The sequence below is a fragment of the Ochlerotatus camptorhynchus genome, unplaced genomic scaffold, assembly GCF_037179485.1.
Source record: "Ochlerotatus camptorhynchus isolate MF236.1 unplaced genomic scaffold, CSIRO-AGI_Acam_v1.1 ptg000077l, whole genome shotgun sequence".
NCBI lineage: Eukaryota > Metazoa > Arthropoda > Insecta > Diptera > Culicidae > Ochlerotatus > Ochlerotatus camptorhynchus.
The window spans coordinates 7637196-7766516 of record NW_027040567.1 but is presented as its reverse complement, the minus strand read 5'-3'; the positions used below and the strand labels follow the sequence as shown (position 1 = coordinate 7766516).

The 129321-nt window shown below is 42.7% G+C and overlaps 4 protein-coding genes across 5 annotated transcripts; 2 read left to right on the top strand and 2 right to left on the bottom strand.

The window, feature by feature from the left end:
- Window positions 1-13096: 13096 nt before the first annotated feature.
- Window positions 13097-17560, bottom strand: LOC135697675 (uncharacterized). Its single transcript, XM_065217447.1, has one exon. It carries the CDS (start codon window positions 17558-17560, stop codon window positions 13097-13099), a length of 4464 nt encoding a protein of 1487 aa, XP_065073519.1.
- A 34561-nt stretch (window positions 17561-52121) lies between these two features.
- On the top strand, window positions 52122-96234 carry LOC135697732 (sodium-dependent nutrient amino acid transporter 1-like). Of its 2 annotated transcripts, XM_065217532.1 has the most exons (7): window positions 52122-52376; window positions 52460-52649; window positions 66024-66565; window positions 66627-66742; window positions 66804-67062; window positions 94966-95594; window positions 95661-96234. In XM_065217532.1, the coding sequence occupies exons 2-7, from the start codon at window positions 52563-52565 to the stop codon at window positions 95909-95911; spliced, it is 1884 nt and encodes a 627-aa protein (XP_065073604.1). In that variant the 5' UTR covers window positions 52122-52376; window positions 52460-52562; the 3' UTR covers window positions 95912-96234. The 2 variants fall into 2 exon arrangements, with proteins under 2 accessions (XP_065073604.1, XP_065073603.1); XM_065217531.1 differs by having other exon boundaries at window positions 52122-52649.
- Window positions 96235-107058: 10824 nt separating this feature from the next.
- Window positions 107059-108054, bottom strand: LOC135697673 (carbonic anhydrase 1-like). The gene has a single exon (XM_065217446.1). It carries the CDS (start codon window positions 108052-108054, stop codon window positions 107059-107061), a length of 996 nt encoding a protein of 331 aa, XP_065073518.1.
- Window positions 108055-117021: 8967 nt separating this feature from the next.
- On the top strand, window positions 117022-118369 carry LOC135697672 (uncharacterized). The gene is made up of 4 exons (XM_065217445.1): window positions 117022-117057; window positions 117117-117210; window positions 117266-117823; window positions 117894-118369. Exons 1-4 carry the CDS (start codon window positions 117022-117024, stop codon window positions 118367-118369), a joined length of 1164 nt encoding a protein of 387 aa, XP_065073517.1.
- The last annotated feature ends 10952 nt before the right edge of the window (window positions 118370-129321 follow it).

The window sequence follows — 129321 nt, the reverse complement described above, 5'->3', positions numbered from 1 at the left end:
GGGCTATTATGGGGTGTGTTCTGTGGGTTTTTGCTTCCTTGGTACGTACCGGTGGTGTTTGCTGGACGATGGCGGTGATTATGTTGGGCAGCTGTTGTTTGACCGCGATGGCGATCCGTGGCTTAATCACTCCGTTGACAATGGCGGATCGGTGTCTTAAGCTGGTCTGGAAGATGGCACCTGGTGACTGGAGCTATGGTCACTACAATGGCGGGTTTGAGGCTTGGGTTTGCGCGTTGCGATGGCGGTTCGCAACCAGGGAATATAGCAATCCCTGTGCAGCTACTGAAGTAGCCTTTCCGGTGTCAACGGCGTCTCCCTTCGTTGGCGAACATCAGCTGACCGTGACAAGGCCACCTTGGTCGAGCCGAGAAGGGTCTTCCTCCTTAACAATTAGGACTACCGAGTCCGAGGATGCTCTCCTTTGTGGCAATTATTAAGCCGGAGAGTTGAAGGTCCTTGACATTTAGACCAAGACAGTCGAGACTGACTTGGTCGAAAAGTGCCGATCGTGAGGATCTCCGTGCACTCCACTCACGTCTTCTAGGCACAAACGCCGGTTTACTTCTCGGCAATGGTTGACCATCCCAGCTATCAAAAGCCCTCCTTTTCCCATCCAGTTTTCAATTCGTTCCTTATTATTTCCTCCATTTTCCTTCCTTGTAGCTTATCACCACCCATCCATATCATCTCCTTCGCCTATTGAGTTTTTCTACCACAGTTGATTATAACACCCTTTCGATCCTGTCACATTCAATTAAGCTTTTAAACAAATATCATTTTCAAACTACCTACTAAGACAAATTTATACATTTTTCAATAACAGCAATTTTACCTACAATCCTACTAATCCTACTAACCCAACACTGACACTAAACAAACACTACAGTTTCCTAAAACAACATGCACAAATTAAAACCTAGGACATTGTAACTAAACGGTTACAAGCTTTCAGTCATTACCACTCGCATGAAAACTCTCCAAATGAAGTCTGTTGATTGTTTATACCGATGAATTCCCAAATGAGCAAATTAAAAGGCTAATGATTCAATCAAAATGACAATCACTGTATGCAAATTAATTTGAAATCATTTGAAGCATGGGATCGATTGCGTTTTTCAATTTTTTTTTCTAGGACAAAATAAAAGCTGGCTAAAAGGTAAAAACGTTGCAAGGTGGTGACGTAATGGAAATCGAAAACAATTTGGTGCGATTCGTGCAAATTTCAATAACATTTATCTTCCGGGTCCCGAAGCTTGAGCAGGAGATGTCATGACTGTTTTTATCATTTTATATTCCTTTGATGAAATACCTCGTTATTGAAGCAGCGTTCAATGAAATTATAACATTCTCCACTTATCGCTATAATTAAAGAGCCTCTAACGTGGCGAGTAATAATGTATGTGGAACTTTTTGGTTTACCATTGTTGGCCCTTAGAGCATCGGGGTGGTCTGCCAGCTACCTGCACCGTTCGAAAAATTCATGCAAATTAAAATTAGCAAGCTTGTAAACTCTATTTATGCCAAGTATAGCTCATAATTAAACGAAGGGAGATTTTACGATTTTTTTTTCTGTGTGACATGTTGAAAACGCCGACACAAAAATTAATTATGCGTTGAATGGTGCATCAGGATCAAAAACTGGTCCACAAAGGCCGGAGTTAAAATTCGTTATAATTATTAAAATCGGCTCTCACAAAGGCCAACCTTGCTCAAAATGTAACTTTACTGCATCGCCTACTACTGAGTGTGGAAAGGAATCAGTTGACGTACGAAAAAACTGGAACCAGGGATCGTCAGCTGCGCAGCAAGTTGTTGAGGTGCGTTAAAGCCAACACCGGTCTTTCGATCCTAGATGTAGCCAGAAGGTACAACGCCAACTTTCAAACGATGCGGAACATCCTTGCCAGGGAAGGATACAAGTCGTACAAAGCCAGTAAACATCCGAACCGGCACACAAAGCAGAATTCCATGGCCAAAAAGCGTGCAAGGCTCTTGTACGACCGTGTTTTGTTGAAACACAAGGGCTGCACTTTGATCGATTATGAAACATACGTCAAACTCGATTTTAAGCAGCTTCCCGGTCAAAAGTTTTACATCGCGACTGGACGTGGGGAGGTGCGGGAATGATCCAAGTTCGTGTTTGCCGACAAGTTTGCGAAGAAGGCCATGATTTGGCAAGCGATTTACAGTTGTGGCCAGAGATGCCAGATCTACGGAAATCTCCGTAGATCTACGGATTTTACAAATTTATGCGGAAATACGGATCCGTAGGCAAAAGCTGCGGCGTTCGCTACAGTTTAAACGGATTTTTTCTTCAGTTTACGTCTCCCTTCAGAATCGAATTTTACTATCTAGAGTATAATCTGATTCTGAAGGGAAAGAAGCATAAAGTAAAAACACCCCTGCAACTTGTCAACCGTTTTCCTGCTCATTTATCCGCTTTTTGATAGAATTAATCATTTCGTCCGACCACTTTCCACAGAGATGGCGCTGTTCCACTGGTAGGAAGTGATAAAAATCCCCATATAGAAAATGAGAGAAGTGGGAATAATTCGCTTTCGGTGCATATTCAGTTCAAAAAAAAGTGAACGACAATCTAAAGAAATTAGTCAGGGACTTGTCGTTCACTTTTCCCCCGAAAATTATTGTTAAACAAGCTACAACTAAAAAAAAAAGATTTTTCCCCAAACAGTTTTACCTGCGTTACTACCAGTCGCCAGAGAGCCAACAAATTCAAATTTGAGAGAGAAAATTTGCTCTCACGACCTCAATCTCTCAACATGCCATGTATTTTGATGACATTCGATTTGTCATTTCAATTTCACAGATTACAAATAGAGTACCTGACACTACAAAACATGTCTGATATCTCATAAAAATTGGCGGGAAATTCTGTGAGGGGTGAGCTATTTTGTTTACAGAATGTGTAAAAAAGGAGGGATTTCGAATATTAATCTAAATGATGTAAAGAGGTACTAGACATGTTTTGCACTGCAGTGTCCTCTGTGAACAATTAACGGAAAACAGATTGTGTGCAGTTTCCGATACATGTCACTGCAAATAACAGCAGTGACATCTGATGGAACATGAATGCAGAAGCTTGACAAAATGATTAATTGGCGTTGACGGCGACTGTGTAGCTTTTCCCTCATATGAAATATCCCGTAAGCAAACGTCAGACTGTGCGTGAAAAATGGCGGCCTTCATACTATATCTTCACTCCACCGAAAGTTCTTATAATATACTGTCAATCTTTGCTTAAAGAGGAAAATTTTCGTCTATGCCGTGCGAAAAAAAGTCGTATCGAGATCAGTCTTGTAAGCGGTTATCGTAGTCGACACACTTTCTGTGATAATCGACTGCCTTTGCTTCCGACACTTGCAAATCAAGCTTTCAATTTACAGTACCAAACTAGAATGTCATATGACAGGCTTTCTCATACGACGCTGTCGCCAAAGGCCGTCACGCATGTAGGCGTTTAAGTTTTTCTCATAAAAAGAGCTGCTGATGTTGTGCTAGTGTGAATTCTGAAAATAGCAAGCAACGATGTCCTAGTAATAAAATTACTGATGGATTACATCAAATTGAGGAATTACAACGAAATCACATATGTCATATGATAGTTATTTAATAATGTTCTTTTTGATCGAATGTTGTGCTACCGTTTGCGTTGTGTAAGCGAGACGACGCTCTCTTCCCCGTCAGCTTGACGTGTTCATCAAAAAGTACACTGAAAAAAGTTTTCATACAGTTTCCATTTGGAGTGCACATGATATTTTTCCAATAACAAAATTAATGATTTTTATCTGAAATTCACATAACGTTTATACGATCACCTGAATTGTATGTAATAAATCACATAAACTTCATTGGACACATAAGGTGCATGTGATTTTGTGGTGCGATTCCCAATTATGAGATCACATGAAAGGTATGTGAAATTCTAATGGATATTTTCCATTAGAAATGTGATTTATTTTTTGAGTGCACGTAATCCATAAGTCGTCGTACTTGTCCGGCTTTATAAAGGAAACTACGGTTACAGAGGCGCTTTCTTATTAGATTACGACACCACTGTACCGCCGCTACGGGATCCCAATTGATCAGATCGCCATAGATGGTCTTGAAACCCCTGCAGTGGATCCTCAAATTTAGCTGGAAACCAATACCGTGGATAATGAGACAGAATTGCTGCTTGGGCAACAGAAAACGCTCCTTTGGAATGAGAACAAATGCCTGGAGATTGCCCCCGCGCAAAACAGAGTTCCTCTGTCATTAATATATGACGAGCACGGTGAAGAGACAGCTTTTCCTGCCATATGTTTTGGCCATCTACGGAACTTCAATCCAGGGGTACGCGTGACATATTTCATGATGGCATCCAGTGAAACTCGTCGTCAAGACAGGCCTGTGGCCAAACCCCAACATTTGTTGTATATGACAATGAAAGTCCTTCGCCTTAGAGTTTCCGAAGGCTTGCAATGCACTTTTAAGTGCACGGGACCGCAAACATTACACGTGTCAACTTTAAGGACCGCCTTATTCATGGAGCAGTGCATTGAGCGAAATCTATCATTGCTCAAATCAATACCGAATTCAGTACAGTATTGGCAACAAAGGAAGAGAAATTTGGTTCACCATGATGCGACAACTGGGAAAGCCTACGATGTTCCTCACACTCAGAGATGAAGTGGCCCCATTTGTTGAATCTCCTACATCTATTGTCAGAAGGGCAAAATGGCAATGAGTTAACAGATCCTAGCGTTAGCGTTGTTATGATATACTTCGTAGATTGGATACTAGCGACACTCACGTCTCTTCTGAAATTCTCAGTTAGACTACTTTCAGAAATAATGCTGGGGAGTAAACATTGGTTCCAATCTAAACAAGAGTAACAGAAGCATGACTGTCGCTATTCCCGGCCACGCCCATCTTTACCATAACTAGGGATAGGGAAGGAAATGTTTATATAGTACTTACTTAACGAGAGGCCACCGACTTAGCGACAACCTCATAAATGCTACGGAGTTGAAGGGTTAGGTAGGGTATTCGGTTAGGATTCACCTCAAGTTGGCGATGCAACCAAAAGTATGTATTGTTTATTTGTTGTTTATTTAATCTCTCGATAGCCGGCTATCGAAAGAATATATTGATTCTGTTTAGTGATCATGAATTTTAAGACTCACGACGGAGAGCTTGGGATTAAACCCATGATTTTCTGCTCAGTAAGCAAAAACGATCCCTCCAGGGTCATCGAGCATCTCAGGACCATAATGCTTCGCGGCAATATAGGACTACGTTTTCGCTTGATATGCAAATAGTTTCCGAGGTTAATGTTCAAAATCAAATATACAAATGATGGTGGCGCTTTATTGTGCTGTGGAAGAGCTTGGGGTTAAATCCATGATTTTCTGCTCACTAAGCAAAACCGATCACTCCAGGGTCATCGAGCATCTCATAATCCACAGCGCTTCGCGTCAAAGTATGAATGCATGGATGAACTATCTATTATTGAGTAACTACTATTTACAATAATTACATGAAAGTGTCTACTCAAATCTAAAAAAGATATTCTCACAAATATATTTCACGCAACCAGGAATCTCAAAACGATTAGACGCTATAATGATACTCTGCACAAGTTAGACACAAGAAGAGGCCAAAAGGCAAGCGTCCGACACAGAATCTCCTACACTATGATCTAGACTTTTTTACCTAGGGGATGAGTACTTAAGGGGGTTAGATTTTGATAAGTTCTTTAGTGGGAATGACACTGATGAAGACTGCACATTGTAGTCGAAATACGTATCTGTCATGGATACCAAAATTAATTAAGTGGAATTAAATGGAAGATAACCTTTTTTGCTGATTTATTTAGCATTCCGCTAATAACCCAATTTCATTACTTCACAGAAAACCCGTCAAATCTACATGCAGTCACAATCAACGATTCTACGAATCGCGAGCGCTCACGAATCATAAAACCGTTGACTGCGACACTCTGAAAGCGAAATTGACAGGCTCTATGCGTCAAACACCCGCCCGCCAATCTCCCTCCGCATCCAACAACACAAATCTCCATTACAATATCTAACGAATTCACTCATCTATAGCAAGTGAGTGGAAGCAACCCTGCAACGCAACCATTCTTAATGATACACTTTTTCTGCCTTTCTTTCTATGGGGACATGCGTTAGCTTCGAAACTTCTAACCAAACTGGGAACATTTTCATATCACACAAAAAACAAAAGAAAAAAAACTTTTAAAGGTAATTACATGTAAAATAAATATTGATTATTTTACGCAAAAATGAGTACGTAATATTAAATCTCTTGTATCGTATGCTAATGAATGGCAATGAGTTAAGAGATCATATCCAGGAATTGACAGCACTACAAAAAGCAACTCTGGTCAATGATGATCCACCCAAGTAACAATTTCCAGTTAAAGAAACACTTTCGTTTTGATTTTGTTCAGCTTCTTCTTCTTCTTCGCATTTCAAGCTTATTGCATATCGCATATTAGCTTATTGCGTGCTCTCAACTTAGTGTTCTAGATGCACTTCCACAGTTATTAATTGAGAGCTTTCGATGCCTGTACCATTTTTGCATTGGTATAATTGTGTGGCAAGTCCAATCATACTTCTATGCCCAGGGAAGTCGAGAAATTTTCCAACCCGAAAAATTCCTAGACCGGACCGGGAATTGAACCCAGCCACCTCCAGCATGGTCTTGCTTTGCAGCTGCGCCTTTACCGACTGAGCTAAGGGAGGCCCCATTTTGTTCAGCTGCATGTTGAATAATAATTGCACAATGTGTTCACCACAACTTTTGTAAAACCCTTGTTTACACTGGTTTGGAGAACCTATACAACTGCAACACAAAGGTGTTGTCTAACGTATTCAGTAAAACGTTTACCCAAAATCAATTTCTTGTTGAAGAAACGCTTCTATTGTGATTTTATTCAACTGCATGCTGAATAATAACTGTACAATTTGTTTATTACAACTTCTGTAAAACTCTTGTTTACACTGGTTTGGAGAACCTGTTCAACTACAGCATTATATGTATACGCGGTATAGGAGTAGAAGCAACTTTTATACAACGTTTATAGATACATATTTAAACTCAAGCTTTATTATTTTGGTGAAAGCTCTTATACAACGTTTGTAGACACTTCTTGACAGCTGCTTTGAAATTTAGTAGAGAGTAAACCTGAGAGGCGTTTGTTGCACTCTTTTATGGCTCCTAAATAATAATTGTACAGCAAGCGGTGAAAAGCGTTTATAGCACTTTTTAATGACTCCTTAATAACCGTTGTGTAAGTACTCACAATATTCACAGATTAAAACTAGTTTAACAATTGTCGTGGTACGCCAAAATAATTGCTTGTACAGTTTTTATTAATTTAATTTATTTGTGCACATTGAAAAAATATGTAATTATGCCATAATTCACATTCTGTGATCATGGAGGAAGTAGTAACAAGCATCTGTTTAATCTTTGATTGATATTCTTTCAATTAGTCTCTCCAATCATTGAATGAGAGAATTTATCTAGAAATGTTATCGTTGATTATATAATATGTGTCTTAAATTAATGTTTGCATTTATTAATTACACCATTTACCTCTACTCCACCGAGGGTTTCTCGAAGCAAGATTCAAACTCATGATCCCGGATTGCCAGCCGCTTCTGTTTCCATCTGCTCTATTCTTGAATACATATTTTGATCATATGAGAGAAGTATATGAAGCTCATCTTGAGTGACTTCTCTTGCAGTCGAATAATCATTGCCTTATGGCCATATAAACGTGCCTATCACTTGTGTTATTTTTAGCAACAAAATTGTGGTTGGTGGTTGGTCGAACGTAAACAATCATTTAAGAGTGCTCCAAGCAGCTTTTGAAGCTTCTAACCAAAAAGGCAATACAACTACATTCTTGTACAACTCTGGAAGCTATTTTTCAACGTTTGATCAACTCAGGTGTTGTATAAGAGCTCCCAATGGTTTGTATTGATGCGTTTATTCCATGTTCTACATAGCTCTTGTCAATCGGTTTAACTAAGGTGCTATAAAAGTTAACGTAGGTCTTATAAAGCATATAGTTAAACCGAACGTAAACAATCATTTAAGAGTGCTCCAACAGCTTTTAAAACTTTTAATCAAATGGCAATACAACTACATTCTTGTTCAACTCTGGAAGCTATTATTCAACGTTTGATCAACTCAGGTGTTTTATAGGAGCTCTCAATTGTTTGTTGGGCAGTCACGTGCTATGTGTACTGGAAGTCCTCACGTGTACATCTCGCTATGGCTGAACAAAGATCCCCGGGAAGCAATCATTGCATATAAAAAAAACTGACATCTCTGGTTGTGGCCTGAAAACGGAACCATTCGTCACATTCTCGACGATGACACCCCAAGTTAACATCGAAGAATGTCTGAAAAAGCGTGTATTGCCATTTATCCGCAAGCATAGGTGTTGGCGCGCTCCTTGGCACCAAGGCGGTGAATTCTCCTCGTCAAGGCGGAAAACAAGCAGAATCGAGTCAGTTGGTCGACCAGTCCAGCGAATACGGTTTCGAAAGCGGCAGAATAAAAGGAGGACAAGTTTTAACTTTTAATCTTTTATTCTCCGATATTAACCGTGTGCAATACAAAAATTAACTGAGCTCATTCACTTAGTTAGTTTAAATGATCTTTATTTTAGTTTAACTTGGACGATTACCATATAAATTTTTACTAAGTGATTTAATTGCTTTCTTCATCTTTAGGTATGGGCAAAATTCAAAATTTGTTTTACAGAATTAGTCCTAGACTTAGTACACGGTCGACCACCTTGGTGGGATTGGTTTGTTTTGTTTTTAGAATTTGAAGAGAAACTACTTAATACTACTATTGACAGCTTAAAACTAACCTACTCTACTATATACACTTAACCTACTATGTACAAATTGCTTATTAAAGCATGTTCAGAAAGATTGCATTTTTGAATAAATTTAGTTGTCATATCATCAATTTTGGAATCTACTTTGGGAATTTCTGCCTCTTGATGGAGGTCTGCTATTCTTGTGTCGAATGGACGATCTAGGATCATCCTCAACACTCTATTCTGTGCAACCTGGATTTTGTTCCTGTGGGTCTGAGCGCACGATTCCCACACCGGGGCGGCATAGAAGATCGCGGGGGCTATGATTTGTTTGTAAACAGCCAGTTTGTTTTGCCTTGAGAGGCGGGATCTGCGGCAAATGAGCGGATACAAACACCTAACCAAGGCGGAGCACTTAACTAGGGTTTTCTCTATGTGCGAGCGGAACAGGAGCTTCTCATCGAACAACATCCCGAGATAAGTAACATCAGTGGACCACTCGACCCTTGTACCATCCATTATTACGGTACAGGAGGGAGACGGTTTAAGTTTTAATGATTGTCTGTGAAGGAACATGATCGCTTGGGTTTTCGAGGCGTTGATTTTGATTTTCCACGTGGTGGCATAATCAGTAAAGGTGTCAAGGCATCGTTGGAGCTTGTTCGTAATTTCACGAGGCATCCTACCCTTGACAGCTATCGCGGTGTCATCTGCAAACAGAAAGAACACGCAACCGTCTCCTAGAGGAGGGATGTCCGACGTGTAGATGCTGTAAAGCAGTGGTCCCAGCAGACTCCCTTGCGGAACACCTGCTGGGATCGGAAATTGTCCCGAAAGGGAACTATTCAACGACACCCTGAACGACCTTTGCTGGAGATAGTTACGGGTGATTTTCACAAGGTATGGTGGAAAGTTGGAGTTACAAAGCTTGTATATAAGTCCGTCGTGCCAGACATTGTCAAACGCCTTTTCGACGTCTAACAAGGCCATGGCTGTGGACTTGGATACAGCTTTGTTACTCCGGATGTTATTCATCACCCGCACTAGCTGATGATTGGTGGAATGCCCCTTACGGAACCCGAACTGTTCCGGAAGAAGAATGTCATGTTCCTCCACAAACTTGTTTAGTCGGCTGAGGATCAATTTTTCGAACAGCTTGCTCAGCGCTGAGAGCAGGCTAATCGGTCTGTAGCTTGACGGTAGTGAAGGGTCTTTCCCAGGTTTGCGGATCGGGATGATTTTTGCCACCTTCCAGATGCTTGGAAAATAGTGCAGCTCCAAGCATCTGTTGAGGATGGCAGCCAGCAGCGAGTGCACCCTCGCGCTGAGATTTTTCAACTCTAGGTTGAATATTCCGTCAAACCCGGGAGCCTTCATGTTCGTACTGTGTTTCAGCGCTGAGCAAATTTGTTCCTCTGTAATCCGTTCTTCTGGAGGGACGGCACAAGGGGAGGCATCTAACGTCTGGACGCACTGCACAACCTGGTTCTCGAGTGGACTTTGGATTGTAGAGCCAAGCAAATGCGACTGGGCAATGTGCTCCCCAATTGCATTGGCCTTCTCTTCGTTGGTGATAAGCCGTTCGTCATTGACTCTAAGTGGTGGAATGGGCTTGGGGTGAGACTTCAGCACCTTGGCAACCTTCCAGAATGGTCTGGAACGGTCGTCCAGGTTCTGAACGAGCCGCCCGAAACTCTCGTTCCGGATTGAGACCATTCTGGAAGCGATCTGCCGATTCAGATCGACCATTTCGTATTTACGCTGCAGATCCCCAGTCCGCTGAAACTGGCGTCTACGAACATTTCTGAGCCGAATCAAGAGTTTGGTGTGGGAATCAATTGCTTGAAACTTACCCCTCACAGGAACTCGTCGAACGCACTCTTCGTCAGCCACGGATATGGCTTGATGGAGACCCTCCAGGGCCCGGTCGATGTCATCCACTGTGTCGAGCGGTGGGTTGTCGTCAATGTGGCGGTCCGCCACGCGTCGAAACTGGACCCAGTTGACTCGATGGTAGTCCTTCCGCTGGCACGGTGCAGGGGCCACGTTGTAGCCCAGCTCGGTCAGCACCGGTTGGTGGTCCGAACTCAGGTCGTTGACGGCAACCGGCTTGGCTAATCTAGTGTTTGCCAAGAACAGGTCCAGCGTCGATGGGTTGCCCGTCGGTGATGTGAAGGTTGGTTCGTCCGGAAACCAGACGGAATAGAGACCATGCTGGGAATGGTCGAATAGCAGGCGGCCGTTCTGGTTCTGCTGGTAGTTCCGCCAGGCCTCGTGCCGGGCGTTCAGGTCCCCTCCGATTACAAAGCGGGCATTGGTGTGGGTTATGATGGCAAGGTCGTTCTTGAACTGCTGTGCTGTACCATTGCTAACGGTACATTGCCGGGGGCAGTAGACAAAGATGAACCGGACGTTTCCGGTCGATGTTTCCACCTCTACGCCGACGGCCTCGATGATGGAAGTGCGGTAGTGGGGTAGGGTGCAGTACTTGATGCCTTTCTTGATGATGACCGCGACACCGCCCCCCCTGGAGCTGGTGCGATCAAGCCGGACAATGCTGTGGTCGGGCAGCCAGAAGCTGTCACCGGTCTTGAGGTGAGTCTCGGTGAGAAGGCCCACGTCGATGTCGTGCTTGCGGAGGAAGTCTGCAAGCTCAATGTTTTTCGCCCCTACGGAGCGAGCGTTCCAGTTGGCGATCTTTATGGGTTCACGGTCCATAATTAGCGACGAAAGAGATGATAGCTTGGAGCTGTTGTGTTCTTGTTGCGCAGGTGCGCTTGATGATGATGGCCTGGGCCAACAGTGTGACGATCTCATCCGTTGACAGCGGAGAATCGTCTGTAGCTTCACCGGTTGTACCGGCCAATCCCGGAGCAGGGGGATCCGTCGATGGCCCGGAGGCTTGACCGGGTACTGCAGCGGCAGCCAACTGTTGGTTGAGCGGGAGCGGCGGCAACACTGGAATTGGCCGTGATTGGACCGGTGATAACGGAGGAAAGTTCTGCGCGTTGTTTTCTGGAACCTTCTTGCGACCGGGCTGGCTGTTGGACGAGGCCTTCTTCCGGATCTCGGCGTATTCGGCCCGCTTCGGACAGGCCTTACTCGTGGCCTTGTGGGCGGCACCGCAGTTGGCGCATGTGGGAGTGGCTTCCTCGATGCTGTCGCAGTTGTCGATCTTGTGGTTTTTGCCGCATTTGATGCAGCGGCTGGCCATGCGGCAATTCCTGGTGCCGTGCCCGAACAATAGGCAGTTCGAGCACTGAGTGACGCCACGGTGGGTGGGTTTATACCGCTCCCACTTCACTACGATGTGGAACAGTGTGCGTGTCGTCTGGAGTTCCTTCACGGTTGTGGAGTTCTTCTCCAGATGGACCAGGTAGAGCTGGTCACGATACTTGATGTCCTTGCTGCGGGTCATCTTGTGGACTTCGACCGGCTTGAGGCCGTTCGCCTTAATCGCGTCCATTAAGGTGGTGGTGTCCATGTCGTGGAGCCCGCGCAGCACCACTTTCAGCGGCTTGGTGGCCTCGATGTCGTGGGAGAAGTACTCCAGCTTCATCCTGTCCAAGAGGGCCTGAACTGCGTTGAAGTGTTTTTCGGCCGGGACCATCAGTTTGTAGCCTTCCGTGCACCGTTGAATGGTGCAGCGAAGGCCCTGCTTAATGTAGAAATCCAGCTGCTCCCATAGCCCGGGAGGGAAGCCCTTCACATAGAAGGGTGGCAACTTAACTTTTTTCGGCACCGTCTCAGGGTCCGACTGCGGCTGCGCTCCGTTCTGCAGGGCGGAGAACGGATTGTTGCTCAGCAGCTTTTTTGCTGCTGATACGGTGGCGCTGCTGTCTTCAGGTCTGGGTCGTTTAGTTCCGGGAGGCCCCGGCTGCGGGTCCGCAACGCCTGTCGGGATGGGCAATGGGGTTTTCTTCTGCTTCTTCTGGGCTGGCTCGGTGGTCGCGCCGTCTCCTGGGAGAGTCTGTTTTCCCGGTAAACCGGCACTCGCGTTACCGCGCGATTTCTTACCCATGGCTGGGTCAGCGAGAGCGTCACTACACAACGCGGAGCTAATTCGACTTGCGAACGAACGAACGAAACTAGAGAGAATTCAAATCGACTGAACTGCTCAACAGTCTGGCAGCGAATGATGATGAGCTCATTCACGAATGGGCTGCTTTATTTATACTTATTCACCGATCCGACAACGTACAATGGGATGAGCGTTGCGCGCTATTCTACGGTTTCTTCTTGTAGGTTGACTTTGTTGGTGTGCGTCGCTTCTACTGCTGCCGCTGCTTCTGTTGGTGTGCGTCGTTTGGTTTCATTTGGCAGTCTTTCCGGAGCGAACGGTTCGGTCGCGAACATATTCCCCCCAGGCTGGGAAGAATTCACTGAATCGATGTTTAGGTCGTCATTGTCAGCAATCGGAAGGACGGATAATTTGGATACCGCTCGTCTATAGATGGAACCTTCGACGTTGATGTCTACCGCTCGCACCAAATTGTCGGAACCTGGGTAAATCTGGACGACCTTTCCCATCTTCCAACATTGCGGTGGGATATCCTTCTGCTCAAGCAGCACGATCATACCAGGGCGAATGTTTGGTTGTCTTTGGCGGTTTTTCCCCCTCAGTTGCAGGTTCAACAAGTAGTCCCGGCTCCATTGTCTCCAGAACTGCTCACGGAGGTACTGTAGATGCTGCCATCTTGACAGGCGATTGGTTGGTATCTCATTGTAGCTAGGCTCCGGCGTGGCTATCAGAGGACGGCCAATCAAAAAATGGCCAGGTGTCAAAATTTCGTCGTCTGGATCTGGTGTTGAACAGAGAGGCCGGGAATTCATTATAGCCTCCACTTGGCTAAGGACTGTAGCATACTCTTCAAAAGTCAATTTGGCGTTTTTTAGAGTCCTCTTCAGGTGATACTTAGCGGTCTTCACTGCGCTCTCCCAGAGACCGCCAAAATTAGGAGCTTCCGGTGGGATAAATTTCCAGGAGATCTCTTTTGGCTGGCAGAAGGATGCTATCTCGTCAACGGCATTGCGGCTGCGAAAGAGGAGATATAGATCATGTAATTCGGATTTGGCTCCCTTAAAGTTGGAGCCATTATCTGAAAAGACCTCTCGGCAAATGCCCCGTCGGCTGACGAAGCGCTGAAGTGCAGCTAGGAACGCGGCGGTAGAGATGTCGGAAACTAATTCCAAATGGACAGCTTTCGTTGACATGCAGATAAACACCGCGATGTAGGCCTTGACAATTTTCGGTTTGTGACGACCTTCCTTGACAAATACTGGTCCGGCATAGTCAATGCCAGTTTTCAAAAACGGTTCAGCGGGTGTTACTCGGCAGGGCGGCAGATTTCCCATCAGTTGAATAGAACCTTTAGGCTTCGACCGGAAACATGTGATGCAGCTCCTGGTAATCTTCCTGACGGACGACCTTCCATCCAGCAACCAAAAACGTGATCGGAGAGCGGCCAATAGGGCAGTTGGACCAACATGCAGGTTCTCTTCGTGGTATGTACGGATGATTTGATCGGTGATCGGATGTTTAGGAAGTAATAGTGGATGCTTGGTTTCAAAAGGTAGCAGGGAATGTTGAAGCCTTCCTCCAACGCGCAGCACTCCATCGTTGTAAATCGGATTCAGAGCAACAATTTTCTTACACGGTTCGTTGGATGTCACACGATGAATTTGGTCACCCAGAGCTTCAAGCTGAATGACCCTTACAATCAGCTGTAAAGCCGAGCGTAGTTCTTGGATTGTAGGATGACGTTGGAGGACTCGTTCGTTGCGAGATTTCAGTCGACAGTTACGGATAAATCGCTGGATCAACGCGATTACCCGTTGAAGCTTTCTGAACGAGCTGAACCTAGAAAATACTTCCATCTTCTCCTCGTTAACGACTGGAATGGCGGTTACATTTATCTTTTTCAACTCCGGAAGATCTTCATCTGCGATGTCATCGGGAAGTTCCGACTGGTACTGGGCGGTGCTTAGAAATGTCGGCCCATTCCACCAAAGTTCATTGGTGCTCAGGGCGTGTGGAAATTGACCTCTGGATACTAAATCTGCTGGGTTTTGTTTCGATTTGATGTACTTCCACGTGTAGCCTTCGGTGCTCTTCAAAATCTCTGCTACGCGGTTGCGCACAAACACTTCAAGGGATGATAACGGCTTCCGCAACCAGGCAAGTACCACCTGACTGTCGCACCACAGAACAACTTGCGATACATCTAGTTGAAGGGAGTCCAGCACTTTTACGAGCAGCCGGGCAAGTAGCCGGGCACCGAGTAATTCTTTGCGTGGAATGCTCAATTCAGCTATCGGGGTGACCTTGGACTTGCTGCACAGCATGTTGAGTCGAGCCTTACCATTCGGTAGGATACAGCGAATATAAATGACCGCTTCGTAAGCAGCCGCCGAGGCGTCGGAGAAGCCATGGATTTCGATGGTGGTGGCATCAGAAGAAATGGTGCATCGAGGAATCTTGATTTCGCTTACCAGGAGTAGGGCTTCACGGAATTGTTTCCAGGATTGTAGAAGTTCTCCTTCCAACGGGGTATCCCACGGGAGACCGGATCTCCAAATCTTCTGCATGATCATTTTGGCGATAATGGCTACCGGCGTCACAAGACCCAGTGGATCGAACAGTCTGCCAATTTCAGATAACACCGTTCGCTTCGTAGGATGGCTTGCTTCTCGATCGGTTTGATTGGTGCTGAACACAAATTCATCTCGTTGTGGGCTCCAGATCAATCCCAATGTCTTCATAACGTCGATTGAGGTGTTGTCCAGACGTACTAATTTCTCACGGTCGGCTTCTGGAACGTTTTCCAGAACTTCTGTTGTGTTAGAACTCCATTTGTGGACCGGGAATCCACCTCGTTCAAGTAGCTGTTGAATTTGGGTTTGACTTGCGATGGCTTCCACTACGGTGTTCGCACCTGAGATGACATCATCGACGTAACAATCTAGGCGGATGATTCGTGCAGCGAGTGGAAATGAGTCGCCTTCATCGTCACAGAGCTGTATCAAACATCTGGTCGCCAAGAATGGGGCTGCAGCTGTCCCGTAAGTAACGGTTGTGAGTTCCAGGACACGGAGGGGTTCTTCCGGGCTTGACCGCCTGAAAATTCGTTGGAAACACGCGTGAAGTAGTGCCATGCGTATCTGTCGAAACATTTTTGAAACGTCAGCAGTGAATACTATCCTATATTTCCGAAAACGTAACAGGATACTGAAGATGTCGCTTTGCAGTGTTGCTCCAACTAGAAGAACGTCGTTCAATGACTTCTCGGACCGGGATGCCTTGGCAGAGGCGTCGAAAACAACTCGAATTTTAGTTGTCGAACTCGATGGACGTAGGATGGCTTGATGCGGGAGATAATACACTCGTTGATTGGGAATATCATCGGCTTCGTTCACCTCTTGACAATGCCCCAATGCTTCATACTCATCGATGAATCGACAATACTGTTGCTTTAGCTCCGGATTTTTCTTGAATCTTCGCTCTAACGAAAGGAACCGATGCATGGCCAAGTTTCGGTTGTCTCCTAGCTCGTTCACCGATTCGCGGAATGGCAAACTCACCTCATATCTGCCGGTCTCATCTCGACGATGGGTAGACTGGAATACTTTTTCGCACTCATCTTGCTCGCTGGGTTGTGTTACTGACTCAGAGATCTCTTCCAGCTCCCAGAATTGGCGAAGGACTTCAGAAATAGGATCCGTCAGGGCAGCTAGACACTGCTGGGAGGTTGACACGTCGTCGATGTCTCCTGCAACTACCCATCCTAAATGGGTTTCTTGTAGTTCAGGTAACTTATCACTCAGTTGAATACGGCCCGTCTTTAGCAATTGCAAAAAATGGGAGATACCGATTAGCATATCGATATCGGAAGGAGTGTGGAAGTTGGGGTCTGCCATAAGTAGATCGGTGTCGATTGGCCACGCCGAAACGTTGCTTTTCGTTGCTGGAATCGCTCCCGTTATCTCAGGAACTACGAGGCATTCGATAGTAGTACAGAAATCGGAATGCCTGGACTCCACTTTCACCATCATCTTCTCCTTGGCGTAGGTTTTGGACCCACCTATTCCAGCGATGGGTACATGTGCAGGTCGTCTTTCGGTGGCCAAGCGGTCAGCCATTGCCTTGGATAGGAAGTTGACTTGCGAGCCGCTATCCAACAGAACACGGCAGGGAGTTGTCCATCCACGAGAATCCTTGATTCGCACCACAGCGGTCATGAGCATAACGGTTTTGGCAGCTTTAGAATGGTTACACGACGCAACAGTTTTGGTGACTCGTTGAGACTCCGAGTGGTTCTCGGAAGAGGTTTGGCAAGCTGGTTCTTCATTTTGGATGGTTGGTGCTACCTCCACTGTATTCGAATCTGCTTCTTCATGCAACAGAGTGTGATGTCTTCTCTGGCAGCGAGAGCACGTCTTTTTGGATGAACAATCAATGGCTCGATGACCAGGGCGAAGGCAGTTGAAACAGATTCTCAACTCCTTCACTTTTTCACTCCGTTGAGCCGGTGACATTTGATGGAACTTCGGGCATTCGAAATGGCGATGGTAGCCACTACATACCTGGCAGGAACTGCTGGAGGTCACAGTCGTTGCAGCGTGGGCTTTCTGGTTAGTTGGTTTCGAACCCTGTTGTTGCCTTGGAAATGGCTCTTTTGCCGTCATCTGGTGCCGGTTTTGGAACCTTTCCAACACCTGGCATTCGCTTCGAAGAAAGGCCACAGTTTCTTGGTACTGGGGCAGCTTGGCATGCTGCTGTGTCCTCTCCCATTACTGGAGTGTTTGATCGTCCAATCGTGAAGTGAGGATCTTCGTGAGGATGAGACCAGATAGTTCATCAACTTCCAGTCCCTGGTACTCGAGACCGCCAACATGACGGATGAATGTCTTCACTAGCTCGAGTAAATCTTTATGGTTGCGGGTGGTCATCGGTTTCATCTCGAGCGAACCTTCGAGATGCGTATCGACGATTACTCGTGGGTTTTCGTACTGGTCACTGAGCTGTTGCCAGGTTTGCTTGAAATTGTTGTCAACGATCATTTTTACCGTAATCCAACCGGAGGCATCCCCCGTTAGCGCCTTATCGAGATGATGCAGCTTAACTGCATCCGAATCGGCGCTCCGTCCGACAATATCCTCAAACATCATCCGAAATTTCGGCCAATTCTCTACCTTCCCGTCGAATGTGGGAACTGGAGCTCGCAGTGATTGCTGCTGGATGATCACGGATTGATTTACACCTCTAGCACCGGGAGGGGAAATGGTTTCAGTGAGCAGTTCCAGCAAGGCAAGCGTGTTGGTATGGAGAGCGTCGAAAATATCCAAAGCATCATCTTCCAGTTCAATCTCATTGGAGGGTGTGGAAGCAACTATTGATTGGTGAATTGAAATGAACTCGTTGTAATGAAGTTCAAGCTTTTTCGAAAACACTTTCAAGAGCGATGCACAAATTTTACTTGGAGTATCCTCAGCTTCTTCAAGTGTGCGACTTATCGTTGTCACCTTTGCCTGAATTTGGCGACGCTGGTGAACTAATGCTGCCTTGGCATCATCTTCTGCCTCCTGCTTGGTAGACTTTCTCGTTTTCGGCATTTTGATCCACTTTTTCCACACTAGAATTCAATGTCGACACGACACTGGTTGGTTATCCGGTTCGGTAGGACCATATGTTGGCGCGCTCCTTGGCACCAAGGCGGTGAATTCTCCTCGTCAAGGCGGAAAACAAGCAGAATCGAGTCAGTTGGTCGACCAGTCCAGCGAATGCGGTTTCGAAAGCGGCAGAATAAAAGGAGGACAAGTTTTAACTTTTAATCTTTTTTTCTCCGATATTAACCGTGTGCAATACAAAAATTAACTGAGCTCATTCACAGTTAACAGTTAAATGATCTTTATTTCTTGTGTTTGTGTGGTTTACATGTATGAATTTTTCAAGTGACACAGATGCGTCTTTTCAACTTTAGTACAGTGAGATTTTAATTATTATTTACAGTTTCTAGTCATATCAGGCCTATTTTAAAGTATGACCACCTTGGTGGGATTGGTTTGATTTGAATTGGAAAAAGGAGACTACTTATAACTACTATTTACAACTACAACTATCCTACAACTACTATGTACACCTAACCTACTATATACAAATTGCTTATCAAAGCATGTTCTGATAAATTACATTTTTGTGCAAATTTAGTCTTAATTTCGTTAATTTTGGAATCTATTTTGGCAATGCCTGCCTCTTCATGTAAATTTGTTATTCTAGTGTCGAAAGGACGATCAAGAACCATCCTCAGCACTCTATTCTGAGCGACCTGAATTTTGTTCCTGTGAGTCTGTGCACATGATTCCCACACCGGAGCTGCGTAGAGGATCGCAGGTGCTATGATTTGTTTGTAGACGGCCAGTTTGTTCACCCTTGAGAGGCGGGATCTGCGGCAAATCAGCGGATACAGACTCCTAACCAAGGCGGAACACTTGACTACGGTTTTCTCCACATGCGAGCGGAATAGGAGCTTTTCGTCAAACAACATCCCGAGATAGGTTACTTCGGCGGACCACTCAACCCTTGTGCCATCCATGATTACAGTACAAGAGGGAGCCGGTTTTAGTTTGGGTGATTGCCGATGGAGGAACATGATTGTTTGTGTTTTGGAAGCATTGATTTTGATTTTCCACGTGGTGGCATAATCAGCAAAGGCGTTAAGGCATCGTTGAAGTTTGTTCGTTATTTCGCGAGGCATCCTTCCTTTGACGGCTATTGCGGTATCATCTGCGAACAGGAAAAACACGCAACCGTCTCCAAGGGGAGGAATGTCGGAAGTGTAAATGCTGTAAAGCAAGGGTCCCAGCAGACTGCCTTGCGGGACTCCTGCTGGGATGGAAAACGTGTCGGAAAGACAACTATTCAACGATACCTTAAACGACCTTTGCTGGAGGTATCTACGGGTGATTTTAACCAGATGTAATGGAAAGTTGAAGTTACAGAGCTTGTATACAAGCCCATTGTGCCAGACATTATCAAACGCTTTCTCAACGTCTAACAATGCCATGGCTGTGGACTTGGATACAGCTTTGTTACTTCGGATGTTATTCATCACCCGCACTAGCTGGTGATTGGTGGAGTGCCCCTTTCTGAACCCAAACTGTTCCGGAAGGAGAATGTTATTTTCCTCGACAAACTTGAGCAAACAATTGAGAATGAGTTTCTCGAACAATTTGCTCAGCGCTGAAAGGAGGCTGATTGGTCTGTAGCTTGAAGCTAGCGTTGGGTCCTTCCCGGGTTTGCGGATAGGTATGATTTTCGCTGTCTTCCAGATACTTGGAAAGTAGTGCAGTTCCAAGCATCTGTTGAAGACAGCAGCCAGCAGAGAGTGAACCTTCATGCTGAGATTTTTCAACACTAGGTTGAATATTCCGTCAAACCCGGGGGCCTTCATGTTTTTGGTGCATTTCAGCGCTGAGCAAATCTGTTCCACTGTGATTCTAGCCTCCGGAGGGATGGCACAAGGGGAGGAATCAAGGTTGAGTACGCATTGCTCAACCTGAACTTCGAGCGGACTTTGGATGTTGGAGCCAAGCAAGTGCGATTTGGCAATATGTTCACCAATCGCATTTGCTTTCTCCTGAGGGGTGATTATGAGCCGATCGTCATCATTTTCATCTTTTAGTGGCGGAATGGGTTTAGGGTGCGTCTTTAAGACCTTGGCAACTTTCCAGAATGGTCTGGAGCGGTCGTCCAGATTCTGGACAAGCCGCCCGAAACTTTCGTTCCGGAGTGAGACCATTCTGGAAGCAATCTCCTTGTTCAGATTGGCCATTTCACGTTTCCTCGCTAGATCTCCAGTCCTCTGAAACTGGCGTCTACGAACATTTCTCAGGCGAATTAAGAGTTGGGTGTGGGAATCAATGGCAATAAACTTACCCCTCACAGGAACTCGTCGGACGCACGCCTCGTCAGCCACGGTTATGGCTTGGTGGAGTACTTCCAACGCTCGGTCGATGTCCTCCTTGGAGTCAAGCGGCGGGTTGTCGATGATGTGCCTGTCTACCGCGCGTCCAAACTGGGCCCAGTTTACGCAATGGTAGTCCTTGCGCAGGCTTGGAGCAGCAGCTACGTTGTATCCCAGTTCAGCCACCACCGGTTGATGGTCGGAGCTGAGTTCGTTTAAGGCTACCGGCTTGGACAAGCCGGTATTTGAAAGAATCAGGTCTAGTGTCGATGGGTTGCCTGCCGGTGAGATGAATGTTGGCTCGTCCGAGAACCAAACGGAGTACAGCCCATGCTGCGAATGGTCGAACAGCAGACGACCGTTCTGGTTCTGCTGGTAGTTCCGCCATGCCTCATGACGAGCATTCAGATCTCCTCCAACAACGAAGCGGGAACCGGTACGGGTGATGGTGGACAGGTCCTTCTTAAATTTAGCCGCTAGTCCACTGCTGGCGGCACACTGTCGAGGGCAGTAGATGGCGATGAACTGGACGTATCCAGTCGACGACTCCACCTCCACACCAAGGGCCTCGATGATAGAGGTGCGGATATGGGACAGAGTGTGGTATTTTATTCCTTTCTTGACGACGACCGCAACACCACCCCCCTGGAGCTGGTGCGATCAAGCCGGATAATGTTGTGGTCAGGCAACCAGAAGCTGTCGCCGGACTTTAGATGGGTCTCGGTTAGAAGGCCCACGTCGATGCTGTGCTTGCGGAGGAAGTCGGCAAGATCAATCTCTTTTGCTCTTACAGAGCAAGCATTCCAGGTGACGATCGTTAGCGGTTTAGACGCCATACTGGATGATGAACTTACCGAGCACCTGGATCTGTTCGGGCTTATTGCGGCACTTACGAAGAGCACCGGACATGTTGACGAAAATTTCCATCAGTTCATCCGCTGAGAACAGATCGGGGTTGTTGTTTTGCGCTGTTGGTTGTCTCCAGAATCCAGGGGGGGATGGAGAGCTTTGGCCAGCAAAATCACCGGAAGCTTCTTGAGGAGGGGCGGGTTGCACCCGCGAATTCGCTTGCCTTTGCTGGGGAGCACGAAGAGGCGGAAAATCCTCCGTCCTGAATGCTGGGGTTTTGTCCTTCTTGCGTCCTGGTTGATTGTTGCTTGACGCCTGCTTTCGGATGCGTTTGAAGTCCTCGCGTTTGGAGCACTGTCTGTCGGAACCTTGATGTGCACCACCACAGTTAGCGCATTATATCGCCACGGCTCCATCCGCAGGGCAGTTGGAAGTGGCGTGTTCTTGAGCGCAGTTGCTGCAGCGTGGCTTGATGTTGCAGTTGCGGGTACCGTGTCCAAAATTGAGGCACCTCATACACTGCGTTACGTCACGATGGCCGCCACGGTATGGCTCCCACCGTACGATGATGGAGCAGATTGATCGGATGGCTTGTAGCGCATTGAGCGTCACCGTCCCTTTCTGGAAGTGCACCAGGAAAAGACAATCCGGGTACGTCTTCACGTTTTCGTCTCTCCTTGTCATTCGGAAGACAGCGATTGGGGCAAGCTTGTACCGGTTGATTTCAGCTTCGACCATCTTGGGGTCGAAGTTTGGTAGACCCCTGATGACTACCTTGAAGGGCTTCTCACCGGGGATGTCGTGCGTGAAGAATTCCGCCTTGGTATCCTTCAGATATTTCACGGCCACTTCGTACTCCGCTTTTGTTCGGAGCATCACCTTGGTGCCGATCCTGCCGAGCTTAAACTCAGCTGCAACGCCCAGCGATGAAAGATCGCCAATCAGCGTGTTGAGTGGGACTTGCTTCACCACCAGTGGAGGAAGCTTCATTTTTGCTGCACTCGGGGTGGCAGCAGTTTCGTTGTCGACAGCGTCGCCGAAATCACCAATGACGCTGACGTTCGTCGCGGTGGCATCGTCCCGTCCACTCGCACCATCGGACTGGCCTTGATTTTTCTTCCTCTTCTTTGACCGCTTCACCGTGGCTGAGGTGGTATTCCCTACATCGGTGGGAAGAGTAGCGTACCTATTCGAAATAGGTACACTCAAGCTACCCTCACCGCTGTTCTTCTTCTCCGTTTTCTCTCGGAGCCTGCTCCGGGAGCGCTGTCTTCCCATCACACGAAGCGACCGACACTACTGACGACGCGATTAAACTGCGAATGTTTGGAACAAACTAGAAACTTTAGAACAACTCGACAGAGCGAGCAAAGACCGAACTGTACTGCTTGACGTACAAGCAGAGAATCGTTGACCGAGCTCATTCACGAATGGGCTGCTTTATTTATACTTATTCACCGATCCGACAACGTACAATGGGGGGAGCGTTGCGCGCTATTCTACGGTTTCTTCTTGTAGGTTGACTTTGTTGGTGTGCGTCGCTTCTACTGCTGCCGCTGCTTCTGTTGGTGTGCGTCGTTTGGTTTCATTTGGCAGTCTTTCCGGAGCGAACGGTTCGGCCGCGAACAATAGGGACAAAGTCATCTTTAGGCTCGATTTGGTCAGCTGTCACTACTCCAAGGTGGTTCTGGACTGGTATGCTGCCAACAAGATCGATTTTGTCCCCAAGCTCCGACTTCGACGAAATGGCGGGGCAGTCAAGGACATCCTGCAAATGTGGTTCCACTGTGCGGGCGCTGATGGGCTCCATCAAGAGGAAGGTTCGAGATTTCGTTCAAACTGGAGAAATGTATCCATCTAATGCTGTAGCTTTGAAGTTTTAATAAAAGTAAAACAATTATTAATGGACCTTTCAAACTCCAACGTAAACGTACCAATTTACTTTTAGTCAGCCTTTAAAGGGAAAATGGCAGCTTCGTCAATGGACCTTATTACGGGTGTCACTACACGGTGATTAGGAAGTGATACTCAGAATAAGAGCCGTGATTGTCGTACAAATCACAATGAAGTGACATCCGTAATAAGCCCCAATGACTTTGCCTAATATCACCGGAGGGTAAATTATGATTTTGCATGACGGTGCATCATATTTCACAGCATCGTTTGCTAAAAAATGAGCTCTATGGTTTAAATTCACCCACTGACGACGGAATAAACGAAATTGAGGAAATCCATAAAACATAACACGATGGGTTAATCTGTATTCGCACGCTTCAATATTCCTCCCATCGGTATTAGAAGTGGCGCCTCATTTCACCGCCTACATCAATTGAAGCTATTGCAAGGAAAACGTACTCCACATCCACAATTGAATCACATGAACGTAATCAGATATCTGGAATGCCCACTGAACTATTCAATCGAACACAGGAACGATGGAGGCATATTGACCGATCTGAATTCAATTGACGATAAAAGTAACTAGTACTATCTTTGATGGAAGTGCGCACTACGTGCTTCGGCGACATACATACCGGTCGCAGCAAGTGTCTTCGGTGTTTATATTTACATTGTTCAGCCAAGCTTAAGTGGCGTAACCTGTCTCACTAGAGTCGCTGGGAAACTGGTTCTTGATTGATGTCTCAAAATAAAAACAGAACAGATCGAATGAGATGTGTGAAATTAACATGGTTTGATTTGTGAATTCCGTTGTCGGAAGAAAATTCCCTTGCTCTGGATTTATTAGAAGCAATGCAACAACTCACACCACTTCCAGCGATCATTGAGGCGGGAAAACCTATAACGAGGCAAGTTTGCACGATAATCAGTCGAACTTTTCTACGAACCAGAAGTGTAGGACGATGACACATCTTTTTGTGGCTTTGCTAGGTATCTGCATAGAATGGCGTTTGCAAATATCGGAAAAGTGGAACAGAAAAACCCAGACTGTAAAAGGCCATAAAGGATGAGATCACTGATTAGCTTCTCGGTCTCGTTGGTGGTGGTAAATGAGATAATGATAAAATATACGAGATTCGCTTTTAGTCACGTTTCGTGTCGAAAGGGAACCGCTGCTGGCGGGAATCAGGTGGGTAGATGTTAGTTTTTGAAATTGTTTTATTTTCATAGTTTGTGTGCAGAAGAATGGCATGGTTAGGTGGACGATTTTTTCCTCCAATCAGTTTATTGGTGTTCTTAGTTTGTTGTCAGGTGACCGAATAAATTTAGAATTAATGCTTTATGGAAACGTTCTTTTACTAACGCTTGTTTTCTGGTTCATATTAGCTTTTAGAATAAATTAAAGCTCGAATTTAAAGTGTTGATAAAGCACAAACAACAGAACTACCTCAGTAAAGGTCACTGGCTTTCAATGACCATCTGACATTTAGAAGATTTGATTTGATAAAACACAATTTAGGCACTCTTCAGAGCAGAGCTGCCAGGTGGTTTTATAAAAAATCTGTATCCACTCTATTAAAAAATCTGTATTTTCTGTATTGACGATTTTTTTCTTAATTAATCATGTTTTGTTGTTTTACAAATACAGTGCATACAAAATAACCATAAAAAGTGCTTAACCACCTATTCGGGCTATCGTACTAACCATACGGGATATAATTGCGCCATTTGTGATATCGGTCGTACTTATTTATAAGAGTGATATGAAGCCGTTTGAAAATGTATGGAGATTTAAGTTTCTATTCATTATCTTCCTGATAAGCAGTTTTAAATGCAAAAAAGTGCACGAGTTCATTACTATTTGATATTTTTAATATAGATGAATACAATTAATTACATCATTTGTGTGGTAGTTACACCGAAAAGTCGAGAGATGTCGCCCCGCCAGTGCTGGTAAAATCATTTTTGCAGTATGGAGAATATCAGAAAATCCGCAATTTCTTACGAAATACATTTTCAATGCAAGTAAAATGTTTACGAGTACTTGTATTTGTACCATTTTAATGTGCTCGGGCACTTTTCTTGTATTTAACATACATGCTTATATTGGAAATATTCAATTAATACTGTAAATCCCCATACAATCTCAAATCGTTTACTACCAGCTCCATATGCATCCGAAAGCGGTTGGTCCTCTGGTTGTGAATGCTGTCAAAAACACCATAACATGATTAATTGTCGATGGAAAATTGATAGGTTCCCGAGCAGAGGGTGAGAACAAAATGAAAACAAGAATTATGTTGTTTTCATTATTCCTGATAACTCAAATTGATTTCATTTTGATGGAGTTGATTACTAACAGAACAAAAATGAGAGCTAAAAGATATGCGAAGAATATCAAAATTATAACATATATTGATATTAGTGAGAACTGCTCGATAACTTATTTTGATATAGATTTTTTTCTCAAGCATTTTATAAAAATCTGTATAAATCTGTATTGTAATTTAAAAATCTGTGATAAATCTGTATTCTGTATCGGGTCTGTATTAAGATTAAACAATCTGTATAATACAGATAAATCTGTATAAATGGCAGCGCTGCTTCAGAGTATAAATCCTAAATACAATAGAGATTGCTACAGTATGATTGTGTCAGTGATTTGTTTTCATCGGGAAAATTTTCCGCTATGAAGTATTTTTTTCCCGATGAAAACAATTTGCGTATACGTATACGTGACGTAGTGTGCATACAATAAACGTCAGCAATCTCTATGTGAAATTGACACCGTTGGATTGAGTGTATGATTATGTCAAGAAGGAAGAATTCAACATCCAGACCGAATACACCTTTGCAGTGGCGTAGCCAGAATTTCCGTCCAGGGGGGTTTGAAGACAATACGTGATTAAAAACTATATTTTTTCTAAACCAGCGCCATCTTGAGAATCAAACATCCGTTGCCCAATTTTTACTAAGCTAGTTGGAGTTCCTGGGAAACAGCAAAAAAAGTTTTATATTTTCACTAAAGATAGCTCGTAGAAAACCATTCTCGAGAAGTTTACTCTGTGTAGAACTATCAATAAATTATAAAAAAAATGTACCATGAGAACTGATTGAAGTCTTTTGGAGAGGTTGGAAAGTAATGCTGGGAAGAAACTTCCAGCCGAAGCTGATCGACTTTGTCGGGAAATATAAATCGGAATAAAGTCGGGAGAAAATTGAGAGTATCTTACGGAGGAAGTCAGCAGACGCTTCCGAGGCAAGTCAACAGGACATCTGGGGGAACTCGTAAATCGTAAGAGTTTTCCGGTGTATTTTTTAATGCGTTTATTTTCCAGGCTTATTTGCCGTAGCTTTGCGGAGCCGATATTGATTGTTTAGATTACCAAATAACTCAAAACGAACTAACGTTTGCGGGGGGCGATTACTCGCGGCTATCTCGATGTTAGGGGTAACCAACTGTAACAAATGGATGGCAGGGTTGGGATTGAGAACACAAGGTTTGGAGAGCAATGTGCTCTTGACAGTGCTGCAAAAACTCGACAATACACGGCGATAATTAAAATTCTGCTTTGGTCTAGAGGTGGGCAAAACAGCTCATCTGACTGAGTGGTTAAAATCCATCCAGCTTACTAAAGGGAGTCGATTCTTTTGAACAGCTCTTCAGCTCACATTTAAATTATAGAAATTATGGCACAAATTCAAAATCGAAAAATTAATTAGTGGTTTTAGTGCTTAAAACTGCATAAAATCGTAAAAGTAGTCTAAACTAATAAATCCGTACCTTACAACATTTACTTTACTTTTCAATGGAAAATGCTACTAACGCAACAACTGATCAACCATCGCGTAAACCAAAATGCGTGCAAAATGTGCCAACAACATAGCTTTAAAACATGCGAGAGAGCTACACCTATGTCACACGCAATGATATGATTGACATCGCCTTTTCTCAAGCTATGCAATCCAGTCTACATTCAAATTTTATTTCTGATGTTAATACTCCAGCAGAATTTCTCTCACTATTCTCGGCATCAGCTCCAGATCATCAGCTCCGATCCGGATCCGGCCGGAGCTGAATCGTGAAGAATCGAGAGAGAAAAAAAAGATCCGAAGAGCTGGACGGGTCCGAGACTCCGAGAGTTGTCATCCTAAACAGCTCCCAGTGAATCATTTGAGTCGATGATTCGGATCCGGAGCTGAGCTGATAAGCTGGAGAGCTGCATTTCGCTATTCGGTTATTTGCTTTTGTGCGGATCTTCCGCTCCCTCAGAGAATGATGAGAGGAATGGTGAGAGCACATATGCTGGAGGAATAACATCAGCAATAAGAGCAAGGTACATAAATAAATTGGATAATACCAGTAGAAAATTAAGATCGTGTAGCACATTAACATATTTTTCTCTCTCCCAAACAGCCGCTTGGTGCTATCGATCAGTAAGTAGGCACATGTTGTATTACGCGCGCGTCTTGGTTTACGCGGTGACTGTTCAATGCGTAAGTGGAGTAATGAGTCCTTTTTTGAAAAGTTCCGCTATGAGTGATGGATTGAAGGGTTTAGACTTGTGATAACAGTAAGCTGATGAGCTGCGGTTCCTAAAAAATGAACCGCGGGTCATCAGCTCACTTTAGAGAATCGGGTCTATAGAACAGATCGGGAGTCGATCGCTCATCTCTACTTTGGTCACACATTTGAGCTAAAGCTGGGCTTAGATTAGGCAAGTCAAATGATCAACTCAGTTGAATTCAATTGGCTTGAAAAGTTGAGCCTGGTTCAACTTTTTTTCAATTCAAGTGAGTTGATCAAGTCAGTTGAAAGGCATGGCTTACACGTTAAATTCGCGTTGAATTCAACTGACTTGCTCAATTGACTTGCCCTGTCTAAGCCCAGCTTAACAGTCATTGTCAAGGCAAACCATGTCAATTGTCAGTGACGAACATATGCAGATTTTTTGAACTTGAAGCGAAATTAAATGACTTGAGTAAAACAATTACATGGACCCGTTAAATTGAACAAGCATCTACGTCCTGAACTGCTTGGATAAAAATAATGTGACTCGGAATCAGAGATGCCAGATTTTTTTTTCAGAAGTCTTCGCAAAATGTCTGCGTTTTTCAGAAATGTCTGTAATTGGGCTGCATAAAATGAGCAAAAGTTTTTGGCGGGGCTTAGATGCTTAAGAAATAGATGCGAATTTTGAAATTTTGTTAAATTTGGAAGGAATTGAACCAAATTGGAGTTGAGAATGCATCCATTTACGTTATTTACGTTACATACGTTAAAAGCAATTGGTCGACTCAAAGTTGAGATTAGTTCACTCATATTCTTGAAAACGTAGTTAACTCATACACTGAGTAAAACTTCCCGAGATTTTACAGGAATTTGTTTTCTAATATGAGCAGCATCTCGGTGTACATATTTATTTATTTATGTATTTGTTTAATTAATCATCTGACTGTTGTCTACATGAAATACCTTAAAAACTATACCATTCATGCGTTTCTAATACGAGTCAAAAAGCGAGCAGAAGCCCTAATTCAAACAATTCTTCAACAGCCGTGAACGTAAGCATCATAGCTGTTAGTGGTTCTTTGTAACCGAATGCTGTTCGATGGTATCGTGGTTGGAGTAGGGTACCACTTCGTTATGTTCTCGGCGGCACTCGGATATCTAAGAGCGAAAGAAGACTCACGCAGTCAACATCCCCATTCAATAACTTGGCAACAAATGCTGCCTGTTGATTCTTCCGTCGACGTTCCAGGGTTTCCAAACTCAGCAAATTGCAGCGATCAGAATACGGCGGAAAATTTTGCTGAACACCTTCGATCCTCAAGTTCCGGGTCAACTGATGAGGAAACCAGACCAAGGAGGCGTTTTCCAGGATAGGTCGAACAAGGGAGCAATAAAGAGCTTTCAAGCAGTGTGGGTCAGAGAAGTCTTTTGATATTTTCGACACGAATCCTAACTGACGGTTAGCCTTGATGATCACAGCAGTACGGTGGAGGTTAAACGATAATTTATTATCTAGTAGAACGCCTAGATCGCTGAACTGGTCGGTTCTTTGCAGTATAACACCGTTGATGGCATAATCGAAAATAATCGACTGCTTAATGTGGTAAAACGACATTACCATGCATTTTGGTATGCGCACGGTAAGCCTATTCCGATTGCACCAACTAAGGAATAGATCCAATAGCGATTGAAGACGAATACAATCCTCAGTACATCGCACCACGAAATACAGCTTTAGGTCATCGGCATACGCAAGCCTGCAACCATCTCCAAGTATAAGGAATACGTCGTTGAAGAATAAAAGAAACAACAACGGGCCAAGATGGCTACCCTGTTTCAATATCATTGAGAAAAATGGTTGCGGGTATAGTAGAATTTTTCCTCTTCGAGTTTACGTACCTCCAAAAGCTCTTGGGGTTTCGTCTTAGGTTAGTTTGCACACGTAAAACGTACGATTTGTAGAGTGAAGAGTTATGCTTACGGTACTCGTTACACGCCAAATGAAAGCTACGTTTGTTAGCCAGAGAACGAAATCGCCGTTATCTACGTTGCGAAGCATTTCGTTTGCGTTTTAGTTTTCGTAGCAATGCAGTGCTCCAGGCAGGAAAAACAGCAGGTCGACAAATCGGTACATTTGCATCCATCTAATCATTTAGCATAACGCACAACGTTTCAACCATTTCATTAGCATTCATTCCATCAAAAAGAATATCCCAGTCGACACTCGATAGGAAATCCAATAGAGCATCGAAATCAATCTTGTTGTACACGGTTAGAAAAAAAAGTACCCAAAATTAAGTTCTTTTCACTCATCTCGGCACTATAGTGCAGGAACCCAACAGTAGGTAAAGCGGGTCAAAGTACATTTCATTTACTTGTATGCAGTTCGTATGGAATTTTCCACTAGCTTTTTAACCAAAAGTAAGTTAGTTTTACCCAACAGTAGGTAAATATGATTATACCCAACGTTGGGTTCCCACACTTTACTACCCCTGTTGGGTGATTTTGCTCCTTCTTTTTTGACAACATTAGAAGGAGAAAATGAGACAAACTAGTCAAAAGTAGGTAAAAGTGAACTGGCCGTTGGGTACTTTTTAATTACCGTGTAGTCTAACGCAATTCCATCACTGTCATTCTCATCATGCACCTGTACACCATTGACAATTAGAGATGGTAAGCAGACAACAAGCGGTGGATGATGAAGGCCGACAGGCAAAAATCGTAGGGCAAAAGAGCAAATCGAGAATGGGTCCCAAGTGGTTGCGCTCGAGATTCATCTGATGCAAATTGAGGAAATCCATGCCATCAATCAGTAGGGAGCTAGCAATTGGTAATGGCAAGGAGTTCACAGGTCGAATTTCGCCGTCAGACCAGTTCCAAAACACTCCAGGTTGATTATAGTCACCGCAGACCAGCATGCATTCGTTGTCAGAGCCTCTGTTATGCAGCTCATGGATCGACTGAATATGCGCATCTAGTACAGTGCGATCGTTGCTTTTGTTCGGAGGGACATACATAGCGCACAGCAGTAGCCGCTTGGAACCAATCATCGTCGATACACACACTTGCTCTAATGTTTTTTCCGCTGGTTACAGTGGTACTGCTGCTTATGAAACGATGATGCACCGCAATCAGAACTCCTCCAAAACGAGATTTGCTGCTATTCATATCGTTTCGGTCACACCGGTACACATTGTAGTTGCTTCCGAAAAGCTGCGTCGAACTGATAGCGTCGTTGAGCCCCGTTTCGATTAAAATAATGATGTCGAAATTGCAGTCCAGGGTGTTGCAGTAAAAGTCATCAATCTTGGTCCGCAGTCCTCGTACATTTTGATAGTACACCCATAAACGGCTATCATCGCAGGTCGTGTTCTGCAACAAGGAAATATCAGGTGCGGGAATAGTTGATGAATGGTACCGATACTCACCTCTGGTGGAAACCCTAGGGTTTTCACCGTCCAAAGAAAGTCGCAATGAATGAGTATCGATGATGGTGCTAACCTTAGGGCCTCCACCGTCCACGAGAGAGCGCCTTAAATCGTTGTCAATGCATTGCTGTTGGATGCGGTTTGGTTTTTTGAATAATCGATGAATTCACGGAATAGAATTCCATCAGGCCACGTTGAAGCGTCAAGAGCTAGTTCTTTCAAAGAAGGATCCAAGCCGACTTTGAAGGAGATGAAAGTCAGCTTCGCCATATCAGCTTCCTTGGGAACTAGACGCACAACTTCAGCAGGTGTTGTTAAATTCATGCAGCGAGTAGCGATTTTCTGAATGTCCTCTACAGTTATTTGCGGGTGTAATCCTGACAGGTAGAGCCAAAATTTTGGGGCAGAGGTCGGTGGTGTCAGACATGGCACAAACAAATCACTGAGATCAAGTGGTAATCGGCTCGCCTTCGTTACCACGACGACGTGTAACACCCAGTTGGGGCCATGCATTTCCATTCCTTGTTCGATGCGATGGTCTCTCAGCAGGAGTATCCATGGGAATGCACTTGTCGACTTTGCCACTCAACGATTCAACCAACTTGAACAGCTGTTGAACCTGGGCCGGTAATTCATCATTGGAGTTCGTGTTTTGCGAGAGCTCATCAGATACGAGTTCACACTTCTGCCATTCAGTTTAGCCCGACAAGTCGCCTTGCGAGAATAGATCTTTACTCGCACGGCTGAGGTTGAAACCACAACACTGCATGCTGATGTGGAGGTAAATCTCACAAAAGCCGCAGCGCAACGGCTCGATTTAATTTATTTCCATTTTGCATTCTCCGCATTGTTTTTTCTCCATCTTCACAGCGAACAAACAAAATTTGATGAGCAGCAACAAACAATATCACGGTTTGGAATTAAATCCTTCGGAAACGTTTAAAACAGCTATGTTTTTATTGGCGAACTGCACAATTTAGCAACGCACGCGGATAATCGTTCAACGTTGAACAAATAAATTAAAAACTTTAGTTAAACGAGTTAAAAGAAATACTAACGCGACTGGGGGAGGTAGCTCATCGATTCTTCCGGTTCGCCTCCTAGCATCGTGCTATAAGGTACCAGGCGATAACCAGGGTAGTTGATCGATAGCTCGATGACGTCATTTCGTTGGCGTCTGCAATGGGAAATTCTCATAGCAGGCGTTGACGATGGGACGTTCTCGAGTTGTTGAAAAGCAACTATCGTGGTAACTCACCGATTACCTGTCGATCTGCCAAATTTGGAAAGACGTCTGCATTGAATTGTCTCATATAATAATATTCCGCCCACTATATCACAAGAAATTGCGAGTAGCTGAGTGGAATGGAGATAAGTTAAGCATTGGGTACAGGACCAAGTCTCCCCTGGATGGTGCCAGAAGATGAGCGCAATAGAATCATCAAGTTGCCATAAGGCACGGAATGAGACTATTGCATGGCTGGGTAGTCAAAGTCTTCCATACGTTAGTCATTTCAGGTGGATTAGAACAGGTTTAGGTTTAGGGTGGGCGTTGGCCAGATTTGGATTTTTCAGATATAATCCTAAATAGGACCTAGATTATTTAATACACTAGTAACCTCAACTTCTGACACAATGTTTCATTGTGACTAATCAACACTCAATGGGTAAAATATCAAATTTGCGGTAAATTTGAAAAAAAGGTAACTTGGAGTGTAGAGCGCACTGCCCACTGGACGATTCTGAAGCCTGACCAATATATATAGATACATTCATACCATTGGCATTTTGTATTTGAGATAAGACAGAGACAGGATGCGGAGGGCCCGCTTAGGGGAAGCGTAACCCATGTTAAGGCTTCCATTTATTAAATAGTTCAGATAGGCTGGAAATGATAGGTTCATGTTGAGAAAATGTACCATATGGTGCCCGTTCACTGATCAAAATTAAATTAGATTCAAATCGTCAGGCACGATTGAGCCTTCCAAATAAACGAACTAGATAAAAAAAAAAATCGTCAGGCCCTGCCCTGTAATAAGGGGATTGACGATGATGTGTCAAGTTTCATTTTGCATTTGCATATAATTGTAAGTTTCGGTTTGCTTTTGTAATTGTAAGATAGATAGTTTGGCTTAATTGAAACATTGAGTTGTATAAACTTGACGAATCATACCTCTAAAATAGTAGTAGTTACAGTGCCGCATTATCTAACAACCACTGCCTGCAACTAATGTTGGAGGGGTCAGCAGGGCTGATTACGGATCAAAACTAACATAACTCTAACACTGAAATGATCCCGAAACTAACGCTCATTCATTGCACTTTGAGTCATAAAGTAGTTTTATTTATTTTCCTACTAATCTATCTACACACTTAATTTTTTCTACCGAGCTCGGCTGTGCGGGTCTCGGCGGGGAGGGTTCCGATGAGATCTCGGTGGGAGTGACATTTGATTGAGGTCTCGGATAATGCCTTTTCTAATAATCTGCCTACGTTTCTTTTCTTTGTTATCTACTTTATCCCCTTTTTATTTTTCTGCTCTTCTTTCCTCTTCTCTTCTTTTGTTTTGTTTGTTTAAATATAACTAATACTAATACCTCCTTGTTTTCTCTCTAATTTGTCTACTATGTCCCACCATCACGATGAGAGATGAGCTACCGTACATGGTACACGCTCATATACACTCCCAAAATAGTATGCCGCAAGTAAGTATATCACAGAGGCAACTAAAGATCCAGAAACGAAAACCGATAACGCTGAAGATAATGAGCTGTGGTGATTTATATGACTAAATAGTATTATTTATTTATACTAACCTAAACACAACGTGGGGTGACCCAAATCCAAACGATCACTAACCAAAATAATAGACTTATCTTTTTTCAGCAGCACTACACCAGCCAGCAAAGTTCAACAATCCATCGTTGCTTATGCCTTTGTTGTCGTTTGGAACCAGTTTTCCGAGGTATAGGCGACGATTGTGCGTATTTCTCGCGTAACTTTTGAAAAGAGCCTATTTATAGCCTGAAAAATACGTAAAGAGCAAATTGAAACATTGAACGTCCCGTGAAAGTGGAACTTAATGAAGGCCTAAGTACTTTTTCGTAGTTTTTAGTTGTCGGATTTGAAAGATCGTCGGTTACAGTGTCCTTGAGCAGAAAAACGCGGTCCCAGGTCCTTAAATATCAAAGAGATTTATGGTAAAATCGCTTGTGTATCGTGTATTTTGCGAAACTCGTTGTTGTCGTTGGTTCCGGGTTTGAATGGATACAAAAATTTGAGCAACGGTATTATGTGATATGAGGGGCTCGGTGGCCTTAGAGCAACCGTTTTTGCTTACTGAGCAGAACATCATGAGTCTAATCTCAGGCCCATCCACATTCAAGATTTGTCAATCGTTTTATTTGTTAATACGACTACATGGTAATAACAGCAACTCGGTGATTAAAAAGGTGCTCGTCTGCCTAGTGGTAAACGTTTTTGCTTACTGAGCAGAAGACCGTGGGTTTAGTCCCAAGCTCCTTCGCGTTATATGATCGTTAGGACATCAATTCAGCTTATCGTTTACCAAAACGAACCCTGCTGCAAACCCAACCCTCTTATCCAACATCCCAGTGATTCCTCGTGGAAGTGCAGAGGTGTTCTCGGCTTCCATCAAAGCGAGTGTCATGTCAACACAATCCTTCCCATTCCTTTCTTGACCTGTGTTCGGGCGCGGCCGGCGCTGGTATTGCCCAATTTAAGATCACCAGTTTTTACACATTGAGGATGATTGCTAGTCCCAAGCATCGTCTATTGGTTCTCTGTGTAATTACAGCTGATCTGGCAATAACAGAGTAGCACCCGTGGGCGGTCAATCAAGCTCAAGCTCAAGCTCAAGCTTAAAAGAAATACTAACGCGACTGTTTCACACAATGTCAACAATGGTCAATTTGATAATATGAAACTAGTCTAGAACGAGTAAATTTTTTGTCGATTTTCGTCTTATTCGAAAAGATTTATGAGGCTCGGAAAATTTTACTCAGTCTACAAGTAAACTACGTTTTCTAGAGTTTGAGTAATTTAAAGTTAAATTTGAGTTGATCTTATGGGCCATATAGGGTGGAAAACCGTTAGTTACTTAGTCATTTTGCAGCGGGAAAACTAGCACCACCACTTAAATATAGAGAAATCGACAATCAAAAGAGTAATTTATAAGCCTATAAATACGATTCTAATTGTGCTCAAAAAGTGTTGATGAATCAGGATAAGGGTTGCTGAAACGATTCAGATAAGACATCGAAATATCAAGAAATGGAGAATACTGTACAGCGAAGCCAAGTACGACGAATTGGCGCTAAGCACTAAAACTGTTGTAACGATTTTACAAATACCGTTTTAAAATAAGATATATCAAGCACATATTCATTACATTTCGCAAAATAATTACATACCTGGGGGAGAAAAACTTGGCTAAATATAACACAATATGCTGATGCCATCATTTTTGCCTTTCTCCCCAAATAACATTGCAAGTTTTCCCGAAGTTTTAAGCATTCTACTAGTCTAAATCATGGTCTTCGGAACTCTCATAAAACCAAAACTTGGGTGGTACACCAAGGTGTACCGAAAGGCTACACAGCTAAAAAAAAAATGGTGTAAATTTCCGTTACAATGATGTACATAAATGGAGCGTCCTATATCATACAAGTTTAGATTATAGATCGTGTAAATTTATGAGACATGTCATGCAATATTCCATATATTGTATGCAACTGTCCACTTTTGTTTGCAACATTTCTTGCAAGCTGCTAGTTTACGTGAAAAGGAAGTTTACATGTAGAAATGTTTGCATGCATGGATGTTTACATCACCAGTAAAATTCAGAATGTTTTGGTGTGCATGATTTATCACTTGAAAAACACAATTTCGTTCCAAGACCCGGAGAGACGAATGGCATATACAAATAGGCTTATCTCAACGGGGTCGGAAAATGTTTCTGTATGTGTGTATATATGTATGTATGTATGTATGTAAGTTTGTATGAGTGTAACTCACTCAATTTTTTGCATAGATGGCTGAACCAATTTGAGTGGAATAAGTTGCAGAAGATGTGTTTCAGATCCCCATAGATTGCTATTGATTTTTTCCCCGATCGAAATTATGGCTCCGAAGAAATGTAAAAAAATGTGAATTCCAGATTCCACTGGGGAATTCGCAAAAGATTGATACATATATGTATAAAAAAAAACTCATCATGCGACACCTCAAATCACATTAGAAATTTACTATATGATCAATGGGGGACATATTCAGACCCAATGATAACAATGGCCTTTTTCAGATGTACCGTGTACCCCCAGGAAGTGGACAGATTCTGACATACACACTTAGAAATAATTAATTTTACACGAGATGGAAACCATATTTGACATAGGAGATGAAACGTAAACAAACATGTCATGTAATATTAAGTGCTCCGAGACTGAAAAGTCCGTTGCTCGACGAAAAGTACGATGTATTAAGCTATATTTCGCGTCTGTTATCACTCAAATTTATGTCAAAATTGACGCTCGTATATGTCACTCTCAGAGCACCTAAATTTGCATGAATTTTTCTAAGTGTGTAGCATAGCATAGCATAAATCAGGTTGCACAATGTCTTAGGTGGTACAAGCTCTAAACTGTTGTTAAGAAGGAGACCCACCTTCATCCGTTGCTGTTAGATAGTAATTTGTGATTAATTACTACACACTTAGAAAAAAATCATGTAATTTTAGGTGCTCTGAGACTGACATATACGAGCGTCAATTTTGACATAAAATTGAGTTATAACAAACGCGAAATTCAACTCAATCAAATTTAGTTTTCGTCGAGAAACAAACTTTTCAGTCTCGGAGCACTTAATTTTACATGAAATATTTGTTTACGTGTGTCAAAAAAGGATTCCGTCACGTGTAAAATTAGTTATTTCTAAGTGTGTACCTCTTAGATAAAGGATGTGTCTCCCTCCAACAGACCAGAGCTGGGCAGGCCACGTTCTTGCATCTGGTGGGGAAAGGGGAGGAATGTTAGTCCGACACATACTTAAGAGAGATGCAGAGAACTCTACGACTCCTCATAAGTGTCACGGGAAGGGCGGATTTTTGTTAGTAGGGAGGGTAAGCCATAGAATACGCCCAGCCGGCGTTGCTGGCAATCGTTATATCAAGCATTTATAAATAGAAGCTATAAGTAGTTTATCTGTCCGTTGTTGCTGCCCATTACCTAAACATATTATTAAAAACAGTCTTCAGATTTTTGAATTAAGAAACGTTATCAGCTCTATCATGTTGCTCCTTTGCGCCTGAAAAATGTTTGTTGATCCTAAACATATGCACAATTCATTATGATCGATAGGAGGTTCTCATGTGTAAAAGGTTATTAAAAGTATGTGGAATCGTAGATTAGAATGAAGATTCGCCCTTGGCCTAACTCCCACTGTCTGGCAGTGGCATTATGGATAAAATCTGCCTGCAATAATTTACACCATTGATAATGTACTGAAACTTTCAATCAAGCAGTGGTGCAATACTTGATTGACGCGTATTTAGTATGTTTTGAAATGATCGTCTTGAATTAGATGGATATTTCCTATCGAGGACAGAGGAACGAAAAGGTAAATAAACTTAGCTGAGCGTAACTACGTGTAGGTTAGAACAGTCGGCACCGCATTCAACGGATAAGAATTTGAAAATTTTCACTTAATGCACTTTTCAACATCACTTCTGTACTTTCAAATTAACACTTTAATAAAATTAAATTGTAAATTTATCGGGAAACGGACATATTCTGACATGTGCCGAAATTCATCGTGCGAATCATGGAACTCAACATAATGATTAGTGCAAGTATTTATATTGCTTTTCCATAAAACCTCATTGAAATTTGTTTATGGAAGAGAAAAAGTGCGTAACGACTGAAATCGAGGAAGGATAGGGTTACCATATGGTATCCTAAAGGAGGACATGTCCTCCTTTTTCAATAATTTTTCTACATCCTCCTTTTGCCCGTAAATTTCCTCCTTTTTAAACCTTGCATTTTTTCCAGTAAATATTCATAAAATTGTTTTCAAAGAGCGTTGTTTGTAGAGCTTATTTATTTAAATATGTCGCAACCCTATCTTATCTGGCAAATGCCATTGGATGGTGGGACTAGAAGTATACTACAGCTGTCAACCCCCCATACATTTAGGCTGCGGTTCATTTGGTGAATTTTTATTTATATTTGACAGATGGAACATTTTCAATTAAAGCTGCTATTCTACCCGAGGGGGACGACTCTATCTACGATGCAGGAAAAATTGTGTTTTGCTGTGGCTAGCTGTGCACACGCTGAGTAAATAGAAAGAAGATTGATGACGAATCTGAAGATTTCCTACAAAAAGATGAAGCGCGATGCAAGTAGATGCGAAAATTGAAAGAAATTTTTTCGAAGATTGATTCTAGATTCTAGACACTAGTGAGATTTTTTTTGAATATCTAGAATTGAGATTTAGATGTGTCGCCCCCTCAATTCTACCAGACTTATTTCAGACAAACCAGGAATAATTTTGCAAACAATTTCTCGAAAATCGGACAACAACAGAGGGATTTTCGAACATTGTAGTGGGGGGAATACCCCTCACCATCCCTCTCCAACGGGGGAGTTTGGTAATGAGAGATGATCAAACCGATTTGTACCTTCATTCATAAAAGTTGTCCTTGCTCGCTTTCTTCTCTCTATATGAACAATTTCACACTGCCGTATTCTAACGGAACTATCAACTCTATACTTTCATCTCCTCGGTCTGATACAATAGCAGGTTTATTTGAAAATTTCCTATCTGTCAAATTTAAGTTAAAATTCACCAGTTTGAACACAGCCACACAGATTGAATCCATCATTTGTTTGATTTTGACGTTCTGGTTCTATGGGATTTTAGGTATTTCAAGCATAACTATTCAAATCAACGTATCTGATTTTGTAAACAATCACTTCAATCGACGATTTGTAGTAACTGCAAGCTCACTAGCTAGTAGGCGAAAGTTTCCCCTACCTGATGATGGTGTTTGTTTGCGTGGGTGAGTTAGCAGTTAAGACAAATCGTCGATTGAAGAGATTGTTTACAAAAGCAGATGCGTCGATTTGAATAGTTACGCTTGATTTGTGTTGGCCGCTACCATACTGAGACCGAAGAGGCACGCGAAGCGTGAAATCGAATGTAAGGAATAATATCAATAATAGGAACCCTTTTGTATAGAACGCTAAGCGCGCCTATTCGCTTCCACTATGGCACCGGCCTTAAAGTCCTATGCTGAATCAATGGTAAAATTAACAGGTTGCTTAGATGTTCCATGTTGGTATCAATCAGCGATGACATGTATCCTGATATTTGCACACGATAAAAGTTGGGATGGTTTTAAGGCTGTAAAGCTGTAGTTTTCATGAAAATCAGCTAGACTAGATCATTTTTAAGTATCAAAATTGAATTATGAAGGCTAGTTTGATGCATTTTTCAGAAGTATAACGAGCAGATGAATTGAATTGGTAAGGTAAAAGTTATGAGCAATCTCAATTGAACCTTTCCAATTCATGAATTTTGTGATAGCGCACATATTATTAAAACGTTTGTTAAATGCTCATTGTCCTCATTTAATGTTAAGAAAAGGAATCATTGTCCTCCTTAGTCTCCAAACCTCAAATGAAATGTCCTCCTTTTCAAGTTTTTGATATGGTAACCCTAAGGAAGGAGCGGTGGATCAACTTGGATCATCGACGGATTGATTCTGACCAGCGGTTTTGGATGAAGCATCGGCACGATTTGGCAGTGCCTACACAAATATAATACTGAGACTTAGAAATGAAACAAACATAACTTATCGCTTACCTGATCCTTTGAACAAGTTCGTTATGGAGTTTCCTCTCCGGTTCCCTTTGATTTTTCTCGATTTTTTCCACGACTCTTATCCAGGTGCAAAACGGCGAAAATGGCTGCTTTATTCAGCTTCATCAACAGTAAAACTGCAGCCGGAGGTGGGTGTTCTCGAATAAAAAGATGGAATAGGATGGAAACACACTGTCCGTTTCATTCACTTTTTCAGTGAAAGTGACTATAGACAGTCAAGTTATAGACAGGCCAACGTGATTTGACGTATCCAAACAAACCGTCAAATCGTATGGAAAATGCTTGTTTTGGATACAGCATGGCAGCACATTGACAGGTCTATAACTATATAACCGTCTATGACAGTGACAGATTGCTCGTGTGGTGGATTTGAAAACGCGCCAATTTCTATTGCGTGTTGCAAAATGCATCGCACGTGTAATTTGATTAAACATGTAAAACAGTGTAACCAAATAAATTTAAAAATATTCCCTTGATGTCAAAAGTCTGTAAATATCTGTGAAAAAAACTAAAAAGTCTGTCAATGTCTGTAACGAAAAAGATGTCCGTGAAAAAATTAAAGTCTGTAAATTCACAGACATGTCTGTAAATCTGGCATCTCGGATGCACGAAATTACAGTTTCTGTCACCAGGTGAATCTTTGTCATTGACGAGGTTTTTTTTCCGTGGAGTTTTTTTTTATCTATAATTTGCTGATCTGGCCAAAACCAGGCCCAGGAGACAATTTCTAGTTCCTCAATCCCTATTATTAGCCGCTGAGAAGCTGTTCTGAAGCCAATTAGAACCTCTACAAGGCGTCCCATCATTAGTTCCATCATTCGTTGAGCCGCAGCGTTGAACCTGACTATTGGCCACGAAAAGGCTTGCCAATTATTTGCCGCTGAGAAGCTGTTCCGAAACCAAGTAGAACCACCACGAGGCGTCCCATCATTCGTTTAATCGCACCGTTGAACCTGACTATTGGCCACGATCAAAAATCAACTACATACATCATTTGTTTATCTTGAATCGACGGAAGACACCCAAATAACCATTGGCACGTTATTTCCCCTTTTTGGCCATATACAGTTGAACAACGGCTATACCAGTGTTTGTAATTTCTGATGAGGCTCAAATATAGCCAAAAAGGCGAAATAGCGTGCCTATGGTTACTTGGGCATTCCGCGCAACTACCATAAACCGGACTAGTTCATGTTGATCTTCGTCAAGCTACGTCTACAATTTGGACTTCTACATCAATACATGTCAGGCAGCATTCAGGTTCAGTTGGCTAAACTTGGTGAGTTCGTTCCATTTTGTAAATTTTTATCTATTCAAACCAGTAACATTGGGAGATCATCTTTTTGTGGTGCGTTACTGGTATAAGATCTGCCACCGAACCTTAGTCGTGACAACTTCAAACTAGGGAATCAGGATTTTACAGTAATCAAAGGATTACATTTTAGTGCTTGTTACTTTTTATAACTTGATAATAATGACAAGACTCGGGTAATGAACACCGCCGTTATACATTTCTATATTGTATATTTCAAATCAAAAATATTGTTTATGTTCATAGAGATTATATAATCATTTTCGCTTTGTCCCCTTGTCCTTCCTGTTCCTTTCCCTCTTCTCTTTTCAGAAAGCGAGTAATGGTGCTATAGCCATAAGCCATAAAATGCTAGGACAAGAGTTAGTGCTCATGTCCCAACCGTCAGAAGAAAATGGAGCATCACTTAACCTTTCTAGCTTTGATGCTTCCAACAACCAATATAATTATCAAAATCGGAACGTACGGTACGAGATGTCCACGTTTCATCCATTTATTGGATTCTGAAGTATCGTGTTTAAATCTTCGATTTAAACAGGCCCGATGTTTTCTGAATCATCTTGCCCCTTAAATGCTGCACAGTTGGCCTGGCCGTTTTAATATGTGTAACGCATCTTTGATGTGAAACATATATCAAATAGACAAGAAAAATTATGGAGGTATATCCATCATTTTCCAGGATACTTTCAAGAACTGGCTGTGTTGGTGTTAGATTAGATTAGATTAGATTAGAGGTGAATCTTTGTCATTGACGAAAAATGAATGCGATGTTGACAAAGGTTTTTTTTTTCAGGATCAAGTCTATCAGTGACTATAAGAATATCAATTTTGTCAATATCGCGCGAAAGCCTGTCAATCACAATGACAAATGTCAGCACTGGCTCTTGATCTCGAACTAAGCGACATACTGATGAAAAATACAGACATGGGAGCTGGAGTACACCGATGGGGAGCTGACAACTTGGGAGAACACAAGGTGACACTAGCTACTTAATCCTCAGATCTATCCGTTTTAAAAACATATAAATTAAATTCGAATAGTCGAGATCTCGGCTCGCCAAAATGTCTCTAGATTGTTTTCCTCGGACCCTGACGGATGCGGATAACCCGGTTCTAGCAACACAAAGGATGACCAAAGCACAAGGTCGATCTCGTGATAACCAATATCACATGCACACAAATTGCTGCCTGCGAGCCCGATTCGAAATAAATGCGTGCCTAACGAGCAGTGATTGGACATGAGTCTCGACATGACACGTATAAAGTCACGGCTCATGTCCAATCCTTAGAACCACGGTTTGTTCGAAACCTATGTGAGAATAGCATGTAACCATCTTCCCAGATCACTCTCACGGAGAAAAGCACATATATTTCTCAGACAACAAGTTGCACAAATAGTTGTGCATAATTGGCGAAAGCCCACTATCGTGGAGTTTATCCGAAAGGACATCGATACAGACAGGATCAAAAACCTCCTTAATGGCCAAGAAAACTGATCCCATTTACTGTTTTTGCACATAGACCAATTGAATTTCAGTTGAAAGCAACGACTGTCTTCGCTCATTACTTTGCCTCTCCGAAATCCAAATTGCGTATCTGAAAGTAAACCATTCGACTCGACCCATTTGTGTAGACGAAAAAGAATCATTTTCTCCAACAATGTCCGTACACAGGACAGCATCAAGATGGACCAGCAGGAGTTATAATCCGACGCGGGTTTACCGTGTTTTCGAATTGCGATAACTCTTACTTGCCTCCAGTCATCCGGAATAATGTTGTGCTCCAGAAATTGATTGAATAAGTTCAACAAGCGTCTCTTCGTGACGTCTGGGAGATTTTCAAACAAGTTTAACTTGATTATATCCATTCGTGGAGCAGAGTTGTTACATGAGAGGAGAGCAAGTGAGAATTCCACCATCAAAAACGGAGAATCTATTCCGTTACTCCCCGACGAACGATCACGAACGTTGTTTTGAACCGACATCGAATCCAAGCAAACTTTCCGCACGGAGCTGAATATCCACCTGTCTGAGTACTCTTTGTCTTAGTTAACCGGTGATGACGCGTTTCACATTCTCCTGCCGGCATTCCAGAGTGTTCTCATGGAAGTCTCTCACGACAAGCCATCGTCGAACCGCCGCCAGTAACCGCGTTTTTTGGCTTTAATCAAGCCCCTAAAGGTTTTCTCGAGGTCGGTGTACTGCTCGAAATCCTCGACTTTACCGTGTTTGCGGAAGCGTTTAAACGCTGTTCACGTCGGTGAAATCCTTATCCCACCACGGAGTGTGAGGTCGCTTGCGAAAGGATACACCCGGAACACGTTTCGTCTGTGTTCGCAGCGTACAATCGATGATGAGACGCGCGAGAAATGAGTACTCGTCCAGTGGATGAAGTCTTTCAACCGATTGACCGCGGTCGCGAATTTTCACCAGTCACTGTTTTTCGTAAGATCCGTAACCGAGCAAGTAGAAGATGAACCATTGGTAATAGAAATTTTGATTGGCAAATGATCATTACCGTAGGTATCATGGATTACTTTCCACGAGCAATCCAACGATAGTGAACTCGAGCAAAGTGAGAGGTCTAATCCGCTTACTTTTGCTGGAGGTTTTGCTACTCGTGTTGCTTCCCCGGTGTTCAGAATTGTCATTTTGAAGAATTCGCACATGTCGTATATCAAAGTTGAGCGGTTGTCGTCGTACAGTTCTCCCCAGGCTGAACCGTGAGAGTTACAATATCCCAAGATCAACCGTGGTTCCGGAATAACCGTGGAGATATCCGAGAAATATTGACGAGAAATTGAAGGAGAAAGCTGAAGCATCTCGACTGAAGGGTCCAATCACAGAAGTCTAGATAATAATTTGATTTCAATTAACTCAGTTGCATTAGTCACTCGACAAGTACAGTTGTCTTTGTTTTTCCCTCCAAGAGGTTATGGGCCTTTGCTAGATTGGAGCGGTACCGTAGCAACCAAGACAACAAAAGTGAAAATTTTCAAGCTCATTTTTAAAGATTTTATCGTTCTTTGTTCCATCGTGCTATTGAAGATTGAAGTAATTCAAATATCGAAGCAAAATGGGACGATTGGGAATTATCAAGCTAAATGGATTCAATTATTCAACCTGGAAAACGAAAGTGGAATTCCTGCTGATCCGAGATGACCTCGGGAAATACGTAACCGGGAAAGGACCAGAACTCGGTGCAGAGCCTAGACCAGTGTATGTAGCAGCAGTTGAAGCGTGGGACAACAGAGACCTGAAATCTCATCAAAGGGTCAAAACCGGCAAAGGAGACATGGGACCTGTTACGAGGACACTACGAGAAAGCAACACTAACATCGAAGGTATCGCTACTCAAGAAGATCTGCGATAAGAAGTATTCTGATGGCGAGGACATCGAACGGCACATGTTCGAAATGGAGGAGCTTTTCGAGCGGCTGACGGTGGCGGGCAGGAATTGAACCAGAGTCTGCAGGTGGCCATGATACTCCGTAGCTTTCCGGAATCGTTCAATACTTTAACTACGGCGCTGGAGAGCGGAGCAGACGACGAGCTCACTCTGGAATAGATTAGATCCAAGCTAGTAGACGAGGTGAATCAGTTCTGAAAGTGGATATGAGGAAGCAAAAGATAACGTGTCATTTTTGTCAAAAGCCTGACCATAAGCAAAAGGATTGCCGTGCAATGATGAAACAAGAAGGAAGCCAGAGCAAGTGCCGTGGTCAGGGTGAGAAGCGGAATGGTCCCAGGGTGAAAGCGGCTCGTTAAGATACCCGTAGCGAAGTGGAGCTAGAATTCTCGACGGCAAGAAAGCGTCTGCAAAGGGAATCGGATCGTGTCATCTGACATTCGTTTCTCCCGAGGGTGAACACTCCAAAGTAGCCCTCACTGATGGATTGTACGTGCCGGATTTTGAGTCGAGCCTCATCTCCATGAAGAAGCTTACCGTGAAAGGTGCTACTATAGTCTTCGATGTCAATGGGTCCCGTATTTTGAAAGGTGAGTAGCTACATCTACTGGTGGATTGTATTATTTGACTATTGCTCACGAAGCATTAGCGTCAAGAGAGAGCAAGCACACATCAAGTTGTCAACACACGTGGCATCACATCTTAGGACACCGTGATCATGATGACGTTCGGGAGCTCGAGACCAAGAAATTGGCGACCGGAATCAATGTTGAAGACTGTGGTTGCCGTGCAGTGTGCGAATGTTGTCCGGAAGGAAAGCTGACACGTCTTCCGTTCCCGAACAAGTCAAAACGCAAATCAAACCAAGCGCTGGATCTTATTCACTCAGACGTATGCGGTCCTATGCGAACACCAACGTCTGGGGGATGTCGATATTTCCTAACTCTGATCGACGATTTCATCCGCTATTGTGTCGTGTATTTCCTGAAAAACAAATCAAAGGTGAGTGATCGGATCAACGAATACGTGTGAGGTTCGTGAAAAATCTGTTTGGTAGAACGCCTAAAGCCATCCGTTCGGATGAAGGTGGCGAGTTCCAAAACGACGTGTTAGATAGATTCTGCAAAGAAGAAGGAATCAAGCAGCAGTTTACCGTTGCATATACCCCCCCTCCCAACAGAACGGTGTATCTGAGTGATAGAATCGTTCACTGGTGGAGATGGCGCCAATTATTTGAAGAACCGTTTTCCAACCAAACCCTTGCAGAAGACTCCAATCGAAATGTGGAGTGGATCGAAGCCGGCTCTAAGTCATTTGAAGATTTTTGGATCACCAGCGTACGTGTGGATTCTCCAACAGAGGATATCCAAGCTAGAGGCGAAATCAAGAAAACTGATGTTCGTTGAATATTCTCTGCAGCACAAGGCGTATCGCTTCATGGATCCTGAGAACGACAAGCTGACTGTGAGCCGTGATGCAGTATTCTCAACGCCGGAGGAGGTTCGGGCAACTGACGGTGATTCCAGCGATGAGGATTTCTATGGCTACGAGTCAACTTATGATGATTTTCAAAATCAAACGACCGACGATGAACAAACTCTGGAGGAGAGTGGTTCAACCGATGGACAGGAGGAGAATGGTGTTGACACTCCACGGCGGTCCGACCGTGCAAATAAAGGTGTACCGCCGATTGCCCCGAGAGCGAGCAGTGGAAACAAGCAATGGAGGAGAAGATCGAGTCGCTTCGAGAGAATGCCACTTGGGAAGTAGTCAGACTCCCCGCTGACAGGAAGGCCATCGGAAGCAAGCGGATGTTTAAGAAGAAGTTCGATGATAACGGTAACATAATACGCTACAAAGCTCGTCTAGTTGCCCAAGGATACATCCAGAAGTACGGAACGGACTATGACGAAGTATTTGCATCGGTTGCGAAGCAAACGACTCTTCGTACCCTCCTGAGTATCGCTGCACGTCGGAACCTCATAGTGCAGCACGTTGATGTCAAAACGGCATGCGTTTACGGCGAATTATCCGCGACGATCTTTATGAAGCAGCCTGCTGGATTTGCGTCTGATGCCAAGAATGATGTCTGCCGTTTGCGAAAGAGCCTCTATGGTTTGAAACAGTCGGGAAGAGTGTGGAAAATCAGCGAGGTATTACAGGAGCTCGGATACGTACCATCCGAATCCGATTCTTGTCTCTACGTGAGAACATGCCACGGAAAGAAGACTTTCGTCTTGCTCTATGTAGACGATATGCTGATTGTAAGTCAAAACGAAGAAGAATACGGAAGGGTTTGTAAATTTCTGCAGCGATACTTCAAAATCACATGTCTTGAAACTGTATCCAACTACCTCGGTATCCAGATTCAGGGAACGCAAAGTGGCCAGTTCATGTTGAATCAGAGCGCTTACATCCGGAGGGTAGTGGCTAAGTTTGGAGAAGACAAAGCGAAGCCGTCTCACATTCCAATGGACTCCGGATATCCGAATCTACAACAAATCGAGGAGGATCCGATGCCGCGGAACGAGGAGTTCCAAAGCTTAGTAGGTGCTTTGCCATATGTTGCGGTGAATACGAGGTCTGACCAGGGCCCAACAAAGTCACTTTCAATCGAAAATCGTCAAGCGACGACGAAGCTGTTAACAATCATTTTCAATTGAAAGTCATTCTGTCTTCTCTTCGAGCAGATCCCCTTCAACATCAACAGAACCACTTTCGATCAATTTTCATGCTGTTTCATTTAACTTGACTCGTGTTTATTTCGTCTTTCATTGTCAAATGAACTTATTTTCGCATTGAAGCGAAGCTGTTCGATCCAAATTTGCGCAGTTTTTCTGACTTTTCTTGATTGTTCACTCGGTTCATTTAAACTCATGCGTATCAATGACGTTTATATAAGGTTCGGGCCAACAGGCAGCTTGCTGGTATTAGAAGCAAAAAGATTATAAATATTGCTGAGCTCTCAAGTGACGATGTGATGTTACCATAACATTCCATACTGCGAACAGTGAGATTTACGTCACTGCTAACAGCTGTTTTGTGTAAAAGCTAAGCATTGCAATTTATCATTGGCGGATGGTTTGTTTGGGTATTTTTGGAATCGGGGTGACGTCTAGAGGTCGGAATCGATGACCGACGCCATTTGTAAATCCATGATGGTGGCTTCCGAATTCAGAAAAAAAAAGTATAAAATACTGAAGCCGACCCATCTATATGGATACTTTTGGAATCGAGGTGACGTTTATAGGCTGAAAATCTTCCAGTATATAAAAAAGTGGGAACAACTGTCAAATACCCACTAATATAGGTATTTTTTTGATCGAGATGATGTGTAGAGAATGAGAATCGAAATCCGACACCAATTTGGAATTCAATTTAACGGCGCCGGTTGTGTAGTGGTAAGCGTGATTACCTCTCACCTCAGCAGGCCTGGGTTCAATCCCAGTTGGCGCCACCGGGATGTTCTGAAGCATAACAGCCGTTGGTCCCAGGTTCATGAGTTGATGGGTTGATTGGTAAGGGTCCAGGTGTGGGAGCTGCCTTCCTAGCACGGAAAACAAGATCGACGGAAAACAAACCAAAGGAAAAAACAATTGCAATCCAAGATGGTGGCTTCAAATTTCAGAAAAAGTGGGAAATACTGACGCCGGCCCATCAATATGGGTAGTTTTGGAATAGGGGTAACGTCTAAAGATCAAAAATCGATATGCGACGCCATTTTGAAAACCAAGATGATGCCATAAGGTCCAAGACAATGTTTGAAATACTGACAAATACTCATCAATAAGGAGTGGTGCACATATTATGTCACGCTTTCGGGATGTCATCTATAGATCGAAAATCGACAAGAGACGCCATTTTAAAATCCAAGATGGTGGCTTCCGGTTTAATAAAAGTGGGAAATACTGTGAAATACAATCGGGAATACAAATGGAATAGGGATGACGTCAAGATAATGAAAATTGATATTCAACGCCATTTTGAAATACAATATGGCGGCTTTGGTTCAGAAAAAGTGTAAATACTGTCAAATAACGATCAATGTGGGTTGTTTTGGAATCGGGGTGATATCCAGAGACCGGAAATCGATGTTCCGTTGGAAATTCAAGACAGTTGCTTCCGATTTCAGAAGAAGTAACAAATACCCTACAAACGGCGTCGAATATCGATTTTCAGCATTTACGTGTCGTCCCCGTTCCGAAAACACCCATATCTTAGGGTATTTGATACGATTTCTGAAACCCAAAGGCCTCCATCTTGGATTCCAAAATGGCATCGAATATAGATTTTCGGCATCCACGCCCCCGCTTCGAAAATACCCTATTGTAATGAAGTAATAAAATTGGGTTGTAAGCGGAATGCTTAAATAAAACAAAAAAAAAGGTTTTCTTCCATTATTCCCTATTGTAGGATATTTGAAACTTTTTATGAAACCCGCTGGCCGCCATCTTGCATATCAAAATGGGACCAGATATCGATTTTCGGCATTTACGCATCGTTCCCGTTCCGAAAATTCTCATGATATCTGACACTTTTTTATAAAACCCTATGGCCTACATCTTGGATTTCATAATGGCGTCGAATATCGATTTTCGGCACTTTCACGTCGTCCCCGTTTCAAAACATCCCTATTGTATGGTATTTGAGACCTCGTTAATTTAATTTTTGTTTAATATAAAATAACAATTTATTACTATATATAACCCGAATGCCATCCCTATCGGCAACCGATATTGTGCTAATACTATCCGGATACTATGTTTTGATGCCTGACGACGCGACGCGTGACAAGTCGAATGAGCTCCGAATTGAAGTGAAAGTTGAAAAAACGAAGGAAGCAGTTTTCGAGTCATTCATACCATCAATTGAAACAAGTCGTTACTTCAAATGAAATGAACTGATGATCTTGACGAAAGAAACAAGCGATAGCCAAGTCATGTTGAACAGGAGGAATGTTCGTCGTGACTCGATATCAAGAAACACAATTGCTTACACGAAAACGATATTGCTCAAAATGAAGCGATTCTGCGGAGGGTTCATTTTCTTTTCTTTGTTTCGAAAATGCAGAACCCTGGGCCTGACATTGCCATTAGCGCATCCATTATGGGACGCAAGGTTAGCCGTTCCACCGAAGCTGACTGGACGGAACCCAAACGCACATTGCGATATCTCTACACCACCGCCGTCTTGAGATTGAAGCTAGGAGATGCAGGACCACTAGAAGCATATGTAGACGCTGACTGGGCTGGTGATCGTGAGGACCGGAATAGCAATACTGGGTTCGTTTTCCGACTTGGCGGACCAATTTGCTGGACAGCTAGGAAGCAGCAGTGCGTCACACTTTCTTCAACCGAAGCGGAATATGTCGCCTTATCAGAAGCTAGTCGTGAGTTACTCTGGCTTCTTGAGCTGATGAAGGACGTAGGAGAGATCGTTGCCAAACCCATCACGGTACAGGAGGACAATCAAAGCAAATCGTCATAAAAGTTGCATAATATTGCCACATTATTAACAAAAAAGAGAGGTGCAACCTACCTCCTAAATTTTTCAGGAAATAGTCCACATCAATTTTGGTTAAATCATGACGTAACCAATCCCATCAGATCGTGGCCGGTACGCATCGTTTATAAATTTACCTGAGCCGGCAAAAAAACCTGTTTACATTTTTGTTTGAGTCTATTTTCCATAACAAAAAATATACCTCCACATCTAAGCGCTCGACACAACCTGCCCCTAAAAAACTAACCTCTCCGAGTCGGAGAGTGAAATACCCGCTAACGGCCCGTTGTAGTGCGATGCATTCATACTGGTCGTTGCACATAGTATATCCAAGCGCAAATCTTTTTCAACGGAACCGCTTGGGGGTGGTGGGGTGTATTAACTACTAAATACTAAGGCTCTGAACCATTTGGCGATTTTTTTAACTTTTGGTTAAAATTTGACAGATGGAAAGTTATCGATTAACCCTGCTATCCCAGCATAGTTATTTATGACAGACAAGAAGTTAAGGGGGTATTCCCAATCTTTTTTTTTCAAAAAATCAAATTTTTTTTTTTCACGTTTTTTTGTACTTTAGACTATATACTTTCATCCCCCCAAGCCGTTTTCCGATCAGCGAATTCGGTGTCCAGGCATAGCTGACTAATGGTAAGAACCCCCAAATGGTTTTAACTAAAGTCAAAACTTTAAACGCGTTTTTCTCGAAACCACATTTTTTTATCGGGCGAAGATTTTTCTCAGAAACTATAAGAGATATTGACTTGAATCTTTGCGCATTTTGTTCCTTATTAAATTCTTTGGAGCTTCTCCCACTTTCAGCCAAAAATATTAACATTTAACATTGTTTGAAGCACCTTAAAGTTGCAAAAAAGCGGGCTAAAAATCGCCTGTTTTTTCATATGGCCGCCATTTTGTTAATTTTCAAGATTTTTTGCTGCCAACGGGAGAAGCTCCAGAGAATCTTATGCAGATTATTATTTCATCACGAAATCTGTTTCAGATGAAGCCGTTCCAGAGAAAAGTCTTCGCCCGTCCAGGCGTTTGCGGCGAACAGGGGTCTGTTTGTCGCCATTTTGTGACGTCAATAATGTCTTTTTTTATGTCGAAAAAAAATTATTTGTAAACTTTAATGTTCAATAAACAAGAATCCCAAAGAGTTAGGCGCATTACTATTCATTTTCCTTGAAAAAAAAATTAATTGAAAAACAGGCCGAAAAAAGGCAAAAGATTGGGAATACCCCCTTAAATTTTGACGACCGTGGCTCGAAAACCGGTCGATCGACAGCACGGGGATTTTCGAACATAAGAAATAACTTTCGAAATGTCACTTTTAACCACGAGTTAAATTTAGCTCGGCAAATGATTCACAGCCTAAGGTGTTGACCACGCTGCGCGAAGATGCCGCTCTCTCTTAAAAATTGCGCGCATAAACCACCAAGTGATTCAGTCCTGCTCCAGGTAGCGGTTGATTCGGTCGTTTTTAAGAAACCGGTGCCTTCGGTTCGGATCGATAGATTTCCATCAAAAGTGTTCGAATTTGATTAGGGACGGTGGCTAGATTGATCTTCGGCAAGACCGGTTACGGTGGCTGCTGGAACGAAGTAAGTGCACCGGAGATCGCACGACGATCAGCAGTAGAAGTTGCGCGCAGGAAGGCACGTGTCGCAGAACTTTTTGCAGCTGTTGTGCGAGAGACGCAAAGAGATGCAACCACAAGAATAGCGTATGTGTCAAGTGCCAAAAATTTTCTAAAGTGAATTGCAGTTTTTTTTTATTCTCTCAATGCATGATTTATTATGTCACTAGGTGGAAGGTGACTAAATAAAGAGATCAGCCAGTAGTGTCGGGGAAAAAAAGTGAAAGGTATTTGGTGGTAGGAGAAGAACAACCAGATAGAAGTAAATGCAAGATGGAGAACCGTGCTTACATCGGTGATGAAACCGGGCAGACCCGAATCGAGGGAGTTACCGTCAGCAACGGAGGCATTATTTACCAGGTAATAGCTGAAATGCAAAAAAGGAAGGTGCAAAGTGATTTTTGAAAAGCGTTGGATGTTCGTTGAGTGCATGAATAGCTACCAAGCTTGAGGGATTTTTAGCGTTGCAGAAAAATCGCCGAACAATGTGCTTAAATTCTCCAAGTAAATCGGAATATTTATTAACACACTGGGGTCTTCATTGGATGCGTCAGGCGGTACAAGTTTGTTTTCTAGTAAAGAATTGAAGTCTAGCAAGCGTCTTTTAGCGATATCCGGGAGATTTTTCTGAAGATTGAATTTAATCATATCGCTTCCCGGTGAGGAGTTGCTCGATGAAAGAAGAGCCATAGTACAATCATGTTCTATGTCCAGGGAAGTCGAAAAAATTTCAAGAACGAAAAATCTCTAGATCGGACGGACTCCAGCATGGTCTTTCTTTGTAGCTGCGCCTTTACCAACTGACCTATGGGAGGCTCCGAATTATTCTTATTATTTTTATTTATATATTGCTTACACAAAGTTGGGAGTTCATTCATCTTCTTACCACCGACGAACCGACGTGACAACTCATAGAAGCCACATTCTTTCCCAAGACTCCATATTTAATATAGGTTAAACACTATCGCCATTTACTCATCCGATCGCGTCATATCGTAAGCAAGGAAACGTACACACGTAAAATTTACATTGGCTTGGTTTGCGTCTCACCTTGTTTGACAGATCTGATCGCCCGTTTGATAGATTGAACTGCTCATTTGACAAATAGAGTTGCGGACAAATGAAATGCTCCAGTGACATGTCGGTTCGTCGGTGTTCATACTTCATTCTAATGTTTATATTGCATACAGAATTTCACATTGGAAAACTGATAAACATTAAATCGGAAAAATATATTTTGTAAATTATCTAAACCCACGTAGCATTTCTTATTTTATTGCACTCTATTAGTGGTTTTTGAGATCAATTTTATAAAACCGCACAACCTTTTGATAACCGCTATAAGATCGTCTTCCAGCTTAGCGGACCACTCTTGATAAGGTTTATAATGCATGTTTGAGAATCACAATAAAGTTGGCTTAAAACCTTTTGTAAAAAAGCCCCATACTCTACAAAAGGTTCTCATAGCCTCTTTAAAAGTAATATTGTATTCAAGCAGTTTTATTACGGTTTGGTGAAAATCAGTTAGGGCTTAGGGGCCTCATAGCCTAGTTAGTAAAGGCACGGTATTTCCAAGTCGGAGGCGGCGGGTTCGATTCCCGCCGAGGGAATCTTTCGGGTTGGAAATTTTCTAGACTTCGTTGGGCATAGAGTATCATTGTGCGTGCCACACAATATACAAATTCATGAATTGGTATTGGCATCGAAAGCTCTCAATTAATAACTGTGGAAGTGCATTTAGAACACTAAGTTGAGAGCACGCAATAAGCTAATATGCCATACGCAATAAGTTTGAAATGCGAGGAAGAAGAAGAAGAAAATCAGTTACAAATCCAATTTAATTTTTATTGCTTCAAAGCAACCGCCAAAAATAAGCTTATTGTTGTTCTGTTCTATTGAAACTTTTTTTACATATGGAAATCTTTAGCTGTAAAAATAGGTTTGAGTGTTGGTGTCAAGATCACCATGCAATCAATTTTGTTTTAATGGCAACATTAGTGAAAATCTTAAAGAAAATATAGGGTAAATGTTGGCTTCGGCACCCATTGACTGTTTTCGGCAACCAAAATTTAAACGTTAATTTCACTATGTTTTCCCATCAACGCACTTCCCTGAATGTGTCCAAACGATTGTTTAGCCTTTCAGCTTCAATCTGATTATATTTGAACGATCAAGCAATCCAGTAATGCTACATTTTTCTTCAAATAAAGCGTGCGTATGCTTTGTAGTGCGTATTACAAAATGAGGTTGATTTCGAGTTGCCGATAATAGAACAGCTGGTTAACACGCAGTTCTAATGGGAAGGTTGCCGAAGAAAAAGACTCTGCCGACAATAGTCACACTCACCTGAGAAGTTTGGAGCGTTGTAAAAACGCTTTCAAAACGTTTTGAAAAATTCTGTCGATTGGAATGGATAGAGAAGCAAGCAGCAGATGAATGTAAACAAACAGACACATCATATATGTGCGTGACGCTGAGAAAATGCTAGTAGAAGTGCAGACGCTGCTTAGATTGACGAGAATACGTAAATTCCCCTATGTCTTTTTAGATGGTTCCAAAACATATGCGCTTGAAATTTTATCGTGTGTTTTGGGATAATATGAGCGTTAAATAAATGCGGCTCCAAAATAATTCAAGTTAACAAAAAAGATTGTTTCAGAAATTAAATGAATTTGATGGAATCATCTTAATTTAACAGAAAAAAGATCTCAATAAATAAATTCATACCAATGCACACTGAAAATCATTTCGGATCTCTAATTTAGCCATTATTTTATTGAAATTTCTGGGATTTTATGCCAAGGCTAATGGCATTTCCATAATGAAAATATGGCGTCAGAGGACAACAGGCAAGAAAAACACCAAGCGCAATTTCTTAAAATGTCTAATGCTTACATTGGATGAAAGCAGAAGCAGAAAAGCATAATGCATGATTTTATTTCGAGCACTATTTTATTTTTACAAATGCAAATAATTTTTTTATTTGTATATTTGGTATATTTGGCAAATGTAAATTCCTATTCTACGGGTGCAACCGATGAATTTGACAAACATTTGGAAAAGTTTTGAATGGTACATTAACCTTTATGAAAAGTTATGCGTAATTTCTACTTTTTTGTCCTAAAACTGTCACCATTACATGTATTTTTAGCTCGTAATACTAGAGGGGATGGAGGAGGAATGTTTTGCCACTTTGGTACCAGTATTGTCCATTCACAAGTTCAATAAGGTCCAGGTAGTTTTAATACTGCTAGGGTAGTTTTAATCAATGGTCTAGGATCGCGTGACAGAATGTCCGATAAGCGAGTATTAAAAAAAGGAAAGAAAGTCTTCAATTCTGATTGTTGAATTGTTGTGACCATCCACGACTGTAAATCTGATAAGAGACGCAAGTTGGCGTAGGTATCATCCGCCGACTCCAGATATATATATTCCTCTTCAGGAGTCATTTTTGGTGTAGCAATGAGTCCATTCGAAGTGAAGATGGTTCAAAATGGTGAGGAAGCACTTTATTAACAGCTTCTTTTGTGACATCCGCAGAGAACGCAGTGGGATTTTTTTTTTCTTGGTTGGAGTTATTCACGAAGGTTTGCGGCTGACTGTTGCAAATAAACAGGCTCATAACAATTTTGTTGATTTTCTTGCGCTCCACTTGGAAGTCTTTTCTATGTTGTAAAAATAAACCGCCCATTTACACTTCTGACAAGTTGCAACTGAATGCTTATTATTGTTTTAAAATAACTGTTTCATGGCCAACTAGTTTTATTGCGCTTAGTTATATAGCAATATAGGGATTTATTTTTGAGATTTATAAGGGCAATTCATATTGTTTTTGTATACTTCAAGGCAATCATAAAACCTTTCATAAGTGAAAATAGCATAAGCATCCGTTGGTTTTTTATAAGCTATATATATGGGCCAGTGGTGGCGGGGGGGGGACACCCCTCACCATCCCTCTCCAAAGGGGGAGTTTGGTAAAGAGAGATGAAAAAACCGATTTGTACCTTCCTTAAAAGTTGTCCTAGTTCGCTATTCTAATATCTATATACAATCTTCACACTGCCGTACTCTAACGGAACTATCAACTCTATGCTTTCATCTACTCCATCTATCGTATAAAAATTACCACTACAGTCTGTTATTTGAAATTAGCATCTTCAACTAAGTAAATCGTTGACTTCACGTAGAAGTAATACTAAAAACATATAGTCAAAGTATATATATGGGTTTTGTAGATAGCTATAATACCCCGTTCACATTACAGCGTATATCACGTGATATACGCTGTCTTGCCATGAGCACTCATACATCTAGTTTTCACTGGAAATCCTATGTATGAGTGCTCACTGCAAGACAGCGTATATCACGTGATATACGCTGTAATGTGAACGGGGTATAAGAATGTTCCATGACTTGCATTGTATATGACCGTCATAAAGCTGTAGGTAATGGTTGCAGCTGCAATAAAACCTTTATAAATTTTGAATATAACCAAACAGCTCTAGATTTGTTACTTGGGAAATGTATTAAGAATGTAAAAAAAAATTAATCATAGATTTGTGGGAAAAAATCATGTGAAACCAGTTTCTTTATATATCAATTTGTCAAAATGGGCTACCGCCTGTTACCGAAGCATACATGTTTTGGGCTTATGTTTTATCAAAGAGGCATTTACGATTCTATTCAAATGGCTCCTTAGCCTTTCCAAAATACATCATTCACCCTACTCATGCTATAGGATCGCACAAATTAAAACTAAAAATGTGATGATTGGACATCACGGTTGAACAAAACCTCCCCCTCCTCACCCCTATTCCCGCTCCTGTTTGTAACAGTTGGTCACGTTTTCTTAAACCCCCTCCTATATGCGCGACGTAATGTCCCGTGGCATTATTCGGAATCTGTGTGCTTTTAACCGATAAAACGGAAAAATGGAAAATTCTGAGTTGTGGCAGTATTGCATGAACCAGACGATATCTTGAATCCAAAGTCGGTTTCCCATGCCTGTATACCTTCATACTCTTCTAAAAGCTGATGCTTTGTTTCTTTTTAACCTCGACAAACGAAAGCCTCTGTGACTGGTTTTATAACCCTATAAAACTTAAATGGCATTACTCTGTCATAACCTCACATTTTTATTTTCGACGGCACTGCTTTACTGCCGACTGAATGATAATTAAACCTCCATTACCATCATAATTGAAACCAAATAAGTGATTATAAGAAATGATTCAATTTGCTTTCCCCAACTAAAATTCAATCCTCGTTGCATTCAGTTGAAAGTGCAATCACTAAACAATACTGTGGCCTTTCCAGCAAATGGTATGCTGATAAAATATTCTGGTTAAGCGGTAAGAGTATTTTTTAAATGATGTGATAATGCAAATCATGGGTTTAAACGGTAAAATGAGGAATGATGACTATTCAACAATTTGTATCATTTGTATTGTATGTCCTTCTTGAGTGACCTTTACTCACATTAATGTTTTCTCAGTTTATGATGAAACTCAAATTTAAGTGAGATTCAACGCCCCTGTGCGTTTCTCATGATGACACTCCACTATTCATAAAAACGTTAGCCATGCAGATGTTTGCCATGCAGACGGTTGCCATAATGGACATTGACCATACATTTATTTCAGAATGTTGTTTTGTTTTGTTTCTTTATTAAAGAGACTGTCACTAGACCTGTGCGCCGCCGCCGACGAAATTTAGCCGGCGCGTCACCGCAGTAAAATGGTTCACGCCACCGAATAAATGTATGTCACGCCGCTGAAAAATCCGTAACATCTTTTCAGTAAAATGCATCTTGAACGCGTTGAAATTAGAACTTGTGTGCTTCGTGGCTACTCAAAATTGAGTGAAAAACCACTCAAATTAATCTACTCTAAATTGAGTAACATACCCAGAACTGAATTTTGAGTAAAACGGCTAGGTTTTTGTTGATGAGTTATTTCTACTCATTCCAATAAAATCCCAAACATAGGGAAATGAGTAAAAAATACACACATTGGCATACATTTCGATTCTTTTCTTTTTTTCTTTCGGATAATAACAATCAGCGATTTTACGACTCGCGAGCGCTCACTCTGAGTGAACGCTCATGAATCATAAAATCGCTTATTGTAACACTCTGGTAGCAAAATTGACAGGTTTTGTGAGTCAAACACTTACCTTTCATCCGCTTCTTGTATCTAACAAGTACAAAATATCATTATAACGTCGAATGTTTTCAAAATTCAGAAAATCATTTTTTATAGCAAGTGAGTGGAAGCAACCCTGGTTAAAACTAATGACTTCTCGTCAGTTTAATCTTGCTTTGAGTCTTTAAAATGTTAATGTGTATAATCAAACTGTTTCATTCCTATCAACGTATCGTACATATATTTTCAATTGCCAAGTTGGAATCAAAAAACGATGGAAGGCATGGCAGACGGCTTCCATTTTATGTACAAATTCAATTATTCGACTTCAACATAATTTTCTATACACTGAACACTATCCAGCAGTTTACACAGCCAGATTTACTCAGGATTGCGTAGAAAACATTTTTTTGTCGATTTAGGCAAAAGCGACCCATGGCACTGGAATTTAAAGACAACCTTAAACTCCTTTCGATCTCTCAGTTTATGAAAGAGATACCTGGTTCAACTTACGAACATGATGAGAGGCAGTGTTGATGAATTTCGCTGGTAGTATCCGTAATTTGCATCCGTCTGCAAGCAGCAGTAATAATAATACCCGTGATGTGGAAGAAATAGTTGAGGTGGGCTATTCAAACGACATTTTTGAAGACACAATTTTCGATAATGCTGAACGAAACAAGATTTTTCATGTTGGACGTTATATGTTAAGGAGCGTTTCCAAAAACTATCCAATTTGTGACGCATGTTACCCACACTGTATAAGTGAATATCCTGATCTTAAATCTTTCACAAAATTTACCATTTTGAAAGATTACACCTGCGACGCTCTGCTTTACATTACTGAACCTGTATACATGTTTTTCGTTGTACTAGAGAAGATTTTCCGTGAAAACATATCAGGCTTGTTGACAACAAATAAAAATATTTCATCCGAGATGACTGCTTTGCTGATGTTGATCAAAATCGATGTTTTTGAAGAATATCATAAAATTTCACACAAAGATAATCGATAGATTTGTAACATTCAGACTCAGAATCTATAAACCGTATTATACAAGATCAAACAAACTTGATAGTCGTTCAATGACGTTGTAAACTTTAAAGCTATTATGTAAACATTTATTCCTTTGTTAGTTTAGCTAAATCCAGTGCTGGTTTTTTTTTATATACACAACACATTGATGAAATAAACCCAAATCAAATAATTAATCACATATTCCTATTACTATTATTTTCTGTGTCAATCATATCATATATCATATGAATTCTGCGGAATTATACCAAAAAAGTTGAACAGATTACTAATCAGCATAAGCAGATAAGCACCTATTCAAATAGAGCTTAATTTTATTAAATAAAAATATTTTTCATTTTAACATCGAGAACAATACTTCCCATTTTTTTTTGCCAGTGGTGGCGGAGGGGGGGGGGACCCTTCACCATCCCTCTCCAAAGGGGGAGTTTGGTAAAGAGAGATGAAAAAACAGATTTGTACCTTCCTTAAAAGTTGTCCTAGCTCGCTATCAAAGATATCTAATAACAAGATATCCCGCTAATCAATTCCTCATACAAGGCATATAATTACCACCCGTATGTGATCACAGTGCCATCTGTTGAGTGCACATTGTAACTGTTGGGAGTTCCCCGCCAACTTCACCACCTGGCTCAATAAATGACAGGTGGCAGCATGATAGATGTCAATGCGGACGTTGATGATCAGCCGAGGAAAGAAGACGAAATCATCATCATTATATTGTGATAGCAAGATTCTTACTTGTTTGTGATTGTTCCGATGTTCAATCATTACAACTTTATACGCAACAGAAACACTTGAGAAAACAATCACACATCCAAGCGCGCATCATGATGTGCTTGTAATATGTTTTGCTTTCGAGTGAAAGAGTTTCCAATATACCACCGGTATCAGTAAGATGCAAATCTCTAATAGTAATTGATGATTTGCAGAGCTGGTGCTCAAAAGAATCTTAATAAGCATAGAAGTAAACATGGGGAAAGCATTCACTCTCTCTAAAGAATTATTCCAACACCCCAGTCACTGGAAATGCAACGTATCGAAATCATTGCTAAACGTAATAAAATATGCCGTCTTCTTTGGCCAACCACGCATACTATTCAAAAATTACATTGAAATAATCATTACCTTCCTATTTTATAACGTAGGAGTAGGAAGTATTTGACAACGCCGGTGAAAGCAAACGCAAACGGAAGTAGCCGAAGCTGAATGAAGACGATGAGTGCTGACACTGCTTCGTGTTTTGATTTGCGCTGTATCGTCCGCTCAGTTGTGTGGTTTCGTACATGTATAGATGTTGGTGTGCGTGTTTTCTTCCAACGCTGCAGTTCAACGTCGTTTCGTCACAAACCATTTGGCGCTGTTATCTGTCTCTAAAAAATCCAAAGAGTGAAGGGGGTCTGTCGCTATTCTAATATCTATATGCAATCTTCACACTGCCGTACTCTAACGGAACTATCAACTCTATGCTTTCATCTACTCCATCTATCGTATAAAAATTACCACTACAGTCTGTTATTTGAAATTAGCATCTTCAACTAAATACTTCCCATGCAGTTTTCAGTAAAGCCGTCATGTTTATTTACACGCTATTTCAAAACTACCCAAATTTGGGTACAATCCACCCAGATCGGCAAAACTGAACCTACCTAAAAATGGGTAAACTGTGTTGGGAGTGGCAAGCTGAAAAATGAACAACGTCGATCGGATTCATGTCAATGTTGTTCATTTTTCAACTTGTCACTACCAACACAGTCTACCCATTTTTGGGTGGGTTCAGTTTTTACCGATCTGGGTGGATTGTACACAAATTTGGGTAGTTTTGAAATAGCGTGTACTTTGCTCGTTTGGTACACTGTTTGACGGTTTGATTGGTACTTTGGCTTCACTCTCGGCGCGACTCTTATTAACATCGGCTCTGGCAGGGATGAATCCGATGAATCATTATTTTTCCTCCTGCTCGCACTTGTTCGAGAAAGTGTTTTGGTGCGCTGATCAAACGTCAAAAATCTCAGTTAAGTGGTTTCGTCTCGATCAGCGAGATCTATTTGTGAGGCAGAAGGAAATTAGCTGACTCTTTCGTTCTCTCGATTCGGCAAAAACACCGGATGAATGAAACAGTGGACTAGTGTTTCCTTCTGCCTCACCTGCGCATTACGTCATACCAGCACACCAAGTGAACGAGTTTTTAACATAGCTGTTCTGGCCGTATCAGGTATCCATCCTAACAATGTGGATAAAACAATCTTCATTCATGACAATTACAGCATTTGCAAAAATAGAGTTTTGCAGTAAACAGTGGCTAACTGACGAGGATCGGATTTACATAAAGGTGAATAAGTGACTATTGTGTGTGGCAGGATAATTTCTCAAAACGGGATTATACCAACAATCAATTCGAAACTAACGATTTTAAATTGGCTCACTACTTGACTAGCCTATTGGTCCCAAGGAAATCGATTTACGTACCCCATTCTAGTCAAAAATCTAGTACTACACAATGTTTGTTTTGATTCACTATGAAAGTTTGATAGATAAAATGAGTGACAAGTGACAAGTTGAAAAATGAACAAAGTCGATTGGATTCATGTCAATGTTGTCCATTTGTCAACTTGTCACTGCCAAAATAGTTTACCCATTTTTGGGTAGGTTCAGTTTTGACCGATCTCCGTGGATTCCACCTTAATTTGGGTCGTTTTGGAATAGCGTGCATCATATATTAATAACGTGTAGTGCTCAATAAATGAAAGAATTCCTAGGGCCCATTAAAATGTTACGTAACGCAACAGATTTGCTTTAAATAGTATCCACCCATACATAACGTACTTTTACTTAATTGAGAGAGTTGTAACACTTTGCCATACGACTCCACCCCCTGCAATTTAAACAAGCACTTGACATACTTTTCTGCACGGCTCTTGAAAATAGCTCAAAATTGAGTAAGAGTGACTTATATTTGAGTTTAGGTTACTTAAATTCGCAAAATCGTAGGTCACTGAAAGAATGAGTAAATTTTCCGATGCTTTTCAGAGGAAAACTTCTCAAATATGAGGAAAACTGATTGTGGATTTAGTCTGTCTACTAGTACACTTCTAACCTGTGCACATTTAAAATTTTTCGCCGAGATTCCAACAGCCGAGTAATCTGCAATTTATTTTGCTGAGATTCAGTCAAATAATTGCCGAGAATCAGCTAACAAATAACATTTTGCTGAGATATCAGCTAACAAACATATATTTTGCAGAGATATCAGCAGAAGTAATTGCCGAAGTAATCGGTTGTTGGAGATTTTACCGAGCTAGATTAAGTGTGTGTACAATTTTCTTAAATTTTCCCCATATTCGAGAAGTTTTCCCCGGGAAAGTGTCGGAAAATTTACTCATACCATAGAGGTAACTCTAAGACCACTGGGTCCCGAAGAAAATCATTATTATTTTTGGCTCACTCAGTACCAGAACAACGGTCCCAAGCAGTCCCAAGCTATTTCACTCACCCCTGCATGTTCTGCATGAATCCACACACCCCTGATGTTATCTGTCAAACTTTCATAGCGAATCAAAACAAACATAGTGTAGTAATAGAATTTCAACTAGAATAGGGTACGTTAATCGTTTGCTTGGGACCAATAGGCTACTAAAGTGGTGAGCCAATTTAAAATCGTTAGTTTCGTATTGATTGTTGCTCATACTATGAGTGACCTACGTTTTAGCGATTTTGAGTAATCTGAACTCAAATGTGGGTAGCATTTTTTGTCCATGTGCGATTAGTTTGGAAAGTATTATTTTCTAAATCAATAAAAATAAACTCACGTCGACCAACGCGACTACACCGACGAACGCGGACACGCCGCCGCCGCCGTCGGCAGAAAACAAAATATCACGCCGCTACCGAAACTATTTTAATCGACGCACAGGTCCAACTGTCACTGCCTAATAGAGTGGGTCACCGATTTATGAAAAACGCAAACTTTACCACACCAATCGAGAACAACCCTTTTTTGGTTCCATTTGGAGTCCCAAACAACTGTGCAAAATTTGGGTTGTAGCTCGGCGTTGCGTTTGAAATTTGTATGAGAAAACCAACTGTTTTGCATTTTCATCCCTAGAGACCACAATTATGCAACTAAGTATGTACAATTATAGTCCAGGAAGTGCCTAACAACTTTGCCAAAGGAAGTACGGTGCTAGAATGTATCTAAAAAAAGTTATAGCTATTCAGATACTTATGGTTTGAATTAAACACCAAAAACCCCTTTTTCTGCCAACACTGCCGGTGTACCAATGGAAGTTAGATTCCAAACTGAAATAATATCGGAATTTCTTATTTTACCGATTTGGTATGTTCAGGGTGAATTATTCAAACACATTTGCTCAATCTCATAAGCGTTGTTAGACAGTGGGGAGGGGGGAGGGGTGAAGGGCTTACTGTATGCAGTTTTGAAAACGAAAATTGTTGTAGTGTAAATATTTAATATCCACCTGTCGGTTCATTTGTTATTGAGGAGATGTTGTTTGAATTATTTGCAGCTGGGAAATTTTAAATTTCTATACAAAGCTTTTATTTAAAATATTAAACTGCCATTCGGGCCACCCGCATATAGAAAACACAGAAGTAGTCGTACGTCTCGAACTAAAAACAAGAGAAAACGAAAACTGTATTCACCAGTTTCGTCTCAGACACAGGTACAGTCGGATTTCGCTTGTTGGGCTAACTTTAAGTGGGCTAAGTTTCAGTTGGACTCCCTCAAGTCAAACGTCATTTCTAACAGTGCTGATTCCCTTTCGAAATTTCGACCGGCTTCATGGTTGTCAACGATATGGCTGAATGAGGGGTGAAGCTAATTTCAATCAAGAAATCCACCCGAGACCTAGTTCAACAGCAATATTTGCTTCAAAGGATAGAACAGCATCGAAAAGAGTACCCTGAGAAATCGTAGAATATATTAAAATGAAATATAAGCATTACAATCCAACGAAATTTGTATGATTATATCTGACATTGTATATTGCACCAAAAGAGTATGGAAGAGAATGGGACTACTCGCTTTACAACTGCTCTTATGAGATTGAGCAAATATTTTTGAATAAGCCATCCGAACAACAGTGCCTATAATCGCATATGAGTCCAATATTTATTTTCGTCAATTTTTAAGATAATAACGCTATCGACTATCAATTGGCATCTACTTTCATATTGCGTAATAAAACTACGGACTTCATCAAAACTTTTTTGACAAAATTTTGACGAAGACATCGATACTACATTAAATTTCATTAAATATAAATTTTTGATCTCACTTCTAGAATTATCAATCATTGATCTGTCAATGTCAAAAGAAGGGGTTTTTCATATCCACAAACTATTCCGAAGATACCACTAGTATAAAATGCAAGATTCGCGAGACAATGACTTTTGACCGTCTTTTCACAGTTCTGGGCCACTATGCGGCTTACGCTTTGCCAGGAAAGGGATTACAAAGTTTTGTTTGCAAATTATGATAAGCCCTTTTCTATTGTTACAAGTCTGTGTCACTTCGCACTCGGAGCCATATTGTTTGACAAGCACAATGCTACTCGATGCCAAGGGAACCCACCCACTACCTCCATCTGATCAATTCACCAACAACCTCATGATTCAAACACCGCTTCAACAAATATCCACCATCGTTGTAGCATCCCCCAAATGCAATCTGATCAAACCCAGTCACGGTTTGGTGCGCGCTCCAAGTCACGTCGGAATCTGCACGCTTCTATGCACATCAATTGAAGTTAGATATTATCGTTTCAGTTGAAAACCGGAAAATCCCACACCCGCCAATTGAATTTACTCTTGTTCTGTACGTTAAACATAACGTCGGACATAATGCGCTGTATTCGCACAATGATGCGCTATTCAGCGCACTATGTCCGATGTTATGTTTAACGTACAGAACAAGGGTAAAATCGAATGTCGCGTGTGGGTTTTTTCAGTGTCCAACTTGAACGACAATATCAACGAACGAGTGAACAACAAACATGAATCGAAACAAACCGCTTGCTCGTTCAATGTTGCTCTCAAGATGTGCTGTTCAAACACAGTGTAAACACCCGTCAGCTGCTCTCGATTCCTCAACATAACCTACACGGTAGCATATGGGGAAATTAGTGGGGGATTCCCCCAAACAGAATTTCAAACCTGTTTTGTATTGGTATATTGCGATTTGCAGTAGTTCAGCCATCCACCGACATTGTTGACTAGAGAACGAGGTGTCGTTTTGTCTAGCTGCAGGCAAATAATTATGCAACCTTCGGCTGACAGCCAAGCGAGAGGCATAAACTGAGAGCATCAACGGCCGTTATTCAGCTTGCCATCGTTATTTGTGTGTATGTTGGTTGGAAGCACGGGCAGTTGTACATTGCTGGAAGCTAGTTCGTTTGATATGCGGATGATGAACTGAGTCACCTGTGCTAACGAGATCGTGACTTTGACGACCTTGTATGGTTCTACTTGCTCCTCATGACCTAGCGTGTGGCATAGTTATTTATTGAACCTCACGGTTTCTCATTTTTTTTTCAGAATGGAGTAGTCAATGGAATATCGAATCACATTACCAACAGCAACAATAACAACAACCCCGATGAATCCCCTCCCACAGTCCGTGAGAAGTGGGGCAAAAACATCGAGTTCCTGCTGTCCTGTGTGGCCCTGTCGGTGGGCTTCGGCAACGTGTGGCGATTTCCCTACACGGCCTACAACAACGGCGGAGGAGCGTTCGTTATCCCGTACCTGATAGTCCTATTGATAATCGGCCGACCGATCTACTATCTGGAGATGGTGCTCGGTCAGTTCTCCAACCGTGGCTGCGTGAAGGTGTACGACCTGGCACCGGTGATGCGGGGCATTGGGGTGGGACAAACGGTGGCAATCTTCACTGTCATTACCTATTATGCGGCTGTGCTGGCCATTACCTTTCGATATCTGGTGGTTTCGTTCAGTGCCGAGCTGCCGTGGAGCACGTGCGATCCCACGTGGGTGGATTGCGTAAATTCGAGCTTCATCGGCACCATTCCGGTGGGGAATGGGACGAAGATTAAATCGTCAGCGGAACTATATTTTCAGTAGGTTGGACCACGTTGAAATTGAGTACCATTAGATAACGACATTATTAACTGATTGTAGGAAAACGGTCCTTCACAAAGCAGATTCTCTCGACGATGGGATAGGGGTCCCGGATTGGAGATTGGCTTTGTGCTTGGTGGTGGCGTGGATCTGCATTACAGCGATTCTCATCAGAGGTTTGTTAATATTCTTTACACTTATGGAACGTCAATTAATTAATGTTTGCTGATCTTTCAGGCATCAAAAGTTCCGGAAAGTTCTCCTACTTTTTGGCTATTTTTCCCTACATTATCATCTTTATTCTGCTGATCCGATCTCTAACGCTGCCCGGAGCCTGGACAGGTATCAAGTACTTCTTTACACCGCAATGGGACAAGCTTCTGACGATCGAGGTGTGGTACGAAGCGGTAACGCAGTGTTTCTTCTCTTTGACGATTTGCTTCGGAGGATTGATTGTTTACTCGTCGTTCAACAAATTTCAGAACAATATCTATCGGTAAGTCGGATTCCCGTTAATATAACGGGTGTTAAATTAAAAATGAGAACTTTTTCAGTCATATTTCAAGTAGAAACAGAATTTTTTTTTCATTAAAAACAATGTTTATTCTTCAAAAAAAAAACGTCAATGAATATTGGAGAAAGGGCTCTAGTCAGCCGTACGACGCAACTTAGTCGCGATGCTCTCACAAGAGCGCTGGACGGCACTGAAATCATTCTCATTTTTTATTGAACACCCGTTAGTATGATGAAAATTTTGAAATTTTTACTTCAGAGTGCTCAGACGGTCATTGCGCCCTGATTAGCATATTAAAAGTTTAATTCGTTTGAAACTGACTTTGCACATATAATTTTATGATTAGATGGAATTTACTATGGAAAAAGTAACACTTTATCCTTGGTCTTTTCGATATTTCAATTAATAATAATTTTTGTAGCAAATTTTCCTAGCTTCAAATTAGCTGTAAACAATTTTTCAGTCAAACGTCATATGCAACAGTTATTTTCTTTTACAAGAAGGTACGGGATGACAGTTCTCAAACTGATTCGTGCCCATAAAGGCAGGCAGCAGGGCGTCACAATATCAGCTTCAATCGACCAAATCGATGCGACAAAGAGACTGCTGGCTTTCTTTTGCTGTTAAAGTCGAACAGCTTCGCAGCATTCTAGAACCTCAGTTGGCGTGCACAAACAAATTTTCAATCGTTTGTCTCTCTTTCTCCCGTCGCTCCATTGGTCTTCCTTTCAAGCTTCGGTGAAACGGATGAGCGAAAGAGCGCTCGAATTTGATAGTTTTCTCTTTCATGAAACACATCAACAGAGGTTTCATGACGTATATGACGGAAAATGAAATTACATATTTAAAGCATTTCTCACGTGAAAACACTTGAAGATTACACGTAATATGTTTAATTTATCTTCCATCCACATATTTATCTAAAAAAAATTAACGAAAACGGGACATAACGCATTTTAAACAAATTGATAGAGCGGTGATGAGTGTTCGTGAAAGGGGATTGAAAGCCATAATTAGGTTTCGTTTAACTAGAAGTTCGACGTTACTTACATTGAAAGCGATGAGCAAAGCAACGACGAGAAGATCCACAGCCAGCGTTTCCTTCTAAGCGTGCTTCTTCTTCATTATCTATTTCTTGCTGATAGTCTAGCAAGGCGTTATAGAAATGAAGCGTTGAACACGTTTGTATGAGAGAAACAAAACTCGAGTTCATTTTAGAGCTTCGAAAATGTAGAGCCCTGGCAGGCAGTGCTGGCAGTTCTAGTACTGCACTGGCAATATTGTATGCAAGTTGTTTAGATGAAATGTTCCAACACAACGTAGGTTTAATGAGACAATGTAAGGGCATAAAAATGAGTTAGTAATGTTTTAACCGCCAAGAAATAAAGATCGTTTTACAAATTAAATAAAGTTTTGGTGATCTTGAGTGCCTACTCCGCCGATTTTGCCGTTCCGTTTTTTTGGTGACTAGTGCCCGTTTGTGATCCCGAAATACCCCGCCGGAAAACATATTGGTAAGACAAGACAAGAACAAGAAGACAAAGACAACGAACCTGTGGCGACGAAGACGCGCCTCGGATGGTGCATTTTTGGAAAGAACTCCGGCAATGATTCCGGGCTGGAACAACTGAATCTCCACCTTGATGGCGATCCCAATAACCGAGAACTACATCTGTGGATGAAGCAATTCTTCACAGTCGAAGAGTCCAGCGTCACCATAAAACCGGAAGCTGGAGAAGATAAGCGAGCGCGGAAGATAATGTAAGCTACGACCCCAAGGGTCAATGGTGCTTTCGAGACGGGACTTTTATGGACGTACGTTCACATCTGCTTCCCTGATAACTACCCAATGGCGCTACGTCGGCTGAACGCACTGGACAAGCGATTGCGCAAGGACCCAAACCTCGAAGCGAAGGTGAGGGAGCAGATTGCAGAGTATGAAGCGCAAGTGTATGCACATCGTATCACGGCAGACGAGCTGCAGTCTACGGATCCCAGCAACGTCTGGTATCTACCTCTGGGTATTGTGCAGAACCCGAAGAAACCGGCCAAGCTACGGCTGATCTGGGATGCCAAGGCTCGAGCTGGAGTAGTGTCTTTTAACGATATGTTGATGAAGGGTCCTAGGAGTGTGAGGTGATTGAGAGGTGGAAGCAGTACTATGACGAGCACCTCAACGGTGAAGCAGCAGCAAACGAAGGTGGCACGGCAACAGACCTTGGAGCACGCGCAGAAGACGACAGGCTACCGGCCCCTGATCTTCAAGAAGTTGAGGAGGAGATCGGTCGGCTGAAGAACAACAAAGCAACTGGTGTAGATCAACTACCAAGTGAGCTATTGAAATACGGTGGTGAAGCACTGGCTAGAGCGCTGCACTGGGTAATTGCCAAGATTTGGGAGGAGGAGATATTACCGGAGGAGTGGATGGAAGGTGTCGTATGCCCAATCAAAAAAGGGCGACAAGTTGGATTGCTGCAACTACCGCGCGATCACACTGCTGAGCGCCGCCTACAAGGTACTCTCCCAAATTCTATGCCGCCGTCTGTCACCATATGCAAGAGAGTTCGTGGGGCAATACCAGGCGGGATTCATGGGTGCCCGCGCTACCACGGACCAAATTTTCGCGATTCGGCAGGTTCTGCAGAAATGCCGCGAATACAACGTGCCCACACATCATTTGTTAATCGATTTCAAATCCGCATACGACACAATCGATCGAGATCAGCTATGGCAGATTATGCACGAGTACGGATTTCCGGATAAACTGACGCGATTGGTCAAGGCGACGATGGATCGAGTGACGTGCGTTGTTCGAGTATCGGGGACACTCTCGAGTCCCTTTGAATCTCGAAGGGGGTTACGGCAGGGTGATGGACTTTCGTGTCTGCTGTTCAACATCGCGTTAGAAGGTGTGATCAGAAAAGCTGGGATAGACACGAGTGGCACGATATTCAGGAAGTCCATCCAGCTCCTTGGTTTCACCGATGACATTGACATTATGGCACGGAACTTTGAGATGATGGCGGAAACGTACATCAGACTGAAGGCTGAAGCTAGACGGATTGGACTTGCCATCAACGCATCAAAGACAAAATATATGAAAGCAAGAGGTTCTAGGGAAGACAATGTTAGCCTCCCACCCCGAGTTCAGATTGACGGTGACGAAATCGAGGTGGTCGATGAGTTCGTGTATTTGGGCTCACTGGTGACCGCCGAAAATGATACCAGCAGAGAAATTCAAAGACGCATTATGGCAGGGAATCGTGCCTACTTTGGACTCCGGAGGACGCTCCGGTCGAATAAAATTCGCCGCCGCACGAAGTTGACTGTCTACAAGACGCTGATTAGACCGGTGGTCCTTTACGGCCACGAGACCTGGACTATGCTCGTGGAGGACCAACGCGCCCTTGGTGTTTTCGAACGGAAGGTGTTGCGTACCATCTACGGTGGAGTGCAGATGGATGACGGAACGTGGAGGAGGCGAATGAACCACAAATTGCACCAGCTGCTGGGAGAACCATCCATCGTCCACATTGCAAAAATTGGGCGACTACGGTGGGCTGGGCACGTCGTAAGAATGCCGCACGACGACCCAGTGAAAATGGTTCTAGAAAGCGACCCAACAGGAACAAGAAGAAGAGGCGCGCAGCGGGCAAGGTGGATCGACCAAGTAGAAGGTGACCTGCGGACCCTTCGCAGACTACGAGGCTGGCGAACTGTGGCCATGGATCGAGTAGAGTGGAGATGACTTCTTCGGACAGCAGAGGACAACAAGGCCTTAGCCTGATTGGTAAGGTAAGATGATGAAGGGTCCTGATCTTTTGGTGGCGCTGGTAACAGTACTGTTGCGTTTCAGGCAGAGGGACCTTGCCATTGTCGGTGACATAAAGGAGATGTTTCACCAGCTCCGCATCCGGGACGAAGACAAACAATCACAGCGTTTCCTTTTCTGCCTTGAACCAGGATCGAATCCACAAATCTACCTAATGGATGTCGCCACTTTCAGTGCGACCTGCTCGCCTAGTCTGGCGCAGTTCGTGAAGAACGTGAACGCGAAGGAATTAGCCGAGACATTTTCCAGGGCGGCAAATGCAATAATTGATAACCACTACGTTGACGATTTCTTGGATAGTGTGGACACGAAAGAGGAAGCCGTGGCGTTGATCAACGAGGTGAAACACATCCACTCTCAAGCAGGGTTTGAAATTCTGCTCCAATTCGGACGAAGAACTGGCAAGCACCGGGGAATGCGGAACACCACAGGAAGTATCCATGAACTTGGAGTAATCGACAGAATCGTAGCGTATACTGGGCGTATCATCAGCTCAACGATGCCAACCAAACGGCAGGTTCTGCGTGTCATGATTTTCAGCGGGCCTGTCGGGTGCCTTCACAAAATGATGTTGCTCCATGGTGTCAGGTGTGGGATGTATCAAGTCTGAGGGAGCCTTACTGGGTGTCCCGCTGTCCGGATGACCACTGGGTTGTGATTCCAGATCGCTTTGGGGCCGTGAGGTAAACTCAAGGAAACCGTCAGCTGACCGAAGCGTATCGCTCACTGTTCGTCGGCCACGGAATATGGACACGGCTGCTGCTTTCCTCTCCGTCCGCCGAGCAGATCCGCCACGGCTGTGGCACCGTCTGGGTGTACTGGGAGTTCACTGAATGGGGATTGCAGATCCCTTAAAGCCGCAGTGAGGTAAACTCAGAAAAACCCTCAGCTGGCCAAAGCGGTTGCTGCCTACCGATTGAATGAGCCCGAGTGGGGCACCGCTGCTGCTTTTATGGAGATGTGCTCTCCTCGCCGTCCGTCAATTGAATGACGGAAAAATGATAATGCTTGCTCTTATAATATTTGCTTTGCTACTGATTAAGCCGTCAACCAATCGTAATCATCCAATTTTCGGAGGACACAAATAGATGTGATTAAACAGTAAGTTTACTTTTAGTTGCTATTTTATATTTTATTATTATTTATACCATTATGATTACACAGCATCACTTTCGCCGACATTCGCTGCCAGACTGTTGAGCAGTTCAGTCGATTTGAATTCTCTCTAGTTTCGTTCGTTCGTTCGCAAGTCGAATTAGCTCCGCGTTGTATAGTGACGCTCTCGCTGACCCAGCCATGGGTAAGAAATCGCGCGGTAACGCGAGTGCCGGCTTACCGGGAAAACAGACTCTCCCAGGAGACGGCGCGACCACCGAGCCAGCTCAGAAGAAGCAGAAGAAAACCCCATTGCCCGTCCCGACAGGCGTTGCGGACCCGCAGCCGGGGCCTCCCGGAACTAAACGACCCAGACCTGAAGACATCAGCGCCACCGCATCGGCAGCAAAAAAGCTGCTGAGCAACAATCCGTTCTCCGCCCTGCAGAACGGAGCCCAGCCGCAGTCGGACCCTGAGACGGTGCCTAAAAAAGTTAAGTTGCCACCCTTCTATGTGAAGGGCTTCCCTCCCGGGCTATGGGAGCAGCTGGATTTCTACATTAAGCAGGGCCTTCGCTGCACCATTCAACGGTGCACGGAAGGCTACAAACTGATGGTCTCGGCCGAAAATCACTACAACGCAGTCCAGGCCCTCTTGGACAGGATGAAGCTGGAGTACTTCTCCCACGACGTCGAGGCCACCAAGCCGCTGAAAGTGGTGCTGCGCGGGCTCCACGACATGGACACCACCACCTTAATGGACGAGATTAAGGCGAACGGCCTCAAGCCGGTCGAAATCCACAAGATGACCCGCAGCAAGGCCATCAAGTATCGTGACCAGCTCTACTTGGTCCATCTGCAGAAGAACTCCACAACCGTGAAGGATCTCCATACGACACGCACACTGTTCCACATCGTAGTGAAGTGGGAGCGGTATAAGCCAACCCACCGTGGCGTCACTCAGTGCTCGAACTGCCTATTGTTCGGGCACGGCACCAGGAACTGCCGCATGGCCAGCCGCTGCATCAAATGCGGCAAAAACCACAAGATCGACGACTGCGACAGCATCGAGGAAGCCGCTCCCACATGCGCCAACTGCGGTGCTGCCCACAAGGCCACGAGTAAGGCCTGTCCGAAGCGGGCCGAATACGCCGAGATCCGGAAGAAGGCCTCGTCCAACAACCAGCCCGGTCGCAAGAAGGTCCCGGAAAACAACGCGCAGAACTTTCCTCCGTTATCACCGGTCCAACCACGGCCAATTCCAGTGTTGGCGCCGCTCCCGCTCAACCAACAGTTGGCTGCTGCCCAGTCGGCTGCCGCTGCAGTACCCAGTCAAGCCTCCGGCCCATCGACGGATCCCCCTGCTCCGGGATTGGCCGGTACAACCGGTGAAGCTACAGACGATTCTCCGCTGTCAACGGATGAGATCGTCACACTGTTGGCCCAGGCCATCATCATCAAGCGCACCTGCGCAACAAGAACACAACAGCTCCAAGCTATCATCTCCTTCGTCGCTAATTATGGACCGTGAACCCATAAAGATCGCCAACTGGAACGCTCGCTCCGTAGGGGCGAAAAACATTGAGCTTGCAGACTTCCTCCGCAAGCACGACATCGACGTGGGCCTTCTCACCGAGACTCACCTCAAGACCGGTGACAGCTTCTGGCTGCCCGACCACAGCATTGTCCGGCTTGATCGCACCAGCTCCAGGGGGGGCGGTGTCGCGGTCATCATCAAGAAAGGCATCAAGTACTGCACCCTACCCCACTACCGCACTTCCATCATCGAGGCCGTTGGCATAGAGGTGGAAACATCGACCGGAAACGTCCGGTTCATCGCCGCCTACTGCCCCCGGCAATGTACCGTTAGCAATGGTACAGCACAGCAGTTCAAGAACGACCTTGCCATCATAACCCACACCAATGCCCGCTTTGTAATCGGAGGGGACCTGAACGCCCGGCACGAGGCCTGGCGGAACTACCAGCAGAACCAGAACGGCCGTCTGCTATTCGACCATTCCCAGCATGGTCTCTATTCCGTCTGGTTTCCGGACGAACCAACCTTCACATCACCGACGGGCAACCCATCGACGCTGGACCTGTTCTTGGCAAACACCAGATTAGCCAAGCCGGTTGCCGTCAACGACCTGAGTTCGGACCACCAACCGGTGCTGACCGAGCTGGGCTACAACGTGGCCCCTGCACCGTGCCAGCGGAAGGACTACCATCGAGTCAACTGGGTTCAGTTTCGACGCGTGGTCGGCCGCCACATCGACGACAACCCACCGCTCGACACAGTGGATGACATCGACCGGGCCCTGGAGGGTCTCCATCAAGCCATATCCGTGGCTGACGAAGAGTGCGTTCGACGAGTTCCTGTGAGGGGTAAGTTTCAAGCAATTGATTCCCACACCAAACTCTTGATTCGGCTCAGAAATGTTCGTAGACGCCAGTTTCAGCGGACTGGGGATCTGCAGCGTAAATACGAAATGGTCGATCTGAATCGGCAGATCGCTTCCAGAATGGTCTCAATCCGGAACGAGAGTTTCGGGCGGCTCGTTCAGAACCTGGACGACCGTTCCAGACCATTCTGGAAGGTTGCCAAGGTGCTGAAGTCTCACCCCAAGCCCATTCCACCACTTAGAGTCAATGACGAACGGCTTATCACCAACGAAGAGAAGGCCAATGCGATTGGGGAGCACATTGCCCAGTCGCATTTGCTTGGCTCTAAAATCCCAAGTCCACTCGAGAACCAGGTTGCGCAGTGCGTCCTGACGTTAGATGCCTCCCCTTGTGCCGTCCCTCCAGAAGAACGGATTACAGAGGAACAAATTTGCTCAGCGCTGAAATACAGTAAGAACATGAAGGCTCCCGGGTTTGACGGAATATTCAACCTAGCGTTGAAAAATCTCAGCCCGAGGGTGCACTCGCTGCTAGCTGCCACCTTCAACAGATGCTTGGAGCTGCACTACTTTCCAAGCATCTGGAAGGTGGCAAAAATCATCCCGATCCGCAAACCTGGGAAAGACCCTTCACTACCGTCAAGCTACAGACCGATTAGCCTGCTCTCAGCGCTGAGCAAGCTGTTCGAAAAATTGATCCTCAGCCGACTAAACAAGTTTGTGGAGGAACATGACATTCTTCTTCCGGAACAGTTCGGGTTCCGCAAGGGGCATTCCACCAATCATCAGCTAGTGCGGGTGATGAATAACATCCGAAGTAACAAAGCTGTATCCAAGTCCACAGCCATGGCCTTGTTAGACGTCGAAAAGGCGTTTGACAATGTCTGGCACGACGGACTTATATACAAGCTTTGTAACTCCAACTTTCCACCATACCTTGTGAAAATCACCCGTAACTATCTCCAGCAAAGGTCGTTCAGGGTGTCGTTGAATAGTTCCCTTTCGGGACAATTTCCGATCCCAGCAGGTGTTCCGCAAGGGAGTCTGCTGGGACCACTGCTTTACAGCATCTACACGTCGGACATCCCTCCTCTAGGAGACGGTTGCGTGTTCTTTCTGTTTGCAGATGACACCGCGATAGCCGTCAAAGGTAGGATGTCTCGTGAAATTACGAACAAGCTCCAACGATGCCTTGACACCTTTACTGATTATGCCACCACGTGGAAAATCAAAATCAACGCCTCGAAAACCCAAGCGATCATGTTCCTTCACAGACAATCATTAAAACTTAAACCGTCTCCCTCCTGTACCGTAATAATGGATGGTACAAGGGTTGAGTGGTCCACTGATGTTACTTATCTCGGGATGTTGTTCGATGAGAAGCTCCTGTTCCGCTCGCACATAGAGAAAACCCTAGTTAAGTGCTCCGCCTTGGTTAGGTGTTTGTATCCGCTCATTTGCCGCAGATCCCGCCTCTCAAGGCAAAACAAACTGGCTGTTTACAAACAGATCATAGCCCCCGCGATCTTCTATGCCGCCCCGGTGTGGGAATCGTGCGCTCAGACCCACAGGAACAAAATCCAGGTTGCACAGAATAGAGTGTTGAGGATGATCCTAGATCGTCCATTCGACACAAGAATAGCAGACCTCCATCAAGAGGCAGAAATTCCCAAAGTAGATTCCAAAATTGATGATATGACAACTACATTTATTCAAAAATGCAATCTTTCTGAACATGCTTTAATAAGCAATTTGTACATAGTAGGTTAAGTGTATATAGTAGAGTAGGTTTTAAGCTGTAAATAGTAGTATTAAGTAGTTTCTCTTCAAATTCTAAAAACAAAACAAACCAATCCCACCAAGGTGGTCGACCGTGTACTAAGTCTAGGACTAATTCTGTAAAACAAATTTTGAATTTTGCCCATACCTAAAGATGAAGAAATCATTAAATCACTTAGTAAAAATTTATATGGTAATCGTCCAAGTTAAACTAAAATAAAGATCATTTAAATTAAACTAACAGCATCACTTTCCTACACTGCGCACTGTCATGTCGTTATTTGATCCGCTAGGGCTGGTTTTGCATTTCGTCGTGCACGGGAAAATCTTAATGCAGCAGATCTGGAGATCCGGTACCGATTGAAACGAACCTATTCCGGAGGAATTGCAGAATAAGTGGCGGTGTTGGTGTGAGTACATGCAGCGCTTGGAAGAGGTGGCAGTACCGCGATGCTTCTTCAAGGGAGTGAACAGCTCGGCTCTCGAGAACGTCGAGGCGCATATATTCGTAGATGCGAGCGAATTGGCTTGTGCAGCAGTTTTGTATCTTCGCTTCGTAGACAATGGTTCTCCTAGATGCACGCTGGTGGCGGCTAAAACAAAAGTCGCTCCGCTGAAACCCCTATCCGTGCCACGTCTGGAGCTACAAGCGGCGATGATCGGAACAAGATTGCTCGACTCAGTGTTGACTGCGCTGGATATCCAGGTTAACAAACGCTTCCTTTGGTCGGATTCATCAACCGTCCTGTGTTGGCTACGATCCGATAGCCGACGGTATCACCAATTCGTGGCCTTTCGAGTGGGAGAAATACTCACATCTACTAGCGTAGATGATTGGCACCACTTGCATTCCAAACTGAACATTGCTGACGCGGCCACGAAATGGAAAGACGGACCCAGCTTCGATCCCAAGAACCCTTGGTATAGTGCACCAGAGTTTCTATATAAACCAAAGGAGCAGTGGCCAAAAGAACCGTCTCAGAAGCAGAATTAAACGAACATCGATTTGCGAGCTGAATTCATATTCCATGGAACAACGCCTCAATCGTTGATCGCCGTATCCAGATTCTCGAACTGGAATCGACTCCTGAGGACAACAGCCTACGTTCTACGTGCAGTGTGTAGATTGGGAGGAGAAAAGGGGTCCAAACCGGATCTCTTGACGCAGAAGGAGCTACGTGATGCAGAACACTTGCTCTGCTGACAGTTACAAGCAGAAAGAACCTTTACCTTTATTTTTTCTGGAGATTGATTACCATAAGAAATGATCACGAAACTGCTTTGTTGGCAGCTCTATATTACACCGTTTCACTGACGATTGATGATTATTTGACTGATGGGTGAAAATAGCTCATCGCACCTTTGTCTGGAATAAGATGGTGCACCGAATGTACCTAACATGAAGCGAATTTGGCCACGTTAACTAATGAAGGGGCGTGTGAAGGTTATGTTTTTTTTTTATTAATTTCTATGGCTATTGAGTGTCTAAGAATCTTCATTGATTGATTGAAAGACAATTTATGTTTTTTGAAGCAGGGACCACAGAATATGGAGAAAATATTTGTTTGGAAAAAGTTTATTCTCAATCGTCTTGAAGAGAAGCAATAAATAATATTTCAACAATCCTGTAAAACAAAAAGAACATACTTTCGAAAATATTAGCACACTCTCCACGTGTAACATTTGCATAAATTTCAATACTGAATTATGGTACATACTTAAGGTCTGAGGTCAAGCTTCCAACGGTTCAATCCAAAATTACCACGTTTAACCGTTAAATAACCAGGTGTTGTATCTCTCCGAGAGTCTCAAAACATGATGAGAGACAGCGCTGGCAGTGTTGCCAATATAATAATAAAAATGTAAACCATTATAAAAATTACATTCACATAGAGATTGGGAAAGCCAAGACTCCAATGACCTCATCAGACATGTTCCGAGTGCCTTATTCGAGTCAAAACTGCCCAAATAACAATGTTGGTTTTATAAAGGTTCTGCAGAGCATGATTTGGACTTGTAGAATGCTTTAAAGCATCGATAAAACATGCAATGTTACTTGGGTAATCATACGACCTATATGAGACTTCGCTTTTATCAGCCGCATCGAGTCCTCAGAACTACATTGGCACCTGGCACGTTACAGCTAAGGAAGAAAAGCTTAATAATCAGGAATTTCATATATATGGTTATTTGAGCATAATCGCCATGACATGAAAACACTATTTTAATTGAATTAAAAACTACCTTTCCAAGACGGTGCAAACACAGGAAATAAATACTTAGTAGGTCTGACAAGAAAACTGTGTTCATTTAAACTATGTCACAAAACAGTAAAAATATCGTCAACCATATCAGAATGTAATGGCACAATTAATGGTCATTTATTGCTATAAATTCAACAGCAAGTATTCGATGGAAAGCTACAGTTTTCATGGTTGTGCCAGTAGAGTGATGCAAAATTTGAAATTTTCGCTCCACAATACTTAAACGATTCCAAATCGGATCCTGACTAACCTCTCAAAATTTGAACCCATTTGGTGAGAAACTGAGATGGCACAAACCATTTGAAGTTTGTATGGGAATTACTATGGGAAAACCAAGATTTTTGTTCATGTCGATCTAATAATTCACCATATCGGTCTGCTTCAAAAGCTCTCAACTGTGCTTGTAGAAAATTTTCCTAGCTACAACTTTGCTGAAGACCACTTTTTGATCAAATGCAAGAATCGAAAGTTATCAATGGTTCAATGCGCTGATGTCTTATGATCATGCTCAATCAACTGCTCAGCAAGCAACATTGGTGTTTCTGGGGCATTGAATAGGACACAAAAATCATGGCTACTATGTCAGACTGCAAAATACAGTGTTGCCTACAGAGCAGCTGCTTGATCATGTCATAAGTTTACTAATCTCTTAAATAATTAATAACTTTTTCCTGTCTCGTTTTACATAGAAACGATCTTCAGCAAAGATGTAGCTGAGAAAATTTTCTATAAGAATAGCTACCAAACTGTTTCGCAGCTCAATATGGAAAAAGACTAGAAGGCAATGAACAAAAAGTTGAGATTTCCCATAGTAATTTACATGTAAACTTCAAATGGCTTGTGCGAAGTCTGTTTCTAACCAAATAAGTTGTAACTTTGGAAGGCTTATCAGGACCCGATTTGAAACCATTTAAGCACTGTGGAGCGAAAAAGTCAAATTTTGCATCAGTCTATTGTGCCAGTCACGCACAGGAGCACATTCTTAAAAACTTTATCCTCGCATTTCATTCGCCATATCCGTCCACAACATAGGGGAAACGCTCCTATAGTTGCGGTGCGTTAGAAGCGTTAGGTTCCTATAGTTGTGCATGGAGACTCAATACACAACTATAGGAACCTAATGCTTCTAACGTACCGCAACTATAGGAGCGTTTACCCTACTAAAATAATTTTAATTACGCAGTCAATTCAACTATGTACTTAACAATATACATAATAGAAGTGACAACACCTTGATAAGGAATCAGCACTTTCAGAAATGACGTTTGACTTCGATTTAGGTGGGCTACAGCCCAACTAACGGGAGCTTAACTAAAATCAAAGACAATATATCAAGAAGACTGGCAACTCTTCCATTTTCTCATACGTCCTGTATGAGACAGGCAGAAAGCGTAAATGCTTCGATCGAAGTAGATAGCAAAGGTTCCATCCTCAGAATACAGGTTTGTGTATTTGCTCATTCTTCTATGCATTGGTTCCACCTTTGCTCGAGCGCAGCGCTACTGTGTCTGTCGCTTGGATTCAGGCAAAGTTCACCTGATATGTTGTCTTCGCTAAAACGTAGCCCACTTGAAGATAGCCCAACGAGTGAAATTCGACTGTCACTATCAAAATGATATCTAATTTTGTTTTTGAAATCATGTCAATAACATATTTTGATGTGCTATTTTTTTTTAATTTCGGTTGAATTCATAGTTTGATATTATACTGATATTTGTAAGAAATATAATAAAAAACAGAATTTGATATTTTATAAAAAAAAAGATCATCCACATTTATCACTAAAATCTACATTTATTTTTATTTTTTCTTCTTACGAGTCAATCAGGATGCTTGCTGTTTTCATTATGAACAACACTAAGACAATTATGATTTTTACAGTGTTGTTTTACATCATTTATTGATATTAATCTCCGAATTGAATTTACAAATCGATATAAAATCGTCTGTAATACTTATACTAAAACATGTTGTCATAAATCTCATTTACTATCAGTTCTCTCCCAACCAAATGAATAGAGTCATTCAGGTCTGTTAAAATATGTTCAATGCGAAGGAACTGATCATTCATAATTATGTATATAAGAGTCATCGTTGACTAAATTTTCCGTGTGTCCTTTTCCTTATTGAGTACAATTCCACTAGAATTCCACAATTTGACGACGTTTGAATCTTCGATTCACAAAAGCAGATACGTCTGTTTGAAAATTTAAGGACATTGCAAGCTGAACATTGCATTAGGTCCTAAGTAACATCGACAGATTCTCTTCGTCGACTTTCTCTTTGTATCCCCACAGCCATGTAAAGATATTCCTATGCATTTTCAGCACACAAATCGATAAAAGAAATTGTTGTCTATCATCTGATACGACAAACACAACAAGGAACGGTTATGGGCTCGAGTTATTAACGAAAGAGAAAGTCGACGAAGAGAATCGATCCCCACAAATAATTTGAGCTGATTAAAAGCTGAATAACTTATTTTTTAGCTGAAGAAGCAAATGTTCACCTTAATAAGCTCTTTTTCAGCTTACAATGTTTGTTGGGATGTTACTTAGGACCGAATGCAATGTTAATAAAGGCCAAATTGCAATGATCGATTCTCTTCGTCGATTTTCTCTTTTGTTCTCGCATGGATTAAAATTTCTTGGTGCTTTTGTTGTTGCTTTTAATCGCCAACACAACCTGTTACAGCTCTACATTTAACAAATTGTTTCGCTTAGCTGTAGCAATTTAAATAGAAAATCGGTGAAGAGAATCGATCATTGCAGGTAAGCCCTTAAAGTATGTTTAGACTATCTCGACAGTGAGCATGCATAAGGGCCTATACGCGATGATCGATTCTCTTCGTCAATTTTCTCTTTTGGTAACTCGCTAGATTTAACGTTTCTCGGTGCGTTTGCTGTTGCTTTTGATAACCAATACAACCTGTTACTACTATGCATTGAACAAATTCTAGAAAATTGTTTCGCTTAGCTGTAGCAATGCAAAGAGACAATCGATGAAGAGAATCGATCATCGCGTATTCGCCCTTATGCATGCTCACTGTCGATCTGATTTGTTGATCTGATTCGAGCAGACTGCTCGATAGTTTTGTCGGATGCAATGTTCGGATGCGTCCACACTTTTTCGGCAGAATGAATAGATTTGACGTTTGATTTGTCCAACGAAATTAGGTTCTGCAGCGTGACGTCACGAATGAACTCAGTGTTCATCGGCTGAACCTTTTTGACAGTTCAGTGGTACTGTTTACAAGCACTTAGTCGTTTTTTCAAAAAAAAATATTCTTAAATTTCCGAATTTCAACTTGAAAATTGTCGAGGAACAGCGCGTTGAAAGGATGTTGCTCGTGGACATTGCAGAAGTGTGGTTTACATCTCATTGCAGTCTGAAAAATTATCGAGAAAATCCACCCAACAAAAAATCGACTAAGTCCACGTAAACAGTACCACTGAACTGTCATCAGATTGAGGTTAACCCCGACGGTGCAAAACCTAATAGGTTTGCGTTTTATTTTCATTCGACTAACCCAGCAAAATAGCCGCAAAGCTAGGTGAAAAAATTGATTTTTTTTTTCTAAAATTTCATGGATTTGAACCGCTAAAGAACGTTTGATTTGTATTTTTATGGCATCCAGCAGCAACCCTAATAAAACGTGTATGGTTATTTTGCTTAACGACGTGATCAGGGAATCATCCAAACCATTTGTGGAATAGTTCGATCATTTGGGTTATCGTTCGGGTATGGTTTTTTTTATTAGGGAAGGATAACCGATTTCACTATTCAATAATGTCCTGTGTATGGTTTGACTGATTTTTATTTTCCAGTGTGATTGGCTGAAAGATGCCGTAATGGCTTTGATCATGGCATGTTCAACAAAACAGTGTTTATATAATATGAAGCATCCCAAGTAGCACAATTCTGTCCCAAAAAGTTGTAGCAACTTGTTTAAAAATGAAATAAGTTGTATATAAGTTTCCAAGACCAATTTATAACAAGTGTGTTACTAGGGATGTTTTGTATAAGAATAAGCATGTCAGGTTTGAAAGCCTACAAAGAATTTTTTTAGAGCTTCAGAGAGGTTCGGAAATCTACTGAGACATTTGTTGAGTTTCAGGGTAGTTCGTAGATCTTGAGAACAGAACTACAAAACTTCAGAAAAATTTACAGAAATTAAAATAAATTTGCAGAAATTCATAAAAAGTTCACAAGAGAGATCGTAGATCTTTAGATAAATGTTCAAAGAAATTTTCAAAACTTCAAGCAAGCTAACAGATTTTCAGATCAATTCGTAACACTATAAGCGAAATTATGCAAATCTTCAGGGAAATTCGCATATCTTCAGACAAGTTCAAGAATCTACACTGAAATAACGGGTGTTCAATAAAAAAGGAGCATTTTTTAAGTCATATAGGGGAAAAGTTGGCTTCGGCAATACCTTATCGTCCATTATCGTCCTTGAGAGCTCAATTTTGGCATGTGGATACATTGTGTTTCAGAGCAACTATTGGCCAAATATGAGAGCTCTAGGACTTTGTTTACCCCCTTGTCGTGACCGGACCGAGGTTTGCAGCCTCGGCCACGGCAACACGAATTAGCGATGCAGCTCCCACGGGTGCGGCTGCTTCTATTGCTGCTGCTGCTGCTGTTTCTGCTGCTGAGGTTTCTGTTGCTGCTGTTTCTGCTGCTGCTGGTGGTCCGTCACCTCCAAAATTCGTTACAAAAATGACTTCAACGAGTTATTTAGTTAGTTTAAATGATCTTTATTTTTGTTTAACTTGGACGATTACCATATAAATTTTTTACTAAGTGATTTAATGATTTCTTCATCTTTAGGTATGGGCAAAATTCAAAATTTGTTTTACAGAATTAGTCCTAGACTTAGTACACGGTCGACCACCTTGGTGGGATTGGTTTGTTTTGTTTTTAGAATTTGAAGAGAAACTACTTAATACTACTATTTACAGCTTAAAACTAACCTACTCTACTATATACACTTAACCTACTATGTACAAATTGCTTATTAAAGCATGTTCAGAAAGATTGCATTTTTGAATAAATTTAGTTGTCATATCATCAATTTTGGAATCTACTTTGGGAATTTCTGCCTCTTGATGGAGGTCTGCTATTCTTGTGTCGAATGGACGATCTAGGATCATCCTCAACACTCTATTCTGTACAACCTGGATTTTGTTCCTGTGGGTCTGAGCGCACGATTCCCACACCGGGGCGGCATAGAAGATCGCGGGGGCTATGATCTGTTTGTAAACAGCCAGTTTGTTTTGCCTTGAGAGGCGGGATCTGCGGCAAATGAGCGGATACAAACACCTAACCAAGGCGGAGCACTTAACTAGGGTTTTCTCTATGTGCGAGCGGAACAGGAGCTTCTCATCGAACAACATCCCGAGATAAGTAACATCAGTGGACCACTCGACCCTTGTACCATCCATTATTACGGTACAGGAGGGAGACGGTTTAAGTTTTGGTGATTGTCTGTGAAGGAACATGATCGCTTGGGTTTTCGAGGCGTTGATTTTGATTTTCCACGAGGTGGCATAATCAGTAAAGGTGTCAAGGCATCGTTGCAGCTTGTTCGTAATTTCACGAGGCATCCTACCCTTGACGGCTATCGCGGTGTCATCTGCGAACAGAAAGAACACGCAACCGTCTCCTAGAGGAGGGATGTCCGACGTGTAGATGCTGTAAAGCAGTGGTCCCAGCAGACTCCCTTGCGGAACACCTGCTGGGATCGGAAATTGTCCCGAAAGGGAACTATTCAACGACACCCTGAACGACCTTTGCTGGAGATAGTTACGGGTGATTTTCACAAGGTATGGTGGAAAGTTGGAGTTACAAAGCTTGTATATAAGTCCGTCGTGCCAGACATTGTCAAACGCCTTTTCGACGTCTAACAAGGCCATGGCTGTGGACTTGGATACAGCTTTGTTACTTCGGATGTTATTCATCACCCGCACTAGCTGATGATTGGTGGAATGCCCCTTGCGGAACCCGAACTGTTCCGGAAGAAGAATGTCATGTTCCTCCACAAACTTGTTTAGTCGGCTGAGGATCAATTTTTCGAACAGCTTGCTCAGCGCTGAGAGCAGGCTAATCGGTCTGTAGCTTGACGGTAGTGAAGGGTCTTTCCCAGGTTTGCGGATCGGGATGATTTTTGCCACCTTCCAGATGCTTGGAAAGTAGTGCAGCTCCAAGCATCTGTTGAAGGTGGCAGCTAGCAGCGAGTACACCCTCGGGCTGAGATTTTTCAACGCTAGGTTGAATATTCCGTCAAACCCGGGAGCCTTCATGTTCTTACTGTATTTCAGCGCTGAGCAAATTTGTTCCTCTGTAATCCGTTCTTCTGGAGGGACGGCACAAGGGGAGGCATCTAACGTCAGGACGCACTGCGCAACCTGGTTCTCGAGTGGACTTGGGATTTTAGAGCCAAGCAAATGCGACTGGGCAATGTGCTCTCCAATCGCATTGGTCTTCTCTTCGTTGGTGATAAGCCGTTCGTCATTGACTCTAAGTGGTGGAATGGGCTTGGGGTGAGACTTCAGCACCTTGGCAACCTTCCAGAATGGTCTGGAACGGTCGTCCAGGTTCTGAACGAGCCGCCCGAAACTCTCGTTCCGGATTGAGACCATTCTGGAAGCGATCTGCCGATTCAGATCGACCATTTCGTATTTACGCTGCAGATCCCCAGTCCGCTGAAACTGGCGTCTACGAACATTTCTGAGCCGAATCAAGAGTTTGGTGTGGGAATCAATTGCTTGAAACTTACCCCTCACAGGAACTCGTCGAACGCACTCTTCGTCAGCCACGGATATGGCTTGATGGAGACCCTCCAAGGCCCGGTCGATGTCATCCACTGTGTCGAGCGGTGGGTTGTCGTCGATGTGGCGGTCGACCACGCGTCGAAACTGAACCCAGTTGACTCGATGGTAGTCCTTCCGCTGGCACGGTGCAGGGGCCACGTTGTAGCCCAGCTCGGTCAGCACCGGTTGGTGGTCCGAACTCAGGTCGTTGACGGCAACCGGCTTGGCTAATCTGGTGTTTGCCAAGAACAGGTCCAGCGTCGATGGGTTGCCCGTCGGTGATGTGAAGGTTGGTTCGTCCGGAAACCAGACGGAATAGAGACCATGCTGGGAATGGTCGAATAGCAGGCGGCCGTTCTGGTTCTGCTGGTAGTTCCGCCAGGCCTCGTGCCGGGCGTTCAGGTCCCCTCCGATTACAAAGCGGGCATTGGTGTGGGTTATGATGGCAAGGTCGTTCTTGAACTGCTGTGCTGTACCATTGCTAACGGTACATTGCCGGGGGCAGTAGACAACGATGAACCGGACGTTTCCGGTCGATGTTTCCACCTCAACGCCGACGGCCTCGATGATGGAAGTGCGGTAGTGGGGTAGGGTGCAGTACTTGATGCCTTTCTTGATGATGACCGCGACACCGCCCCCCCTGGAGCTGGTGCGATCAAGCCGGACAATGCTGTGGTCGGGCAGCCAGAAGCTGTCACCGGTCTTGAGGTGGGTCTCGGTGAGAAGGCCCACGTCGATGTCGTGCTTGCGGAGGAAGTCTGCAAGCTCAATGTTTTTCGCCCCTACGGAGCGAGCGTTCCAGTTGGCGATCTTTATGGGTTCACGGTCCATAATTAGCGACGAAGGAGATGATAGCTTGGAGCTGTTGTGTTCTTGTTGCGCAGGTGCGCTTGATGATGATGGCCTGGGCCAACAGTGTGACGATCTCATCCGTTGACAGCGGAGAATCGTCTGTAGCTTCGCCGGTTGTACCGGCCAATCCCGGAGCAGGGGGATCCGTCGATGGCCCGGAGGCTTGACCGGGTACTGCAGCGGCAGCCAACTGGGCAGCAGCCAACTGTTGGTTAAGCGGGAGCGGCGGCAACACTGGAATTGGCCGTGATTGGACCGGTGATAACGGAGGAAAGTTCTGCGCGTTGTTTTCTGGAACCTTCTTGCGACCGGGCTGGTTGTTGGACGAGGCCTTCTTCCGGATCTCGGCGTATTCGGCCCGCTTCGGACAGGCCTTACTCGTGGCCTTGTGGGCGGCACCGCAGTTGGCGCATGTGGGAGTGGCTTCCTCGATGCTGTCGCAGTTGTCGATCTTGTGGTTTTTGCCGCATTTGATGCAGCGGCTGGCCATGCGGCAATTCCTGGTGCCGTGCCCGAACAATAGGCAGTTCGAGCACTGAGTGACGCCACGGTGGGTGGGCTTATACCGCTCCCACTTCACTACGATGTGGAACAGTGTGCGTGTCGTCTGGAGATCCTTCACGGTTGTGGAGTTCTTCTCCAGGTGGACCAGGTAGAGCTGGTCACGATACTTGATGGCCTTGCTGCGGGTCATCTTGTGGACTTCGACCGGCTTGAGGCCGTTCGCCTTAATCTCGTCCATTAAGGTGGTGGTGTCCATGTCGTGGAGCCCGCGCAGCACCACTTTCAGCGGCTTGGTGGCCTCGATGTCGTGGGAGAAGTACTCCAGCTTCATCCTGTCCAAGAGGGCCTGAACTGCGTTGAAGTGTTTTTCGGCCGGGACCATCAGTTTGTAGCCTTCCGTGCACCGTTGAATGGTGCAGCGAAGGCCCTGCTTAATGTAGAAATCAAGCTGCTCCCATAGCCCGGGAGGGAAGCCCTTCACATAGAAGGGTGGCAACTTAACTTTTTTCGGCACCGTCTCAGGGTCCGACTGCGGCTGGGCTCCGTTCTGTAGGGCCGAGAACGGATTGTTGCTCAGCAGCTTTTTTGCTGCTGATGCGGTGGCGCTGCTGTCTTCAGGTCTGGGTCGTTTAGTTCCGGGAGGCCCCGGCTGCGGGTCCGCAACGCCTGTCGGGATGGGCAATGGGGTTTTCTTCTGCTTCTTCTGGGCTGGCTCGGTGGTCGCGCCGTCTCCTGGGAGAGTCTGTTTTCCCGGTAAACCGGCACTCGCGTTACCGCGCGATTTCTTACCCATGGCTGGGTCAGCGAGAGCGTCACTACACAACGCGGAGCTAATTTGACTTGCGAACGAACGAACGAAACTAGAGAGAATTCAAATCGACTGAACTGCTCAACAGTCTGGCAGCGAATGACTTCAACGAGTTAGTTAGTTTAAATGATCTTTATTTTAGTTTAACTTGGACGATTACCATATAAATTTTTACTAAGTGATTTAATTGCTTTCTTCATCTTTAGGTATGGGCAAAATTTAAAATTTGTTTTACAGGATTAGTCCTAGACTTAGTACACGGTCGACCACCTTGGTGGGATTGGTTTGTTTTGTTTTTAGAATTTGAAGAGAAACTACTTAATACTACTATTTACAGCTTAAAACTAACCTACTCTACTATATACACTTAACCTACTATGTACAAATTGCTTATTAAAGCATGTTCAGAAAGATTGCATTTTTGAATAAATTTAGTTGTCATATCATCAATTTTGGAATCTACTTTGGGAATTTCTGCCTCTTGATGGAGGTCTGCTATTCTTGTGTCGAATGGACGATCTAGGATCATCCTCAACACTCTATTCTGTGCAACCTGGATTTTGTTCCTGTGGGTCTGAGCGCACGATTCCCACACCGGGGCGGCATAGAAGATCGCGGGGGCTATGATCTGTTTGTAAACAGCCAGTTTGTTTTGCCTTGAGAGGCGGGATCTGCGGCAAATGAGCGGATACAAACACCTAACCAAGGCGGAGCACTTAACTAGGGTTTTCTCTATGTGCGAGCGGAACAGGAGCTTCTCATCGAACAACATCCCGAGATAAGTAACATCAGTGGACCACTCGACCCTTGTACCATCCATTATTACGGTACAGGAGGGAGACGGTTTAAGTTTTGGTGATTGTCTGTGAAGGAACATGATCGCTTGGGTTTTCGAGGCGTTGATTTTGATTTTCCACGAGGTGGCATAATCAGTAAAGGTGTCAAGGCATCGTTGCAGCTTGTTCGTAATTTCACGAGGCATCCTACCCTTGACGGCTATCGCGGTGTCATCTGCAAACAGAAAGAACACGCAACCGTCTCCTAGAGGAGGGATGTCCGACGTGTAGATGCTGTAAAGCAGTGGTCCCAGCAGACTCCCTTGCGGAACACCTGCTGGGATCGGAAATTGTCCCGAAAGGGAACTATTCAACGACACCCTGAACGACCTTTGCTGGAGATAGTTACGGGTGATTTTCACAAGGTATGGTGGAAAGTTGGAGTTACAAAGCTTGTATATAAGTCCGTCGTGCCAGACATTGTCAAACGCCTTTTCGACGTCTAACAAGGCCATGGCTGTGGACTTGGATACAGCTTTGTTACTCCGGATGTTATTCATCACCCGCACTAGCTGATGATTGGTGGAATGCTCCTTACGGAACCCGAACTGTTCCGGAAGAAGAATGTCATGTTCCTCCACAAACTTGTTTAGTCGGCTGAGGATCAATTTTTCGAACAGCTTGCTCAGCGCTGAGAGCAGGCTAATCGGTCTGTAGCTTGACGGTAGTGAAGGGTCTTTCCCAGGTTTGCGGATCGGGATGATTTTTGCCACCTTCCAGATGCTTGGAAAGTAGTGCAGCTCCAAGCATCTGTTGAGGATGGCAGCCAGCAGCGAGTGGACCCTCGGGCTGATATTTTTCAACGCTAGGTTGAATATTCCGTCAAACCCGGGAGCCTTCATGTTTTTACTATATTTCAGCGCTGAGCAAATTTGTTCCTCTGTAATCCGTTCTTCTGGAGGGACGGCACAAGGGGAGGTATCTAACGTCTGGACGCACTGCACAACCTGGTTCTCGAGTGGACTTGGGATTGTAGAGCCAAGCAAATGCGATTGGGCAATGTGCTCCCCAATTGCATTGGCCTTCTCTTCGTTGGTTATAAGCCGTTCGTCATTGACTCTAAGTGGTGGAATGGGCTTGGGGTGAGACTTCAGCACCTTGGCAACCTTCCAGAATGGTCTGGAACGGTCGTCCAGGTTCTGAACGAGCCGCCCGAAACTCTCGTTCCGGATTGAGACCATTCTGGAAGCGATCTGCCGATTCAGATCGACCATTTCGTATTTACGCTGCAGATCCCCAGTCCGCTGAAACTGGCGTCTACGAACATTTCTGAGCCGAATCAAGAGTTTGGTGTGGGAATCAATTGCTTGAAACTTACCCCTCACAGGAACTCGTCGAACGCACTCTTCGTCAGCCACGGATATGGCTTGATGGAGACCCTCCAGAGCCCGGTCGATGTCCTCCACTGTGTCGAGTGGTGGGTTGTCGTCGATGTGGCGGTCGACCACGCGTCGAAACTGGACCCAGTTGACTCGATGGTAGTCCTTCCGCTGGCACGGTGCAGGGGCCACGTTGTAGCCCAGCTCGGTCAGCACCGGTTGGTGGTCCGAACTCAGGTCGTTGACGGCAACCGGCTTGGCTAATCTGGTGTTTGTCAAGAACAGGTCCAGCGTCGATGGGTTGCCCGCCGGTGATGTGAAGGTTGGTTCGTCCGGAAACCAGACGGAATAGAGACCATGCTGGGAATGGTCGAATAGCAGGCGGCCGTTTTGGTTCTGCTGGTAGTTCCGCCAGGCCTCGTGCCGGGCGTTCAGGTCCCCTCCGATTACGAAGCGGGCATTGGTGCGGGTTATGATGGCAAGGTCGTTCTTGAACTGCTGTGCTGTACCATTGCTAACGGTACATTGCCGGGGGCAGTAGACAACGATGAACCGGACGTTTCCGGTCGATGTTTCCACCTCAACGCCGACGGCCTCGATGATGGAAGTGCGGTAGTGGGGTAGGGTGCAGTACTTGATGCCTTTCTTGATGATGACCGCGACACCGCCCCCCCTGGAGCTGGTGCGATCAAGCCGGACAATGCTGTGGTCGGGCAGCCAGAAGCTGTCACCGGTCTTGAGGTGGGTCTCGGTGAGAAGGCCCACGTCGATGTCGTGCTTGCGGAGGAAGTCTGCAAGCTCAATGTTTTTCGCCCCTACGGAGCGAGCGTTCCAGTTGGGTGACTTCAACGAGCTTAGGTACTTCATATTTATACCTGCTAACCTGTCAAAATTGTCTAACCAATGAGATTCTGTTTACATACGAGCTATCACGCTTCACGCTCACTTGATTCTACTCATTATTTATTCAACACTAACTCTATCTACTACATTCTTCCCCTCTTCTACTCTCCTTAATTGAGGAAGGGGGCATTATATCCACCCATTTTGGGGAATTTTATCTACTCTCTCGGAGGACTTTCATCTACCATCTCAGAGATATTTCATCCATGAGGTCATGGCAATGGATCATTTTAGATGGCTGAGTTTTGAACCCACCACAGCTTTCACTTGGCGCTACTGTATACGGACGAACCAATGTAAAATACTGTGGTAGCCACAGTACGGTGCTGTCAAAACCTCAGCATCTTCAATGATCCATTCCAACTATTTAAAAATTTCCTCAGTCCATCCATCAAGTCATGGCAATTCTAACTATTTCTAAATTTCTTCAGTCCATCAATCAGGTAATGGAAATTCTTATCTACCATCCGTTCCAGAATTACCATAGTAATTCTATCTACCATCCATCAGGTCATGGTAATTCTATCTACCATCCATCAGGTCATGGTAATTCTTTCTACCATCCATCAGGTCATGGTAATTCTATCTACCATCCATCAGGTCATGGTAATTCTTTCTACCATCCATCAGGTCATGGTAATTCTATCTACCATCCATCAGGTCATGGTAATTCTATCTACCATCCATCAGGTCATGGTAATTCTTTCTACCATCCATCAGGTCATGGTAATTCTATCTACCATCCATCAGTTCATGGTAATTCTTTCTACCATCCATCAGGTCATGGTAATTCTTTCTACCATCCATCAGGTCATGGTAATTCTATCTACCATCCATCAGGTCATGGTAATTCTTTCTACCATCCATCAGGTCATGGTAATTCTATCTACCATCCATCAGTTCATGGTAATTCTTTCTACCATCCATCAGGTCATGGTAATTCTTTCTACCATCCATCAGGTCATGGTAATTCTATCTACCATCCATCAGGTCATGGTAATTCTTTCTACCATCCATCAGGTCATGGTAATTCTATCTACCATCCATCAGGTCATGGTAATTCTATCTACCATCCATCAGGTCATAGTAATTCTATCTACCATCCATCAGGTCATGGTAATTCTATCTACTTGATTCTACTCATTATTTATTCAACACTAATTCTATCTACTACACCCCTGACGATAAAAGGTTAAGGTATTGCCGAAGCCAACTTTGCCCCTAGCTAGTGAAAAAAAAATTCAACGAATTCAGTATTTTTTATTAAAAATATAATGTTTATTCTTCAAAACAACGTCAATGAATATTGGAGAAGGAGCCCTGTCAGCCGTGCGACGCAACTTAGTTGCGATGCTCTCACAAGAGCGCTGGACGGCACTGAAATCATTCTCATTTTTTATCGAACACCCGTTATAATGAATTACACAGAAGTTTGGAGATCTGCTGAAAATTATTCAACATCAGAAAAGCTCGTAAAATCTTCAGAACAAAGCTACAGAACTTTGAAAAAAAAAGAGCTTCTGAAAAAAAAACCACAAGAATGGTTATAGATCTTCAGATAAATTTAAAGACCTTCAAGAAAGTGTGCAGATTTTCTGGTACATTTTTAGAATCTCAGAAATTTTAATGAATATTCAGGGTAGCTCGGCGATTTAAAAAAAAAATATTTATACGATTTCAGGGAAATTTGTAGATCTTGAGAGAGACATTTAAAACTTCAAGAAAGCTCAAATATTTTCAGATAAATTTTGAGAGCTTTAGGTAATGATCATCAGAGAATTTTCAGATCTTCAGGGTAGCCTGAGAGCCTACTGAGGAATTTACAAAACTTCAGAGAAGTTTGCAGATCTGCTGAGAAATTTATTGAGCCTCAAGATTTTTTTCAGCTTCAGACAACTTTACAGAACTTTAAAGATATTTGCAGGAATTTTTCAGCAAAATGTGAGATCTTCAGAAGAATTAGTTAAATGTCAGAAAAGTACCTCAATTCCAAAAACAAATTCGCAGCCAAGTACAAAAGTACAAGCTTTTGCAGAACTTCATGGAAGTTGGAAATAGATAGATCTGACTTTGTAGACCTTAAGAGAAGACTGTAGAACGTCAGAAAGTTCGAATGTTTTTAGAAAAATTTGCAAAACTTCAGCAAAACTCACAGAACTTCGGGAAAGCTCACCGATCTTTAGAAGTATTTACACAACTTTAGAGAAATTCGTAAATCTTCAGATAAATTTATAAAACTTCAGCGAAGTTCAAATATTTTTAAATAATTTGTAGAGCTTTGGGGAATTTCAAATAATTTTTGATAAATCTGCAGAACTTTATGGAAATTCAAGAATCCACAAAGAAATTTACAGAACTTTAGAGAAGGTCGGAGATCTACTGAGAAATTTATTGAACTTATGGGCAGCTCGTAGATCTTTAGAGTAGAAATACAGTACTTCAGAAAACTTTACAGAATTTGTAAAAAAAATTTAGGAACTTTATAAAAGTTCAGAGGGTAGACCGTAAATCTCCTGAATCCCGAAAATCTGCAGATGTTTAAATAAATTTTCAGAATTTTATTGTGGTTCTTTGATTTTAAGAGAAATTTACAGAAGTTCATGTTAGTTCGCTGATCTTTAGAGATATTTTCATAACTTCAGAAAAATTAATAAAACTATATAAAACTCTCGAAAACCTAGGTTTCAAAGACTTATTTCAGCTAAAATAATGTTTTTCGGAATAATAAAACCAAAAGATGGTATGATGGCATGTTTTACTTGTAACTTACAAGAAGAGGTTACAAAGTATGCGTTGGAAACATAAAACCTGTAAATTTTGCTTTCTATGAGTCACAATCAGCGATTTGCTGATCGCTGAGTGAGTGAGTGAGTGAGTGAGTGAGTTTGTGAAAAATCGCTGACTGTGACTCTCATGAAGTGAAATAAACAGGTTTAATATGTCAAACACATTCTTTGCAACCTCTTCTTGTATCCTACCAATTCAAAATTTGATCATGGCATCTAATTATTTCATAATTTAGAAAAACATTGTTTTAGCTGAAATGAGTCTTTGCAACCTTGTCTAAAACATCCGGAAAGCTCAAAAAATTCTAGATGATCTTTTAATTTTTTAGGAAATTGTGCAGATGTTCAGAGATATTTGCAGATATTCATTGAATCATGAAAATCTACAGAGGAAATAACAGAACTTTCGAGAAGTTCGTAGATTTTTAGAAATTTTGTGAACTTCAGAGATAATTGTTGATCTATAAGGATCTTAAATCTGCAGGGATTCAGGAACTTTGTAGATTTTTAGGAAAATTTGCAAAACTTCTGAAAAACACATAGAACTACCGAATGAAAGTTTGTTGTTCTTAAAGAAATTTTACCAGAGAACGGAAACAAAACTTCAGGGACGTCCGAAGGTCTTCAAAGAATTATGCACAATTGAGTTCTAACATAAATTTTCAGAACTCAAGGAATCATGTAGATCTACAAAGAACTTTTCCCACTAGCTTGTCGAAAGTTGGTATCGACAACCTGGCTTCCCTTCATATCGCAGCTCTTGAAGGACAAGATGAACCAGATCCCTGCCGGTGTTCCTCCAGAGCAAAGTTCACCTTCTGCTGTTCATTTTATTTAAAATAATAAAAGCAAATAGGCCTGCCGAAGCTAGAGCAATTTTCCGGTAATTCATGATGGAAGTATTTACTTTTGATTCCTGATACACCTTTGTTTTTAAATCTAAATTGACAGTTCTATCGACATGTGCAAGCAGTGTGAACACCAGCTAACAGGGGGGTTCAAAAAAGTGTGTCGAAAGTAAATTCGAGCAGATTTTTCATTATGACGGCGGTCAAAAACAGACCAAGAAATCAGATAGTCTAAACGGACCTTTATGAACGCTCACTGTCGAAATATTGTTGTATAGGGGAAATGGCTCTAATGTTGGCCTATGGATCTAAGATTGGGCCCATCGCAAAAAAATCTGCTATGTATCAATTTTATCCAGATGAACGTGTCATTTGGACGGTACTTATGGATATTTTTGGTAGCTATTGAAAATTTAGTCGATTGCTGAATTTATTTATGGGTCCAAATTAGGGAAATTTATTCCGACATTACATCCATTTCCCCTATTCACTTTTAATAGGAATAAACCCAGCGGCGCTGGCGCTGGTAAGCGTGATTACTTCTCACCCCAGCAGGCCTGGGTTCAATCCCAGTCGGCGCCGCCGGGATGTTCTGAGGCATAACATCTTTGATCACGCCTTCCAGCCACGCCAGCAAAGCCGTTGGTCCCCGGTTAATGAGTTGATGGGTCGATAGGTAGGGTCCAGGATTGAGAGCTGCCTCCTTGGCGTCGGTAGCATTGGTGCTCAGCACGGAAAACAAGATCGACGGAATACAAATCAAGAAAAAAAAAGGGGGAATAAACCACAAATCCGCCAAATTCCAAAATTGCAATCATTTTAATCAATTGATTCTTCCAGCCACGCCGTCATCATCACCTGGCTGGACACATTCACCTCCATGGTTGCCGGTTGCATCGTATTCGGAGTGATCGGTCACCTGGCACACGTCACAAACGAGAAGGACATCCAGAATGTTGTTAAGAGTGGTCCTGGCCTAACGTTCGAAACCTACCCGGATGCCATCGCCAAGTTTGACTTTGTACCGCAACTGTTCTCCGTGCTGTTCTTCTTCATGCTGTTCCTTCTGGGCATCGGAACTCTGCTGGGAATTGTCACCTCCGTCATAACAGCCATTCACGACCAGAACCCACACTGGAAGCGCTGGAAGGTGGTGCTGGTGGTGGCATTTTTTGGATTCTGCATTGGTCTTGTGTACCTCACACCCGGTGGCCTGTACATCCTGGATCTTATGGATTACTACGGAGCGACATTTGTCACGCTAACGCTGGCTGTTTTTGAACTTTTGACGTTCGCTTGGATCTACGGAGTGGACCGAGTTTGCAAGGACATTGAATTCATGCTCGGCATAAAAACTGGCATGTTTTGGCGGATATGCTGGGGAATCGTTACACCGATCGTGGTGTTGGTCATCCTATTATTCAGTATTATTCATTACGTTCCGAAGGAACTTCCTACCGGATACAATGGTAAGCACCTTCTGAATTTTTCAATCTGCCAAATCATCTTACGAATTTCAAAAATATACTTTTTAGCTTTCGGTTGGTGCCTGTACATCGTGGCCGTGCTGCAGCTTCCCGCGTGGGGATTTTACGCGTGGTACAAAGATCCCAGCAGCGATCCCATCGCCAGGCTGAAAGCCATCCTCAGTCCGATGAGCGACTGGGGACCGGAAGATGCCACCACCCGTGCCAAATACAACATCTTCATTGGCGAGCACGAGGCAACGATTTCGATGAAGGAAACCTGCACGGCGAGTTTCGTTCGACGAAAACTGTTCGGCTAGCATCACCCACACATACACACACATACCCATCCACCAGTCTTTATTGAAATATTTTTTTACCTTGACGAAAGATGGAAAAAGCATCTTGAGATTACGATTTTTGATATTTAAATGATATTGACGTATACGAGCGGAAGTGATGTATGTGAAAAGGAGTGGTTCACATATGACGTCCACTCTTGAGGGCATGTGGTCCTAGAATTTGTGACAGTACGTGTAATAAGTATGGTAGAATCCGTTAAACAAATCGAAAATCTTGTGGATGTCATATTTGAATTGCCCCAAAGTGAAGAGAATATGAAAATTAATAAATGCGCGCAATGAAAGCTGCATCAGGTGTTTCCATTGGGCCAAAAATAGTCCCATTCATTAACGAGCGTGAAATTTCACAGGCGAATTCACGAAAGCGGCGGGAAATCCGAAAAGTGCCTTAGGATGATGATGAGTGGTCAGCTTGGGAATAACATGCGAGGGTAAATATCGCGAGCTCTGTTACGAATTTGTGCATCAAAACAAACTGTAACGGTTTGCGGGAAATGTGCATGCCATAACAAACTGATGCAATCTAAACTGCGGCCGTGGGATCGATGCAAAAGTGTCTGACAACTGAACAGCGTTCTAAAAACGGGGATGTTTGTTTTCAAATCCATACCAACAACAAATCTAATGGGTTCTGTTGTTTTAGTTGTAATCATTTTGTAGATGTTATTGCACCTTTTAGGATCAAATTTAGAATTTGTTTGACCAGTTTGACGTTTTGAAGATGAATTTGTCTTTTGTCATAAAAACTATTATGCAGTAAGAACAGAGTCGAACTGGATACCTTTTTTATCATAGAGGTAACTCTAAAGACCCACGCACATTAGATCCGGATCGGACGCGTTGCGGCAAAGTCACAGCTACATCTATTGTCTAACTGTCAGATGTACGTCAACGCAACGCAAACGGATCTAATGTGGGTGGCCCTTAAGAGCAGAAGGTCCCGAAGAAACGTGATCTGCTTTTTGGCTCAGCTCTACTACTTTTTTCGGTCCCAAGCAAATCGATGCACCCCTCGAAACATAGGAAAATCCACGAACCCCTCATTTTATCTGTCAAACTTTCATAGCGAATCAAAACAAACATAGTGTAGTACTAGAATTTTGACTAGAATGGGATACGTTAATCGATTTGCTTGGGACCAATAGGCTAGTCAAGTAGTGAGCCAATTTAAAGTCGTTAGTTTCCACCGGTTGATTTTATCCCGCTTAAAATGTGTATCCATGACAGAAACGTGTTTTAACTAAAGTATGCAGCCATCACCAGTGTCATCCCTTTAAAATCTTTTGAAGACTAACCCTCCTTAGTTCTTGCACTTATGAAGATATTATTTTGATATTTTCGTACACAGAAAAAAAAAAAGTTATTGAATATTACATCCAAACTGCTGCAACCAGGTCAATCCATCGGTTGTGTAATATAACGTTGTACCAACAATCAATACGAAACTAACGATTTTAAATTGGCTCACCACTTTAGTAGCCTATTGGTCCCAAGCAAACGATTAACGTACCCTAGTCTAGTTGAAATTCTATTACTACACTATGTTTGTTTTGATTCGCTATGAAAGTTTGACAGATAACATCAGGGGTGTGTGGATTCATGCAGAACATGCAGGGGTGAGTGAAATAGCTTGGGACTGCTTGGGACCGTTGTTCTGGTACTGAGTGAGCCAAAAATAATAATGATTTTCTTCGGGACCCAGTGGTCTTTGAGTTACCTCTATGGTTGTACGATGTACATCGATTTTGCGATCAAAATTACATCCAAAGATGTAATATTGTATCTGCTTTTAGCTATTACATCGTTATTTCATACATCAGCTTGAATTACATTGATCGATATTACATTTTTTTTTGCTGTGTGATTGTTGCTTGTCACCTGATAACCAAGCGTGTCATCAAATATTATAAATTAACAATATGGTCTACTTCCTGAATTCCCATGTTTCTGAAAAGACGCAACAGTAATATGAAGTTCCACATAATTTATGTGATGGATGTGTTTTGATTCGTGAGCAATCGGTGACTAAAGTCATTGTTTACGATTTATGAGTCAATCGTTAACAATGACTTTAGTCACCGATTGCTTAATAATGACATTAACGTCTTCACTGTAAATTGTAATTGGTCAATTTAGATGGTCAAGTTTTGAAACCACCACAGCATGCTTTTGGCGCTACTGTACATGGATGATCAAATGTAGAATACTGTGGTAGCCATAGCACAGTCCTGTCAAAACCTCAGCTTTTTCATTGGCCTAAAGAGCCTAAATTTATAAAGAGGCGATATGTCAAAATTGGAACAATCGATTGTCTGTCGAAGTCATAGAAAAAGTCATTCCAATCGAGCAAAAGACCTGTCAAATGGATAAGATGTCATCTCTTTATAAATTCAGGCTCTTTACATTGGCCCATTGAAGACCTTTTTAACATGTTGTTCGAGAAAGGTCAGCAACGATGCCACGAATACCGATTTTTGTACACGAAAAATATTGGGATGCCTTTGTTTATTTTATTCTTTCAATTATATCCGTACTGTTTATTCTGGATATGAATTATTTAAGAGCAAATTCAAATGTTGATGTATGAGATAACATTGAATCATACAGGCACATTTGCTTTAACTTAATTCTTAATATACAAAACTAGAGTTGATTTGAAATGCTAACATGAAGCTTTAGTGTGATAATTGATTAGCTAGAGAATGATCTGATGCACATTTTTTGCCTGTAAACTTGGAGACATACTTCAAGTCTCCGCGTACATCGTACGGGTTAGGCAAAAGATGTGCGTCTAACTTTAAAAACTGTCGCATTAATGGCCCTTCGCTCATTTTCAACTTCTATTCAATTTTCATACTGCCGTACTCTAACGGAACTATCCACCTATCCTCTTCTAAAGATCATTCTCTAGCTAATAAATTATCACACTAAAGCTTCATGTTAGCATTTCCAACCAACTCTGAAAATCGCTAACTTCGCGTATGAAGTAACACAAAAACACTTTGAATATATACAAAACTATATTAATAAAAAAAAGTTCAAACTTAATATAACTACATAGAACAGAAACCGTCAGGATGGTAAAAGTGCATTACAAAACATATTTCTAACCCTAGCTGGGATAGGTTAAAATCAAAACAGCTGTTTGCACATACTAGTTAACGACTCATTAGCACCATAGTTTGTCCGAGAAGCCGGGATGTTGAAAAATATTAAGATCGTCTGGAGATTACTCGGCTGGTATTGACATTCAACTGCTCTAGAAGCATGCCGCAATCAATGTCCGATCGAATGAAATCAGCGATGAAGACAGACTAACCGCCGCCACGGCAAACGCATAGTAATTGTGGGGTCATCAAGAACATTTTGATACGGTAGTTAATTTATTAAACTATTTTTTGTGCATGAGCATGATCATAGTATTCATCCTAAAGATGTAAAAACTATAAGGGACAGCCTTATGGGGTTGTACGCAATGCTGACGTAGGACTACGTGGTCTTAAATAATAAATCTTATTTGTTAACTGCAGCAGAAGCTTGTGTTTTGTGTATGAATAGGAATTTGAGCGGGGTTATCTCTGTTCATACTCTTTAATTTGACGAGCTTGCATAGATGGCCCACAGCGACTCACGAAGAACTACTGATTCCGATCAATAGCGGTACGGCTTCTTCCTCCTTCTTGTGGACTGCAGCTCTTTGCTTGCAGGCAGCCTTTCGTTATGTACTGGAGAACACCACCACTTACCATGTTTGGTGAGACCGGATGGTACGGAAATCGCTTTTCGCAGGCAATCGGTGATAATTTTAATTATTATAGCAACAGCAACAGCAACGCGACCGACTTTGGTTTTTGAAATTGCACCCCCAATGTTGCCTTCAAGAACATGGTATGTTAGATTTAAAAATATCTAGATAGAGCTGGAATTAGGCGTAATAGCTTTTGTAAACAAAGACTTCTCTCGATGATTTTTAGGAATTCAAGGCACGCCCACGCAAACTAACATTACCGTTGGGTAGGGGAAGTCTTACTTTACCTGATGGTGATGTTGATTTGCGTGGGCAAGCCTTGATTTTCAAGACATCTTCGAAAGAAGTCATTATTTACAAAAGCTGTTAAGCCTTAATTCTAGCTCTATCTTGATATGGGAACTGACATCCGATTGATGACCTTCACAAATGTAAAAAAAAAAATACCGGACCGTTTTGTCGTGATGGTTCAGTAATGCTGAGCTATTAGGGTGTTAAACACATATGAGGCTGATGAGTTGTATGTTGTTTGGGATGAGGGTGACGCGCTTGGCATAGATGCTCCACAGAGACTCACGAAGAGCTACTGATTCCGATCAATAGCGGTGCGGCTTCTTTCTCCTTCCATGGATGCTTATGTGGGCTGTAGCTCGCTGCTTGCAGACAGCCTTTCGTTGTGTACTGGAAAACAATGTTGAACGCCACACGTCGAAAGCACTGCTGCTGCTGCTGTTGCTGATGCCGACGACCGGACATCACCACACACGGTGATTAGACTGAATCCGATCAGCGGTTGAGGGCAGCCTTGATAGCTAGCTTGCGCAGAGCCTTTCGTTGTGATCTGAAAAACACCACCACTCACCGCGTGGTGATTGAATAAACACCGTTTGGTGATATCGGTGATAATTTTAATTATCATAGCAACAATTGCACTTTCATGCAATTTTCAATAGTGAAGTATTGAAAAATGATAAAGTTTTAAATTTAACGGATGCTTGGAAATATTTCTGATCGGTTGGTTTTAAAATTATTGAAATTGGTCCAGGGTCAGCTGAGTTATTAACGTTCAAAATCTTTCAAAATTTTCTTACATGTTCCATTTTTGGTTTTCACAAAGTGTACCCCCATATAGAAATCACTGACGTAGTCCTACGTCAAAACTGGTGATCTCAAACTAGGCAATACCAGCGCCAGCCGCACCCGAACGCAGTTCAAGAAAGGAAAGGGTAGGAATGTGTTGGTGTTATACCCGCTATGTTGAAAGTCGAGAAAGCTTCTGAACTTCCACGAGGAATCACTGGGATGTTGGGTAAAAGGGTTGGGTTTGCAGCAGGTTTCGTTTTGGTAAACGATAAGCTGAATTGATATCCTAACGATCCTATGACGCAAAGGAGCTCGGGATTGAACCCAAGGTCTTCTGCTCAGTAAGCAAAAACGATTTCCACTAGGCAAACGAGCCATATTTATTACAACACACCAATCATCGATCTGATGATTTTCCAATATATTCACATTAACAAAGCGATTAACGAATCTTTAATGTGGGGGGGCTTCAGATCAAACTCATGATGTTCTACTCAGTAAGCAAAAATGGTCGCTCTAAGGCCACCAAGCCCCTCATAACACATCATACAAGCTACGAACGCGTTGTTATTGCAATAATTCAAAACCGGCCCCGACGGTGAAAATTCATTAAATTCTACTTTTACGCGACGTTCGTTGTTTCGATTTGGTTCTTGCGTAAAATGGAAACAAATTCCATAAAACGTTCACATTTTTGGGCTACCGTGCCCCTTACTTCACAAAGTAAACTACGACTGACGCGACGATTTTACCAGCGTACAAATATTGCACATCTTTTTGGCTATATCTCTTTTTCGTTTTAAATTGACTGTGTTCTCCTTCATATTTCACCGGATCGCCCCGATTATGCGTCAAACTAGCGCATCAAAACCACCAAGACCCACAATCAAACACGACCCTCCGTGACTACCGTCAGTCTTAAACCACCATGATCGTGTTAAGGACACACCTAACAACACATCTTAAACTACACTGTCAAGCGCCAAGCTTGCATCGTGACATTATTGTCATGTTTCAACATATGAAAATAAAATCATAATGCATTTACTCGTAGGCACCTAACCGCACACTACGAAAAAGACGTGTAAATTTCGGTTCACTGAGAGCGACACATGTAAGCGGCCCTCTTGACATAAGAATCAGTTAAAAGAAACGAGAAAATCAATTCAATCAAACGTTCTCTTCGTCGAGTTGCTTGTCTTTCGGTTTGAGAAAACTTAATTTTACATGAAATGTTTGTTTACGTTCCATGATTTCCGTCCAATATGGATTACGTCTCATGTAAAAGTAGTTATTTCTAAGTGTGCGTAAAAACCGACGAACATGCCTCACGCAATCGAGGTCATCCCTCTGGCAAATGGGAAACGATAGCAATAAATCTCGATTACTCTCTTGAAGAGACGCATCCGCTCCCACAAACAATGCATCCAACACCACCAACAGATAGGGGAGATTATCTCCTGTCTGGTAGCGGCGTTTCACCACAAAGAACAGACGTCCAAACTCGGTCAGAAACTTGTGTAAAGTTAAGTGAAAACGTCGCCGTTACGTAGCGCTAGCATCTCTTGATTTCCTCTGTACATTTTGCACTTTCGGCCAATTTGGCGCTAGTATCGATAAATTATCTGTCGAAAATTGCCACTTGGCGCTACCAGAACATACACACTCAATCGAGATTACCGAGCCCGGTAAAAAAAATTACCGAAATTATAACAGCTGAGTGCTCGGTGATCGATTCGGTAAATAATTTCGATTACCGTTTACTCGCTATTCTATATCTTCGAACGATGTGTCTAAATTTACTGAGCCATTAACCATTAGATAGATCGTTTCGGTTCTCATTGCTTACCAACCAGCTCGTCATTTAAAGGGTGATACGTTCAAAATGTGGTCAATATCAACTTGACGTATTTCTTTCAATTTTGCATTTAAAAAACCTGAACACCCCTCATTTTGAAAGTGTGTGTGTGTAGAATGTTGCTCCTATTTTGATTTTGGAATTCACTGTTCAGTTGTCAAAATGCCGTCCAAGCAAGAAGAGCAGCGTATCAAAATTTTGCTCGCGCATCGTGAAAATCCGAGCTACTCGCACGCAAAGTTGGCAAAATCGCTAAAAGTTGCCAAATCAACCGTTACAAATGTAATTAAAGTGTTTGGGGAACGTTTGTCGACAGCCAGGAAGTCTGGATCGGGGGGAAATCGAAAACCGGAAGCCGCTGATACGACAAAGAGAGTTGCCGGTAGTTTCAAGCGAAACCTTAACCTCTCTCTCCGAGATGCCGCAAATAAGCTGGGTGTATCGTCTACAACCGTGCATCGAGCCAAACAACGAGCCGGACTATCGACTTACAAGAAGGTAGTGACTCTAAATCGCGATGATAAACAAAATACGACGGCCAAAGCGCGATCCCGGAGGCTGTACACGACGATGCTGACGAAGTTTGACTGCGTGGTAATGGACGACGAAACCTACGTCAAAGCCGACTACAAGCAGCTTCCGGGACAGGAGTTTTATACGGCAAAAGGAAGGAGAAAGGTAGCAGATGTTTTCAAGCACATGAAACTGTCAAAGTTCGCAAAGAAATATCTGGTTTGGCAAGCCATCTGTACCTGTGGCTTGAAAAGCAGCATTTTCATAGCTTCCGGGACTGTCAACCAAGAAATTTACGTGAAAGAGTGTTTGAATAAACGTCTGCTGCCTTTCCTGAAGAAACACGGTTGTTCCGTACTGTTTTGGCCGGATTTGGCATCTTGCCATTACGGTAAAAAGGCCATGAAGTGGTACGCCGCCAACAACGTGCAGGTGGTTCCCAAGGACAAAAACCCTCCCAACACGCCAGAGCTCCGCCCAATTGAGAAATACTGGGCTATTGTCAAGCGGAACCTAAAGAAGACCAAAAAAACTGCTAAGGGCGAGCAGCAGTTCAAGGCAAACTGGCTTTCTGCGGCGAAGAAGGTGGACAAGGTGGCTGTACAAAATCTGATGGCAGGGGTCAAGCGTAAGGCCCGGCAATTCGGATTTGGAAAAGCGGAAGCCTAACTGAATATTTTTCCTGAATTTTATACTAATTGAACTTGAAAAAGAAATTTAATTTGATTTTTTAAATAAACGATTTCACCGATTTACACGCGTTTTCCCTTGACCAAATTTTGACCGTATCACCCTTTAGTTTTTTGACGTAGACTACGTCTTACGGGAAGGTACTGGGGGTAAATCGAAAATCTAAAATTGCGACCGTCACGAAAAGATGTAATTTTTTGAACGCTATAAGCTTTGTCATTTATAGATGAAATTAAAATCTGAATACAAAAATCGATAGGAAATACCTTTCGTAAGCTGTTGCAATAAACTTTTTTTTTTTTCAATTTATCATAACAAACTGTTTTGAAAATGAACAAACAAAAAGTGATAATTTTATCAGCATCCAGACAGGTGAGTCATACTTTGAACCTTGACAGCCCAACCAAAGATCTTATCAGGCTCCGTAACACCATTCGTAGGCAGTTCCAGCGTTCTGGGCTGCCCACTTGAAGACCAACGTCAATAGGCTAACCAAAATTATCCAAGCCAGGATCGTGGAACTCAGAAATAACGATTTTACCAAAACGATTCGCTCTCTCCCAGATTGTGCAAAACCATTTTGGAAGATGACCAAAATTTTGAAAAATAAGTCTAGACCGATCCCTCCGCTTTCCTCTGTTGACCACTTAGACTCATCCCTACTGATAACCCCAGTTGAAAAGGCCAATGCTCTTGGCCAACATTTTGTGATTTCACATAATCTTGGTCAAACCATGGTGAGCCCCCATGGGCCTGCCGTCCTGGAGGCAATGACTAGAGTCGCTGACACCCCCGTAGTAGTACATGATCATAGTAGAATATCGGCTGATGAGGTGATAGCAGCTATTACAAGCACTAAAAACATGAAGGCCGCGGGTATGGATGGTGTAGTAAACCTCGAGTTGAAAAACTTGAGTATTGACTTCTTCAACCATCTTACGATAATCTTCAACAAATGTTTGGAGCTTGGCTACTTCCCTGCATGCTGAAAGTTAGCCAAAGTGATTCCAATACACAAGCCTGGCAAAGATCCTACCAGTGCCAAAAGCTATCGCCCCTATCAGCCTCTTGTCCTCCATCTCGAAGCTATTCGAAAAGTTGATACTCAGCCGTCTGCTTGTGTTTTCAAATGACTATAACATCTTTCTCAAAGAGCAATTCGGGTTTAGGAAAGGCCACTCTACCATCCACCAACTCGCACGGGTTACTGACATCATTAAGCGGAACAAGTCCGTTTCCAATACATCTGCCATGGCATTGTTGGACGTCGAGAAGGCGTTCGACAATGTCTGACATGATGGTCTAGTGTACAAGCTGCATCGATACAACTTTCCGATCTACCTCGTGAAGATCATCAAAAACTACTTGTCGGGCAGATCATTCCAGGTCTACTTGAACAATGTCCCCTCTGATACGTTCAACGTTGATGCAGGGGTCCCTCAGGGTAGCCTGCTTGGGCCTATCCTATTCAACATCTTCACGTCAGACGTTCCTCCCCTGCCGGGTGGTGGTATCCTGTCAATGTTCACAGATGACACCTCCATCATCCATAAGGGTCGAGTGATCCGTGCACTGGCGAGTAAACTACAATCAGGCCTGGATGTTCTGTCCGCCTATTTCAAGAGCTGGAAGATTTGTATCAATGCAGCTAAAACACAAGCCATTCTGTTTCCACACTCGAATTCACCTCGGCTTGTTCCGCCTGCTAACGTCAAGGTCCATGTTGATAGCACTCCTATTGAATGGTCGAGTGAAGTAGTCTACCTTGGTCTCACCCTCGATTGCAAATTGCTATTCCGATCCCATGTGGACAAGACATCCACCAAATATAACATCTTGATCAAGTCGCTCTACTCTCTGATAAACAGGAAGTCCATATTGTACCTCAAACAATCTTGCTGTCCACAAGCAAACCATTCTACCGGCTATTGAGTATGGTATGCCAATCTGGGAGAGTTGTGCTAAGTGCCACCACCTAAAGCTTCAGAGGATCCAAAGCAACATCCTCAGAATGATCCTTAACAGTCCACCGCGAACTCGTAATTCTGAGATTCACCACCTGGCCGGTCTTCAAACACTCGAGGAGCGAAAGACTTCCACGCTGGAAAGATTCAGAGTCGCCTGTCTGTGATCAAACCACCAGATCATTCGTGATTTGGCAACCTAGTTTAAGTAGTTAGGCAGGTTCCTGTGCCCAGCGAAACAGGTTATCCACCTATTAAAAAAGATTAAGTTTTAAATCGTTCGCAATCGATTCATTAAATTCAAATTACCTTCACTCATTCGATGATTCCATCCAACGGATTTTTTCTATCGACATTGCCCTGGTTTGTTCGTTAAACACCTCGTGACGAATAGAATAATATTAATTCGTTCCTAACATGTAAACATCACCAAAATAAGTATTTACCATCCTGAATGTGCTGATATACAAGATTATAAATCTTTCTTGAAAATCTAATGCTGCAGGGTGAAGTATGCTAAAATCCAAGATCGATTTTGTCCCCAAGCTAATGAATCCTCCGAAATGCACGAATTGCATTATAACCACAACCCTGGTTATAATGTCAACTTCCAACATTAATTTTCTGAAGACACTTCATTCCAATATTTTGATCACAATATCATTATTTTCTCATACCCGCAGTTTTAAACTCACAGGAATGCCCGATACGCCATTCAAGAGATTTACATCTTCCACTCACAATCATGACGCACAAGTGCATAAACAGTGTGCAAATATAGCCGGTTCATTGCAGGCGTGAAAAGTTGTGGCAATTTTAGTGGAAAAATTACTACTTCTCCCACACACTGAAAAAAGGGTCTGCTCTACCTACAAGCTCCACAACGTCTATTTCTGGACCGGTATAGAGGGAGATGCATTCATATTGGCAAGTAAAGGGGGGGGTTTGTTTGTTGGCTACGTCTGGGGACGAGGGTGTAGGTATTTACTATTTATGTAGTTTGGACTGGCCCAACGACGCTACGAGCTACGATTCGCAACCATGAACTTGACCTTCATCTGCTGTACTCACATACGGATCAGCCGTTTGTTGGCATTCTAGTAGCGTAGAAAATAAGAGCGAATGGCACAAAGAGAGGAAGATGAACTCCCGCTGCAGACGGGAATGAATTATCGGAAATACTCAAGGCAAGCAAAATGAATTTTATTCGCAATCAAATTTTGAAAATTGACAGATTAAGGATTGTCTTTTACCGTTCAACTTTGCTCTTCATTTCCTTTCGTAGCGCTTCGATCAATTGTTTACATCCACCCGGTGATCCGATATCGATGTTCACCCTGTCCACCAGCCAGCAATCTTTCCTGTACCTAGAATGGGGCAAAACCGATAGCGTAGAATTGCAGCACTCCGCCAGTGGGTTCACGTGGTACAGGTGCCTTTCACCCAGTGCCGCAACGGGTGTCGGCTCATGCTGGATCACTCGCATTCGCTGGTCCAGCAGTTGACGGAACTGAATCAACTGTTGGAAATCGATGCATTCCTGTGTTCTGGAAATCAACCAAAGTATCGGATGACTGCGGGACGCACTTCTCGTCGATCCCCAGTAGAGGAAGTAATCGTTGGTGAAGGTGTGGAAGAGATTTACAATCGGGAAGGGATTCGGTTTGAACGCCGAATCTGGAAAGACAATTTTCTTCAGGTTGCCTATGACTGGTTTTATAAACTCATTTGGTGAGGATTTTAGATTGAAGAAATAGACCAACGAAACCACTCCACCAACATGCTGCAAAGCTTCCTCTTGACTTTTGAATGCATTGTTAAAATGAACGATGTGCATCTCCAGCGGGAGGTGTACTCCATCGATGGTGTGTTCACTTCCTTCCACGGCCGTGTTGCCCCAGTGGAAATGGAGCTGCGAGAACATGTACTTTCCCTCCAAGGGACCGCCTTCCAGGTAGGGAGGCTCTTTTCCCGGCCATTTGGCACTCAAAATTACCGTTTCACCGGTGTTGCTTAGCTTGATTTTGTTTGGAAGCTTCTCGTAGTTGTGCCACAGCAGTTCCGGCAGGGTTATCTTTTCGGCAAAATTGATGTTGATGTCGATTGGTGCCGGTAGGGAGGACTCTCTTGAGGCTACCGCCAAAACTATGTTGGATGTGTCATCGCTAGCGTTGGATTCGGTTTCAGTTTCCGACGATTTATTGCTAGATAGGGATGATTCGTTGGAAGCTTGTTTTTGTGACATTGTTGATGGATGATAGATTATGGATTTCTTTGGTTCCTGAGATCAGCTGTGAACATCTATCGATCTCAGCGTTTCCAGATATAGGGTAAATGATGGCTTCGGCAGCCATCGACTGTTTTCGGCAACCACAATTTAAACGTTAATTTCGATGTATTTTCTCACTAAAACACTTCGCTGAATGTATTTAAACGATTCCTTAGTTTTTCAGCTTCAATCCTAATACATTTTTACGACTGAGCAAACCTGTTATGCCAGGTGTTTCTGCAAAAGAAACATAAGCACATCAAAATACGGCTGATTTCGAGTTGCCGATAATAGAACAGCTGGTTTACACGCAGTTTAAACGGAAAGGTTGCCGAAGTAAAAGAGGCTGCCGACAATAGTCACACTCACCTGAGAAGTTTGTAGCGCCTTAAAAACGTTTTCAAACCGTTTTGGACAGTTTTGTTGATTGGAATGGATAGAATAGCTAGCAGCAGATGAATGTAAACAAACAGACACATCATATGTGTGCGTGACACTGAGACAATGCTAATAGAAGTGCGGAAGCTGCTTAGATTGACGAGAATACGTAAGTTCCCCTACCTAATACCCTGTTCACATTACAGCCTATATCACATAATATAGGCTGTCTTGCAATGAGCACTCATGCATAGAATTTCCAGTGAAAACTAGATGTATGAGTGCTCATTGCAAGACAGCGTATATCACGTGATATACGCTGTAATGTGAACGGGGTATAAGGCTGTGAACCATTTGCCTAAAGAGCCTGAATTTATAAAGAGACGACATCTTATCCAGTGCTGTGCATTATCATAACGGTTATTGGACCTTGATGGCCATCCTCACATAATCGTCACATCTCAGAAATGACGGTCAACTAGCATATCACTTGGAAACACCTCTACCTCACTAGACCGTCTTCCTTAAAGCCATTCATGACAGTTAGATTAAATGACAAGGAGAGAGTAGCAAAATCATTCACTCACTGATCATCTCTGTTGGGCATTTATAAGTGGGAAGTGAGAATAATGCTCCCTCATTTTCCTGTTCTTGCTAAAAGTTGTTGAGTTCAGAACATACGAAACATTTTGAAGAAATCGTTGGATTTTCATTTTCCTTGCAACCACTGCTGTAAATTCTCAAAATCATTTGAACATTTTTGATGAAAATGAGAACAGTAGCTATTCTCTATCAAAGGGGACCGCCTCCGAATGGGTGTTATCAGTTGCTTAGTCATTTGACGAAGGCATGGATCTTTCTCACTTGAGAAACACTATACACGGAGAACAAATTCGTTAAGTTAAGATAACAATCCTAATAGTTAATTTCACATGGAAAAAGATTGTTGTTTGAAAGAAACCTATAGTTATTCCAACATTAATTTGACCGTCAACTCAATCATATCTACCTAATAGATTCAACTGTCCACCTTATACTCAATTCAACTATTACTTTGATCAATTATAACAACCGTCAAATGTAATTTATTTATATAATTTGGTTTCAAGTGATCATCACAAATCCACATACCTTTAACTTGTGATGCATAAAGCAGGCGATAAGATAGCTGGCTCTCACGCAGATGAACACGGTTCAAACCTAACTTGAATGTTCTTGTTCACTTTTTAATGATTTTGCAGTTGTGTATTTGAGATCGATAAAGAAGCAAAACAAACTTCATAAATATGTCGATAATGAAGAGCAGTTCGTCTAATAAACATTGTAAAATTTTGTTTTTCTAACAATAGTTTTCTTGAATCAACTAAAGCATAGTTGTATTTCGAAGTTTGACGTATGTTCATCTACTGAAAAATACAGTTGAGCCAACTATGGAATATAGTTGTTGCTCTCTATATATAGTCAAATCAACTATAGTTTCGAGTTATCTCTAAAACAATTGAACAAAATAGTTATTTTGACCGGAAAAATAATTGACTCTGCTATAATTTGTTCTCCGTGTATATCAATCAATTGAGTGTAACTACACATACACATAAACGGAGCTCTGGTCGACATTCCGGTGAAAAAGCTAAGTCAACCCGACACCAACCTGACTTCTACCAAACCCCAACCCGATGTTGACTTGACATTGACCCGACATAAACCCAAAATTTACCCGACAACAACACGACTTTGGGTCGACTTCGACCTTAAATTAGCCTTACATTGATCCGACATCGGGTCGACTTGTCTGTTCGGGACCATTTTGCTGGATTTTTTTTCCATTTTCCACTGTCGTAGGGGAATTTACGTATTCTCGGCAACCTAAGCAGCGACCTTCATTCTATAGCCTTTTTCTCTAAGGAACGCACACATATGCAGTATTGGTTTGTTTACAATCTTTTGCTGCCAGCTGCTCTAACAATTCCAGTCGAAAGAATTGTCAAAAACTGTTTTGAAACGCTTGTACAAAGCTCCAATCTTCTCTAGTGAAAGCGAGTATTGTCGGCAACCAGTTTTTCTTCGGCAACCGTTCCATTTGAACTGCATGTAAATCTGCTGTTCTATTATCGGCAACTCGAAATCAGCTACAATTTGTAGTGCGTGTGTTGCATTTCAAGAAAACCTTGCTAGATTGCTTTTTCTCAGTGGTAAAAATATAGTCAAATTGAAGCTGAAAGCATAAAGAATCGTTTGCATGCATTCAGCGAAGTGTTTTCGTAAGAAAATCCAGTGAAAATTGTGTTTCAATTTGGGTTGCCGAAAATAGTCTGGCATGCCGAAGCCGTCATTTCCCCTATATCAAATGATAGTGAGTGATTCAATTAACAGTGACAATGAGCTTCAAATGAGAAAGGGGCTCTTCAAATTATGGTCATGTGAGAATTCGTTTACACAGAATTGATTGAATGGTTGCATTGGTTCATCTTCCATCGAATTATATGAAAATTTACAGCACTGCTTGCAACAAATAAATATGTGGGTGTTATTACGTTACAATGTCGAAAAAATATCCGTTTATCTTCAAAAATTCAATTTCTTAACATGCAAATTAAAGTCACTTTCACTTTTTTTATAATCCATCGGCAATATCAATTCTCTTTTACGTACGCGTCATTGTTTGCGATGCTTAATAAATCTCAAAACTGGCACAACTCACAATTGACAAGCTCACGAGAACTTTACTGTCAAAACAAATATCTTTTCAACGTTATAACGTTTCATGCGAAAAGTGAAGCGAAAAATCTTAAATTTTTGAATTGCTCCGAAAAATTGCAAGGATCATCATGGAACCAACAGGTGGAACTTCGACAAATCAATGCAAAATCGAACTTTTTGTAAGTGTAAACATCAACCTGAGCTGGGTTTTAAAAGCAAACGATCAAACTGACGTTTTTTTTTCCGAAAACAAGCAGATCCAATCTAGATACCCGATCCAGGTTGGAACTGAATAATAAACGAATTTGCTATTAATTTTAGCGAAGATCTATTGAAATACATCACGTTTCCTTACGGCCTTCGAAGTAACGGTATGAAGTTTTCTTTGTTGATGGATACCAATGGTTGCTTTGATTGATAGCCACAATTCCAATATTTAGAGGGGAATTCCTATTTACGCAAGGATTTATTGGTTTTGCTTTTTACGGATCCCTTGATACTAGGGCTTCGGTAATGTGGATACGATATGCGGTCAGCATCCTTAATCTTGGAGCTCAAGCGTCACGGTATCCGAAAAAATGAATAGCTACAAAATTTCTATCGATGAATAAGCATTCGTGACTGCAGGTAGTACGTGTTCATGCATATATGAATTCTCACAATAATAATTACTGGTTATGATACGAATGTTTAACGCAGGATAAGACTTTTTCCTTGATACATCACATCTATCGCCTCATCCGTGATTTTGAAAGGGGTATGACCAGCCGGTGAACACTCGTGTTTATTTCAGTTACCGTGGGGGCGTAATTTGTGATTAGCCCCGGTCCCTTTCAAATTGTATCATTATTTACGTACGGTCCTTATATTTGAAATGACGTTTCACATTCATTGACATTTTCATTCGAATAATCGATTAATCGATTAACGAACCAAACAGTAACATATTTGTTATCAGTTATATCAACAATCAATACGAAACTAACGATTTTAAATTGGCTCACCACTTTAGTAGCCTATTGGTCCCAAGCAAACCATTAACGTACCCTATTCTAGTCGAAATTCTAGTACTATGCAATGTTTGTTTTGATTCGCTATGAAAGTTTGACAGATAAAATGAGGGGTTATTGGTTTTTCCTATGTTTCGAGGGGTGATTCGAGAAGCTTGGGACCGAAGATAGTACCAGAGGTGAGCCAAAAAGTTGAGCACGTTTCTTCGGGACCTACTTGTCTTAGAGTTACCTCTATGGTTATATCATAGAGGTAACTCTAAGACAAGAAGGTCCCGAAATAACGTGCTCAACTTTTTGGCACAGCTCTGGTACTCGCTTCGGTCCCAAGCTAATCGATGCACCCCTCGAAACATAGGAAAATCCGCGAACCCCTCATGTTATCTGTCAAAATTTCATGGCGAATCAAAACAAACATAGTGTAGTAGTAGAATTTCGACTAGAATAGGATACGTTAATCGTTTACTTGGGACCAATAGGCTAGTCAAGTAGTGAGCCAATTTAAAATCGTAAGTTTCGTATTGATTGTTGGTTATATCATAGAGGTAACTCTAAGACTACTGGGTCCCGAAGAAAATCATTATTATTTTTGGCTCACTCAGTACCAGAACAACGGTCCCAAGCAGTCCCAAGCTATTTCACTCACCCCTGCATGTTCTGCATGAATCCACACACCCCTGATGTTATCTGTCAAACTTTCATAGCGAATCAAAACAAACATAGTGTAGTAATAGAATTTCAACTAGAATAGGGTACGTTAATCGTTTGCTTGGGAACAATAGGCTACTAAAGTGGTGATCCAATTTAAAATCGTTAGTTTCGTATTGATTGTTGGTTATATCGTGCCGATATAAGCATTAACTTCTGCAGAGGATCATCACCGATCGTTTCAAACAAGTTTTGCACTCTCATTGGTGGAAAAATGACAGCACAGCGAACAAAAAAAATCGATTAGTTGTTCATCGAGTAATTAAAAAATGGGACATCTCTCGCGCAAAATTTCATCTCTATCGAGGGGGCAGCAAAACCACAAAATTACCTTGCATACTGGGGGTATTCATTGGATGAAAGGGACCGTGAAAGAGGACACTAAAATTGAAAGTTTTTCTTCCGACAGTTTCATCTTAGTATTCATCTTTGGTATGACCGTCATAACCGTATTTATGCTCGAAATGAGATGACGGTCAATTAATATGTCTGTTTATTTTTCCTCGATGATATGATGGTAACACATGGCAGATGTTAGTGATATTGAGAATGATCGAGAAAAGCAAAACAACGATATCTCACGGTTGTTGTGTCATACTGGTGAGAAGTTTTACGGAGAGAGGGTTTTCAGTTGCTTTGATTGTTAACCGTAGAAATCTCTTTTGTCAATCTAAATGCTGTCAGTACCGTGATGCAACTCAGCACTGATCTTATCCATTTGACAGGTCTTCTGCTCGATTGGAATGACTTTTCGTATGACTTTGACAGATAGTCGATTGTTCCAATTTTGACATGTCGTCTCTTTATAAATTCAGGCTCTTTATATTTTCCGAGTTAAATTTATCTTACACTACGGTTAAAAGTGACATTCCGAAAGTTATTTTCTATGTTCGAAAATCCCCGTGCTGTCGATCGACCTGTTTTCGAGAAGAACTCAGCCACGGTTGTCAAAATTTAACTTCTTGTCTGTCATAAGTAACCACGCTCGGATAGCAGGGTTAATCGATAACTTTCCATCTGTCAAATTTTAACCAAAAGTTAAAATTAAAGAGCCTACATTTATAAAGGGCGACATGTCAAAATTGGAACAATCGATTGTCTGTCAAAGTCATAGGAAAAGTCATTCCAATCGAGCAGAAGACCTGTCAAATGGATAAGATGTCGTCTTTTTATAAATTCAGGCTCTTTAGTTAAAATAATCCACCAAATGGTTCAGAGCCTAAGAGGAACAGGAGACAACTGGCTTCTTTTTGTCTGCAACGTGTTCTTCTTCTCTCGCGGAAACGACCGTGCAACGCATTATGGGCGACGCAGGGACCTCCACTATAAGGCTTGTACTCGAAAAAAATGCACCATTTATATCCGTGTGTAACTTTTTTATCCATAGGTAAAAATTGATAAAAATCTGGGTATAACTAGTTTGGAGTGAATTGTTTACATGTGCAAAATTTCATAACAATCGTTTCAGTGGTTATTGAGATGTCATCGAAACAAGAAGAAAATCGCAAGAGAATTTTGCGCGCCGTCATGGAAAATCCGACTGCGACCATGAGATGGATCGGAAGACAACTGGGAATCACCTATACAACTGTGTCTCGGATGGTAAACTCGTTTGAGGAGTCCCAGACGACCGAACGGCGGGCTGGAAGTGGATGAAAATCGAAGACAGCTGACCTTGTGAAGGCCCGGAAGGTGTTGGATTATTTCAAGCGTAATCCGAACCTTTCGATTCGCGACGCAGCTCTGAAGGCAAACTGTTCCGCCTGGTTCGTTCAGTAAACCATGAAACGAGCTGGGCTTCGTGTATTCAAGGTCCGGAAGGCACCAAACCGGCGTGATCAACAAAACACGGCGGCCAATTCCCGCGCAAGGAAGCTGTATCGATAGTGGTTAACGAAACCGATGTGTGTGGTTATGGATGACGAAACCTACATCAAGGCAGACGCAAAGCAGATACCAGGGCTGGAGTTCTACGTTGCCAAATCACGGTTTGATGTTCCGGAAGTCATAAGGAAGAAGAAAGTAGACGAATTCGCCAAAAAAGTACTTACTCTGGCAGGCCATATGCCAATGCGGTAAACTGAGTAAACCGTACATCACAATGGGTACCATCAACAGCGAAATTTACAGCACCGAGTGCCTCCAGAGGCGTCTGTTGCCCTTCCTGCGGTCCCACGGAGGCGAGACATTTTTTTTGGCCGACCTGGCATCATGCCATTACGCACGATCGACGTTGGATTGGTACAGAGACAATAACGTAGTACATACAAATACAACGTAGTACAAAAACAACCAAAAACCGCCAGCCCCTCAAATTCACCAGAGATTCGTCCGGTGGAAAGATTTTGGACCAAAGTTCGAAAATCGTCCAAGGTGTTTAAGAACGAGCTGGAGTTGAAGAAAGAATGCATGAAAGTGACCAAAAAGGTCGGCTCCACCATTGCACAAAATGTAATGAGGGGTTTTAAGGGAAAGGTGCGGGCTTTCAGCGATGGAAAGGAAATTGAATAAAGTAATTATGCCAAAACATAATCCATATGTATTACACGGTGTTTCGTGAAAACCCATTTATGGGTAAAAAAATACCCATTTTTAAACCATGTATGCAGCTGTCAAAAAATGGGGAAATTTGGAAATCATAAAATGGGTGAAAAAATACCCATTTTAAGAATCAGTTCACGAATGCATAATGGGTATATTTTTTACCCACTAATGGGTGAAAAAACACTTGGAAATTTTATCGTATCATTCCGTCACCGACCATTGGGAATGCAATCAGTTTCTGCCCGCTTTTATTTTTAGCAAAAATGGACGATCTCCGGAAAAGATTAGATTCCGAAACATTGGAGAGGCTTACGGATAAGTCCATACAGTTTTATCCAATATGATATTATACCTTCTCGTGTAATATTTTTTTTCGCTACACCTGCATTTATTTTCAATGTAAATATTAGTATGTTTTTTATACCAGCATTCTCCATTTGAAGAAATGGGTATTTTTTACCCATTTTACGAAAAACACAATTCAAGAAGATGGGTAAAAAAACACCCATTTATTGACAGATCCCCCATTTACCCATTAATGAGTAAACCATAGTTTACCCATTTAATGAGGAGGGGCACTTTTAGCTGAAATGGGTGTTTTTATACCCATTAATGGGTTTTCGCGAAACACCGTGTAGTTCATTCCCTGAAACTTTCAAGAAAATCCGACTTAAAATTAATTTTTGGCGAACACTTTTGTCTGGTGCATTTTTTTTTTTCGAGTACAGGCCTTAGGTGCGTTTACACTATAGAGTTTTGATCATCAAATGCAGTTGTTTCGTGGTTGAATCTAAAATTTGCATGAAACAGTAACCTCCTTAAATATCAAGTGAGGATTGCTACCTTCTTTTCAATTATAAGTAATTGAAATGTATTCGTGATGGTACCTCTTACTGGTAAGTTTTTTTTTTACTAAAATCCGGTTATCCTTAACACGTCACGACAGTTTTATTCTTGAAGACAACGACCGTAAATAATCGTACTCTACTCAACCGCAGCGGGCATTCATCTCCCCGTGCTACTATGGCAGTTTTAATTCCAACTTGTGCAGAACCGGAATGATTTTTATTTTTGTTCCAGGAGTTGCTTTGACACCACTGCATTTCGTTCATATGACTATCAAATGGAGCTACATGAACCCATTAATTGCTGATGTCATATGAAATTACCCCAATTTTTAAAAAAATCGCTTAGTACAATTTCGACAGATTACATAAAAACAAAACTCTAAAACTATAAAACTGGAATCCTACCATGAATGGGTTAAAATTCTGCCAGCAGCTGTGAGTCGTTGAGCAAGAATCTTCTGTGAGTGATTCGTTGCGGTTAGCATATTTTCAATTTACCTTATCGCATGAAAGGATTAGATATTGGTTTTTTTTCTCCTTCATTATATGACATACAAGTTCTGCATTCATGCAGCACTTTTTCTAGTCCTAGGGAAGCAAATCATATGAGTAAGGAAGATTCACCTCCAGCAAAACCAGAAGGCTTTAAAAAGGGTCATTCAATAGCTAGCAACTCATTTAGTGCAGAAAATTCAAACTGGCAGGTAGCAAAGTGCAAGTGTGGTGTTGAATATCAAAAGCTCAAAAGTTTTGAAATGACTGTGAGCTATAATTGGATCCTGGCAGTCTGGGTGAGACGATTTCCAAGTATTTGAAATCTAGTTGAATCAATTAATCAATCCCGTTCCAGTTAGTTTTGGAAAGTGTTACATTCAATCAAGCTAGGCACAGTGCCGGCGTGGAAGGAACTGATGATCAATATTTCTATCTTGATTCAGTATCTGGTGAGTGGATTTCGAAAGTTTTTCAATCAATTTACTACAATTATGGATTCTACAGACACCTACCACTACGGTTACGAAGTGAACCCGAATGGTACCTTCCATCATGAGCGCAGAGGTCCAGAAGGTGTTACGTACGGTTGTTACGGTTACATCGATTCCAACCAGAAGCAGCACGTTACACATTACGTAGCTGATCAGAAAGGTTATCGGGTTGTTGAGCCCAACAAACCGATCCTGATCTATTTGAGTGAGCAAACAGCTTGGCAAGCATTCCTGCTCCCTAGAGGATGCAGAAGTCATACTGGCAAACCGAGTTCAACAGGTCCCGAACTTATCTACAAACCGTTGGGAGCCGTTAGTACTCCTTCGAAACCAGCCACTTCGACTACTAGGCGACCAACTACGACAGCTACTTCTGCCACATGCAATTGCGTTTGGCCAACCTTGACGAAACCAACGGTTCTAACTCCGAAACCACCCACGACAACCAAAAATGGATCAACTATGGTTTCAAAAGCAACTTCTACCACTACTGCTAGAACTACACCCGTCTCAACAACCACCCCTAGTAAAACCACAACCCCAAAAACTACCCAATCGACCATGAAACCAGGTTAAGTATTCGGATCTTGCACTCAATCACCGTAAATTCTCAATTAATCATCTGGAACCCCAATTTATAGATCGTCTAAACGTGGGAATTGCCACGAATACCATTATCGGAAGACCGACGAATTACATTTACCGACCCCAGTACGAAGAACACCCAAACCTGGGGCGAGATCCTCGAGCCCAAAAGCCATCTTCTCCGCAAATCTACTACGTCCCATACCATCAGAATACGGCTCCACCGGGTGTCCCGTCGAAATCGCATGGCACTTGCGGCTCCGGCTTCGGTTACATTGGATTGGCTCCGGTGATTTTCGTTCCAGCTGCTTCGGCAAAGAATGTGGGTCTGGAAATAAATGCCTCTCAGTTTAGACGCAGTGACATACCTTTGAGGATGTTTACCAAGCCCATCGATGGTGGAAATTGGACGGCTACGGAGATGTTAGATGATGATGGCAACCATTTTGGGTTGAGTCATTCCGAAGAGTTGAAGAAAATCGTAAATGGTGTTGATTTTGATTTGCTCGTGTCGGGTGATTCTGTTTTGTAATTTTCCAGTGGCACTCGGAATCAATAAAATATTAATGCTATCATTATTTTCCTTGTGATGTCCGCCCTCCTGGTGATTTAAACAAGATATAAGCATCAGAATTGAGTTCTCAGTACATATTTTATCTAAGGAGCTACCCCCTAAAGGGTGTCCACGATGAAATTGCCACACACAAAATTGATTCGCAAAATTCGAGTTTTCATCCGATTGCCATCAAATTTTCAGGGATTGAGAAATAACTATTAAACTTCATTTTACCATTTTACTCGTATTTTATTTACAGTCCATACGCAAATGCCCGCACCTTGGCCTTAACCCCGGCCATAAGATTCTGCACAACCTGTGAATCAACCGTTTTTTGCATGTAAACCCATACTTTCTTCAGTTCCTCGACTGTCTTCACTACCTTAGGTCGTTTAAGAAGGTGCTGCTTCATAATCGCCCAGTACTTCTCGATGGGGCGGAGCTCCGGAGTGTTGGGAGGGTTGAACATTTTCGGCACGAAATTGACCTTATTGTCCGCATACCACTTCAGCACGTCCTTGGAGTAGTGGCATGAGGCCAAATCCGGCCAGAAGATTGTTGGGACGTTGTGGGCCTTCAGGAGAGGAAGCAGCCGCTTCTGGAGGCACTCTTTTATGTACACCTGTCCGTTCATCGTGTCCTGGGTCACGAAAGGTGCACTCCGCTTCCCGCACGTGCAGATGGCTTGCCAAACCAGGAATTTCTTCGCAAATTTGGACATTTTCTGAGTGCGGACATGCTCCGCAACGCTGAACTTATCCTTGGCCGTGAAAAACAGGTTGCCGGGGATTTGTTTGAAGTCGGCCTTCACATATGTTTCGTCGTCCATGATGCAGCATTCAACTTTCGTCAGCATGTTGAGGTACAACTTCCTGGCACGGGTTTTGGTGGACTTGTTCTGCTTCTCGTCGCGATTAGGGGCCTTTTGTACCTTGAACGTTCGAAGCCCAGCCTTAGTTTTGGCCTTCTGGACAAAACTTCGGCTTAGGTGCAGCTTCTTAGCCACATCCCTAACGGAGGCGTTCGGATTTCGGTTGAAGGCCCCAACTACGCGGTTGTGATTTTTGGTGTTGTACGGAATACTTTTTCCTTCACTTCTGGGCTTCCGATCGGTGGTCAACCGTTCCTCGAACCGCTTAATCACTCGCGACACCGTGGAATTCGCGATTCCCAACGTTTTAGCGATGGAACGATGCGAGAGATCCTTGTTCTCGTGATGAATGCGCAAGATTTTATCACGCACGAGCTGTTCTTTCGACTCCATTTCCGCGAGTTTTGATCACAGGACTTTAAAACTTGCAGGATGTAAATAATGCACTATGAACTAAATCCACCCAAATTTTCATTAAATTCTACCCAACGGTTAAAAAGTTAGAGCAATTTCATAGTGTGCCAATTTCATCGTGGACACCCTTTATGACCTCCACATGCCAAATTTGGTTTCATTTGCTTGATTAGTTCTCGAGTGATGCAGAAATTTATGTTTCATTTGTATGGGAGTCCTCCTTACAGAGGGGGGAGGGGTCTCAAAACCATCATAAGAACCTTTCCCAACCCCAAAAACCCCCTGCATACAAATTTTCACGCCGATCGGTTCAGTAGTTTCGGAGTCTATAAGGGTCAGACAGACAGACAGACAGAAATTCATTTTTATATATATAGATAGATAGAAGATAGATTACAGTGATTGTTATTCAATCTCAATGTCTTAATCGTTTATTGTGTGTAACAACCGGAGAGAGCTTGGTCATAAAACACACGAATGGGAGTGCGACTTCACTTTCGATTTTCAATCCAATAGAGCTTTTTGACGTTTAATCGGTGCACACTAATGCACCATTTAGGCTGTGAACCATTTGCCGAGTTAAATTTAACTCGTGGTTAAAAGTGACATTTCGAAAGTTATTTCTTATGTTCGAAAATCCCTGGGATTTACCGATCGATCGGTTTTCGAGCAGAACTCAGCCACGGTTGTCAAAATTTAACTTCTTGTCTGTCAGAAATAACCATGCTCGAATAGCAGGGTTAATCGATAACTTTCCATCTGTCAAATTTTAACCAAAAGTTAAAATAATCCACCAAATGGTTCAGAGCCTTATAGAAAGAGTGAGAGCAAGAGGGAACCAGATTAGTGGGAAAACAAACCATCCATTCATCCCTGTGTGCTAGATAGAAAAAGAAGATCAAACACAAAAAAAGGTCTATTGAGGGTCTTTACGTTACGTCAATGCGATCTGTTAAATCCTTGTTATGTACATGGACAAATGGAATCAAATAATCAGAAATAGATCATTATATTATTTTAGCTGCAAAGAACACAATAACCATAACACAATACAGTTCAAACAGATCATAAAATGCTGATTGCAGTCATAGAAGGTAAACAATGGAAAACAGAAGCTCCTGTAAGATGGGGTGACATTGGCAAAAATTGAAAAATCTTTATCAAATATCTTGAATACACAGAACATGATGCCAATAATATCACAGACAGACATGGCACATTGAATATCTTTCACTGTAACACATCGTCGCTAAAACACTATCACCATCTGTTGAATCTTCTTCTTTCCTTTATCTAACGTCGGTCTCTGTTCCGCAGAGTGAAAATCGGAGGGTGTTTCAACACTTCGAAGGGTATAAATAGCGGGACCTTGCAATTGAAGTTTTTTTTTTTTTTGTTAATTACTTTATTTGTACAGGCTCATTCGAATAAACTTTACAGAGCCAAGTTATCATTTTCTTTATACATTATAAATGTCTTAAATCTAAAATTAAAGGATTGGAACCGATTACTCGCGGTCTTCTCGAGGTTAGTGGATGACAATTGTTTGGATCGGGAGAGGGAAAAGGAGATTTGGAATATGATTTATGATTCAAAAATTTCACTATTTCTAAAACAAATACTTAATCCTATCGACGTTATATCAACTTTGTAATTATACAATTATTACAGAAACAAATCTACAAAAAAAAATGCACACACACATACAAAACACAAACTAAACACAAGGTTAATCAAACTTACAATCTATGGTTAATATTCTTCAAGAAAACATATATGAGTTGCATAAACTCCAGATCGCGTCTAGCCAAAATATCCCGAACTGGAACATTAGGTTGTCTACCTCGAGCCCGAAGGGAATCGTACAACTCGGATCTGACTCCACGGTGCTCAGCACATGACCAAATAATGTGATCTGCGTCCTGGTAACCTTGTCCACATTCACAGAGATTGCTGGCCTTCAGCCCAACACGGAACAAGTGAGCGTTTAACGAATAGTGATTGGACATGAGGCGAGACATCATACGAATGAAGTCTCGACCCACATCTAACCCCTTGAACCAAGAACTCTTCGACACCTTAGGGATGATCGAATATAGCCATCGTCCCAAACTCCCTTCACTCCATTTATTTTGCCAGCTGGCGAGGGACTGTTGACGATAAATGAAGAAAAATTCGTCGTAGGCGATTTGTCGATCGTAAATATCGCCTTCCATAGCGCCCACCTTAGCAAGTGAGTCCGCCTTCTCATTGCCCGGAATCGAGCAATGAGATGGGACCCATGCAAAGGTGATGACAAAAGATCTTAAAGATAAAGCACTCAGAAGCTCTCGTATTTTCATGAGAAAATACGAGGAGTGCTTTACCGGTCTCATGGATCGAATAGCCTCGACAGAACTGAGACTATCCGTAAAAATAAAATAGTGATTTGGTGCAAGTGAGGCGATCGTTTCTAGCGTATAGTGTATTGCCGCCAGTTCAGCAACATATACGGAACAAGGAGCTTGAAGCATTCGAGAGGCGCTATGAAATTCGTTATAAATACCAAAACCAGCGGACGCCTCTATTAGTGATCCATCAGTGAAGAACGATCTTGCGGAATCAACTTGGCCAAACTTTGCAGCGTAAATTGACGGAGCAATCATGGAACGATGATGCTCTGGGATTCCGCGAATCTCTTGCGTCATTGATAAATCAAAATGAACAGAACTGTCGAAGTCGGAGAAGCAAACACGATAGGGATTATGCAGCGAAGGGCTGACATCCTGTGTTATGTACACGTAGTACAATGACATAAAACGAGTTTGAGGGTTTAGCTCAAAAAGCTTCTCAAAGTTTGCAATCACCAGTGGGTTCATAATTTCACAACGGGTGAGGAGCCTGAGGGATAATTCCGAAAACCGATCAGAGAGTGGCAACATGCCCGCTAACACTTCGAGACTCATCGTATGAGTCGAGTGCATGCATCCTAACGCGATACGAAGACAGCGATACTGGATCCGTTCCAGTTTGATGATGTGCGTTTTAGCCGCCGACTGGAAGCAAAAACTACCGTACTCTAAAACCGATAAAATCGTTGTCCGGTACAACGTTAGAAGATCTTGCGGATGGGCTCCCCACCACGTTCCGGTAATTGTTCGGAGAAAATTGATCCTTTGTTGGCATTTCCGCTTCAGATACTCAATGTGGGATCTCCAGGTGCATTTTGAATCGAACCAGACCCCAAGGTATTTGAAGGACATAGAATGAGTGATCGGTTTACCCAAAAGTTGAAGCTTTGGTTGTGCTGGGCTATGCTTCCTAGAAAAAACGACCAACTCAGTTTTCTCCGTGGAGAATTCGATACCTAGCTGGATAGCCCAAGTAGACAAATTGTCTAAGGTATCCTGTAAGGGTCCTTGCAGGTCGGCCTCTCTGGGTCCTGTCATAGACACTACTCCGTCATCTGCAAGTTGTCTCAACGTGCAGTTGTCCCTTAGACAATTGTCAATTTCTCTGACGTAGAAATTATACAGAAGGGGGCTTAAACATGAGCCCTGGGGGAGACCCATGTAGCTAAATCGTGAAGCTGTAGAGTTTCCATGAAAAAAGCTCATATGTTTCTCTGACAGCAAATTGTACAAAAAGTTATTAATTAATGGAGAAAGGCCACAAGCGTGGAGTTTGTCTGAAAGGACTTCAACCGATACTGAATCAAAAGCCCCCTTAATATCCAAGAAGACAGAAGCCATTTGCTCTTTATTAGCAAAAGCCAACTGAATTTCAGTGGAAAGCAACGCGAGACAGTCGTTCGTTCCCTTGCCCCTACGGAAACCAAATTGAGTATCTGAGAGGAGGTGGTTCAACTCAACCCATTTGTCCAGGCGAAAAAGGATCATTTTCTCCAACAATTTTCGAATACACGATAACATCGCAATGGGACGATACGAATTGTGATCTGACGCGGGTTTTCCAGGCTTTTTAATGGCTATAACTCTCACCCGCCTCCAATCATCCGGAACAATATTAAGCTCCAGGAACTGACCAAACAAGTTCAACATGCGCCTCTTAGCGACGTCTGGGAGGTTCTTCAACAAGTTGAACTTGATTCTATCAGCCCCCGGAGCCGAATTGCCACACGAAAGGAGCGCGAGTGAGAGCTCCAGCATTGAAAAAGGCTGGCTGATCTCGTCTACCGAATTCGTCGTTTCGCGAGGAATCATCTGTGCCGGCACAGAATCAGGACATACTTTTCGCGCGAACTTGAGAATCCAACTATCGGAGTACTCCTCGCTCTCGTTGTTTGAAGACCGGTTACGCATTCTTCGCGCCGCATTCCAAAGCGTATTCATCGACGTTTCGCGCGATAATCCGTCCACGAATTGCCGCCAGTATCCGCGTTTCTTGGCTTTGATGAGGCTCTTGAGTTCGCGTTCAAGAGCCGAGTACGTTTCGAAATGTACGGGTGTTCCACGTTTCCGGAAAAGCTTAAACGCGTCGGACTTTTTACGATAAACCTCAGTGCATTGCTGGTCCCACCAAGGGGAAGGAGGTTTCCTACGGAAAGACGTTCCTGGAACCGGCCGAGTTTGAGCTCGAACCGCGCTGTCCAAGATCAGATTGGAGAGGAAGTTATATTCCTCCAACGGTGGAAGCCCTTCTACCGACGTTAGGGCATCTTCTATCACATTCTTGAACTTTGTCCAATCGATATTACGGGTAAGATCGTACGCGACGTTAACGGGTTCCGACGGATTGAACCCACTGGCAACTGAAACTTTGATCGGCAAGTGATCACTACCGTGGGGATCTTGGATCACATTCCACGTGCAATTCAACGATAATGAGTTAGAGCAAAGTGTGAGGTCTAATCTACTTCCATTCGAGGATGGGCCAGCCAAACGTGTTACTTCTCCATTGTTAAGAATTGTCATATTAAAGCTGTCGCAGAGGTCATATATCAAAGTAGAACGGTTGTCATCATACAGTTCCCCCCAGCCTGTACCGTGGGAATTCAAATCTCCCATAATCAACCGTGGAGCAGGAAGTACCGAACAGATATCTGAAAGTTGTTTGCGATTAACAACGGCTCTAGGAGGAATATAAACAGAAGCAATACAAAGGCTCTTACCTTTAATAATAGCCTGACATGCAACAACTTCAATACCTGGAAATTGTGGAAGATTCACTCTATAGAAGGAATGGCACTTTTTGATCCCCAAAAGTACCCCTCCTCCACGCGAATCCTCACGATCCAGTCGAATAATGTTAAAATCATAAAAAGGAAGATCGATATCTGAAGAGAGCCAAGTTTCACAAACAGCAAATGCATCACAATCATTATTGTGAATTAAAAACTTAAAAGAATCTAATTTAGGAATGAGACTTCGACAATTCCACTGTAGAACAGTGATCAAATCCCCGACCTCGTTTGGAAAATTATCCATCGAAGGAAATGATTGCTGCAATGAGGGGCCACTTCAATGTCAATTGCTTCAAGAGGGTCTTCACAGAAGGAAGCATTGCCAGAACAATGCTTTTGAGAGGATCAGAAATATTGAGGTACTTGAGAATATCGTCCACAATTTTATCAAATGAGAACAACCCGGATGAAGAAGGGGCTTCTGTTCTTAAAAATGGGCCATCAGGGGTTTTTGATGTCCCCGGGAGAGATGGAAAATTCTGGTTATAGTCAGTTCTGCGGAAACCAGGAGGAGTTGAAACTTCCTTTTTTCCATCACTCCTTGATTTGGGCAAGCTGATTTGGGGTTCCTTATCTGCAACTTTCCGCGAACGGATGCGTTTTCGTTTCCGTGCAGAACCTTCCGGAAAACTGAAAGAAACTCCCTCCTCAGCCAAGTCAGAGTCAGACTCGTCATCAGACAAAACAGCAAAGGGATTTTTGTCGTTGGTTGATGGTGTGGCTGTTTTTAGCATTGCTGCAAAAGACTGCCTGGAACGCTCCTTAAGAGAGCGTTTTAGTTTCTCCCCGCGTTGTTTGTACGCCGGGCACGATGAGAGACCATGAGGAGTTCCCTTACAGTACACGCATTTTGGTGCAGTGACTGTGCAGGCGCCATCCTCATGCTTCTCTCCGCATTTGGAACAGCGTGCCTTGCTGCCACAGTGAGAGGCCGTATGTCCCAACTGTTTGCAGTTTTGGCAGTTCATGACCCGAGGAACAAACAAACGCACAGGTAGCCGAAGTTTTCCCAACTCGATGTAGTGAGGAAGGGCTGAACCAGAAAAGGTCACCCGAAACGAGTCTGTGGGGGTAAAGCTCTTTTTACCCTCGCTGAAAGATACTGAGTTCAGCTTTTGGACTTCCAGTATCTCAACCGTGGGAAGCAAGGGGTTCTTGAAACGGCCAACCGCTTGCTTCGCCAAGATCTCGGGGGTCAGACTCGCTTCGGTGACCACACCTTCGATCTCCACATTACGAGCTGGGATGTACACTCTATACTCGAGTGTAAAGAGCTGGGAGGCAGCAATCTCGTTAGCTTGTTTCAGGTTAGAGACGACAACGCGACGTTTATTGTACCTCACCTTCGAGATTTCGGTCACGGCCGAGAACCGCTTCGTCAGATCATTAGTAATTTGCATTACATTCAAAGGTTTCTTTTTGGGCTGAAAGTAAACAACCCATGGGCCAGTCGAGTCTTCTGGGTAGGCTCGCGATCGGGGGCTTATCTGTCCCTGTCCATTACCAGACTGAGATGACGAAGCAGGGATGGCATCATCTGATTTCTGGGATGACAGACGTTTTCGACCCTTCTTGCTATCGCGTGGCAAAGTGGTGTCATCTTCCGACAAAACGTCCATTTCGTCTTCCGACAAAATGTCCATTTTGCCGTACTAGTGGGAGCGAAAAACGCTCTACCACTGCAACGATAATCAAAATTACTCGGACACAATACACGAGAAAAAAAATACAAACACAGAAACACAAACTTAAAATTTAACTGATGGGAGAAAGAAAGAAACAAGAACAAAAACTTATCTGATAATCCTATACTACTACCACCGAGCGTTTACACAGCAGCAGCGGAGCGACGCGCAGCTTTGATGATCTTCGATCCGCGTGTGCGGTCGGTCTTCGTTGGTGTGTGCTTGTATGAAGCTCGGCACTCAGCTGAACACACGAGATGGATGAGAGGCAGATGCTGACACTCGATGACGGTTTGAATGTAGAGGCAGATGCTGACACTCGATGACGATGATCCGTGTGCACAGGTATGCGTGACCACGCACCGATGGTGCGCAAAATGGTTGGCGAATTGGCAATCGCAAAAACAATTTTCCTTCCGATGATGCCGAAAACACACTTTCTTCTCAGAAAAAAACTCACTTTTTGATAAATTTATCGGGAATTATGCCAGGAATCACTAAGCGAGAAAAAACTGATTATTTACGTCAGATAATAGCGAGAAAACTACCAAATTAACGGAGCGCGAAACAAGTCGACCGTGCTTCTTGCTAGGACGCAGTGAGATGCAATTAGAGTTGGATCCTTGCGATAAATGCAAGAGTGGCAACTGTAAAAAAATCGAATACTTCATCATTCCCAATAGTGTTGGAGTAATACGACATGTACTAAACTAAGGACACGGGATATACTACAATAGATCAATTTACTGGTCGCAGTAGTGTTAGGTCCCGAACAAAGGGAAAAAAAACTTCCCTTCCGAAGGAAGACGTGACCAGAGATGTTTATGCATCAGAAAAATTCCACCGACCTTGGCTGGGAAAGAACCCAGACCCATTGGGGTTAGAAAGCAGTCAGGCTTATGATGATGATGATGGGCAGTGGGCTCAGCAGATGGTGATAGTTTATAAACGTCAAACGCAAGGCAGTTGAATATGCGCGCCATACGTGGCAGTACTACCAACTAAGAAACATTTAAATTGACCGTTAAATGCGTGTTCGATGCACAACTTACGAGTGTTATGTTTGTTGGTCTGTGTCTTAAGCATCATTGCGGGGTATTTCTTCAGCATTTTTATTTTGTTACATACTATTTCGGCAACGATATCAATGTTGGCCCAATCCATGATCAACGCCGTTGCCAAGATAACCTATAAGTGCTACGGTTGCATTGATCCAAACGGGAAGTTACACGCAACCCATTAAGTGTCGGATCGTCGAGGCTACCAGGTTGTTGAACCTAACAGACCGGTACCAATCTTCCTAGACGCTGAAAATGAATCCAATGACTCGAAAAAAGATTCCCGCTGCGAGGTGCGTCCCTGCTATACACTGTTCCTTTCAAAAGGGTGTGGACGGTCTGTACAGTTGGGAGCATCAAGTGGATCAGAGCTTCTTCAGAAAGACTTCTTCCAATCAACCATCAGTGGCGTCTTCTGTTGGTACAGATTCGTTAAATGAACCAACAGGAATAGTTGAAACACGTCCTCCAGACATTCCATGGCACCTTCATTCTTTTGGTTGTTTATAACGACCACTGCTGCCCCAATAAAGTCCAAAAATATTACATATTATACACATATATACACATATACAAAAATAGGTATCACCGTTCGCGATCATTGACTTCAACACCGAATTAAACTAATTTACTAAGATCCTTTAGTAATGAATATAATTAAAGAATAGATAACATCTAACCCATGTTCACAGCACATTGTCATTCATCGAACATCTCGTTAGGCTTGGCGTTAAAATTAATAATCACTTCCCCCTGAGCTCCACTTCCGTCCTCAATCACGAGATTCTGGTGGTTCGAGCTCCTCTGGTTGTGGATCTTTCACCATATCCGTGACGTCGTACTCGTAGCTTACTGATTGTAAGAACTCAACACTCACCACCCTACAAAACAAATACCATAAACGAACTGTATCCCGGATGGGTAAACTATCCCACAAATGGTTTGGATGATACCCCGAACACGTTGTTACCCGCAAAAAAAAAATCAATAAAAATATGTACAATGATTTTCATTGTCATTGTAACCATGATATTTACTGTCAAAAAATTGGACATTTTTGTCCATTACCATAAAATCACAACGAAATTCATGGTTCACAACAATGAAAATCAAGGTATTTGAGAAATTAACAGTAAAAAAGGGTGGTTGTTAAGCATCTTAACAATATAAAAAAGTGATTTTTCCCGAACAATCTATTTTTTCTCCCGTAGATTAATTTAACAATAAATTATAATGTACTCAAAATTAAACAGTAAAAGTCATTGTAATTACGTTGTTTTATTATAATTATTTTTTTTCGGGTGAGCTCTCTATTATAATAATTTTTATTAGGGCAACTACTCGGAGATCAAACGTACAGCATTCGGTCGACTCAGGCGACAAGAGCAAGATCCGTTACACCCAGGGTCGACTAGCTACCGGGTAATTAGAGGGTTTCGTGATACAAAAACGAAGGACTTTCACTTTTCTTTAAATGTGTTTATTCGTCACTTTCTGTATTATGTGCGTGTTGTTGTGTGATAATAATTTCGTGTAATGTGTGTCGTGTAATCTAACCTCGATCACTTGTACTGGTACATATCGCTGCTGCCGATGAATGATGGTCACGATGGCTGGCACAGCAACTCCTGTCCTACTGTGTGGTCGGAACTCTCGCCGGATTGGCGAAGCGGAGTTGCTGGACGGTGGGATGGCAGGCGTCTTCCATCATAGGCTTC

Coding starts and splice junctions, on each gene's coding strand:
- LOC135697675 (XM_065217447.1), bottom strand. CDS start 17,560: ATGACGGCAAAAGAGCCATTTCCAAGGCAACAACAGGGTTCGAAACCA.
- LOC135697732 (XM_065217532.1), top strand. CDS start 52,563: ATGGAGAACCGTGCTTACATCGGTGATGAAACCGGGCAGACCCGAATC. Junction 66,743..66,803: donor TACAGCGATTCTCATCAGAG/GTTTGTTAATAT, acceptor CTGATCTTTCAG/GCATCAAAAGTTCCGGAAAG. Junction 67,063..94,965: donor TTTCAGAACAATATCTATCG/GTAAGTCGGATT, acceptor TGATTCTTCCAG/CCACGCCGTCATCATCACCT.
- LOC135697673 (XM_065217446.1), bottom strand. CDS start 108,054: ATGTCACAAAAACAAGCTTCCAACGAATCATCCCTATCTAGCAATAAA.
- LOC135697672 (XM_065217445.1), top strand. CDS start 117,022: ATGACTGTGAGCTATAATTGGATCCTGGCAGTCTGG. Junction 117,058..117,116: donor ATTGGATCCTGGCAGTCTGG/GTGAGACGATTT, acceptor ATCCCGTTCCAG/TTAGTTTTGGAAAGTGTTAC. Junction 117,211..117,265: donor CTATCTTGATTCAGTATCTG/GTGAGTGGATTT, acceptor TGGATTCTACAG/ACACCTACCACTACGGTTAC.